Here is a 122,026-nt window from a genome sequence, read left to right as displayed (position 1 = left end):
CTTGCTGTAACCTGTCAGTTATAGCTTAATTTCTCCTTACTTGTGGTTTATTACGCCCAGACGTCAATAGCTCCTTGTTACTTGAAAACGAGTCAATAATCTATACACACAACAGCACTGACCACTCCAACAGTGGATTACAATACTGTTAAAACGACCATACAATAACACAGCGGACGGAATGTCGAGGCCAATCCTTGACCCATTCTAGTAGTGTTTATGTAAGTTGGCGCATAGTGCTGAAGCACAACAATGTTTGACACTGTGGTAGAACTCTTCACCAATACTAGCGGTCTAGTATGGACACTTCTAGTTCTTATTGTGGTATATTATCTGTGGGACAGGCATCAGAAACTAAAATCGCTACCCCCGGGTCCGACACCACTCCCACTACTAGGAAACATACTGGATCTAGCATCGGGTGATCAGCTAGGAACGTTTCGTAAACTACGGGAAAAGTATGGAGACTTGGTTTCTATTCACGTGGGGTCATTCACGATTGTGGTGGTCAGTGGTTATGACACACTCCGGGAATTATTCGTCAAACGCGGTGACGTCACATCTGATCGACCTGACCTATTTGCATTCAGGGAAATAACACAAGGCAAAGGTAAACTTACATTTTTTTTTCTTATATAACAGGTATCCCAGTGTACCTTCTGAAAGATGCATACACCCCTGTTAAGCCTATGGACTTATCCATTCACCCCTGTTATGTCAATGGACTTATCGATTGACCTTGACTTTGTAATGAGAGTATTTATTCATAAGGATTTTGTTACATAAGCTGATATTGACTTAATGTAGAACGAGGTCCGAAATAGGCCAATCCGCATCGGAATATGTCAAAGGTCATATGAATGAATTATAGGGAAGTTCATATCATGGATGTTATTGGGTCATCTTTATTTCACCATACAATGGAAGTTTAACGTATATTATCAAGAGACGTATTTTTGTACTCTCTAGTTAATCTAAAATAGATCATAATTAAAACAATTAACTGCATAGATAGATATCGGTATAACATGAAACTAGACCTAGGTTACGAATTTAAATTAAAATCTCATTATATGTGTACCCGTTGTTATGGTGTACGATTCTGTAAACACGTACAGAACATGTACAGGAGGGATATAAATGTAGAAATGTATACTTGACTGACGTGTCACATAGCCATAAATTGAGTAAATATCATCATACGGTATGAAAAAGAGATGTCAAAGATGAAAGAAATAAATGAAGAAAATGGATGTTTATCACATATTAGTCCAATCAAGGACGTTTCTATAGAACAAAAGATCGACTAGTAGAAGATCCCAGTGTGACGTTTTGATGAAAACACGGTCACCTTAAATACGTATGTCTGTGCTAGTGCGCTTCACACTGGTCATTTGGTGACAGTGTAGTCATCGAAATGTCACACTCGTCTACAAGTTGTGTTATAAACACTTTTATTCTATTGATATTACCAAACTGAAGAAAATGACTCGAAATAAGCATGTTTCTACAAGAATCACTTCTAAACAGTACTTTTATTTGATAACTCGACATTTCGTGTAGTAAATATTTGGTTTTAGCTTTAAACATTATGATGCATCATCTACAGTAAATGGTGAAAAATATTATCTCCCCTACAGTTGGCAGAAGAAGATAACACTACAGTAAACGTTTTATGGATCACATCGTATTCTCATATATCTATATCATTACAGTCCATTTTTCACAATAATTAAATGAAAGTTTATAATTCCATTGAACACAAGTAGAAAAAGTCTGATCTATCATTAATTTGAATAGAAATCTGATCAACACTGACAGCACATTTGTATTTTTGGAATCTTAAATATGTGAAAAAAATTCTACATTTTCAAAACCAATAGGAATTGTCAGCAGATCGGGCCCAGAATGGAAAACACACAGAACGTTCGCCATGAGTGGACTAAGGGATTTTGGTTTCGGCAAGAAAAGTTTAGAAGGAAAGATAATTGAAGAAGTAGAAGTATTTCTCAAGCTTCTTGAAGAGAGGCAAGGACAAGCAATATTACCCGAGTCTTGTATCCAGACCAGTGTTGCAAATATTATATGTGCCATTGTATTTGGTAAGAGATTTGAACATGGCGACCCTGTATTTATAGAACTAGTAGACTTAATAAGCGAGAACGTGTCTCTTGTGGGACCCGCTGGCCTTCTCAACCTGCTGCCAATTCTTCGATTTGTGCCAGGGGACCCAGCTGGTTGTAGAAAGGTCCTTAACAATGCAGATAAGGTCGTGAAATATATTTGCAAACTTATTGACACTCATCAAGAGGACTACGACGAGGAAAACATTAAAGATTTTATCGACGTTTACTTAAAGGAAATCAAGAATAACAGAAAAGAAGACTCTTCATTCACAGGTATGTCAAATAAGCCTCAACTGATACTGAAGTAGATAATATTGTGGACACAGCTTTACATTATGAAGTGCAGATGGTGAGCACCAATAACAACGCTCTGATATTGTTTATATCTCAGTAACAGAGATTGATTCTATGATAACGATTGGAAAGGAAAGGCATGTTCGGAAATGATTTAAAGATGAATTGAATACAACAGGGGTGTAAAAAACACAGTTTGAAATGTGGTAAAGACACATACTTTCGTATCTTCTCCAAAAATTCACTCTGTAAATGTTTACATATTGAAATACGAGTTGCATTAAGAAACAACCATTTGTAATATTGTAAAACCTCTTATTACAGTCTCACAGCTAGTGTTTACGATAGGCGACATGTTCGTTGCTGGAATGGAGACGACGACCACAACTCTTCTCTGGACTATCTTGTTCTTCCTCCACCACCCGGATGTACAGAAGCGATGTCATGAGGAGGTAACGAGGGTGGTAGGGGAGGGTCGATTTCCCTCCCTGTCAGACCGCCCTGACATGCCGTACATTGAAGCCACCATCACAGAGATCCTCAGATGTGGAGACCTTTCTCCACTTGGGGTAGCTCACGCTACCACCGTTGACTTAAACTTTAATGGACATACTATTCCTAAAGGAGCAATGTTGATTACAAACATTAACTCTGTGCACACTGATCCTGTGCTGTTCCCCGAGCCGGGTAAATTTAATCCATCAAGGTTCATTAATGATGAGGGAAAAGTTCACGGCACTGAGCATGTTATACCTTTCTTTTTTGGTAAGCTGTCCTTGATTCTTTATAAAATTTATTTCTAAATTTTCAGATAAATATTTTCTCTCAGTGAGGTGAAGTAGTGATACTCACAATACTTTAATTTCTACCTTACACATTAACAAACAATTATAACAATATGGTGTAAGTGGTTCTCCAACTTTATATCGTCAGATGCATGTTATATAATGAAATGTACCACTACTTGAGATAAATGTGACATGTAGCAGTTAACACAGGCGACATTTTCAATAAATTTCTTTATTACTATCTGACAAGATACGAAAATGTAACGAGAAGTTATACATTTTCTTCAAGCCTGTTATATAGTGTAGTATTGTATTGTTTATTCACTTTAACCCTTACAACATATTAGTATAAAGTTTAATACATAAGAATACAATGTACATTTAAAATATAATGTCATTTTATATAATGTATATATATATATATATATATATATATATATATCATAGTACGTAAAACATAGTGGAAATAGTAGTACATTGTGTAATTATAAACTAACCTATCAAGACTAAATAAGTTAGAATGAAGTCATGACATTATAACAAAATATATTACATTTATACAATTAAGCTAATATTTGTTAACAATTTATTTATTATTGATTAAGATATATGTTTATATGAAATATGATTATTACAAATTAATAAGATAAAAATAGAATTTATCTCTAATATCCGTGACGGGTGGTTGGGGAGGTGGGAAGGTTGATGTAGATTACGCTGTGTCAAAGTTTAACATGATATTGATATAGAAAGGTCAATCTCTGTTGTGACCACATAGGCGAGTTACTTACAATAATAACATATATTCATGTCCCTTTTTGGAAGGTGTTTAGACACGGATGTGACAAATGCTACAACAAATTTGATAGATACCATAGGATAACGTTAACCATAGTATTGACACAAGGCAATGTCAAAATATAGATATGTTAGATACCCCTGGTAAGAATGAAAATTAGGTATTTATCTCGAGAGATAAACGAACTCGAATAAAATGTCCGATTTTATCTTTACCACAGGTCGCCGTGTGTGTATGGGAGAGGCCCTCGCGAGGTCAGAGCTCTTCCTTTTCATCACCTCTATGGTTCAACGATTCCAGTTTAAACCTGTGGACCCAGATAATATTCCACCAATTAAAGGAGTTTTGGGGGCGGCACATAAACCATATGCTTATGAATGCATAGCGGAGAGGAGAGTGTAGAATACCGATAGATTTCACTCATAATCATTTTCAACTATGAAATTTGCATCTGATGAATATCGGAAACATTCACCAGTGAGAATCCCCTTCAGAATCAAAGTTAATTAACTTTATAGGTTATGTTAATTGTTATATACCTCCATATAGCAATACTCGTACACAACACTCTAACAATTATGTGTTGTTGCATTACTTTGCATATTCTATAAGAAAACTTAAGAACATACCATCATCATCATCATCATAAATTGAATACTCTGCTATGCATAAATAGTCGGTCACCGAAAATCAAAAAATACATTTTTGGATAGGCTAAAGAAAGACACGAGTCATTCTGTTCCTACTTTGAGAGCTGAACTGAGCCTCATTACGTTTGCACTAATCATTGGTCACACAGTCACTAACGTCTATTCATATAATAGTATTTTTGTGTGTTTTTTTTTTAAACTCAAAATAAACACTTTCAACAAAGTCACTTTTTGTCAGTTGTCTTTAAAACATTTAAATAATTAACAAAATAATTCCGACGATAGTATGCATGTATGCAGCTGTTTTCCGTCAATGCTGAATACTTGGTTTACATTTTGATGTGCTCCCACGATTTTTGTGAAGCGAATATATGTGTGGCGCGCGCAGTTTTTGGGGGTTACGATATGTACGGGTAAGCCTCCTTGTGATAATGCAGAGCTGAAGCCGGCTTTATAGTGCTATCACACTGGATCATACTGCCGAAGTCATCCAGTAGGACACGCACTCGGTTACAGTATACTGACAAAGGACAAACCATTCGCTACCTCATCATAATGCTGAACGTTAAAAGTAGCATGCGCAATTTTAAAAGATTTTGTCGTGCCTTGACCAAGGATTACGATCATGCATTGGGGGCAGCAGGTGGAATGCTTGCGCCCTAATTGCAATAAATACAACATATATATGTATGTGAGAGGTTTACAGACAGTGACAGCACCAGATGCAGGACAACTATTTTCTGTCTATCACCAACATCACCATTGATAAGTGAAAGCAGACAACACAAATGGCTGTCAGCTACACCAGAATGTCGTTTCATTATCCAGCAAAACATGTTGATGAAACGAAGACACTGGAAAATAATGAAAGGTATGGTATATGAGGGAAGACAGTTCTTAAACTTGTTCAAACAACATTACATGATGGATCAGTGGAAATTTTAATTGCTTTAAAAACGAAAAGAGTACTACATCAGAGAATGTTAGATAAAAAAATGTTACATCAAACAGTGCTCGGACCCACTTTCTAATTTTCCAAAAAGTGTGTCGTTCAAATGTGGTGACTCAGAGATGAATAAGAATGGTACTTCCGTAACAGAACACTGTTCAATTCACTTAAAATCCTTTTTATAAGAACGCTAACAATATTTTTACAATTTATAGTTTTTCACTTTGAACTCAATTTTCTATAAATCCACACAATATTTTATGTTGCTGCCAAAAACTAAGCGTATCATGAGTAGTCACTGACTCACACTGGCACCCTTCGTTTATACGTTTTAATTGATATACACAGCGATTTATTCGTGGCAGATTAAACAACATTACTTAATCTTTATCTCTATATTTCTATTACAAAGATTGGTCACTTGTGGATCTTCCTCACATACCTTCGACATTAAACCCGGCCTTAAAGTTGATGCAGATATTTGCATTGGCCAAATGTTAATCAAGCCTGCCTTTGAGTGATAATAGGGACGGCACAATTATCACCTGATGTGGAAGAGTATTCCAGAAATTAACAAGGTTAATTCATAGGTCCTTGATAATGCTAAAACCATGACCGATAGTTGTACGATCTGTTTAAGACGGCATTCTGGACAAGTTATATTTTTGGGTATGTTCTATACCTTTTAAAAATCCATCTTCGTGATTTTTTTAATTTATTGCCAGCATCAAAATAACTGTCTTGCGGTCATTTCGGAAAAAAATATTGAAGGAAATATTCAATAGCCAATTCAAACTTAGAACGGAATATAGTCTACCTGATATGTATGCGTGTGACCTCATAATAATGTATGATAGAGCCTCAGATTCTGCCATCTCTGTTTTTTTTATCCTTGGCAATTCTGTAGTCTTTCTATGTCATTGATTAAGCGAGGATTTCATACGCTTGCTTCATATTAAATAAAAAAGACAAAAAGTTGTATTATCTAGAAATAAGTATGATATTCTTATTGGTCTCATTTGTTTGTTATGATTGCATTGCCTAAAATGGTTTTCCTGTTTAAGTTGGCGTGAATATGATTGTCATGTTTAAGTTGACGGAAATGTAATTGCCATGTTTAAGTTGGCCCGAATGTGATTGTCTTGTTTAAGATGGCGGGAATATGATTGTCATTTTTAAGTTGACGGAAATGTAATTGCCATGTTTAAGTTGGCCTGAATGTGATTGTCCTGTTTAAGATGACGTGAATATGACTGCCATGTATTGGTCAAGTGTTAGCTATTGTCTCGTGTGCGATGATAATTATCACTTGTAAACCAATAAATAGAGTAGGGATTCAAAATAAGAAATGTTCTCATAACTTTATTTAAAGATTTAGTGCACAGCATAATAATCCTGTTATGCCCAAAACTAAAACACGAACATATCTTATCCATGTCACATTAAGTTGTGTCTTGCGTTAAAAACAGGCGAAATCTTTGAGCTCTGAAAGAATACTTTCTCTCCTACAAATTTTATAGAATTGTACCTGAGCATTTGAAAAACAAAGAAATATTAATTAAATACAATTTTGCGAAAATCATTATGTTGGAGCCTCCTCATGGCGCTTGAACAAATGCTTCCTTGGACCGTGTTTACAAAGGTTTCCTTTACATTGCCGGTAGGGGAGTTCTAAATTCATTCACAACTGAAGCCGTGGTTATTAAATCTTTATTTTCTGTTGTATAAAGCAAGCTTTTGACAATGGAATTTCTTTACTTGAAAACTTTATAAAAACTATGGTAATATTTATGCTTATTAAAAGCGAACTGTGCAGTGTTTCGGAAGCTACAATAAGGTTTTGTTTGGTCGAAGCCGAGATATGAACGACTTTGAAGTAATAAGCACTAGTATTTTAAGAAATGCTGTTGTAACAATATTTCATTATTGTTATATTTCCCAGGGTGCAAGGTACACGTACCAAGTGAATGAAATCCATCGAAAAATCAGACACACGCACGCACGCACCCTCACGCACGCACAGAGAAAGCAGATTTATGTATGTGTTTATCTATGTTTTAAAGGCTGATTTAGCAATTTAGGCGTTTACACATAGTTCTATCTAATGTTGTGGTTTCTCTCCGTCGCATCTGATATGTTAAATGGTGATTCAAATTTAATACACCCAAGTATTTAAGTGAAGTTACAACTTAAATACTCAATAATATTGGAAAAAAATGGTGTTTAATGATATTACTGTTCAGTTTTTTATTGTTTTTAAACTGAACTCTACTTTTTTTTCAAATCGTTACTGGACGTTCGTTGAGTAAAGGAACAAACATTCCTGGAGTCAACTTAATGCGTCTATTTTTATTGAGGTTAAACCATCTTTTATGAAAACAACTTGTAGTGGCCCTTCTTTCGGTATCATATGTACCAGACATTTACTCCATACGCCTGACATGTACTTGTGTACACACTAAGCCCTCCATCAGGACGGGTTCCAGCTGACCTAGTTATTGACCCGTATCTCGTTTTGTGTATATGTTATACTGCAAGAATGAGTGGAGCGTTGGATTCATGAGAATTCACGTCTAACACAACAATGTTTAGTGCTTTATTTCAACTCTTTACTGTTAGTAGCGGTCTAATATGGACACTTCTTGTTCTGGTTGTGGTATACTATCTGTGGGACAGGCACCAGAGGCTGAAATCCCTACCGCCGGGACCTACTCCATTCCCACTGTTGGGTAACATACTCGACCTGGCCACAAAGGATCAGTTGAATTCATTTCGTAAACTACGGGGAACGTATGGCGATCTGGTCACTCTTCACGTTGGGTCGTTCACAATGGTGGTTGTCAGTGGTTATAGCACACTCCGGGAATTGTTTGTCAAGCGAGGTGACGTCACTTCTGACCGACCTGACCTCTTCACTTTCACAGAACTATCAAAAGGCGAAGGTAATATCAGCGAATTACCAACTTGAGGATAATATATTGGAGTTGAATCAACTTGAAGATAATATTTTGGAGTTGAATCAACTTGAAGATAATATTTTGGAGTTGAATCAACTTGAAGATAATATTTTGGAGTTGAATCAACTTGAAGATAATATTTTGGAGTTGAATCAACTTGAAGATAACATTTTGGAGTTGAATCAACTTGAAGATAATATTTTGGTATTGAAAGCTTTATATCACTGGTTGTTTCTTTTAACAATTAATACTTTGATATCTAAGTTTTCACAATATTCACGAAAACAGTAAAAAATATATAGTCATGCCATCTGAATTATGATTAATTGTAGTTTGTAACTACCACGCTATTGATTGGACAGATTATTTCTTATTTCAACATTTTCCCTGTTTTTGCTCACAGGATGCCTAATCAAATAAATAACAGGTAAATGGTTTATCATACTTATAACAGTGTATTTATGTGATAAAATGTATTGCCAGTTAAAACAGAGTATATAAACCATCATATTGTACAAGTTATATTATATAGCAGATAACAAGGTAATTGACTTAGTGCAGGCAAAATATTTCTAAAGGATACAGACATGTGCGGTTGGTCAACAATTATAAAGAAAATACCGACTTGTAAACAAAATCTTAATTCAAACTCATAATGCCTAAAAAAAAACGAGGGCAAATTTTGAAAAAAATGGAGACCATTTAAAACAGAATTAAGCAACATATTCTGTTTTTTCGACGACACCAGTCGATCACCTGATGTTCTCGGGAAATTCATAAAACCGATAATTTTTTTAATACACAGGGATAGCTAGCAGATCTGGTCTGGAATGGAAGACACACAGAACATTCGCTATAGGAGGGCTAAGGGATTTTGGTTTCGGCAAAAAAAGTATAGAAGGAAAGATCATGGACGAGGTTGAAGTATTTCTTCATGTTCTTGACGAAAAACACGGACAACCGATACATCCCGAGCCCTCTATCCAGACCAGTGTTGCAAATATCATATGTTCCATTGTATTCGGTAAGAGGTTTGAACATGGCGACCCTGTATTGATTAAACTGATGGATATAATAAATGAAAGTTTGTCCCTGGGTGGATCCGCTGGTCTTCTAAACCTCATGCCCAGTCTCCGATATGTCCCTGGAGATCCAATAGGTTTGAGAAAGGTCATCAATCATTCAGAGAAAATCTTTGAATTTCTTTACCATGTCATTGATGCTCACCAGGAAGACTTCAACGAGGACAACATTAAAGACTTCATTGACGTATATTTAAAGGAGATACAGAACAAAAAAGGGGAGGAGACTACTTTTACAGGTACGTTTACATGGCGGTCTGGCCGATTTTGATGGTGTTACTGTAGTAGTATATATACTTATCAAAGACTTTTTAAACTTCAATCAATATATGGCAGTTGTAGTGTAATGATCACATCATGGTCTATTATAGCCAGTGCCTGTTCCCAATCCATTTGTTAACGCTAACAATAAAATAATTTTGAAAATGAAATGATCACATCACGACAAAAAACCCATATATATACGTAATTTGTCAGAATATAAAGTGGCTAATACAGAACCGAATGCATATATAGAAAACAGTAAAATTATAGCATTTAAAGAAACACTGCAAAGTAAAAGAACTCCCCAAATACTGACCCACCTTTGCCACAATACAGCTGTTTGTGACTTCCATTGGTAGACTAATGCTATATTCTCTCATTACAGTCTCACAGCTAATGTTTACAATAGCCGACATGTTTATCGCTGGAATGGAGACGACAACCACAACTCTTCTCTGGGCTATCTTGTTCTTCCTCCACTACCCGGATGTACAGAAACGTTGTCATGACGAAGTAACGAGGGTGGTAGGGGAAGGTCGATTCCCGTCCCTGTCAGACCGCCCGGACATGCCGTACATTGAGGCCACCATCACAGAGATCCTCAGGTGTGGGGACATTGCTCCTCTTGGGCTTCCACATGCCACAAGTGAAGACGTGAAATTCAATGGACATATCATTCCTAAAGGAACTATATTGATATCAAACATCAACTCTGTCCATACCGACCCTGTACTGTTCCCAGAACCAGATAAATTTAATCCGTCGAGATTCATTGATAACGATGGAAAAGTGTACGGAACAGAGCATGTTATAGCATTCTTTTTCGGTAAGTGGAAACATTCGATTTTATAACTTTTTCTGTTCTCGGTTCATGGTTTATTCTTTAATGTGATATTTTCCAGTGAGTTACCGTTACCAACAATAAAACCGAGGGATTGTAGCAAGGTGCACGTGTTAATGGCAACCTCAAAACAATGAAAAGATATATTATTAGCCTAAGTTATAATTAATATGCACCGGAAAGCCGCCTTGTCCTTCCAGAATTCTCCCGTGATGCTTGGAGTCTGGATGCAAAGATGCGCTTACGTTGTTATGTGTTTCATTCCGTATACTTTCAATATTTGAAAATAAGCTATGGTAGTAAACACATTTATCTCGATGTTGAATTATGATATGTAAAATGCCTTATAATTATAATTTCAACACACCAAACCCGCTCGGTATCTAGTGAACATATTTATCTTTACAACAGGTCGCCGTGTGTGTATGGGGGAGACTCTCGCCAGGTCAGAGCTGTTTCTTTTCCTCACCTCCATGGTACAGCGAATCCAGTTCAAACCTGTGAATCCAGACAATATCCCTCCTATCAAAGGACATTTGGGAGTGACACATAAACCATACGCCTATGAATGTATAGCCGAAAAACGAGTATAGAATCGTGTCCCATTGGAGACTCACAGCTATCATATTTCTTTACAACTTCTAAATTTTGCTGTATTGATAAAACTTCAGTATCAGTATTACTTACCGTCTTTTGTAAATAAAATTATGAGTTCTTTAAACTCGGCGAAGATATCAAGCAAATTATTCAGTGTTTCCCCTTATTTTGTTAATTTTGAAAATTTCATTACTTAACAGACATAGCAACACGTAAACACACATTCTCATCAGTTCAGATATTTATTTGTAATTCATTCACATAGATATAAATTATTATTCAGCTTACTTGCAGAATACTCCTAACATATGATTATGATGATCATCATCCCTTACTATGTGCAAAAATTTATACAATTAAGTATACAAAGTATATGGTTTAAGTCCAGCTCCATCAGATGTTCAAATCGCCATTCGTTTGTCTGACGTACGTCGAGCGTCACTGACCTATGACCTTAAACATTTTTGTTTACGCTGTTTATCAATAAATATAGGATGGATTATATGTAAATTTTTATTGGTCCATAGCTTTGCAGTGTCCAAATTTAGACTGATCGAGGAAGGAGAAGAAGAAGAAAAGGGCCTACAGCCGTTAAATTATCGTTAATGATAACTCACAGTGTATTCAAACCATGGTAAATTCCTCCCCAAACCATCACGAATCCACACCCAAATTTGTCGCGCTGCAAAACAGAAGGGGGTACACGCGTTGACAGTCATTTGATCGAAAAAAACATGAATCGAAATTCATCTGCAAGAGCATGGACCGCCGACGTCTCATAGGGTAACGTCTGGGCACATGTGACGTCAACCTTCGCATACGACGTGTTCGACGTTGGGTGTCAGTGACCAACCAACTTACTGGCGACGTGATCGTAAATTTACCTTTCACAGTCAATTTCTCACAGTTTTTGGATGGATTTGACAGTTTCCATTACCAATGGTATTTCGTGCCCTCAACCTCTTTTCACGCAAGTGGGCAAGCCTAATGAACCGATCCTGACGTTGTGACGTTACACGTGGATGTCTTGATCTCGGTCTGTCATAAACACTCCCTGTGGCGTTGATACGTAAACAACCTTATAGTTGATTTGTGAAATCTGAAGGGATTAGAGACCTGCTGTGCTACCTCCAGTGAGCATTGCAAGCGTCCGTACTTTATCAAGTTTGGACAGCCGTGGCTTATTTGTAAGAACAATTATTGATTGAAGTTGTATTGGCGAGCACGCATCTTGGCGAGAGTAAGAAATTGTTTGAATGAAAAAGAACGCACGAATTTGTACAATCACAGTATATTGGTAATGGATGTTTTTTTGCCAGAGATAATTGATTCTTAACATTTATTTGGGGATTTGGTACTTTGATATCCCGCTGACTTTTTTATACCGCTATGAAAATTCAATACAAAACATTTTGCAGGTAAATAAGTTTCGTTTATTTGGCATTTCAGTATAATTGAGAAGAATGTTGAAAGTTTGACGTCTGAAACTCGTGGACTTACGTTCTGGTTACATGTACTTTCGATGGTCTGGCGACCACCATGTTTGACATTAATCTGTTAAAATGACTTTGCCCCGTGATACTGGATATCACTAGCGAACAAACAACGAGCAAAATCAACTCGGAGAGTTTATGGTCGGTAAACCGGAAATAGATCTTCATTCAAATCCGTGATTAACACTTCTCGGCCTCCGTACCAATTTGATTAAAGCGACACGGGTATTCTTCGATGAGAACATCTGTTAACTAGCACGACCAGGTTTGAATATACTTAATATATTGCTCTGCACATCTCTGGTATTTTCTAAATCACATTAAGTAATCATATTGTAGAGAACTTGCTATATTTCAAGGTGACTATGGAAAGTCATACACATATACACTCTACATATTTGTTGGAGGGAACCAAGTGGGTAATGTTAATCTCTATCAACACGACAAAGTTTGACATCATCAACAACATTTTTGTTTTGTTTCTCAACTCTGTATATTGGTTACAACATATTTGAACAAGCATGTTGAAATATTTCATTGTATCATCCTGATCCTAGTATCCTGTTAGAGATATCGTATGCAACAACAGAACGATATGTCAAAGGTACATTATTAACTGCATATCATCACACTGTAGCAGGGTGTAGTGTGTAAACTGAGCAATTGTGCGGCGCAGTATATGTGTAACTGCAGTAGGCCTATTTCCAGTACCCTGTCAGACACAACAATGTTTAGTGATCTATCGGAACTCTTCACTAGTTCCAGCGGTCTAGTCTGGACACTTCTGGTTCTGGTTGTGGTATATTATCTGTGGGACAGACACCAGAGACTGAAATCCCTACCCCCGGGACCTACACCACTCCCATTACTAGGTAACCTACTTGACCTGGCATCGACCGACCAGCGGATAACATTTCGTAAACTTCAGGAAAAGTATGGAGACTTGGTCACTTTGCACGTGGGGTCGTTCACGATGGTAGTGGTCAGTGGTTATGACACACTCAGGGAACTTTTCGTCAAACGTGGTGACGTCACATCCGACCGGCCTGACCTATTTGCATTCAGGGAAGTAATGAAATGGCAAGGTAGATATAAAAAATAAGTTTTTTTTTTTTTTTTTTAAATATTATAAAGAGTAAAAGGGCTGCACTGTATTACAGAAGTGATGAAAAAACGTGATTTATACTTTACATATAAAATATAACTGAAGAAGGTGACCCTAGGATTGAAGAATAAAACTTAAATCATTTATATGAGAAGTGTTTCGATGCTTTTAGATAGTGATATAAGTAAAATATCTAATTGATAAATCTGTGAGTATAATATACAAATGTGTTAACAATACTCAAAGTTACTCTTCTAAACACAGCACCATCAAGATTCTATCAAGTGTTATCTATTGTGAAAATGACGTCGTTCCGAAATATATGTAATGTAGAGACGTCTATCGTAAGCATGAAAAATATCGTCATTTTCACATCTTTCACGGACGGTACCTCCCTCTTTTCTTCTTCTTTTTCTGTCTGAAAAATATGTAATAAGTACAGACCATGAATCAATTAAATGACTTTAAATCCAGACAAGATTGTAATGGTCTTTAAATCAAATACTGAAGAAATCGACGTTGTGTTGGCAGGAAAATTTCTCGCAGTAATTATTGGTTCAGCTAAAAGCAATTGTAGAATCCCACACTACAGACTTTCCCTTACAAACTCTTTCTTTGATACCTTAGAGTCTACAAATGTGGAATGACCTTGTTGAACTGTCTCAGTCTCCACCTAGTCTCTGAAATGTTCATTTAATGTCAATATTCACATTAATTATGCTGTTATTAACTAAACTGATTTTTAAGAGATAGAATGAAGGTGAATTAAACAACTATTCCTACAACAAGCCAAGAAATCTTAGGTTCATTTTAAGCAAAGTTCTATACCGTCTGAAAAGGTTAGTGAGATAAATAAACTTGTTTAAAATGATAGTTATGATATCGATGAGAACGATTATAGATAAATAGATATATTGCAAAATTTATACGTCATTTGTATAATTTTAGGCGATAAGAATAAATCATGTGCAACGCATATCATGTGTTTCTTGGAGTAGAAACATTGCATTTTATCGCTTTTCGCAGCACGTCGTCACTTCTTATCATTCCAGATATAGCTCCTTGATATCGATCAGTTGATGTCGATCAGTTGATATCGATCAGTTGATGTCGATCAGTTGCTATCGATCAGTTGATGTCGATCAGTTGATGTCGATCAGTTGATATCGATCAGTTGATGTCGATTAGTTGATATCGATCAGTTGATATCGATCAGTTGATGTCGATCAGTTGATGTCGATCAGTTGATATCGATCAGTTGATGTCGATATTGATTTTTTATTTGTTTCTGTTGAACGCGTGTGTCAAGATACAAGGTCGTATGCTAATGTTCTTTTGAATTGTTTTGTTTTAAAACATATAGGAATTGTGAGCAGATCAGGGCCTGAATGGAAGACACACAGAACATTCGCTATCGGAGGACTTAGAGATTTCGGCTTCGGCAAGAAAAGTTTAGAAGGAAAAATAATGGAAGAGGTGGAAGCATTTCTCAATGTTCTTGAGGAGAAGCAAGGACAACCACTACATCCCGAGTCCTGTATCCAGACCAGTGTTGCAAACATTATTTGTTCCATTATATTCGGAAAGAGATTTGAACATGGTGACCCCGTATTTATAGAACTAGTGGACACGGTTAACGAAAACATGTCTCTCGTGGGACCAGCTGGCCTTCTTAACCTCATGCCGAGTCTCCGGTATATCCCAGGGGATCCCGTAAGTTGTTGGAAAGTCGTCAACAATAGCGACAAGATCATCAAGTTCCTATACAGTATTATTGACGTTCATCAGCAGGACTACGAAGAGGAAAATATAAAAGATTTCATCGACGTTTACTTAAAGGAAATCAAAAATAAGGAAGGGCAGGGTTCATCCTTCACAGGTCAGTTATTGTCAATATAGGTCAGTTGTAAATATAGGTCAGTTATTCTCGACGACTATGGTAATACATATTTATAGATATTTGGAGATTTCAATTTGACGGGAACTTTAAAAACTTTATTCATATGTAGTCGAACTTCGTTATCTCGAAGTCTCGGGTTCGTAGGAAAACTTATCGGTATTTTCCATTTATGTTAAGTTCGAATGCTTAGTGTGACGTTGGCCGTGACCGGCAAAATACTTCGAGTTAGACCGGGTCTTCGAGTTATAAGAGCTCGAGATAATGTGGTTAAACTGTATATATGAATTTTAACAAATGTTTGTTAGTATGTCATTTGGGCAATGATGTTACTTCATTACTCTCCGTATGTCGACAGAATCACAACTCTGATGTTCGTCAGTAAGACAATACTTAATGATAGGAAAGAGTCGTGGAGACGGAAGTCCTATAATCAACCAAACAAGCACCCTAAAATGACAAAATGTCGATATTTTAATTGATCACGTTAAAATATATATCAATGGCAATGAACTGGAAAATATTTAGATCCTAGATGTTCTCTCAATATATGATCTTAAATAAATAATTTTTCATTTCATATGAGATTTTATCATGCGACTCTTTTGCACAAAGCTCAGAAAGGTCATATTTTGAAAGAGCTTAAAGTCCAAAACTAAGTCAAACGGTGGCTTGCCACCTAACATCATTGTTCATGGTATGATATCACTGATTTCTGCACAGGTCGATTATGTGATAAATTATCATATGGAATTGTAATAGAAAGAAGTGACACAAGAAATTTATTTATTTATTTGAAACCTTTAACTTATTTTTCTTTTGACTTGCGTATGTTTTTGTTTTTGGTAGTTTCATAGATGCGATGAAATGTATCTTTTATCGTTTTGCTCATGTTAAGTTATTGTCTACTTACAGTATCACAGCTAGTGTATACGATAGCCGACATGTTCGTTGCTGGAATGGAGACGACCACTACAACTCTTCTCTGGGCTATCTTGTTCTTCCTCCACTACCCGGATGTACAGAAGCGTTGTCATGAGGAGGTAACGAGGGTGGTAGGAGAGGGTCGATTCCCGTCCCTATCAGACCGCCCGGACATGCCGTACATTGAGGCCACCATCACAGAGATCCTCAGGTGTGGGGACATTGTTCCGCTTGGTTTGCCTCACTCCACAAGTGCGGATGTTAGTTTCCATGGTCACGTTATTCCTAAAGGAGCAATGTTGATTACAAATGTCCATTCTGTCCACACGGATCCGGTACTCTTCCCGGAGCCGGAGAGATTTAATCCATCGAGATTTATCGACAAAGATGACAATGTTTGTGGAACGGAGCATGTTGTACCGTTCTTTTTCGGTAAGTAGTCTGTTGTGATTATAGTTATGTAAAACTGTGCATGTCGTTTTCGTGTTGTCTGCCTGTTTGTTTGTCTATTGTCAATTTTAACCTTGCCATATCTATTGCATCGTAAGAGGTAAGGTTTCCATATTGGGTATGTGTGTTCTTGGTGCCAAGACCTTTCCGGTGGTACCAAAATTTTTGACCATGTGACCTTGACCGTGACCTTTGACATGCATTTGGAAAATTTTAACATAGACCATAAGTATCAAACTGAGGTTGTCAAATAATTACCACAATGACGACATAAGTATTTCACAAAGTGTGCACGAAATTAACACATGTCTTACACAGTACAGTTTTAATGTCCCGCTTTTGTTGCAACCGGGGAGATCAGGTGCGCGACACTCTAATATGATGAAGAATAAGTTGCCATACAGCTGAGATATAGATAGAAGAGATAATATCTAATACATCTTAATTCATATTGAAATCAGATGTTGTTAATGTTGACTCATAAATTGTTAACCTGCACAATATTTGTATCAGTGAAATTGAAGCATAGTTACCGTTTGTCGACATTTTTATAGAAATATGCCCGAACTGTTACAGAATGCAGAGTGACCTGTAAATTGCTCTTGTGTTACAGGTCGCCGTGTGTGTATGGGGGAGGCCCTCGCGAGGTCAGAGCTCTTCCTTTTCGTCACTTCCATGGTTCAACGATTCCAGTTCAAACCTGTGGATCCAGACAATATTCCTCCAATAAAAGGGCATTTGGGAGTGACATATAAAGCATGTCCTTATGAATGCATAGCCGAGAAAAGGGTATAGAACAAATGTTTTATTGTAAACAGGTTGTAATTAGTTAGATATAGATCCGTTGACACGAAGGAGAAAACCTCTATGGTTATCATAGTGACCATACAGATATACCATAGTGACCATACAGATATACCATAGCAACCATACAGATATAACATAGTGACCATAGTTATATATCATAGTGACCATAGTGACCATACAGATATACCGTAGTGACCACACATATACACCATGGTGACCACACATATATACCATGGTGACCATACAGATATACCATGGTGACCATACAGATATACCATAGTGACCATACAGATACACCATATTGACCACACAAATATACCATATCGACCATACAGATACCATAGTTACCATACATATATACCATAGTGACCATACAGATACACCATAGTAACCATACAAATAATCCATAACGACCATACAGATATCCGTACAAGTCTACAAAGAGCATTTAGAGAACTGCAAATGCAGCAAAATACACATAGGGTTTGTTGTTATAAAGTATTTATAATGTAATAAGTTTCTATTATGATATAATATAACTTTACTGCTACAAATGTATATTTACTGAATAGTAATATCAGTATCTGTGTTGATGAATTAGCCAAGTCACTATAGGCATTTCAACACATAACAGTACCGTCTGTGTTTCTTATTTTTGAGAGAAGGTAAAACACCCTTTTTCATGCTGATATGGATTATGTATAATGTAATAATGTTTCTGATCTGATATATTGCTGCTTCCAATGTATGAAATGTTCTAATATTAGGCCACCCTGTATTGTACGTGACCTCTTGTAGCACATAAAGGTGCCTAAGTGAATAAATGAACTTTGAACTTTGCAAACCTTTTGGTAGGGTTCAGTAAGAAGGACGAATTCCGGCAATGATATGTCAGTCTTATCAGTGACAACGCATGTGTGCGTGAGAGAGAGGTTCGTATTACGTGCGAAAGCCATGACACCCTACACAGTTTTTACCAAAGCATTCTTGGTGACAAAGTAAGCCTTATCCTAGGTAGATCAATAGAAGGAATCACGTGTGTTCAAGAGGTTATCAATATGACTATGCAGGGTATATGTGGGTTCTTATCAAGTTGGTTTTGGTGATACATCTACTATTACTAAACCTATTGCAGTATTGGCATGGCGACATTCATAACAGTTTTGCCGATCGTGGCGTTAAGGTGATCTTGATATTCTCGCCGAGTTGTCTTAATATTCATCATAGGTAGACAAATCACAGGTGAATGGAGATGTCCCACACTCGGTCAGTTATGGAGCGATTCCTCAGAGAAAACCTTACTTCACGTGTTCCGCTTTCGATTATTGGCATACTTGTTTAGTATCTAGGACTTTGGACCATATAAATGTATCTCCACGTCTAACCCCTATCTGTGAGCACCGTGGCACGCAGACTGCACAGCACATGTTAACTGTACGTACATGTCAGTGCATGAAGTAGGCATTAAGTGTATGCTCCTGATACAACGTGCAGGGCAAAGGGTGAATAGCGGAAGTTTGAAGTCTCGCTGATGCCAATCCGAGGTTAGATTTCGTTATGTCTTTTAGTATCCCATCTGCAGCTGGTACCTGCCCACGTTACTGATCACTAGAAGTGGTAGTAGTGATTACGAGATTTTAGTGTCAATATGACAATGACACCATCTGTAGCTAAATATACGCTCTCGATAAAGTTAGCATAATCTTGTGTTGACTTTCAGGAAATTTGTAGGCGGAGCTGAGTTTATAAAATTATCACAAACTGAATACTTCAGTGAAAATTGTAATTTCATCGTTAATGTCTACATGTAAATATTGGGATTTAAAAGGTGGTCAATTCGGATAGGTAATCGTCTCATAGTTTGTAAGCGTTTTGTGGTAAAAGATATCTTGGGTAATACTTCGTGGCGGTGGAGAGTGACTGGTCATAGTGTTTGGCGGTAAAGGATTTCTGGGTAATACTTTGTGTCCATGAAGAGGGACTGGTCATAGTGTTTGGTGGTAAAGGATTTCTGGGTAATACTCTGTGGCGGTGAAGAGTGACTGGTCATAGTGTTTGGTGGTAAAGGATTTCTGGGTAATACTTTGTGGCGGTGAAGAGTGACTGGTCATAGTGTTTGGTGGTAAAAGATTACTTGGTAATACTTTGTGGCCATGAAGAGTGACTGGTCATAATGTTTGGTGGTAAAGGATTTCTGGGTAATACTTTGTGTCCATGAAGAGTGACTGGTCATAGTGTTTGGTGGTATAGGATTTCTGGGTAATACTTTGTGTCCATGAAGAGGGACTGGTCATAGTGTTTGGCGGTAAAGGATTTCTGGGTAATACTTTGTGGCGGTGAAGAGTGAACTTGGTAATAATTTGATGTTGAAAGCTACGTTGTGATTTGTTTTCATTTATTGAATTTTACTTATCAAGTATCACTAATGATATTTATTATTAATACTATCACTGGGGAGTGTGGATAAAAATCAAATTAGTTATTAAATAGAATATTTAATTCAGTATGGAAACAACACCTGTATAGTGTAAAATATAAACAAGTATATACATAAACTTAGGTCCATATTTTTACACAATTTAAATAATTTGCTGACAGTGACCTAGCAATAATGTATGCAAGTATGCTTAAGCATACACTCCAATTTCTTTTGAGCTAAGTTCTTAATTTGATGTTAACTTCGCTCCTGGACCCTCTCTTGAAAGCATACACTCATAAAACAACATTTACTACAACTGGCTGAATTTGCATTTCTGTAGGTTCATCAGTTAAATTGCCTTACTGGTAATGAAACATACTTTTGGTCCGACCTTTTGGGGTGAAGATATTTCATCTTAAATATTTACAAATAAATAGCCTAGTGATAAATGATGCTCATAGGTAATTTTCCATGTATTTGTAAGTAAAAAAAAAGTTTTAAAAAAAATTAACCGAATAAGTTCCTGATTCCAAATATAATTAAACAAATTCAGGTAGATAGGAGTAATACTTGATTCTTTTAAACGTTGGTAATTATTCCAATCTAGGTCCTGGCCGTTATTTATGTCCATACTTAATTACATTAGGTTCAACAAGTCAGACAGTACAACTTTCATTGTAGCAGTTAAAGGTGGAATTTACAGGGAAAAAAACAGAAATGTTGTTAAGTCATCATAAAACTTGAAATCTTTATTGCAAACAAAACTGCATGCTTTTAAAATATGTAAAATCAACATTATACAATATACAATATCATAACAGTTACAATACTTCTGATTAACAGGTGTCGTTTTCAATGCTTTTTTTTTTAAAATTTGTCTGTCATACCCAGACTTTGAGCACAAAAATGTCGAGGACTAAATTAGGGCTAGCCTGATGTCCTGTTCATTTAACATATGGAAAGTTAGTATAATAAACTTAGCAGTGGCTCACATGGATACATGACTCACATTGTCTTTTATTTCCAAAATAGGTTAAGTGTGACCTTTGATAATTTAACCATCACCAATATTGATGAAAAATCTGATTTAGTGTAAATCTTGATGTTTAGAAACTATGGTCTTAAATCAACAGTTGACAGGCATGACCTCTCTGTTGCATACTGAGTTTTTTGTAAGTACACCAGTGTGTATACTCTTTGCTAGACTGGTCAATACTGAAGTAAATGAGCAGATGAGGATTTTGACCTTAACCTATTACTGTCATTTTCCATAGTCCTGTCTGTTTAACAAAATCTAATATCACAATTTGCTTAAGTACTCTATAGTTGGGAAATATTCACAGGGATTGAATTTAACTTTATATTCAAGGTCACAAAAATTTTGTTGAATTCATACCCAACGAATGAAATTCTCAGAAAATATCTGTTATTCCTGTATGCATGAACTTCAGTTCATTAACTTGCTTGAAATTAAAAACTTGTGAACTAGCCAAAAGCAAAACAACCACTAATTGTTAGCTTTGTAACATAAAACAGCTGTTATCGTTCATCATGTCTGCCATATCAATCTAACCCTCACAACCTTTCAGATTTTAAAATGAAATGAAATATCCTAAATATAGCATTGTAAAATATGCATCATGCTTTTCCTAACTGTAATATTAACTGCAAATAATCAGTCGTTCAATAAAGCACCAAACCAAAGTACAGGTTTAAATAGGATTATTATATCATACCTTGTTTCATATCCTTGTCATCAAATTAAACGTTGCTTGACACAGGTGATCACACTATTGTCAAATCACAGATAAATAACATCACACACTGGCCTCTGTAGTTAAAACAAACCATTCAGTGAAGATTTGTTTAAAAGTCAAACAGAAAATTTCTCTTTTCTTGAGTTGTAAAATCTTACACTCTTGTCCATGTGATGTGCAACTAACTAAACTTGCCCAGTAATTTGCTCTGTCACTGACACTTGGACTTGTGTTAATACTGAGCTTCTTTAATTGATTTAATGTGCCTAAGACACTAATACAAGATCCTTTAATCTGAAAAGCTTAAGATTTCAATTACTTATTTCTGAGTTATAACCTTTTCTTCAACATTTAACATCATAGTGGATATTCAAATCAGGTGTACAGAAAATCTTGGTGACAGTTATTTTAAAGAAAAACAACATCTTCGAGATATCCCCAGCTTCAATCTATATTAGTTTTTTTACTTCATTGGTTATGATATTACTAGGAAACAGCCCTCACACATCCACGAGATCCTCCACAGACTTTACCAGTTTGACCTTTTTAAACAGATTCTCTATAACTTTCTTCACAATTTCTTTCACTGAAATGAGAGATAAAATACAATCGTCACCAGAGAAATTAACATTTAACATCACTAACACTTCCCTGCAATAACAAAGAGTTACCTATCTTGTGTGTTTCCCCTTTAAATCACACTTCAGTTCCACAAATATTTTTAACTTTATTGCTGAACTTAGGTTCCAAAATATTTAATTGATTATAAGAATACACACAAAAAAAATGTAAAAAAAACCCACTTTAGGTATAACAGAGATGGAAATTCATTTACATCACATGTAAGGAAAAAGATATAGACAACAGAAGAAACAGTTGTAAGTTACACAATGAAATACTGATATCGTAACTTTCTATAGATACCTTCTGCCGGCTTTCCTGTTCCACCAGGTTTATCCATTACTTTGTATGACAAAGCTCTTGCAACAACTTTGAATGCATCCTATGATTAAAAATAAAAAGTATATATTAAGTAAACATTTTCATTCTGTAACAGTTCGATTCAAATACTGACCAGGTGCCTAATATGTTGTTGGAGAACAGGATACAAAAATGGAGACATGTGGATGTAATACCTGTAACCCACCAACCAACCAAATATCAGGATATGTTGTAGATAAATATCTGTAGGAATACGATACTATGTAGTCCAAATTATTCTGATGTTCTGTCAACTTCCAGTGACTCCTGACCACCATACAAAAGTCATCAGAATAATTTAGACTAGATACTTTGTTCCCAACATGAATCTGATCCACAGAAGGGGCTCATTAGAAGTTCACAGAAAAGCTTGATGTCATTAGACCATTCTGTTAAACATGAACTAATCTGTTCAGGTGTTCTTACAGTATCTTGCACACAAGCTTGTTGTTTACAGAACATCATTTTGACCATTTTTAATTTCATGTAATGGTAATCAAAATGATATAATGTGTAGAAATGTATGTCATTAAAGGACTTTTTTTAAATATAGACATGTATTTATCAGATTTTTTTTATTTGTTATTTTGTTTTTGTTTACATGATGGAGTGTACATTCTTCATTAGGAATTGATGTGAGTTATTGAACAAGAACTCAGGTACATTGACTTTTGTGTCAAATAAAGTTCATACCAGTTGGTGCAAAAATTGACAACCTCAAGGAATATATATCACATTTCGCTACTGAGAAGAAGTGGTTTCTATAAAACACGACACTACCACTTTGATTATATCTATCACTACTCTGAGCAAACTCTACAACTTCAATCAATTCACCATATCAACATATGTTATTGAATATGCCATGTAATATTCTGTCAAACATTGAATTATGATACACAAAATACAGCATACTACCTTGGTCGGTATCCGGCCAGCCTTATAGTGAGGAGTCAAATATTTCACTACTAGATCTGCTGCAACCTTCCGACTTTCAGCGCCTCCTGCCCTGGACACCGAAGGACCTTCAGACAAGTCAGAAACCTTATTTTCAGAATTCCTTTCCCTAGACTGTGACAGCCTGGAATTTTCAGAACTTGAATCATCACACAACTCAGGTTCCAGCCTACTTTTTTTGGGCCTTGCGTCACTAACCTAGTACATCAAAATAATGCATTCAGTATACCAATTTATCACAAAGATATAACCCTATCATAATATACATCTACTTTTATATATGAAATAAATGGTAACAATGCTTGCTAATTATACATCAAATTAGCATTAAGTTATTGTAGTTCATAATCTAAATTTTAAAATTGTATTGGGAAAATGTGAAATCTTTATATATCATAATGATGTTGAATTTTCCTAAGTTTGAAATTGAAATTGCCAATATATATACTGGTGTATCTCTAATTTCAGGTTCAAAATCAGACCCTTTCTCAGCATTGTGATAAAATACATAATTATGTGTATGTAAGTTATTCATGTAAAAATCTATTCACAGAACAAGAGTAACCTTGTCATCCATTTTTCTCTTCTGGGAACTTTTGATTTTGACATCTGGAAGAATTGGTTTGCTATCCATGGACTTCGTACCACACTCTTGTTCACAAAGTTCCAAAGCAGTGTCAGTCTTGGTGATTGGTTCCACTTTTACCTCAGTGTCCATTGCCACTATGCCAGAACCAACATTTTGTTCTGTGATCTCTACTTTGACATCAGTCATGTCACTCTCAATTTTCCCTACACTATCCTCTTCATCTGAAGATCTCTTTGCAAAAAAGTTTGTGATTTGGGGCACATTTTTACTAGATTTTTCTTTTGCCTTTGATTTCCTCGACTTAGATTTGGATTTCCCAGAATTGGAAGAGTCACCGATATCAAAATCAAAAGTTACTTTTTTTGAAAGTACTTTGCTCGCTTTTTGAAACCCAGAATGCTTTTGATCTTTAGGAATATGAGAAACACATGGTTTCACACTATTTCCAATAGTGCTGAAAAGTCCTGGGGAAGAAGAAGGACTTGGCCGACTCGCCTCCTTGACAGTCTCCACACAAACTGGTGATTTTGAGTTCTCCTCACTATCACAACCATTTAAATCAAACATCTGTAGACTTGGCAATGGGGGATCAGTCCTCTTAATTTGATTTTCTTTCTTTAACATATCAGCTGCTGAAAGGAACACAGCCGGTTTAGATAGACAGGTACTGTTTTTTTCTTTTTCAACTAGTGTATTGGCAAGCATGTCAGAAGCAGTGCTAAAACCAGGAATAGGAGAGGATGATAAAGTTGAAGTTGTTTGTAACTCTTTCATGTCTCCTGATGCAGACATTGAACAATTTGCCACCAGAGAGGAATGTAAGTCTTTAGAAGTGGTACATTTCTTGATCTCATTTGTTGTTTTCATCACTGCAGCCTTGTAGATATTGGCCATCTTGTTGACCTTGAACAGATCATATTCAAGGTCAATGGCAGTACATCTTGGTTCATATTCTTCTCCTACAAGCTTATGGGGAACATCTTGGTAATATTGACGAAAATTGTCCCTCAGTGCCTTCTCAAGCATACCCATACAGTACTCGCGGCCCTGCAACACACATAAATTTATCACTGTTATGTATACATATCTTATATATTCACATAAAAATATTTGTCTATATTCCTGTTCAAAATTTGAAATCTACCTTGAACAGTGAAACATCCCTTTATGCAACACAAAGATTAAGTAACATCAGTTTAAATGTAAAGTTACATTCCATATCCATGTAGAACCGAGTTTACATAGCAACGAAATATCTACACCAGCCTAGTTCAAAATCATACAAGGTTATCGATTCTTGTGCAGAAAACCTCCTTTTTAGCCATAACAAGAAAATCTTGTTTGAGTTTCCACTTTGTATGATAAAACAAGTCTTAATAAATTTCCATTGTAGCTAGCCTATCTATAGTATACTAATACCACAAACATGAAGTGGAATTCAGCTTTTGTAACATGATATGCAATGGATGTGAATATAAGGTAATTCATTTGACACTAAATAACCATAATTTGTTGAAAAATGACAACATAGCTGTATTTATCATTACCGGTAAATAAAATTCCGAACAAACAATATCCTTGCAGCTTCTCATCGAGGTCTTTGACATGAATTTATGACATCACAATTTAAACAAGTATACCAAGCATTGCTGAAGGAATACATGTATTTATTACACTGTAACAATTTATAAATGACCTTGACCTTCCCCCCCCTCTCTCTCTCCCCCACCCTTTCACTTATGGGAGATTAATAATGAGAACATCCAGCCAATAAGAGTTACACTACAGTATACAAGTTAGATTTAAGTCACAATCATAACTCAGTTTAAAGGGCTAATATAAACTCATTACTAGAATAATGAAAAATGTCTTTCATACCATTCAGGGTAACAGATTCATTTGAACTATTGAAAAAAATTCAGTTTGCTATGTATAGAACTGTCAAATATGGCTGTGATATTATGATTTTATGACCTCGATGGTGAGTTTGGGTATTTTATGACTGAAAGTGTCTCAAACAGGGCAATCTGGATCTGGTCTTTCTTAATCATGGGGATAGTTTCATTTGAATCATTTAAAAAATGAAAACCAGTTTGCTGTGTATAGAAGTGTGATCTAAGCCTGAGATATTGTAATTTATAACCTTGATGGTGAGTTTGGGTATTTTGTGATTGGCAGCGTCTCTGAGAGGGCAATCTGGATCCGGTTCCTCAAGAGGCTCTTCTGTGGTAGAGGTGGAGGAGTCATCAACACCCTTTAAGTGAAAGAGAGATTGCCATACTTGATTCTTATCAATTACCTTTTCTTAGATACTTAGACACAGTTAGTACATCTGTATTTCTATCAATTTCTCAGGGTAACATTCAACATAAATTTGCTCCAATTTTCATCAGACTTGGCATATTTCATATGTCTTCTGTACTATGATTATGTAAAATGGCTCTCTCTTGAAAATACAACGATACTGTCTAACAGTTAAATATAAATGTGACTAATCATGGATGCTGCATTCAAAATGTTGTTCAATGGTGAACAGAGCAAATTATGGTAAACAAATATTCTGTATTGTAATATAAAAACTTTGAAGTAAAAGGATTTACTTTTCTTTAAATTTTTGAAAGATGAAAAACTTCATATTTCAAATGAAAATTAAATTTAAAATTGTTTAAATATCTTGACACAAACACTTTAGATTGGTGAACATACAGTATATAGTCTTAAAATGTAAACGACGTTAGAGTAAATAAATTTTCTTATCAGGATAATTTTGAGCAACAAGTTTCACCTTGGTGGTGATGAAATGTTTTACCGTCTTATCAATGCTTTAACTACAAGGGTTACAAAACCTTTCTCAAACACTTTGGACTGGTTATGGGGAAATGCATAGAATTCATATGAATAATTTAAAAATAAATCTGACTTAATTTTCTTATAAATGATCGGTTATTACCTTTTAAAAACATTAATACCAGGTATTAAAAATATCAGGCAACAAATGTCAAATTTACCCCTTTCCTCTTTTTGAATTCTCTCATAATGAAATTATGTCTTTGTTTCTTCTCTATTTGTTCCTTTTTTTCTCTTCTGTAAGCTGCATCATCATCATCGTCAGCACCATTTTCAAATGATCTACTGTAGGCATCATACTCACTGTAAAAAACATGTAGTCAGTAACTGCAGAACACAAACTCTGATAAGATCATGAAAAATCTTGTACACAAGCTTTGATTGACCTTTAACCCTGATCTTAAGATAATTTATAATCATTTAACATAGTTTTTTGCTATACATCAGAGTTAATTTTGAAAGTTCTCTTGACTTCTACATTGAAGAAGTGTCATAAAAATGTGGCAAGAAGCAAAGAATGAATAGTAGTTTTCCATTATATAATGTTTGATGTTCATACCTCTTTGCTCCTCTTCTTCCTCCACCATACATGCCAGGATCATCCTCATCATCCTCTTCATAAAAATAGATTCCTCCACTTCCCTTCTTGTTGTTGAAGTTGGCGTAGGAACCTGTCTGGAGATCATGGACAGCCTTGGCCACCTTCTTTGGCTCCTTACAAACATCACATGCCCCCTCACAGTCTGGCTTTACATCTCCAAAGTAACGAGCTATAACCCAATGTCTGCAACTATACAACATAATCAGTAATCATGAGATGGAAATGGTCGAAAAGCCTTTTCAGTATAAACAACAACTGTCACAAGGGTACCACTGGACAGAACAAATCTAAGTCCATCTCCAAGGAGAAGTAAGTATTATACTGAATAAATTAAATAAAGCTTATGCAATGCAATACCATAATACATCACAACAAAATTTTGATGGCTGTATAAAAAGTGATTGTTTCAAATCAAGATGAGGATAGGTTTTCAATATATAGTTTATCCATATTATTCAGAATGCACACTAATATTATTACAAACAATACAGCTGTATAAATCACAAATTTTAATTTCCGAATTTCAAAAGAGACATAGTTGAATAATATTTTAGGTTATTTTAGTGACAGTTAAATGATCTTCCTAAACATGCTTGCTTTAAAATAAAATTTGTTAAATCTCCAAAGTTTACAAGGACTAGATTAATGGCGTATGTGAGGTCTGACAACAGACAGCAAGTCCACTGCCTTGTCAGACACTCATTCTCCTTTCCAATAGGTCTGCCACAATTTTAAGTATCTATGTGAAGTAGTATCTTACTCTTGCTCTTCACAGTACTTGACCAATGCTTCAAAACTCTTCTGGGCTGCTTTCTGCTTTTCAGCAGTAACTCCTTTATCTTCCCTCTGAACAAGAGAAAAACTTATTAAAAATACTGGGGCCAGAATGAATACCATTGATTTGTGTTACCTGCCAATAGCAGAAAAAATGCACCAAGTAAGTGATAAGAAAAAAATAAGGAGTACACGCTGCCATTGTTTCAAATGTTAGTCACCTTTTGAATCGATTCCATTTCCCTAAAACCATGTTCATAGTAAAATTCTGATGTAGCTACATATATCATGATAGTAAATTGCAGTTTTACAAGGCACAAGATTTTTATTGGTCTGGTCATGGGCCCACATGTTGCGTAATGTTAGTCTATGTACAATTATTTATCATTTCAAGACCTCATGGAGTTATCCCCCTTTAACCAGCAACAAAAGCATGTTCTGGGAGAAATCTACATGTACAAAACAACTAATTCTATTCCGTTCATGGACCAACACAGAGCAAACATTACATACAATTAGTATCATTAGATAAATGACATATACACAAATTTAGATAGAACATATCACTTTAGACATCATGGAGTTGGCACGAATTCCCGACCCACCCGACCTTATATGGAATATTGTCGAGAATTTGTGTCAAATCCCTATGCTTTAGATATATTGGGCATTCGAAAATATGCACTTACTGTAAACCTAGAAGTCTCTTTCTGTATAAGGAAAGCCACTGTGTCCCTCTCATGCCTAGCATAATACAGTCGACAATAAGACTTCTTTCCATCTCGCCCAGCTCGCCCGGACTCCTGGTAGTATCCAGCCATGGATTTTGGCAGGGTCCAGTGAGCAACAAACCTGTACCAGTTGATAATAATAATAATAATAATAATATAATAATAATATGATTCAGTGACATTACATAAAGTCTATTCAGTATTCAGATAAGTTCTTATGATATAATCTGAACAGAAATCATGAAAAAGTATCTTCTTCTGTGGTGTCGGACACAATGATTTATCAAATGTTCTGCATATAATCAAGTTTACATTGTATGTTAGTCATTCTATCTCATTTCATACTTTATGTCATTGATAATACAGACAATACATTGTGCCTTTACAGCAATTGTGATTATTTTGTCAATTCTTAAATCTAATGGAAATTTAAACCTTGAAATATTTCTTGGCTTTTCATGTGTATAAATTCATACATTCTTTGCGTTTAATGAAATCTTCTGAAGTTTGGTGTAACAAGAAAAAAATATTTGTACATACATACCTAACATTTGCCTTGTCCACACCCATGCCAAAACTAATAGTGGCTGCGATTATAGGGAATTTTCCTTCCATCCAAGAGTTCTGAATCTCTTCTCTCACATCATTTTTCAAACCAGCATGGTAAGGTTTGGATGGCAATCCGAGTCTACTGAGATGGGATGCAACCTCATCACAGCCATTCCTTGTTCTACAGTACACAATGCCACACCCAAACTCTCTCTGACAAAGAGAATTTCGATAAAAATTTACATTGAAAATCTTAATGACTTATTTCAAGTACTTCTGTGGATGAAACCTTATCTAAAATTGAAATATTCATATTTGTCTAAATAAATGGAATGTCTTTAAAATTTCAATTTCAACATATTTGTACAACAAAATACACAAACAAAGCAGTTATTGACAGACAGGATATTCCGCTATAATAGACAATTACTAGTTTACATGTACCGTTATCTTACCCAATTTTCTATCTCATCTTCTGCATTTAAACAGTTCAATGCAGTCCTTGCAAATTTATTTAAGTCTTCATATGGATTTCCAATCACTTCTTTCATTGCAACATCATAAAATAAATTTGGACGGAAGCAACTCGACTTGAATTTTTTTACAGGGGCTTTCAACTGGAGTTGTTTCTCAATGTCTGTGACCACTTCGCTAGTGGCTGTAGCTGTAAGAGCTATACATGGGATACCGGGCATTTTTCTCCGTAGCTGACCCAATTTAAGGTAATCTGGCCGAAAATCATGCCCCCATTGTGATACACAATGGGCTTCATCTACTACCAGGTATCTGAGGAGTTTTTTCTTGATGAGGCTCTGGACTATTGTCCTGAAGCCATCAGTAGCAGCCTGTTCTGGGGTGATATACAGAAGTCTGGTACGGGGCTTTGAACTATTAAGGTCTCCAAGAACACGTTTCTTTTCCTTTGCAGATTGTTTGGAGTTCAGTGTTTCTGATGGAATTTTCAGGTGATCTAGATGATCCAACTGATCCTGCATCAGAGCTATCAAGGGGGAGACAACCAATGTAACACCAACTTTTCCAAATCTTGCTGGCAACTGATAACATAAGGATTTTCCTGCTCCAGTAGGCATGGAAATAAACACATCATGATTTCCTGAAATGAAGGAAAATGTTTTTAAAAATCTTTATAACTGGATAACAATTTTGTCTACATTGACTTTGATAAAAACATAAGACACTGTTAAAGTGAATCTCACTACAAAATTATCCCTATCAACAAAATATACACTTCGAACAGTATTTAACATTAAGTGACACATAGAAATGATTGAAGTTCAAAGACTGCAGCCAAATAAAACCAGTTTGAACTACATTTTCAATTTTAAGAATATGTATACCTCATTGCCTGCAAATAAATTTTAATGCCACTTGCTTCAGTAATGTTTAATTGAAATATCCATAAATTCAAAAAGCATTATGTAAAGTTTATGAACAATTAATGTCTAAAGATGACATATTCATTTGCAATTCATCTGTATTTTTAATGAAATGTTTCAGGGATGAATTGTGACAGAACTGCACATGTAACTGTTACAAAAGCTTTCTTGAACCTCATATGTAAACTATTGTTGTCAAGATAAATTACAGATATCAAAATCTTATAAGGAGGTTTGTCCTTCCTCATCCTTCATACAAAAACTAGCAACTACCAACAGCAGTCATTTCAATATAACTTCATGTGAAGATCTGACGTGCATGGTTCAACACTTGTAACCTACCCGTGGTAATTTGTGTTTCTCAAGGAGCTGAGAAATGGACTTGTCTGTGCTGACTTGGTTGTGTCCTTGGGCAAGACACTTTTACCTAATTGCTCTACATGGCCTATGATGGGCCTGGTGTATGATGAAAACCTCCAAACAAACACTCCCATAATCATATAAGTAAAGATGAAGTCTATCAAAAACAGATAGAAACTGATGCATGAAAATGTCTTAGAGTAATGAAGATAAACATGTTTTGTATTGAACTCCTAATTTTTTTTTTATATCAGACTGCATTATCAAACACATATGACATATAGGAGAAAATTAGAAAAGTATTTAAAAGAATGCAGCTCTTGGGTACCACAGGTGAGAAATGGCATGTTAAATTAAACAGAGTTGCCTTCCTTCACATATGTGCTTACTCAATGATAATCTTATGGTCCTTAAACCAGAAACAGAACTCCAGTGGAGAAGTAATCTTGCTCAATAATTTCTTGAAATTTTGTAAAGAGATCAAGCAGTTGGGTGACCAACATTAGGGTAAACTCCCTAATATAAACGTACCACAAACATATTGCTACATCTCTACTAATATTCTAACTAAAGGCAGTTGACCCTTGAGAGTATGTCTTAATGTATCTGTGGCCTTAGCGACTTTATGATATCTAATATGTCAGCTTCTTATACATGTATCATCTGTATGCATAATTTTTACTTATATTCTAATATAATGATACATGGTATATTTCATTAATATCCTAAATAATCTTTAAAGAATTATCTCATATGTACTACATGATATAGTGTTTATGGCAGATAAATGGGCTACCTGTAAAAGTACATGTTTTTTTTTTCTAAAACTCATATTTGTGTATGTTTGTTTGATGGTGTGTGTGTGTTTGTGTGTGTGTGTGTGTGTGTGTGTGTGTGTGTGTGTGTGTGTGTGTGTGTGTGTGTGTGTGTGTGTGTGTGTGTGTGTGTGTGTGTGTGTGTGTGTGTGTGTGATTGTCTAACTAGCCACGGCTAGTGGGAATTTCGCTAGTTCGAACCCCTTCCTATTACAGAATTATTGCTGTTTACCACACAATGGTAAAAGCAATAGGAGATAAATTTAAAGATGCTTCCTTTGAGATACTGAACCAGGGCTGTTGTTGTCTTAAGCTTCTACATTAAAGTTTTGTGAAGGAGGAGGTGGTGTTAAAGTTGAGAATACAGGTCGCCTTACTAGCCACAGCTAGTGAGAATTTCCCTTTAGTCGAGCAGTAGAGTGTCCAGTTAGAGTTGCTAGTTCATGTTACATGGTCATGTACATGAAGTATTTGGATGATAGAAAACTGGATACACAATATGAACAATAAAAAGGTTGGGAACACTCTTGTAATGGGTTTGAAAGCTCCAAGGGTGCCATGAAATTCTGACGCATTTGCTTTTAGGAAAACAACCCATGACACATTAGTAAACAGGTTAGTAATATTTTGGATAGGTATGAAAAATTAAACGCTAACTTCGAAACAGAAGAGCTAGTCGTGGGACCATCTGTTACCGTCCCCATGCCATGTGTGTTAGCCTAACACATGTTACTAGGCTTATTTCTCCGACGGCCTGTGAGTGCGTGTAAGCAGCTAGACTAGGATTATTTACCGTGTAAAACACATCGAGTAGCTTGCTTTTGGAGTTTGGATTTAAATTCTTGGTGCTTGAAAACTGTTGTTAAAACTTGGTACATGGAATCATCCATGTCATCCTCCTTTTTAGACATGTTGCAATCAATCAGCTGACTAGACAGACTTTCCACTTCGACAAAAGAGCAGACGGAAGTTTACAACTTTGTCCAGTACAGCGTCTTGAAGACGCTTTGTTTCAACGGAACCTGTTAACGTTTAGTTGACCAAGATGAACACCTGTGCTTCCTGCCGATTATGTTTCTGATAGTGTCACAGTGCGATCGTTCAGAGTGGATCTATCTGCTGTAAATTAGGACTTACATGGGGGTAAGTTTGAGCAGATGCTTGTTCATGGAATATTTTCGTAGTTTTCATCTCGGATTACGGTAATTCAATAGTTTATATTTCTCATCTGGTTGCACTGAAAGTTGCTGCTGAGGCTGTTATCTACTAAATAGCTGAAGTCTTCGAGACCTATTGTATGAAGAAAGACCTTTTGCATCACTTTCTTGCGAGTAAACGTCATATGCACATTGTTATTGTAGCATATACAGAGAGTGTATTAATTCGACAACATTTGTAATGCCTGCTGATAAACGTGTGATTTATCAAAACTTTTTGGTAAGACTTTCTCTGTTCCTGTCCTTCCCCATGAATGTCAAACGATTACCCTGAACAGAGACGTATATATGTGATATATACGTCTCTGCCCTGAACAATAACCAACAGATACATTACCTTATATACATCAATACATGGTATACAATTTTTATTGTCCAATCAAGGACTCACAAGGAGCATGATTTTTCTATAATATTATGATTCAATTAATAACATAACTTTGATAAATAATTGACTAAACATACATGCAGATATAATGTTGGTAGTATATACATGTATATTCATATATATATATATATATATATATATATATATATATGCCTGTATATACTGTATGCATATTTGGGGTTTTTAGATGCATCTTAAAAAAGAACCCATTTCATACACATGGATAATTCATCTGTTAAAAAAATTAATAGGGTGGGTACAAAAGGAAGTGTTAAATCATGCAAAACATATCTATGTAATCAATTTTATCTCAGTAGGTCTTAGATGTACAGCACATCAGCCCAACATGTGAATGCATAATAAAACACATACATGCATGTGATGCATTATTTGCTATACTTAGCATTAATTACTCAGTCATATTGATCAGTCTATTTTGTAATAGTGTTACATTGATAGTCACAGGAAATGTTTGTAGAAAAGAAAAAAAAAATATTCAGAGTAATTGATTTCTAAAAAGTAACAATGGACAACAGACAGCCCAATTTTAATGCAAATTGCTCACAAGGGTCAATTAGATACTGTAAGTATATATCCTCATTATATTTAATCTAAAGTGCATGGGAAGAGACTCTACACAGTACATGTGAATAATTTAAGGTTTGTCATATTTGTCCAAGTTTAGACACGTGGGTTTCACCTTTTCTACACTTAGTAACTAAATGTGTCACCTAATCTTTTTTTCCTGCAGAAGTATCTCTCAAATAAAGGAGGCCAATTCAATGATATCTTTATTCTGGATTTTAATCTTATTAAAGCAATACAAAAGATATACAATTTTAATCATTTTAAGACATGAAGTCAAGTAAATGCCAAAAAAAACCCAACTCATTTTTCATTAGTCTTTTTCAAATAATTCTTAGTATGCATACATTCGTTTAAACAAATATTGTCACACGATATGTATATAAACAGTATATCTAATTTGGTCGAAGAATATGGAGTGGTATAGGTTTTATAATAATTGAATAATAGATAATAAAATGGTGCATAATTTATACTCCATGCAATTCTTGTATACCTGCTGGTATGACTAATTCAGTGACAGAGTCATCTATATGCATCAAGCGGTAAGAAATAATGGAATATTGACAGTGTGTTCTATAAGTTTTATTAGGAAAACCTAAAGCATTAAACACATAACAGAAATAAGGAACACCTGGTCTTATTATCCTTGTCCTTTTTCTGGAATCTCCGTTAACTCAACCTTTTTTCATATTTTGGCCTAGCTTCAGAGCATTTAAGTTTGGATTATGATTATGTTGACATGTTGATATTTTCTGGTTGTTGTTGTTGTTGTTGTTGTTGTTGTTTGTTTTTGTTTTAGGTTTATTATTAAGATAAACATTTCCAGTTCAATCATTCAGCCATTATGAATGTCAGAAGCCTCTGGTCTGGTTAATTTTAATGTTACTTACAATGACACAAAGTAGAATTCTTTGCCTGAGGAGAGTTGGATTTGACAAATGATGACAAGATAAGCCTATAGCCTCTTGTTCTTTGTTCAAGCTTGAGTAGCGATGATGTCAACAACAGTATGTAAGCATATGTGTGACAGCTCTAGATCTAGTGAAGATATAATATAGAGCTTGATTGTATAATCAGCCCTTAACACTTACTTAAAACCACACAGGATGGGAGATTCTTTCCATCTGTGTTATAGTAGTACTTATGACCTGCATGATAAGCATGGAGTTGACTTATTACTGCACAACAAAATGATAAGTGAATTTCTTACCACGCCTAAACTTGTAGCCAGTTAACATCGGGGACTCTTTGTTCTAAAACATGTTCTCTTTAACCTAGTTATACTTATAATGTCTATAGATATTAAATGTGCCTAACAATGTACATACTAAGAGAAAATGCAAAATCAAAACATTACCAAGCAATGTTTTATACAAAGATCTATTGATATAAGCTAAACTACATGATAAACACGAGCCTGCAATGACATGTGGATTTGTTTTCCACGGATGTGTATTCTATGTAGCAGTCAGACCTAATTTTCTCAAGTATCTAAAGTCAGCTAGCAGATTGTGTCTATTAATTATTTAGGTCATATACTGGTAGCAAGACTTAGTGTGACCTAGTTTCAGAAGCTGTGTTAATTATACATGTATCACAGATCATTAGACCTTAACATTGTGGCACTTTATATCTTGTAAAATGTCTAAAATTAAAAAAAAATCATTTGTCAGAGATTTGGCTGTTATCTTTCAGTGAAGCCAAATTAGCATTATTGAGACAATCGTGAGATAAAAGTTACAGTTTATAATTTCGAAATACAATCTGTTCAGCTAGTCCTTTCTTAAAATCTTCAGCCTTTCTCAGTCAGAGGTCTCCGTTCTATAAACTTGTGTATAATGTGTTTAGCCTAGATAAGGCTGTAGCAGAGTGAAGCTTACCGGTATATATAGCCATATATAGTACTGTTGTGGTGTACATTGAACGTCAGAACAGATGTCTAGATCAGCTGATATTGTCTTTGGGTATGAGTATAAACACAACAGTCCAGATCTATTATGTAAGTTTCCAGGCATTCATAGATTTTATGATAAAGGCTGACTGAATTACGTGTACATATGGTAATGGAATCATATATAGGTAGTGATTAATGTGAAAATGGGGACTGCTCTGCCTGGTGGTGTAATTAAGGATTATATACAGCTAATTATTATTATTACTTATATATGTGATGTACAAGAAGGACCAAAAACCAAAGAAGTACAACTTTGTTCAGAATTCTGTGAATACATGATTATAAAAATCTGATAAAAACTCAATTTGAGTAAATCAGTTTTGTGTGTATGTTTTAGATATTCAACAAACAGAAGAAAATAAATGCATTCACCTGAAGTTATAAAAATTAATGCATGTCTTTGTAATGAAAAATGAGATTTTGCATGTCCTTTTTTGAGACCACTGAGGTGAGATCTAGATGTAAATGTATTTGTGAAAATTGAATATCAGATAATGTAGATCCATTTAGCTTGTCACTGTAGAAATGTTGTATTATGTACATTGTTTGTTGCATATTTAATGAAAACATTTTTGAATTTACTTACAGGGTGTACCAATGGTCAGTACCAATGTATGATGTGAGTGTCTCAAATTCCACTTCCTGCCTCATTCATCTGTCGTTTCATCTCACCGACCGGCCTGATGCGAGCAAAACCAAAAAATGTCCTCATTCTTATCGGAATTGTGTGTACACTCCCTCTGTTCTGGCTTTCACTGTTCACGAAGCAAGGTTAGTTGTATACTAGTACATGTAATTTGTATTCTCCTTTATAAGGGTACCAGTATGAACATGTAAATGGAACACCAATGTGTTAAGTTACAATTAAGTACATACCTATGTATACTTTCAATATTTCAGTTTTTGCTAACAGTGTAGACTTGCTACAAGTTTATACTTAAAGTTCTCTTCTAGTGGTTTGAAACTTAGGATCTGACATAACAGAGAGACCCCAATGAAGCTGACAGTATTTTCAGGTTTTTTTTCCCCTCGGCCGTGGGGTTTGTAGTTTATATACCAATATGGCTTATATGTGGACGAAAAAAAATTGTAAGAATGAAAAAAAGGAAGATTTATCGTTTGGACATAGATTCCACACAATTATGTGTTTCGGAACGGCCATTTTCTTGAGGCATATCACATGCACTATTGACCTGCGTGACTTTGCACCCTGATAATTTTGGTTGATGTAAGATTTCACGCTCCCAGAAAGAATAAAAAATGTTGATTTAAACCAAGGATACCAGTACACCAGTACAAGACATTGGTACCAAGTGTTTTACGAGTACCTGTCCATCACATGTTTTTTAATAAAACAGATCGTCTGGAACTGTCATTTGCAACCGTATAAAGGATAGTTTTAAGATTGAAATAAAAATAACATTCTTGTGGATTTAATTAAGCACACTTTTTAATACAAATCACAATTATGAAAGGGGGGAAAGAACCAACACCAGTCTGGTAGGTAGGTAGGGTTCGTAGGTAATTCAATCGCTGGAGGATGGATACCAACAGGTATGCAGGGAGTCACTCAATAGAATTATTAAGACATTATAGGTAGGAATGATCTCAACATCAACCAGCTTCAACAAATTAAGTATTAAGTTTAATTTATTACTTTGCCGACAGTTTTTGCCCTGACGAACTGTAACTGGGGAAATCGGTCGACAGAATGATTAGTTATACTTACTACTTAATTTATCGAAGCTGGTTGATGTTGAAATCACAACTTTTTTGTGGTTGCTTTGGAAGCCAAAGTAGAAGTTTACAATAGCCTGTTTCATCCTGGGAACAATAGGTCATCGGGTCACATTCTAGAACGACGGTCTTGCTTGTTTACGATGAGAATGGCTTCATGTGAATTAAAAGAAATACTATGGGATTATAAGAATTTTGTCAGCATGCAAGGGCCTTTGCTAATATTTAATAGTACAGACACCGATGGGGATATTGCTAAGTAAACTGTATGTAACATCAGACCCTACATCTGTGTAGGCAATCTTTGAAGGCTCCCAAGCCAAACTAGTGTGATAATTGCTATTTTATGTTTTTCAAACACATCAATACAATAAAAGACTATCTGTGTGTAATTCATTTGCAAGCTTGTATTAAATGTATCTCTAACAATCTTGATAAATTGCCTTCCGTTGTCTGTTTTATCATTTGTCTTATGTTTTGATTTTGGCAAATTGATTTTATTGAAAAAGAATTAAAATATTTCCAAAGCATTGAAATCATATCATCGAAAATTCATTCACAATGGATTAAGCTGACAAAATGTTCTACAACTTACTACATCATTTGATATTGTGACGAAAAGATGTATCGGTCCCTCCATATGGAAATGATCCTGAGGATGTTGGTCAGATTTGTTTGTTACATGATACATGTGTGTGTAAATATATATGGTAATGTAATGTCAAGGAATACAGTTGGAAATATATTGCATCGAAAATATTTATATTCAAAATTTCTTAAAAGATTGTTCAGAGGTTGAAAAGGCAAAAATACAATATGGATGTCGTTTTATGTCAGTGATTATAATTGTATGTACAACATACAACTACGAATACCGTCGCCATTAATCAGTGACAGGAAATTAATTTGATTCCTAACTTCATATTAATGATCGCAAACTCTTTCATGTTGTCAGAATTTGCATGTATTATTCAAATTTAAGTAATTAATGAAAATGTCAGGTGTCATTTGCTCGGAGTTGTTATGTGCCCATTACAATATATATGTCAGTTATTTCATTTTAAACATTCATACATGTATTTACATATGAAAAAAAAGTCTTAGTGTTGTTGTATGAAGAAAGCATAGACAACTACAACTCCTGCTGCAGTCACCTTAATCAGGTTTAATGTACATGTAAGTGATAGTGATATTATCAAGGTCTTAGGAGAGGTTGATAGTAAGACAAATAAAATTTTTGTCTGTATAACTATATTAGTGAAGCTGACTAGTGGGACATTAATATAATTTCCAGTGCAAATAAAAAAAACATGACCTTGTCACTATAGAGAGACAATCAGAATAGTAGTGGTGGATTAGCATGACCTTGTCACTATAGAGAGACAATCAGAATAGTAGTGGTGGATTAGCATGACCTTGTCACTATAGAGAGACAATCAGAATAGTAGTGGTGGATTAACACGACCTTGTCACTATAGAGAGACAATCAGATTAGTGATGGTGGATAAACACGACCTTGTCACTATAGAGAGACAATCAGAATAGTAGTGGTGGATTAGCATGACCTTGTCACTATAGAGAGACAATCAGAATAGTAGTGGTGGATTAACACGACCTTGTCACTATAGAGAGACAATCAGATTAGTGATGGTGGATAAACACGACCTTGTCACTATAGAGAGACAATCAGAATAGTAGTGGTGGATTAACATGACCTTGTCACTATAGAGAGACAATCAGAATAATGATGGTGGACTAGCACGACTTAGACACAATAGAGAAACAATCAAATTAGTGATGGTGGATTAACATGACCTTGTCACTATAGAGAGACAATCAGAATTAGCATGACCTTGTCACTATAGAGAGACAATCAGAATAGTAGTGGTGGATTAACACGACCTTGTCACTATAGAGAGACAATCAAAATTAGCATGACCTTGTCACTATAGAGAGACAATCAAATTAGTGATGGTGGATTAGCATGACCTTGTCACTATAGAGAGACAATCAGAATGGTAGTGATGGATTAACACGACCTTGTCACTATAGAGAGACAATAAGAATAGTAGTGGTGGATTAACACGACCTTGTCACTATAGAGAGACAATCAAAATTAGCATGACCTTGTCACTATAGAGAGACAATCAAATTAGTGATGGTGGATTAGCATGACCTTGTCACTATAGAGAGACAATCAGAATAGTAGTGATGGATTAACACGACCTTGTCACTATAGAGAGACAATCAGAATAGTAGTGGTGGATTAACACGACCTTGTCACTATAGAGAGACAATCATAATTAGCATGACATTGTCACTATAGAGAGACAATCAAAATAGTGATGGTGGATTAACACGACCTTGTCACTATAGAGAGACAATCATAATTAGCATGACATTGTCACTATAGAGAGACAATCAGAATAGTTCTGGTGGATTAAGACAACTTGGTCAGTATAGAGGCAAAATCTGACTATAAAGCAGGAGAAGGTGGATTAACATGACTTAGTCGCGATAGAGGGACAATCAGATTAGTTCTGGTAGATTAATGACACTTTGTCACTATAGAGGGACAATCAGACAGGTAGTAGTGGATTAAGAAGACAACTTGGTCAGTATAGATGGACAATCAGATTGGTGACACAACTTGGTCAGTATGAAACGACTATCAGATAGGTGACACAACTTGGTCAGTATGAAACAACTATCAGATAGGTGACACAACTTGGTCAGTATGAAACAACTATCAGATAAGTGACACAACTTGGTCGGTATAAAACGACTATCAGATAAGTGACACAACTATGTCAGTATAAAATGTCTATCAGATTGGTGATGGTGGATTTTTTTAGACTTGACCTTTACAGAGGGACTATGAGATTAAGGTTATTTGATTGAGAAAATTTGCTGGCTACAATCAGATTAGTGGTAACATTTTAGAATTAACATGACTTGGTCACTTAATGATTGATGTACTCCTCTGAGAGGTGAAAAAACTCTGGTATCATTTAAAAGCAAAAAATCAATGTTTTTCCTTTGTTTCTTTTTTTATCAACACAGGTATCAGAATATGTAGCTGGAAATAATTAATTTTCATGTATAATTCTTCACTTATTTCCTGATCAATTTATGATTTATTTTTTTTTCTTAATAAATTTTCAAATAGATAGTATAGTATAGTATAGATATTATTTTAGTGTGTGAGGATTTCAAAATGTAAGTGAAAAAGATTAGAAATTGTTGTTGAGTGAGATACATAGATGTGATATGAATGTTTAGCCCAATATCACCCTCTCTTTTCTTCTCTTTCTTTTTCTCTGTCTCTCTGTCTCTCTATGTGGAAGGAAAGTGTGTGTGTGTAATAAAGATGACAAAGGCATGTGTTTTGTTGTGTATATAGAAATGGTAATTGGTTTTTGTAAACCATATTTTCTTAATTATATATCTATGGATGAATTTTGCAATTTTTTGATGGTAACTATGATAAGAATGTTGTGTAAACTAGGATATTATCTAAATATACTTAAGTTATTGATTCACAAATAGTTACAATCCTATACGGGTATGCAAGTTTCTGTGTGTGGAGTGTGTGTATGCTTATGTGATGTTAACTATACTTGTAAAAAATGCTTAAAAATAAAAAATTACAAAAAAAAAAATTATTTTAGCAACCGAAAATAAAAAAAAAGATATAGATTCATTTTTTTACCACCATCTAGTATTTCAATTTTTTAGTCTTTATGGTTGGATGGAAAAATGTTTGAAAGTATTTTTCATGGTAAAAAGGAGGGCTCATCACAGTTTGTTTTAATTTTTGCAGTTTTCTCCCTAATCGCCAGATTTTCAAGATCAAGAAATTAAGAGGGCTGAAATATTTGTTTTCCTTCGGGTCCTTAAAATCATGAAAAGTAGTCCTGGAATTCACAAATTTGAGATCTGTGATCAGTGGTTATAATTGATGTACAAGTTAGTTGCAATCTATCCAAGACTTCCATAGTTATACTTGAGATTCGTACCTGACAGCGATGAGAAAACATTGTTGAAACTATTAACCGCATCATGCCATCAAACGTGCAGTCAAAAAATGTAGTCCACGACTGCAAATTCTTCAAAATGTCACAAAAGCTCAAGATCTTATGTTGGAATGAATTATTGATTTGATTTTGAATTATGTCCTACTTGGGGTCAAACATCAAAGGAGTACGTGTACCTCTTTAAAGAGGAACAATCATCTTGTAATCAGTGTTGAAACTGAAAGTACAGGTCACCTTGCTAATAGTCATGAAGAATTGATGATGGCCATGTTGGATTATAAGAAGACTTTCTTTGTTCAGGATTAGTCAGACTTGGTAGTTGTTTGGGAACTACATGTAGAGATGCTTGATAATTGATAATGAGCTACGGCACTTAATGGGGAAAAATTAATTATTGATGGCAAGAATGAGGATGATTAAGGAATGAAGGTCAATGGTATGACCTAGGTTTTCCTTTTTACTAAAAGAAAATCTTACTGAATATTATTAGACAAGCAGTGAAGGCAACATCTTACCGAAGTTTGAAGGAAATAATTGGAATAATTTTGAGTGAACACTTAAGTAATACACACAGTGTATTAAATGTTATTGCAACTTTCCCTATGAAACTAGAAAAGCTCATTAATTGTCAAGTGATTTTGAATGGCTGTCAACTGACACTTCAAGGGTGGGCTGGAGAGCATTATTCTCTTTATAGTAAGTGATGTGTCAGAGACTCAAATAACCTTGATGAGTGAGTACAGAATATATGTCTGGTTTATTCACTGGGACGGGTAAAATAATGGGTATGGCCCTGATCCCAATTGCCATATATAGCATATTGTTTTATAAAGTTTAAGTAAAATTATATTAAGATAATTAAACAAGCAATGAGTGCATTCAATTGATAATTCCATATCAATGTGCATTTATATTCTTCAGGAAAAGCTGGTTATATGCTATTGTTTATAAGATTCTGTTTTTGTATCACATGAGAAGGAGTGGGGAGGGTTGGAAAGGGGAGGTAGGGGGGTGGGGGGTTGGCAGTGGTGGTGTGGTTAAGGTATCTGACTGTCTTTATCACTAGTCCTCCACCTCAGGGTTGTGGGTTCGACACCTACATTAGGCAGCTGCCAGGTACTGGTTGAAGGTTAGTTTTTCTCTGGCTTTCTGCCACCACCTGAACCTGGCACGTCCTTAGATGACGGCAGGTTATTAATATTACGTAAAGGAATAATAACTATCAAATGAAATGACGAAGATTAAAAAACCCGATGGCATCAGTTGTAAATTATATCGTCTGGAAAATGCTGGTATATATCTGTATGTTAACCTGCAGGCTCTCGCAGGCTGGTGGAAGGTTACTATAGGGAAGTCCGTACAAGATATAAATGTCATTGGTTCTATAGTTATATAGCTGATCTGATGAGTTTTCTTTCCACATAAGATTTATGAAATGAGTCTGAAAATCTGTTATTGTACTGAGCCACTGGCAATGTAAAATGAAAAATCTTGTTTCATAAATCTCGTAAGAAATTGAAAAGAATGTAAGATTCTATGTATGACATAACTTAGATACTCTTGCACATTTTTGTGATAGCAGCATTTTATCAAACTGATGCATAATATTGATTAACAGTATCCTCACATTATACCTCTTTATTTGGTGATGTCACATTGTATTAGACGAAATGAATCTGACGATCCAAAGTAAAAAACTGGAACCTCGAGCCTATCACAGCTCCACTAGGTCATATTATGCTGTGTAATACCCCAGTAATTCATATTAGGGTGTACCTGTTACTACACTCGTAATAAGGTATTTTTAATGATAAAGTAAGATATGAGACATTTAGCAATGTTCAAACTCAGGCTTCATTTACATATGAATAAGCTTACTTATAAATTAATGAAAATTTATGCTAATAAGATCTTTTTTTGTCCACATAAAAAGTCAACATGGGTTGTTTTTCTTGAAAAGTGCCTCTGTTTTTTTTTATGAAATGATTGCTCAACATCGAGGTGAAATATCTAGATGACGAATCATGGCTTCCTTTGTTTTTTTTTTTGTGTGGTATGTGAGTGAGAAATATTCTCACTACAATGAATGCTTTATAACTATAACCCATTCTCTTTATGTTTTAAAAATATTGCCATCATTTTTTTTCCCTGAAAAAAGGATAATTTATGTAAACATTTACGGTATGTTTAATTTGTGTTGATTGATATGTTGACTGGATTGAATGAATGTTACGTTACCAAGACTGACACTTTTCTGGTTTTAATTATAAGTTTTAAATTATACGTGCATAAATGAAGGGTACTCTCTGTTTTTTTCCACAGATGGTAATTACGAACAGCTTTTGGAACGAAGATTCTCAGAACTTAGAGAGAAATTACAATCAGCAGAGTTACTGAACAGACAGCGTGAAAATGACTTGCACATGGTCCGAAGTCAATTTACACATCTCCTGCAGACTCTTGCCCACAGCAATGTAACCAACAGGTAATTTTAAACTCTACACTAATGTACTTACTGGTATGAAAAATAATGTGTCCAACAACACTATGAGTGAGATATCAGTTTTATTTCCCTGTAGATAATGTCTGTTCTCAGTGTGTAAGCTGTTCTCTGAATAAGCTGTTTACTTCACATATAATGCCTGTTCTTTACATTTATGTCATAAAGGAAGTTTGTCCTTTCAATTTCCTCAGTTCTGTAAATTTCATTACAGAAAATGTCTGTTCTTAGGATTTCATCACAAATAATGTCTGTTCTATAAATTTTATCACAGCTTATGTCTGTTCTATAAATTTCATCACAGAAAATGTATGTTCTATAAATTTCATCACAGATAATGTCTGTTCTATAGATTTCATCATGAATAATGTCTGTTCTTAGGATTTCATCACAAATAATGTCTGTTCAATTAATTTCATCACAAAAAATGTATGTTCTATAAATTTCATCACAGATAATGTCTGTTCTATAGATTTCATCATGAATAATGTCTGTTCTTAGGATTTCATCACAAATAATGTCTGTTCTATTAATTTCATCACAAAAAATGTCTGTTCTATAAATCTCATCACAGATAATGTCTGTTCTATAAATTTCATTACAGATAATGTCAGTTCTATAGATTTCATCATGAATAATGTCAGTTCTATAGATTTCATCATGAATAATGTCTGTTCTTAGGATTTCATCACAAATAATGTCTGTTCAATTAATTTCATCACAAAAAATGACTTCTATAAATTTTATCACAGCATGTGTCTGTTCAATAACTGTCATCACAGCTTATGTCTGTTCTATAAATTTCATCATGAATAATGTTTGTTCTATAAATTTAATCCCAGGTAATGTCAGTTCTATATTATAGATGAGTCTTCTATTCTCACAGATACACGTCTAATGAAGTGTTCAGGTATAGCTCTTCAGTATTTCAGCTTTGCCTTTGTTTTCTTCACATGCCTGGTTGTGTATTGTCCTTATTGTTTTTATATTGTCGTGATTTGTAAGAAATTATATTTATTTCAAAAGTAAGGGTCCTATGTGTAGAGAGGGTTACAGAGTTCCATGTTACTGCTATTTATGTTTAAAAAATTTTGTACCTTGGAGCTTTGGTGATTTCTATATAATCAATTTGATGAAAATTCTCAACTTTGATAAGTTTGTTGTAGTAACTGAGATGAATGTGATCACCGATGATGAGTTTGGTGAGCTGTGATGAGTGTGATTAGCTGTGATGAGTTTGATGAGCTGTGATGAGTTTGATGAGCTGTGATGAGTTTCATGAGCTGTGATGAGTTTCATGAGCTGTGATAAGTGTGATTAGCTGTGATGAGTTTGATGAGCTGTGATGAGTTTGATGAGCTGTGATGAGTTTGATGAGCTGTGATGAGTTTGATCAGTTGTGACGAGTTTGATGAGCTGTGATGAGCTGTGATGAGTTTGATGAGCTGTGATGAGCTGTGATGAGTTCGATCTGCTGTGATGAGTTTGATCAGTTGTGATGAGTTTGATGAGCTGTGATGAGTTTGATGAGCTGTGATGAGCTGTGATGAGCTGTGATGAGTTTGATGAGCTGTGATGAGCTGTGATGAGTTTGATGAGCTGTGATGAGTTTGATGAGCTGTGATGAGTTTGATGAGCTGTGATGAGCTTAATGAGCTGTGATGAGTTTGATGAACTGTGATGAGTTTGATGAACTGTGATGAGTTTGATGAGCTGTGATGAGCTGTGATGAGTGTGATCAGATGTGATGAGTTTGATCACCTGTGATGAGTTTGATGAGCTGTGATGAGTTTGATGAGCTGTGATGAGCTTGATGAGCTGTGATGAGTTTGATGAACTGTGATGAGTTTGATGAACTGTGATGAGTTTGATGAGCTGTGATGAGTTTGATGAGCTGTGATGAGCTGTGATGAGTGTGATGAGCTGTGATGAGTGTAATCAGCTGTGATGAGTTTGATGAGCTGTGATCAGCTGTGATGAGTGTGATCAGCTGTGATGAGTGTGATCAGGTGTGATGAGTTTGATCAGGTGTGATGAGTTTGATCAGCTGTGATGAGTGTGATCAGCTGTGATGAGTTTGATGAGCTGTGATGAGCTGTGATGAGTGTGATGAGCTGTGATGAGTGTGATCAGGTGTGATGAGTTTGATGAGCTGTGATGAGCTGTGATGAGTGTGATGAGCTGTGATGAGTGTGATCAGCTGTGATGAGTTTGATGAGCTGTGATGAGCTGTGATGAGTGTGATCAGCTGTGATGAGTGTGATCAGGTGTGATGAGTTTGATCAGGTGTGATGAGTTTGATCAGCTGTGATGAGTGTGATCAGCTGTGAGAGTTTGATGAGCTGTGATGAGCTGTGATGAGTGTGATGAGCTGTGATGAGTGTGATCAGGTGTGATGAGTTTGATGAGCTGTGATGAGCTGTGATGAGTGTGATGAGCTGTGATGAGTGTGATCAGCTGTGATGAGTTTGATGAGCTGTGATGAGCTGTGATGAGTGTGATCAGCTGTGATGAGTGTGATCAGGTGTGATGAGTTTGATCAGGTGTGATGAGTTTGATCAGCTGTGATGAGTGTGATCAGCTGTGATGAGTTTGATGAGCTGTGATGAGCTGTGATGAGTGTGATGAGCTGTGATGAGTGTGATCAGCTGTGATGAGTTTGATGAGCTGTGATGAGCTGTGATGAGTGTGATCAGCTGTGATGAGTGTGATCAGGTGTGATGAGTTTGATGAGCTGTGATGAGCTGTGATGAGTTTGATCAGCTGTGATGAGTTTGATGAGATGTGATGAGTTTGATCAGGTGTGATGAGTTTGATCAGGTGTGATGAGTTTGATGAGTTTGATCAGGTGTGATGAGTTTGATGAGCTGTGATGAGTTTGATGAGCTGTGATGGGTTTGATGAGCTTTGATGGGTATGATGGACTGTAATGAGTATTATGAGCTGTGATGAGTTTGACGAGCTGTGATGAGTTTGATGAGCTGTGATGAGTTTGATGAGCTGTGATGGGTTTGATGAGCTTTGATGGGTATGATGGACTGTAATGAGTATTATGAGCTGTGATGAGTTTGACGAGCTGTGATGAGTTTGATGAGCTGTGATGGGTATGATCGACTGTAATGAGTATTGTGAGCTGTGGTGAGTATGGTTAGTTCTTATGAGTATGATTAGCTGTTATGATGAGAGCTTACCTATCACATTTGGTTTACTCAGTTTTTTGCTGAAGAATTTGTCCAATAATTCAGTTTCTATGAAATCTGATTATTTGTTGATAGATTCAAAATTTGGTTAAGTTGAGACCATAAAGATAATTAGAGCAGGTGGAGATTGGCAGGTTCTTTTAGTTCCCTTGTAGATATCCTATATAGGGCAAATGTATACTTCTGTTTGGACACTTGAATACCATACTTGGTGGCTTTGTTTTGTTGGGCGTTTGTTGACCCTAACCACTTGTCTTTTGAGGAGACTTGAGTAGGTGGTCGGAAATTTCAGAAGATATCGCAACTTCAATATTTTGCTGTTGGATGTTGTTATTGTTGATAAGGTTTTATTCACTTGTTGTCTTGCTGTGTAAACACCAGGGTCATTTAAAACACTGACAATATATTTTTTATCTGGCTATGTTTTATTTTAGTGATGAAGGTGCCCTTTTTGAAGAGCCTTGAATATCTGTAATTTTTATCTGTTAACACAAGTTATGTTTACGTATAGTGATGTCATTGTTCATTTTTATCAGTTTATCTCAAGGAATATTTACAAAATAAGATAACTTTGTAAAAATTCAATCAATAGTACAATGTTAATGATTTATATCTTAATTCTAAAACATCTGAAATTCTATGTATATTGTGTGATAGGTCTGACTCTGAGTCTGGACAATCTATGTATATTCTGTGATAGACCTGACTCTGAGTCTGGACAATCTATGTATATTCTGTGATAGACCTGACTCTGAGTCTGGACAATCTATGTATATTCTGTGATAGACCTGACTCTGAGTCTGGACAATCTATGTATATTCTGTGATACATCTGACTCTGAGTCTGGACAATCTATGTATATTCTGTGATAGACCTGACTCTGAGTCTGGACAATCTATGTATATTCTGTGATAGGTCAGACTCTGAGTCTGGACAATCTATGTATATTCTGTGATAGACCTGACTCTGAGTCTGGACAATCTATGTATATTGTGTGATAGGTCTGACTCTGAGTCTGGACAATCTATGTATATTGTGTGATAGGTCTGACTCTGAGTCTGGACAATCTATGTATATTGTGTGATAGGTCTGACTCTGAGTCTGGACAATCTATGTATATTGTGTGATAGGTCTGACTCTGAGTCTGGACAATCTATGTATATTCTGTGATAGACCTGACTCTGAGTCTGGACAATCTATGTATATTCTGTGATAGGTCTGACTCTGAGTCTGGACAATCTATGTATATTCTGTGATAGGTCTGACTCGGAGTCTGGACAATCTATGTATATTCTGTGATAGGTCTGACTCGGAGTCTGGACAATCTATGTATATTCTGTGATAGGTCTGACTCTGAGTCTGGACAATCTATTTATATTCTGTGATAGGTCTGACTCCAAGTGTGGACAACTGAGTCTGGACAATCTATGTATATTCTGTGATAGACCTGACTCTGAGTCTGGACAATCTATGTATATTCTGTGATAGGTCTGACTCCAAGTGTGGACAACTGAGTCTGGACAATCTATGTATATTCTGTGATAGACCTGACTCTGAGTCTGGACAATCTATGTATATTCTGTGATAGGTCTGACTCTGAGTCTGGACAATCTATGTATATTCTGTGATAGGTCTGACTCGGAGTCTGGACAATCTATGTATATTCTGTGATAGACCTGACTCTGAGTCTGGACAATCTATGTATATTCTGTGATAGGTCTGACTCTGAGTCTGGACAATCTATGTATATTCTGTGATAGACCTGACTCTGAGTCTGGACAATCTATGTATATTCTGTGATAGGTCTGACTCTGAGTCTGGACAATCTATGTATATTCTGTGATAGGTCTGACTCTGAGTCTGGACAATCTATGTATATTCTGTGATAGACCTGACTCAGAGTCTGGACAATCTATGTATATTCTGTGATAGACCTGACTCTGAGTCTGGACAATCTATGTATATTCTGTGATAGGTCTGACTCTGAGTCTGGACAATCTATGTATATTCTGTGATAGGCCTGACTCTAAGTCTATACAATCTGTCATTGGTAGTGTTATATTGATATAGCTACATTTGTATGAGTACAGTCCAGACTCCTCTATCATCACAAATAATTTACCTTAAAAATATGAAATATTCAACAATTGTTCATATTTCTTAATTTAATCATAATCACATGTTGGAAAAGCTTAAATCATACACACATTCTCTACTATACCTTTTAAGTTCAACATTTTATCGGTGGTGTTGATGATGTTCACATACTCATTTTGACAAACCAAACTATGAAACTACATTAAAATAATACACTTGTATCATTATCTTGTCAAATGTGATATTTGGATTGAAGGTATGAACGGCAATGAAATGATGTAATTAATCTAAATGATGTGAAAGCTATGCTAATAGGTTGGGAATAAAACTAGATAAAATATGCGTATATATTTTTTATCACGGTCTGAAATTGAGTAAGGTATACAACTGATTTCAAAATCACTCATTAATTGTGTCACCTTCTTTCACTGGTTTACACTGCAATGTATCAGTTTCCGCACAGAATTTTGTTTTGTATTGACACAACTTTACAGAGTTGTTAAGTTGTTCACTTCTTATGGAAAATAAATGTGAGGATTTCTTATGCAGTTTGATTTCTCCTGTACTTACAGGTGTGGTCATTGTGTTAAAACAGATGTCTGTGGTCATTGTGTTAACATAGATGTCTGTGGTCATTGTGTTAAAACAGATGTCTGTGGTCATTGTGTAAACATAGATGTTTGTGGTCATTGTGTTAACATAGATGTCTGTGGTCATTGTGTTAAAACAGATGTCTGTGGTCATTGTGTAAACAGAGATGTTTGTGGTCATTGTGTTAACATAGATGTCTGTGGTCATTGTGTTAAAACAGATGTCTGTGGTCATTGTGTAAACATAGATGTTTGTGGTCATTGTGTTAACATAGATGTCTGTGGTCATTGTGTTAAAACAGATGTCTGTGGTCATTGTGTAAACATAGATGTCTGTGGTCATTGTGTTAAAACAGATGTCTGTGGTCATTGTGTTGAAATAGATGTCTGTGGTCATTGTGTTAACATAGATGTCTGTTGTCAGTTATATTCTACATTGTGTCTGTGGTCAGTATGTTATACATGGTGTCTGTGGTCAGTATGTTATACATGGTGTCTGTGGTCAGTATGTTATACATGGTGTCTGGTCAGTATGTTATACCTGGTGTCTGGTCAGTATGTTCTACGTGGTGTCTGTGGTCAGTATGTTGTACCTGGTGTCTGTGGTCATTGTGTTCTACGTGGTGTCTGGTCAGTATGTTATACATGGTGTCTGGTCAGTATGTTATACCTGGTGTCTGTGGTCAGAATGTTATACATGGTGTCTGGTCAGTATGGTGTACATGGTTCCTTTGATTAGTGTGTACACCTGGTGTCTAGTCAGTATGTTATACCTGGTGTCTGTGGTCAGAATGTTATACATGGTGTCTGGTCAGTATGGTGTACATGGTTCCTTTGATTAGTGTGTACACCTGGTGTCTGGTCAGTATATGTATATTGATGGTATCTATGGTCACAGTGTTGCTCCAGCAGTATCTTATAAGTATGGGTGACTTTCCATTTCTTTGTTTCAGAACTTCTGCTGACTTTGGCTTGGGCTTGCCAATGTCCAGTCTTCCAAACATCAGTGACCTCTACTCTCAGGGGTCATTGCACCTGCCCAGTCTTTTTACTTACCTTCCCCACCTCATCGGCAAGTCAGAGAGTTTGAAGCCCAAGTATCAGCTAACCAACAGCAGATATGGCAGTAAGCTTTCAGTGTTTATCAAAATAAACTTGTAAATGTTACATCATCATCGACAGGTTTCTGATGTTAAGACATTTTCTTATTTTATTTTAATCGGGGTTCTTACTGTGTACTGTATGCTCTGTGTATCAATTCACCAAGAATAGCAGGGTAAATCTGTGAAAATCTCCAAATCTCAATGTTTGGACGGAGTCTCCAGTATACCGTAAATTTTCACGTATAGTGCGCACTTTTTCAAGCTAAAACTGTCGTGTCAAAAAGGGGGTGCGCATTATACGCAGGAACATGCCATTCTTGGGGTTATCATTCCCGAGTTCTGTGTCCGCCATATTGGATTACCTCCCTTCACATAGTTATATGTAAAAGTCGTCGGTCTTATATGATAGTTTGGAGATAAAAACAACAACAACAAAAAAGTAAAATAAAATAAATTTCGAATGTTTTAATCATCGGCCATTCACGCTAGCATTCCAGTGAATCTAATTTTTTTTATACAGTATGTACCAGAATAATAAGTGTTGTTGTATTATGAATAGGTTATGATACCAAAAGGGATCTTTTATTCTGAAAACAAATGTTACCTTTAGAATGTGATCTTTAACGAAAATACCAGGTTAAATGCTAAGTAAGTCAGTCACTTATCAAGTCAGAGTCAGCTAGTTTCTGTTCACTTCTACTGACATGGGTGTAGTATGTATAAAGCTGTGCCATTACAAGTAAAAGTTTAAAGGGACATAAATCTATGTCTCCCAATATCACAATTTCTATGTTCGAGTTTAGGAGTTGTCGTAAACATAACAGAAATACCATGCACACAGATAAGGCTGTTTTACGATCTGAATTGTATTTTTACAGCTTCTATCGTGTTTGGTATCCCCACCATTAAAAGAGACAATGTTAGTTATCTAACGGCAACAGTGAAATCTCTCATCAGTGGCATGTCTCCTAAGGAGCGTGACGAAAGTTTGATTGTTGTCTTCGTAGCGGAGGTAAGCATCGTGATTCAGGTAAAAACTTTTGCCTGTTTTAATGGAGTTTCAATAGATATATTGTATACTTATCGTAGAGATACAATCAAGTACTACAGAGATTAATTGAAACATGTATATATTTAAATTTTGATCATGACTTTCCCAAGCGGTGGCATTCTGTTGCTGTAAATAATGTCTAGATAGATACCTGTGGTTGGAAAGAAAATGATTTTCTTGAAAGTTAAAGATTAATCTGTTTCCAAATTTTTAAAACAGAAATTAATTGTGTATATGTTTTGGTTTTTGAAGCCCTGGAACATGGAATATGTTGAAGAAGTCGGGAAACTGATACAGAATGAGTAAGTATATTGAGATAAAGTTTTGTAGGCTATGTTAGTGTTTTCAGGCATTTTCATAAAAAGGCTATCCCCAAATCTCCAGCAGTTAGAATCACTTTTATTCCCTGGAACATGTCATGGCAAAATTGAAGGCACAAGCAAGTAATTTGATTAGTTCCAGTATGGAGAATGTAGAAAGGCTGATAGCATATGTAGCGATATTGTATGTGAAGTTGACAACAGGAGCCACGATTTATTTTGTGCAGGTGTGTAGAGCCTAAAATAAAATATTCTGAAAGGGCTGAAATACATCAAAGACTCAAAATTAATTAAAACTTGATCCTTGAATGAAAATTATTAGATGCTAAAATAAAACTACCAACTGAAATTGAAGACATACGTGTTTAAAATGGGCTCTCTCATACGTCCTTATACAGGTGTTATATTAAACAATTAATTACATGATATTTATTTGGTCATCGTAATGCTATCCAATATGTTCTGTGGCAAGTAAAAGTAATGAGTGCAGAGAGGACGATAAAATCCATATGTTGCCCCCAGTGAGAGTTAATTACCACTATCTCTGTACCAGCTAGTTTACATCATACATTAGGCCATTGGTCGATTTGTCTTCACTGTATATTGATTCTCATATTTTCTTACATCACTGGTGTCCTTATCAGAAATATACACAATCTTCTGTCATTAGTGTATATGTTGTCATGGATACGTGATGTCAGCGTGACAACTTGTAACTGATATTTCAATGGATTGTTTATGTAATATACAGCTGTTGTAAACATGTCAATATTTTTTTTAGATTGTTTTAGTGTTTTATGTAAGACTGCACTTCAGTAATGTTATCTAAAAAATAGTTTACTGGTTGGTGAGTCATTTCAGGAAGATCAACACTCGCCCTCACAATTACAAAGATATCATTTAAACAAGGCGTATTGCTTAATTAGCGAGAAGTTATTTTTGTAGGTTGTTTAATTAAATAATATTTTATCACAGGCAATTTATGATGGACTTAATGGCCTGACAGATTTTTATTCATCACAAAGCACATCTCTTCCTTACTACTCCTATTTTTACTATTTATTGGGAATAATCTTTGTAAAAAAAAAACACACATTTACTGCTATGGGAAATAGAAGAAAAATGATTTTAATATTAAAAGTGACATTGGTCAATTTAAAAGCCATAAAGGACACTGAGAAATATTGAAAGGTATGCATTTGGTATGATTTATACATCGAATGTCACAGTAGTTTGATATATGTGGTTTATAACAGTACTGTGTTAATGTAAACCCTCTGGTTATTATCGGGTAATTGTCTTCTTTTAGAAATTTTACATGATGATTAAACAGATAATCTCTATTTTTCCTTCAAGTAATGTATAGTTGATCATTTTTCCAGAATATTTCATTGATTTTAATTTATTTATACTGCGAAATATATCTTGGAACACTCTACCCCACTGGTAGTATATGTATCTCAGTTGTGCGAGGTACGTACTGAATGATGTGTATCTAACTATTTATTGTGTGCAGGTTTGGTCAACACGTAGACAGTGGTTTATTGGAGATCATCTCTCCCTCCCCAGAGTTCTACCCAAACCTGAACAACTTACCACAGACATATGGAGACACCAAAGATAGGGTCAAGTATGTGATCAGAATATAATGAGATATTGAATTTTGATTTCAAAATAATTTTGTGTGAATTTTGAATTATGATATTTCAGCACCTTCATGTGTCCTGTCACAGTTGTGTGCCCGTTTATTTGTATTTTATTTTTTACATTCCATATGTAGATCTGCATCACTGAAAACGATTTGAATAATCTGTAATGTCAGCTGCATGATATAGGGGTCAAAGGTCGCTTATTGTGTTCTTCATTTATTTATGTGAGGAATGACTCCTGATCACTTCTGATACAAATTATATGTGTAATACTGTGAATCTGATTTGTTAACATTATAGAATTAATATTTTAATGGTATTTTTATTTCATTTTCCAGTCTCATAGGTTGATAGTTGTCTGTAAATGAATGTATACTCATAGATGTTGCCAAAAAGATTTATCATAAAATCTTTTCTTTTAATTTTTTTAAATGAGGAAGAGAATTCCCTTCCTTATATTGACAGCGGGAGAAATGAGGGAGAGGTTGCAGCTTGTAACTGCAGAATACCTTCAATGATATCTAAACTGATTTTTTTTTGTAGATGGAGAACCAAACAGAATTTGGATTTCTCTTTCCTCATGTTGTACGCAAGGAGTAGAGGTGTATACTATGTACAGGTAATTATACTTGTTAAGTCTTAGTAATGGTAAAGTCTTAGTAAAGTGAAAGTCAAGTCTTAGAGTAGAATGTAGGTCAAGACATGATGATAGTCAAGTCTTGGTAAAGTGTAAGTCAAGTCTTAGAGTAGAATGTAGGTCAAGACATGATGATAGTCAAGTCTTGGTAAAGTGTAAGTCAAGTCTTAGAGTAGAATGTAGGTCAAGACATGATGATAGTCAAGTCTTGGTAAAGTGTAAGTCAAGTCTTAGAGTAGAATGTAGGTCAAGACATGATGATAGTCAAGTCTTGGTAAAGTGTAAGTCAAGTCTTAGAGTAGAATGTAGGTCAAGACATGATGATAGTCAAGTCTTGGTAAAGTGTAAGTCAAGTCTTAGAGTAGAATGTAGGTCAAGACATGATGATAGTCAAGTCTTGGTAAAGTGTAAGTCAAGTCTTAGAGTAGAATGTAGGTCAAGACATGATGATAGTGAAGTCTTGGTAAAGTGTAAGTCAAGTCTTAGAGTAGAATGTAGGTCAAGACATGATGATAGTCAAGTCTTGGTAAAGTGTAAGTCAAGTCTTAGAGTAGAATGTAGGTCAAGACATGATGATAGTGAAGTCTTGGTAAAGTGTAAGTCAAGTCTTAGAGTAGAATGTAGGTCAAGACATGATGATAGTCAAGTCTTAGTAAAGTGTAAGTCAAGTCTTAGAGTAGAATGTAGGTCAAGACATGATGATAGTCAAGTCTTGGTAAAGTGTAAGTCAAGTCTTAGAGTAGAATGTAGGTCAAGACATGATGATAGTCAAGTCTTAGTAAAGTGAAAGTCAAGTCTTAGAGTAGAATGTAGGTCAAGACATGATGATAGTGAAGTCTTGGTAAAGTGTAAGTCAAGTCTTAGAGTAGAATGTAGGTCAAGACATGATGATAGTCAAGTCTTAGTAAAGTGTAAGTCAAGTCTTAGAGTAGAATGTAGGTCAAGACATGATGATAGTGAAGTCTTGGTAAAGTGTAAGTCAAGTCTTAGAGTAGAATGTAGGTCAAGACATGATGATAGTCAAGTCTTGGTAAAGTGTAAGTCAAGTCTTAGAGTAGAATGTAGGTCAAGACATGATGATAGTCAAGTCTTAGTAAAGTGTAAGTCAAGTCTTAGAGTAGAATGTAGGTCAAGACATGATGATAGTCAAGTCTTGGTAAAGTGTAAGTCAAGTCTTAGAGTAGAATGTAGGTCAAGACATGATGATAGTGAAGTCTTGGTAAAGTGTAAGTCAAGTCTTAGAGTAGAATGTAGGTCAAGACATGATGATAGTCAAGTCTTGGTAAAGTGTAAGTCAAGTCTTAGAGTAGAATGTAGGTCAAGACATGATGATAGTCAAGTCTTGGTAAAGTGTAAGTCAAGTCTTAGAGTAGAATGTAGGTCAAGACATGATGATAGTCAAGTCTTGGTAAAGTGTAAGTCAAGTCTTAGAGTAGAATGTAGGTCAAGACATGATGATAGTCAAGTCTTAGTAAAGTGAAAGTCAAGTCTTAGAGTAGAATGTAGGTCAAGACATGATGATAGTGAAGTCTTGGTAAAGTGTAAGTCAAGTCTTAGAGTAGAATGTAGGTCAAGACATGATGATAGTCAAGTCTTAGTAAAGTGTAAGTCAAGTCTTAGAGTAGAATGTAGGTCAAGACATGATGATAGTCAAGTCTTAGTAAAGTGTAAGTCAAGTCTTAGAGTAGAATGTAGGTCAAGACATGATGATAGTCAAGTCTTGGTAAAGTGTAAGTCAAGTCTTAGAGTAGAATGTAGGTCAAGACATGATGATAGTCAAGTCTTAGTAAAGTGAAAGTCAAGTCTTAGAGTAGAATGTAGGTCAAGACATGATGATAGTGAAGTCTTGGTAAAGTGTAAGTCAAGTCTTAGAGTAGAATGTAGGTCAAGACATGATGATAGTCAAGTCTTAGTAAAGTGTAAGTCAAGTCTTAGAGTAGAATGTAGGTCAAGACATGATGATAGTGAAGTCTTGGTAAAGTGTAAGTCAAGTCTTAGAGTAGAATGTAGGTCAAGACATGATGATAGTCAAGTCTTGGTAAAGTGTAAGTCAAGTCTTAGAGTAGAATGTAGGTCAAGACATGATGATAGTCAAGTCTTAGTAAAGTGTAAGTCAAGTCTTAGAGTAGAATGTAGGTCAAGACATGATGATAGTGAAGTCTTGGTAAAGTGTAAGTCAAGTCTTAGAGTAGAATGTAGGTCAAGACATGATGATAGTCAAGTCTTGGTAAAGTGTAAGTCAAGTCTTAGAGTAGAATGTAGGTCAAGACATGATGATAGTCAAGTCTTGGTAAAGTGTAAGTCAAGTCTTAGAGTAGAATGTAGGTCAAGACATGATGATAGTCAAGTCTTGGTAAAGTGTAAGTCAAGTCTTAGAGTAGAATGTAGGTCAAGACATGATGATAGTCAAGTCTTGGTAAAGTGTAAGTCAAGTCTTAGAGTAGAATGTAGGTCAAGACATGATGATAGTCAAGTCTTAGTAAAGTGAAAGTCAAATCTTAGAGTAGAATGTAGGTCAAGACATGATGATAGTGAAGTCTTGGTAAAGTGTAAGTCAAGTCTTAGAGTAGAATGTAGGTCAAGACATGATGATAGTCAAGTCTTAGTAAAGTGTAAGTCAAGTCTTAGAGTAGAATGTAGGTCAAGACATGATGATAGTGAAGTCTTGGTAAAGTGTAAGTCAAGTCTTAGAGTAGAATGTAGGTCAAGACATGATGATAGTGAAGTCTTGGTAAAGTGTAAGTCAAGTCTTAGAGTAGAATGTAGGTCAAGACATGATGATAGTCAAGTCTTAGTAAAGTGTAAGTCAAGTCTTAGAGTAGAATGTAGGTCAAGACATGATGATAGTCAAGTCTTGGTAAAGTGTAAGTCAAGTCTTAGAGTAGAATGTAGGTCAAGACATGATGATAGTCAAGTCTTGGTAAAGTGTAAGTCAAGTCTTAGAGTAGAATGTAGGTCAAGACATGATGATAGTCAAGTCTTAGTAAAGTGAAAGTCAAGTCTTAGAGTAGAATGTAGGTCAAGACATGATGATGATCAAGTCTTAGTAAAGTGTAAGTCAAGTCTTAGAGTAGAATGTAGGTCAAGACATGATGATAGTCAAGTCTTAGTAAAGTGAAAGTCAAGTCTTAGAGTAGAATGTAGGTCAAGACATGATGATAGTGAAGTCTTGGTAAAGTGTAAGTCAAGTCTTAGAGTAGAATGTAGGTCAAGACATGATGATAGTCAAGTCTTAGTAAAGTGTAAGTCAAGTCTTAGAGTAGAATGTAGGTCAAGACATGATGATAGTGAAGTCTTGGTAAAGTGTAAGTCAAGTCTTAGAGTAGAATGTAGGTCAAGACATGATGATAGTGAAGTCTTGGTAAAGTGTAAGTCAAGTCTTAGAGTAGAATGTAGGTCAAGACATGATGATAGTCAAGTCTTAGTAAAGTGTAAGTCAAGTCTTAGAGTAGAATGTAGGTCAAGACATGATGATAGTCAAGTCTTGGTAAAGTGTAAGTCAAGTCTTAGAGTAGAATGTAGGTCAAGACATGATGATAGTCAAGTCTTGGTAAAGTGAATGTTAAGTCTTGGTAATATGTAGGCAAAGTCTTAACAATGATTAAGTCTTACTAATGTGAGGTCAAGTCTTGGTAATATGTAGGTCAAGTCTTAGTGAAATGTAGGTCAAGTCTCAGTAATGTGTAGATCAAGTCTCAGTAATGTGTAGGTCAAGTCTTGGTAATATGTAGGTCAAGTCTCAGTAATGTGTAGGTCATGTCTTAGTAATGTGTAAAATGGTATTGAACAGTATTTAATGGTCATGCTGTATTTAGCCATCCCACAAATCTACATATAATTACAGATCTTCTGATAATCACATGCAGACTCTAACTACTATTGATGATTGGTTGAATTCATCAGTTTAATTTGAAAACATTTAATTCATCAGGTTCATATTGTGTACGATTCAACAGCATCTTCATACAATATCCCCCGAAAATATTACATGTACTACATTTTAAAAAATCCACCCTTTTGCCTGTAACGATATATTACAGGACATAATATGTTCCTCCCATATCTAACTCTATTGTGATTAACGTCAGGCTCTGATGTATGCTGAATCCTTGAAAATAATTTGTTTATTACTACAAGCAACGATCTTGAATTTTTTAATTGTGATGTAAAATATTATGACATGGAAGGAATATTTGAAGATTTGTTTTGGCACTAGCTTTTTATATTGCATTCACAACACATTATGATATAGTTTTTATCACCAATTTTGTGATTGATACCTAAACCTACCCTTTACCCCATGTAGTGTGCATGTGTTTACCTTATGAATATTCATTAGCGGATATCATGTTTCTTCAGGTATGAATTGTAGAAAACATAGATTTTAGTAGCACTTCATTTGTCCTAGTTATTTATAAGGTCTTAGATGTGTTTCTATTTTATATGTCATTGATGAAAATAATCTTGGAATTTTTCATTCAGCGACCTTCTAACAGCTGAAATGAAAATTCAAAATAATTTTCATCAATCAATATGAAATGTGAACAAATTTAAGATCCTTTTCATCACATGATAAAAATTTTGCAAAACAGAAAAAAAAAAAAATTTCTTGTTTTCATTGTTACATAATAGCATAATATGCAGTAGCAATGTGATATGATTTGATCATCATTTTAAGAGGTCACTAAATGTTACAGTCCGTGATTTTTTTTACAAAAATACAACAGGAGTATATTGATAGAATATTGTGACAGAATCATGTGATGAATGTGTAACACTATATTTTTGCCTGTTTAGTAATGTAAGTTGGTAAATAAATATCTGTTAGGTGCATATCTGTAAGTAAATGCAGAACGCTGTCAACTCTCCAGGTCATATACTGTATTGTATAGCACACAATTTTTTCTTTATATTTCACAGTTCAGTTAAAATAAATCAATAAAAACCATCTTGATTAAAGAGTATCAAACCTGAATGCAGGTGGTTAGGTGACTGCACCAACAATCTATAACATTGTGTGTCTTTTTGCGGTTTTTTTTAGATTTTTTTAAAAATTATTTGCAACACCTGTAATAAATCAGTTTTATGAAATTAGATATCAAGAACATTTTTACAAAATAATTATGATAACATTGATACTTTGTAATGACAGTGTATGACCTTTGACCTGGCAGAGCAATGCTTATGTGATAGACATTGTGTTGATAGAGTATGTTTATGAATCAACTGTTGCTTTCAGCTGTTAAACCCCACCATCGTTTCCTGGTAAATGCAGTGTTGTGGTTCATGCTGTTTTTGCTTTTTACTACTTCTTTTTTCACCAATAATGTTACAGTATTATGCAATACTAGTGAACGATATCCAGTGTTACATCATATGTAGATCTAGAAAAAGCTCACCAGTGGAGCTCACAATAGGTGAATCATATGTGATATTTTAAATGAAGGGAAAACATTGAACAACTGTAAGTATGAATAATCCAAAATATATCACAAGGATAAACAGTAGATGAATCTGTGTATAATTTTATTGAATTTATCACTCATTAAGTAGGCAAATCTCTGTAACACTGTTTTACATGAAAAATTATGGTTTATTGTTGTCGTTTTGTTTGGTTTTAATATACTAATTTAGTTAAGAATATTTTTCCTTTTCTTTTGTTATTTCTAAAATTTGTATTAATCAGTAACACGTTATGGACTAAAGATTTTAATTTTGTTGTGTTTGATCGTCTTATTGCATGCTCGTAGTTTAACTGGTGACAGGAATAGTTCTCTGATTAATCATCAACATAGTGACTGGGATATAGTTTGCGGTTTTCACTCTTACCGTGACTAGTACAACTAATATTGTAAAAGGGTGAGCACTTTCTGAGTTTTATAAACACATAAAAATGGTTATTGAAATGAAACTTTACATACAGAAACTTATTCATGTTTTGTAAATTAACATAAATGAACATAAATTTTATAACAGTTTATGACTTTCAGTCGATTCAGCTACTAGCTACGTTTCCAGTCATATACAGAGTCAGTTTCATGATGAGATTTTACCTTCAAGTATTTAAAAATAAAAGTCGCTCATTTCATGATTATTATTGCGTTATTACATCTAAATCACTTTAAGTCAGTGTATGGTCCATGTTAAAAGCTTGTCACATAATTTTTGACAGGATCTTTACTGAATGGTATTCGGAGGTGATAGACTGTACAGTAATATTGCTGAAAGATTTGACTCAGTTTTTTTTAAGCCTTTTCATTATTTATGGAGTTAGAACTAAAACAAACTTAGATCTACTATGTGATAACGTCTTCTCTCTCTATTTCCATTGTTACAGCATCTTTTCATAGTTAAATAATCCGACACTTAAAATTCCTCACAAGGTGTTGATTCCACAGATAGGAAAATTCCACAGATAGTAAATACCTATGGCTAACAAAACAGAGTTATAATTTGGCTTGTGTGACTTCGATAAGATATAACTTCGGTGTAGGAGCTTAATTAATTGAAAGCTATTTACAAAGAAATCTTCAGCAACTGAAATAGAAGATAAAGGGAGATAACTCTCATACGAAGTCCATCATTCTGTTATCAATTTTTGATGTAAAAATACAAGTAATCATAGCTGAACTATTTTGTGACATCCTCTTGCTTATGATTTACAAAGTAAAACAGGAACAACACAAAGTTTTATTGTAAGGCAAGAGTTTAGGTAAAAACATGAAAGCAGTTCCCTAACCCCAGATCAACTGAATGTCACTTAAATGTACATGGACAATGTCTCGTATATATATATATATTTTTTTTCCTTTTAAGATTGAATTTTAATAGATTTTTTTTAATACAAAATGAAGATTAAAACACTTCAATAATTTCATTTCATAAATTAATATCAAACTAAATTTTTGAAATGCCTGTCACATATTCTTATACTCTGACAGTAAAGTTGGTGTCCTCATTTGTTCATAGTCAATATACCTAGGATGGTGGAAATTTAGTTGATAGACTGTTGACAAAAAATGAATAAACATTTTAATTGTGTTGATGATATAATTACGTTATAGTTTTATGCCTGTCCTTGATTTTGTCATTAAATTTGATAAAGCATAAATATGTTTTTTTCTTTTCAACAATATTTGTTGACCTCAGAAATGTGGCATCCCCTGAGACTGCAGGTTGAAGGGAATTTTAAGGTTAACAAATACTGAAAAGAGTCAGTAATTTTTTGTTATATGACACTGTATTTAAGATGCCCACAATATAACTAGATTATTTTAGTATAGATTAACAATTTGTGATTAGAACCTTACATCATGGAAATTCCTTGTAAATTTTGTTTTCTTTTCTTTATTTTCTTTTTCAAATCAAATCTTTGGGAGACCTCTTAGCCTGTCAAAAAGGGATTCTCTCTCAATAACATTGTCATTGTCTCTTTATGTTCTATGTTATATTGTTTATGGTCTTCATCAGACAGACCTAGTTCTACTGTTTTCCCTGTTTGTTGACAGACCTAGTTCTACTGTTTTCCCTGTTTGTTGACAGACCTAGTTCTACTGTTTTTCCTGTTTGTTGACAGACCTAGCTCTACTGTTTTCCCTGATTGTTTACAGACCTAGTTCTACTGTTTTCCCTGATTGTTGACAGACCTAGTTCTACTGTTTTCCCTGTTTGTTGACAGACCTAGTTCTACTGTTTTCCCTGTTTGTTGACAGACCTAGCTCTACTGTTTTCCCTGATTGTTGACAGACCTAGTTCTACTGTTTTCCCTGATTGTTGACAGACCTAGTTCTACTGTTTTCCCTGATTGTTGACAGACCTAGCTCTAATGTTTTCCCTGATTGTTGACAGACCTAGCTCTACTGTTTTCCCTGTTCACAGACAAACCTAGCTTTACTGTTTTCCCTGTTTGTTGACAGACCTAGCTCTACTGTTTTCCCTGTTTGTTGACAGACCTAGCTCAGCTGTTTTCCCTGTTTGTTGACAGACCTAGTTCTACTGTTTTCCCTGTTTATTGACAGACCTAGCTCTACTGTTTTCCCCGTTTATTGACAGGCCTAGCTTTACTGTTTTCCCTGTTTGTTAACAGACCTAGCTCTACTGTTTTCCCTGATTGTTGACAGACCTAGCTCTAATGTTTTCCCCATTTGTTGACAGACCTAGTTCTACTGTTTTTCCTGTTTGTTGACAGACCTAGCTCTACTGTTTTCCCTGATTGTTGACAGACATAGCTCTACTGTTCTCCCTGTTTGTTGACAGACCTAGCTCTACTGTTTTCCCTGTTTGTTGACAGACCTAGCTCTACTGTTTTCCCTGTTTGTTGACAGACCTAGCTCTACTGTTTTCCCTGTTTGTTGACAGACCTAGCTCTACTGTTTTCCCTGTTTGTTGACAGACCTAGCTCTACTGTTTTCCCTGTTTGTTGACAGACCTAGTTCTACTGTTTTCCCTGTTTATTGACAGACCTAGCTCTACTGTTTTCCCTGTTTGTTGACAGACCTAGCTCTACTGTTTTCCCTGATTGTTTTCCCTGATTGTTGTTTTCCCTGTTTGTTGAGACCTAGCTCTACTGTTTTCCCTGTTTGTTGACAGACCTAGCTCTACTGTTTTCCCTGATTGTTGACAGGCCTAGCTCTACTGTTTTCCCTGTTTGTTGACAGACCTAGCTCTACTGTTTTCCCTGTTTGTTGACAGACCTAGTTCTACTGTTTTCCCTGTTTGTTGACAGAACTAGCTCTACTGTTTTCCCTGATTGTTGACAGACCTAGCTCTACTGTTTTCCCTGATTGTTGACAGACCTAGCTCTACTGTTTTCCCTGTTTGTTGACAGACCTAGTTCTACTGTTTTCCCTGTTTGTTGACAGACCTAGCTCTACTGTTTTCCCTGTTGTTGACAGACAGACTGTTTTCCCTGATTGTTGACAGACCTAGCTCTACTGTTTTCAGACCTAGTTTGTTTTCCCTGATTGTTGACAGACCTAGCTCTACTGTTTTCCCTGATTGTTGACAGACATAGCTCTTCTGTTTTCCCTGATTGTTGACAGACCTAGCTCTACTGTTTTCCCTGTTTGTTGACAGACCTAGCTCTACTGTTTTCCCTGTTTGTTGACAGACCTAGCTCTACTGTTTTCCCTGATTGACCTTGACAGACCTAGCTCTACTGTTTTCCCTGTTTGTTGACAGACCTAGCTCTACTGTTTTCCCTGTTTGTTGACAGACCTAGCTCTACTGTTTTCCCTGTTTGTTGACAGACCTAGCTCTACCCTGTTTTCAGACCTAGCTCTACTGTTTTCCCTGATTGTTGACAGACCTAGCTCTAATGTTTTCCCGGATTGTTTACAGACCTAGATCTACTGTTTTCCCTGTTTATTGACAGACCTAGCTCTACTGTTTTCCCTGTTTGTTGACTGTTTTCCCTGTTGTTTGACAGACCTAGCTCTACTGTTTTCCCTGTTTGTTGACAGACCTAGCTCTACTGTTTTCCCTGTTTAGCTCTACTGTTTTCCCTGTTTGTTGACAGACCTAGCTCTACTGTTTTCCCTGATTGTTGACAGACCTAGCTCTACTGTTTTCCCGTTTTCCCTGTTTGTTGACAGACCTAGCTCTACTGTTTTCCCTGATTGTTTACAGACCTAGTTCTACTGTTTTCCCTGATTGTTGACAGACCTAGCTCTACTGTTTTCCCTGTTTGTTGACAGACCTAGCTCTACTGTTTTCCCTGATTGTTGACAGACCTGTTGACAGACCTAGCTCTACTGTTTTCCCTGTTTGTTGACAGACCTAGCTCTTCTGTTTTCCCTGTTTGTTGACAGACCTAGCTCTACTGTTTTCCCTGATTTGTTGACAGACCTAGCTCTACTGTTTTCCCTGATTGTTGACAGACCTAGTTCTACTGTTTTCCCTGTTTGTTGACAGACCTAGCTCTACTGTTTTCCCTGATTGTTGACAGACCTAGCTCTACTGTTTTCCCTGATTGTTGACAGACCTAGCTCTACTGTTTTCCCGATTGTTGACAGACCTTGTTGACAGACCTAGCTCTACTGTTTTCCCTGTTTGTTGACAGACCTAGCTCTACTGTTTTCCCTGTTTGTTGACAGACCTAGCTCTACTGTTTTCCCTGTTTGTTGACAGACCTAGCTCTACTGTTTTCCCTGATTGTTGACAGACCTAGCTCTACTGTTCTCCCTGTTTATTGACAGACCTAGCTCTACTGTTTTCCCTGTTTGTTGACAGACCTAGCTCTACTGTTTTCCCTGATTGTTGACAGACATAGCTCTACTGTTCTCCCTGTTTATTGACAGACCTAGCTCTACTGTTTTTCCTTATTGTTGACAGACCTAGCTCTACTGTTTTCCCTGATTGTTGACAGACCTAGCTCTACTGTTTTCCCTGATTGTTGACAGACATAGCTCTACTGTTCTCCCTGTTTATTGACAGACCTAGCTCTACTGTTTTCCCTGATTGTTGACAGACCTAGCTCTACTGTTTTCCCTGTTTGTTGACAGACCTAGCTCTACTGTTTTCCCTGTTTGTTGACAGACCTAGCTCTACTGTTTTCCCTGTTTGTTGACAGACCTAGTTCTACTGTTTTCCCTGATTGTTGACAGACCTAGCTCTACTGTTTTCCCTGATTGTTGACAGACCTAGCTCTACTGTTTTCCCTGTTTGTTGACAGACCTAGCTCTACTGTTTTCCCTGTTTGTTGACAGACCTAGCTCTACTGTTTTCCCTGATTGTTGACAGGCCTAGCTCTACTGTTTTCCCTGTTCGTTGACAGACCTAGCTCTACTGTTTTCCCTGATTGTTGACAGACCTAGCTCTACTGTTTTCCCTGATTGTTGACAGACATAGCTCTACTGTTCTCCCTGTTTATTGACAGACCTAGCTCTACTGTTTTCCCTGTTTGTTGACAGACCTAGCTCTACTGTTTTCCCTGATTGTTGACAGACCTAGCTCTACTGTTTTCCCTGATTGTTGACAGACCTAGCTCTACTGTTTTCCCTGATTGTTGACAGACCTAGCTCTACTGTTTTCCCTGATTGTTGACAGACCTAGCTGCACAGACCTAGCTCTACTGTTTTCCCTGTTTGTTGACAGACCTAGCTCTACTGTTTTCCCTGTTTGTTGACAGACCTAGCTCTAATGTTTTCCCTGTTTGTTGACAGACCTAGCTCTACTGTTTTCCCTGTTGTTGACAGACCTAGCTCTACTGTTTTCCCTGTTGTTGACAGACATAGCTCTACTGTTTTCCCTGATTTCTTGACAGACATAGCTCTACTGTTACTGTTCCCCTGTTTATTGACAGACCTAGCTCTACTGTTTTCCCTGTTTGTTGACAGACCTAGCTCTACTGTTTTCCCTGATTGTTGAACAGACCTAACTGTTTTTGTTGACCTTATTTCTCCCTGATTATTAGCTCTACTGAACTGGTTCTCCCTGTTTGTTTTTCTTTAATGTATTTTCTTTAAATATCAGATTTATCTTTATTTTTTCTAAAGATTTGATGAACAATGCTTTATTATTTTCTTTATTTATTCACGTGGACTGCTGTTTGTTTTTTAGCTCTGAGATTTATCTTTATTTTTTCTAAAGATTTGGTGAACAATGCTGTATTATTTTCATTCTTTATTCACGTGGACTGCTGTTCAGACTACAGTACATTTTCCATGCACTTCAGTTTATTGTATTTAATTGTCAGAAAAACCTATTCAAATTCCATGCATATAAATTTTTTTGTACAATCTAAGCGAGATATTATTTTAGCAATACTAAAATTAGCTTAACTTTAACTGTATTTGACACATTCATCTTAATAAGCAAATATTATTTTCTTGAAAAGTCTTACTTAATTACTATAAAAACTTTAAGCATTATACATGCAGTTTCTTTGAAATCTAAGTCACATTATTTGTGTTCTGGTTTTAGCATGTGTGAATGCAATAGTGCCAATATGTCTTTGTTTGCTTTTTATTTCTTCAATGATATTTGCATTGGCTGATTATTGTAAATTTTGCTTATTGAATTATTGTTTTTGCCGATAACTTGCCAAGACCTTGTTTATGGTCAATGCAGAGCTTAGTGAATAACGTAAGAAAATTTAAGTAACAGTATCAAAAGATCAAGATAATAAAACATAATTTAATTCTATAATATTTGTGCTTCTTTTAAATTTTCCAATCATTTTACTATTAAAGCTTGAAGATGATGTCATTGCAAAACCGGGGTATTTCTCCATCATGAAAAAGTTTGCTGAACAACAACATACAGAGGAATGGATGCTGTTGGAGTTCTCTGCTCTTGGATTCATTGGTAATTCATTGGAAAGTTTTAAAGGAGACTCTACCTGTTGAATTGATATGTTGTCTAGGCTGCTTGGGATTAAAAGTGCCAACTCCATTACTACAAAATATATCAATATCTTTTTTGCCATTCTGATGTGTGAAAGGCAATCAATTTCATGTACATTTTGTAAAAAGAGGATCTAATCTTGTCTTACAGAAGGAATGAGGCCCAGTCGGCACAGAAGAACTACTTTTTTTTTCAAATCATTCTATATTTAAAATGTTTTTGGTAAAATTTTAGTCTGGAACATGAACCTAAAAGTTTCTGCTTAAGGCAGATTACAGATTTTTCATCCTGCAAAGTATTATTCCTAAACCCCCCCCCAAAAAAAAAAAAAAAAAACCGATACAAACATTATTTTAGCTATAAATCTTATTAAACCAGATGACTGGCATGGGCCTTATGGGTTCTTTTCAAGAGTTAATAAAAATCATAAGAAAGTGCTTGAAAATTGAAATTACAAGAGAAAACTTTAAAAATATGCCGTTAGCTTTAGCCAACTGTTGAAAATCTTGACAAGTGGATACGTACTGATCTTCATGTTCAGCAAATGTTCATAATGACTGATAGACTATAAGAATATTATAGAATTTCAATTTGACAAGAGAAACTTTTTAGAAAATGGTATACGGTATTGTTTTCTATGGAAGTCAGACCTTTTGTTACATTATCTTAGAAACTGTGGACGGAACGTTCAAGATACAAATGAACCAGTCCTGGTGTCCAGATCTTTTTGTAAACTCATAAAATGGTGATTATTTTTCCAGGTAAAATGTTCAAGTCAGTAGATCTGCCACTGGTAGTTGAGTTTTTCCTCATGTTCCATCGAGACAAGCCCATTGATTGGTTACTGGACTATCTTCTGTCGGTGAAAGTCTGTAACCCAGAAAAGGACTCGGTAGGTTCATCATCTACTCTAAAATTTAATAGTTTTGCCAGAGATGTTTGTAGCTAAACTGGAGACCAATACCAGTAAACAACAAACACATGTGCATGTACATCAAGTAAACATCAACAAGTGCAGCTGATGATATTTGCTTTCTGCATTTCATAGAACTAAATAAATTTATTATAAACATTTCTTATTTAAAAACATTTGTATCTTCAAAAATACTTCCATCTTAAAAAGAAAGAATGTTTTTGAAGTAGGCTATATATTCAATAGGTATAATATAAGTGTATCATGCATTGTTCATATACATGATTAAGTAAATTTACTATTCAAAAGAGGTTAAGTATATTAAGAGAGTTTGTGATTTGAATTCTAATTTTTTTTTTCATCAACCATTACAAAATAAATTAGCAGCTTCAGTGTTGTATTTTTGTTTCTATACAGCGTCATTGTACCAGAATGAAGGCGACTGTGAGGAGGCGGTACAAGCCATCACTGTTCCAACATGTGGGGATGAAGTCGTCTCTCAAGGGCAAAGTACAGAAGCTGAAGGTCAGTGTAACGGAATAAACATAGGGAAATACTCATTGCCTGAATAGACTGATATAATTCAGTACCATCTCACCTTATAATTAGATAATTGACACATAAGGATCCCATTTAATAAGACTTTGTGTTTCAACTTTTACTTATGTAATACTGCGTGTTTCAGGACAAAGATTTTGGTAAACAAATGCTTCATCGAGCACATGCTAACCCCAGCGCAGACCTAACTTCTAGTCTGAAGATGTACCAGAAGTATTCATTCCAGAAAGCTTATATTGGCCAAGATATTTTCTGGGCCACAGAACCAAAGAACGGAGACTTGATCAACATTAAATTCAAAACTCCAATGGAGCTTGATGGGTAAGCTGTCAATTCTATCTTCAGTTTTCTGTGATTCAACCATTGTCATAGTTTATTGTGATTCCAACACTGTCATAGTTTATTGTGATTCCAACCAAGGATTCTCATCATGGTAGGATTCTTATCATAGGATTCTCATCATGGTAGGATTTTCATCATCATAGGATTCTCATTGTGGAAAGATTCTCATCATGATAGGATTCTTATCATGGAAGGATTCTCATCATAGGATTCTCATCATGGTAGGATTCTCATCATAGGATTCTCATCATGGTAGGATTCTCATCATGGTAGGATTCTCATCATAGGATTCTCATCGTGGTAGGATTCTCATCATGGTAGGATTCTCATCATAGGATTCTCATCGTGGTAGAATTCTCATCATGGTAGGATTCTCATCATGGTAGGATTCTCATCATGGTAGGATTCTTATCATAGGATTCTCATCATGGTAGGATTTTCATCATCATAGGATTCTCATTGGATTTTCAACATGGTAGGATTCTCATCATGGTAGGATTCTCATTGTGGAAAGATTCTCATCATAGTAGGATTCTTATCATAGGATTCTCATCATGGTAGAATTCTCATCCTGATAGGATTTTCAACATGGTAGGATTCTCATCATGGTAGGATTCTCATCATGGTAGGATTCTCATCATGGTAGGATTCTCATCATGGTAGGATTCTCATCATGGTAGGATTATCATCGTGTTAAGATTCTCATCATGGTAGGATTCACATCATGGTAGGATTCTCATGATGGTAGGATTCTCATCATGGTAGGATTATCATCGTGTTAAGATTATCATCATGGTAGGATTTTCATCATCATAGGATTCTCATTGTGGAAATCGTGGTAGGATTCTCATCGTGGTAGGATTCTCATCATGGTAGGATTCTCATCGTGGTAGGATTCTCATCGTGGTAGGATTTTCATTGTGGTAGGATTTTCATTGTGGTAGGATTTTCATTGTGATTCTCATCGTGGTAGGATCCTCATCGTGGTAGGATTTTCATCGTGGTAGGATTCTCATCATGGTAGGATTCTCATCATGGTAGGATTCTCATCATAGGATTCTCATCGTGGTAGAATTCTCATCATGGTAGGATTCTCATCATGATAGGATTATCATCGTGTTAAGATTCTCATCATGGTAGGATTCACATCGTGGTAGGATTCTCATCATGGTAGGATTCACATCGTGGTAGGATTCACATCGTGTTAAGATTCTCATCATGGTAGGATTCTCATCGTGTTAAGATTCTCATCATGGTAGGATTCTCATCATGATAGGATTATCATCGTGTTAAGATTCTCATCATGGTAGGATTCACATCGTGGTAAGATTCTCATTGTGGTAGGATTCTCATCGTGGTAGGATTCTCATGGTGGTAGGATTCTCATGGTGGTGGGATTCTCATCGTGGTAGGATTATCATCTTGGTAGGATCCCCATCATGGTAGGATTCACATCGTGGTAGGATTCTCATCGTGGTAGGATTCTCATCGTGGTAGGATTCTCATCGTGGTAGGATTCTCATCGTGGTAGGATTCTCATCGTGGTAGGATTTTCATCGTGGTAGGATTTTCATCGTGGTAGGGTTCTCATCATGGTAGGATTCTCATCGTGGTAGGATCCTCATCGTGGTAGGATTTTCATCGTGGTAGGATTCTCATCATGGTAGGATTCTCATCATGGTAGGATTCACATCGTGGTAGGATTCTCATCGTGGTAGGATTCTCATCATGGTAGGATTCTCATCATGGTAGGATTCACATCGTGGTAGGATTCTCATCATGGTAGGATTCTCATCATGGTAGGATTCTCATCGTGGTAGGATTCTCATCATGGTAGGATTCTCATCGTGGTAGGATTCTCATCGTGGTAGGATTCTCATCATGGTAGGATTCTCATCGTGGTAGGATCCTCATCGTGGTAGGATTCTCATGGTGGTAGGATTCTCATGGTGGTGGGATTCTCATCGTGGTAGGATTCTCATCATGGTAGGATTCTCATCGTGGTAGGATTCTCATCGTGTTAAGATTCTCATCATGGTAGGATTCTCATCATGGTAGGATTCTCATCATGGTAGGATTCACATCATGGTAGGATTCACATCATGGTAGGATTATCATCGTGTTAAGATTCTCATCATGGTAGGATTCTCATCATGGTAGGATTCACATCATGGTAGGATTCTCATCATGGTAGGATTCTCATCGTGGTAGGATTCTCATCGTGGTAGGATTCTCATCGTGGTAGGATTCTCATCATGGTAGGATTCTCATCATGGTAGGATTCTCATGGTGGTAGGATTCACATCGTGGTAGGATTCTCATCGTGGTAGGATTCACATCGTGGTAGGGTTCTCATCCTGGTAGGATTCTCATGGCGGTAGGATTCTCATCATGGTAGGATTCTCATCATGGTAGGGTTCTCATCCTGGTAGGATTCTCATGGCGGTAGGATTCTCATCATGGTAGGATTCTCATCATGATAGGATTCTCATCGTGGTAGGATTCTCATCGTGGTAGGATTCTCATTGTGGAAAGATTCTCATCATGGTAGGGTTCTCATCGTGGTTGGATTCTCAGGGTGGTAGGATTCTCATCGTGGTAGGATTCTCATCATGGTAGGATTCTCATCATGGTAGGATTCTCATCATTGTAGGATTCTCATCATGGTAGGATACTCATCATGGTAGGATTCTCATCGTGGTAGGATTCTCATCGTGGTAGGATTCTCATCGTGGTAGGATTCTCATCGTGGTAGGATTCTCATCATGGTAGGATTCTCATCGTGGTAGGATCCTCATCGTGGTAGGATTTTCATCGTGGTAGGATTTTCATCGTGGTAGGGTTCTCATCATGGTAGGATTCTCATCGTGGTAGGATTCTCATTGTGGAAAGATTCTCATCATGGTAGGGTTCTCATCGTGGTAGGATTCTCATGGTGGTAGAATTCTCATCATGATAGGATTCTCATCGTGGTAGGATTCTCATCATGGTAGGATTCTCATCATGGTAGGATTCTCATCGTGGTAGGATTCTCATCGTGGTAGGATTCTCATCATGGTAGGATTCTCATCGTGGTAGGATTCTCATCATGGTAGGATTCTCATTGTGGTAGGATTCTCATCGTGGTAGGATTCTCATCGTGGTAGTATTCTCATCGTGGTAGGATTCTCATCATGGTAGGATTCTCATGGTGTGAAAGATCATGGTACAATTCTATTGCGTTTATATTTGACTTTTATGAAATATCACATTTATCATGATTACTTACTAAGTGAAATTGTGTTTCAGTGTTTTGTTTAGAAGTGGAAATCCTGCCCATATAGCAGATATATTCTATAACACAAGTGTTGAGATCATGCCAGACAACCCAGATGATGAGAATGAATTGATTCAACATGGAATCCGAAAGACACTAGACGGGTTCTTCATCATGGGTTGGTTTGATGAGGACGGTCTCGCTGATTGTACTTTTCCCTCAGACATTGGGAAGATATCAAAAATTAGACTTCATGTTCATGCTAACAGTAAAAACTGGATCATTCTGAGCGAGGTAGGTAACACTCTGACGTTTACAGTAAGATCTATATATGTCACTGCCACTTTATGATGGGTGCCATGTAATCTTACCTTTGGCCGTCACTCTGTTGTAATTTCGTTTCTACTCAGATACTCTTTAACAGATACAGATGTAGAACTGTAATTTTGTATCTTGTTGTATAATGATACACAGGTTTAATTCTGATTTGGGTATGGGCAATTAATTACAAGAATTTTAAGAAAAAGTTTCATTCACAAAAACAATGATATCAAGATTTTAGAGCCTTGCCTGATTCCAGTGGGAAATTAAGAAAAAAACATAAACAAAAAATCTACATGCAGAATTTTAGTTTCATGTAAGATTCTTTGCCATAGAGTCTGCATGTAGGTCTTCATTAGTACACCCCTTAACAAAGCCAATAAATATAAAAAAGTTCCAAACTTCTACTTGGTCGGCGGCTGGGGCATTCATGTTGCTGCAAAACATCTAGTTTTGTTAAGAATGATTAATATGTCATGAATTTGTCTATCAATTAAGTGTACAGAATTCTGTCAGTCACTAATTTATTGTTTTACTTTTGTAGGTTCACATAAAAACCAGGGAGTCTGGTAGCTGACAGTCTTTTTGAGATAGGACCTTATACAATGTAGTGCTGTAGCTGTTACAGAGACATGGACTGAGGTCTTGGTAGCTTACAGTGTCCTGTGGTGGAAAACCTAGTCCCATGTGGTTTGTGGGATATGGATCAAGGTCCTTGTAGCTAACAGTGTCTTTTATTGGTAACTTATCCCATGTAGTTGGGGGACGTGAACCGAGGTCTCTATAGCTGGCAGTGTCCATTATTGGTAACCTCGATCAGACACTGGATAACTCAACCATATATGTGGAGCTACTAATCTGACATTTAGTCTTAATTCACCATAGATAAATGATATAATAAGATATGCAGATGTAATACAATTGCTATAAATATTCTAAACTCTTGATTTAAAGATGATTTTTATAAATTATTACCATTGAATCGTGACAGAGTATTAAGTACTTGAATTTAATGTATTGATGTATTACAACGATAAGGTGACTTTGTGATGTATCTGTTATTTTCACAGCCTTGATGAAGCATGTTGTACTGTCACATAGTCTGAATGCACATGCAATCATTTCTGTATGTCTGAATTTCAACCTTCATCTACAGGGAATTCTTGCTCAACAACGAACAGGGAAATAGGTAAAGACTCACCACGATCAGCATTCATATCACAGAGTGATCAACACTTTAACAAAGGCTACAGCTTTTCTTTTGTAATCCAAACCAAATTCTCAACCAATGGTGTATCTCTGGAAGGCAACACTTATCCTCACATTCTGTTTTGGTCAGTTTTGAAAAAAAAAAATGTAATGATGAAACTAAATGTTGTGGTCAGTTCTTTTTTCCATGCGATATTTTTATTTTGAATGAGTGGATTGGCTGAGGTGTGATAGGGGACATATGTTTACCATAACAAAATTACTCAGATATAGCTATCTTACAATTTTATTATCTAAATTGTATTCAAATATATAAATTATCACATTAGTTATATTTTAAGGTATACTGGTTCAGTTGAGTAATGACTATCCTATATAATACAGATTAAAATTTCTAAGACAAAACACTGTCGCAAACATGAAATCTTAATAGCCGCAGTCCCAGTCCCAGGAGGGAAGGTTGTGGGCGGGGCATGTTAGTGGTGTTACTGCCCTGTTCCATTCCATTTCATTCAAAATTAATGTCATACCTGGACGTCTCTCAACGGATACTGTTTATATTTACACTTTAGTATCATAAGGTCATATTCTAAACCTAATTATATTAAGGGATGGTCATTGGTCAAAGTTTAAGGGTCAAAGGTGACATTTGACTACTTCTGCAAATATATCAAAAAATGATTCTTCAATGGGAGGGTATTCATGTGTCACTGACATTTTTCTTTGGTTATTTAAGTGTGCCTTCCATTGATACTGGTAGGAGAATCCTATATTATATCACTTATTGTAATACGTGAATGCTGAGATATCTCTTGCACCTGTAATAATTTACCACATCTTTGTCAGTGGCTATTTTTGTCACAGGGAAACAATTTGTGCTCATGACATAGAACCTTTCTTAAAATACAGCTGTATTCCAGTGTTTTTATTGTTCTTATGTCAATCATACTTCCACAGAAACAACGAAGGTGTGTAATGTATGTGGGTTGTTTTTTGACTCTGAACCTGTATTATTCGTAAATATTTGACAATCTGGGATGGGATTTTACTCTGTATGTGGAGAAATGTTATGCCATTAAGTCAATTAATTGTCATCTGATTGTTCTGTAACATTTGCATTTCTGTGAATGTGACACAAGTGGGTGTGTCATTTGTGTGAGAAATGATGGTGTGACTTTCAAGTGAATGTGACACATAATATGATATGTGTGTGACTGTGACTAACATGTGACTGAGGTTTGTTTGTTATAGACGATTCAAATGACTATGGTGCGAGTGTGTGTGCGTGTTTGTGTTTGTGTGTGTGTGTGTGTGACAACGAACTGACACATTCATATCTGTCAGAAAATTTACAATTTTTATCATTTGCCATGAATTAATACAACTTTGCCATATTTTTACATTTATTTTGAATTTATGTTATTCTGTTAAGTTATCTAATCTGATATCAAGTATTTTGTCATCATTATGACTTACCAATTATAATGTAACAGTGGAAAACAATACATATAGACCAAAGACAACTTCAAAAGGGATTTTATTAAAAAATTTGTTCTCTGTGCAAAACAATTATGATATGACAAAAGGATATTAACCTGGGCATCATGTGACAAAAGGATATTACCCTGGGCATCATGTGACAAAAGGATATTAACCTGGGCATCATGTGACAAAAGGATATTACCCTGGGCATCATGTGACAAAAGGATATTAACCTGGGCATCATGTGACAAAAGGATATTAACCTGGGCATCATGTGACAAAAGGATATTAACCTGGGCATCATAAGACAAAAGGATATTAACCTGGGCATCATAAGACAAAAGGATATTAACCTGGGCATCATGTGACAAAAGGATATTAACCTGGGCATCATGTGACAAAAGGATATTACCCTGGGCATCATAAGACAAAAGGATATTAACCTGGGCATCATAAGACAAAAGGATATTAACCTGGGCATCATGTGACAAAAGGATATTAACCTGGGCATCATGTGACAAAAGGATATTACCCTGGGCATCATGTGACAAAAGGATATTACCCTGGGCATCATAAGACAAAAGGATATTAACCTGGGCATCATGTGACAAAAGGATATTAACCTGGGCATCATGTGACAAAAGGATATTAACCTGGGCATCATGTGACAAAAGGATATTAACCTGGGCATCATAAGACAAAAGGATATCACCTTAGGTATTTGAATTTTACTTTTTAAAGAGATTAGTTAAACTTCTCACATTTTTTTTTTTTTTTTAACTTCAGTCAATCAGTAGCTTGTTTCATAAGTTTGAACTTTCCTATGAAAAGCAAGCTCAAATTAGATCATCTACTTACCTGAAGGGTTTATCCTGCATCCTATTTTATAATTTTCTTTTTCTTTTATAATTTCATTGTATTAGTTCGAATAAAATAATAAAAAATGCAATATGACACATGATTAAGACATACAACAAATTCTGCTCTTCTCTTTGCTGAGTTGTGTCAGGCTTGTTAAAACAAAGTATTAAGGATGCTATGATATTTGAAAGCTTTCATATGCTTGACACAAGGTGAATCTTGCTGTAATAAGTATTTGAATCTTGCTTTTACAGATACTTGTAGCTTGCAGTAGCATGTATTTGAAGCTTTCTGTAATAGATGTATTATAAATACCTACATGTGTATATATACATATGAAGCTTGCTGTAACACATATTTTTAGTTTGCTGTAACAGGTATTTTGTAGCTTGCTGTAACTGGTATTTGAATCTTGTTGTAACAAGTCTTTCGTGGCTTGCTGTAACAGGTATTTGAATCATGCAGTAACAGGTATTTTGTGGCTTGCTGTAACAAGTATATGTAGCTTGCTGTAACAGTATTTGAATCATGCTGTAACAGGTATTTGAATCTTGTTGTAACAAGTCTTTTGTGGCTTGCTGTAACAGGTATTTGGATCACGCTGTAACAGGTATTTGTATCTTGCTGTAACAGGTATTTGAATCTTGCTGTAATAGGTATTTTGAGACTTGCTATAACAGGTATTTGAATCTTGCTATTACAGGTATTTGAATCTTGCTGTAACAGGTATTTGAATCTTGTTGTAACAAGTCTTTTGTGGCTTGCTGTAACAGGTATTTGGATCACGCTGTAACAGGTATTTGTATCTTGCTGTAACAGGTATTTGAATCTTGCTGTAATAGGTATTTTGAGACTTGCTATAACAGGTATTTGAATCTTGCTATTACAGGTATTTGAATCTTGCTGTAACAGGTATTTGAATCTTGCTGTAACAGGTATTTGTATCTTGCTGTAACAGGTATTTGTATCTTGCTGTAAGAGGTATTTGTATCTTGCTGTAACAGGTATTTGAATCTTGCTGCTTTAGAAATGTCAGATTATTTACCTTCAGTATTTTTGTGAAGTTCTGTGATGCAGTACACAGCGTAAACAGCATTTACTTCGTTAAAAAAATAAAAAAAAAAAAACGAAAACAGTTTGGTCCCATAACTGACAGAAAATTGATAACATTGTAACTCTGGTAAATGCTAGACCCAATATAGCGCTCGGCTAGACAGAACTTATCTTTAGCTGGGTCGATTGAGACTCTGACCAGCCAGCCAGAGATCCCAGGTTCAAATCTTACTGGAAGCATTGAAACAAATATGCATTGACTCAGGAATAATGGTTAGCGTTACTTTCACAATTATCGTTGTAATCCCTGGAAACTCAAGGATGGATTAAAATATTAGCCACAGTATACTGCTCGGCCAGTAAACTAGTAAACCAGAGGTTACAGGCTTGAATCCTAACATTGAAATAATTAATGACCTCTGTTACAATATAGTTACAAATTATCTCACATGATTTCGTGTTTCTGTGTTCGATGATATCGACATCATAAAGAAATAAAAATTCGTGATTGATTATGAATGAGTATAATTTGAATGTTTCCAGATTATAGAATTGATTGTACATATAAAAAGGGTTTTAGATATAGAAACATTGATATCAGTGATTAAACTATTTTTATTAATGATTTATATACAAGAGTTTACAAAGAAAACAATTTGAAAAAAAAAAAAAAAATTATTATCAAAAGCAATATTTGTTTTAAATCAAAAGATACATGTATTTATATAGTTTTCTTTTAATAATTTATATGAAAAAACAACACTGGAAACAATTCTTCATCTGAGGTAACTGGCCTCTAAATTAAATTCAGTTATTCAGATAGTTTTTTTTATATCAATTTTATTATTTAGTAAAACAATAAAAACACTATCAAAATTATGAATTAACACTCGTGTGAATCGCCTAGACTGATGGGATTTTGTGTCGATCAGATCACATAGTTTTCGTGGTAGTATGTGTTTTAGGCAGATGATATGGAGTACCATCAGGAATTCATGCATTATATTGTTTTACTCTAGTGTTAAACTGATTAAGTCACTTGTCACATTATTTAACATGATTTTATTACAGATATATATAAATTTTGAAATTTTCTGTAAGTGATATTTTGTTGCACATCAATAATGTCCACTGTCCTGTACATATGCTGTAATAAATACGTGGTTGTTTGTATCATGCTTTAGTGAGTATTTAATATAATTCTTAATAAACTAGAAAAAATAAATCAAACATAGTTTTAATTGAAGTGATATTGAAGAAATGTTTAATTAAATATTTTTAATATGTGGGAGAGGGCTTTGATTAAATTAAAACTTGTGCCCAATGTGTTACAATAAAGTCGCATACTTTATGAATAGATAAACCCCACATTTAGCAAAATTGTATCCATGACGTAATAGCTAATTATTTAGAATTTATTCATGTATGTAAAAGTATTATTGACAATTTAACTTTATGTATGATAAAAGTTTATATAATTGTATTATTTTTATAATCACTCATCTAGAATGGTAATATCATGTTTTGTTAGATGTATACACAATATATTGGCTGACCAAAATTTAAAATCTCAGAGGATTTCAAACTGAACAAGAGAAACAAGGGTAAAGAATGATAAATGGATAACACACTATCAACATTTTCTGATATGTGTGGAAATTGTTTTGTTCCTGTGTTAAACCTGACTGGTTCAGAAATACTTTGAAAGATTTTGCAAGTATTCTGAATCCACAAAGTCATATGTCTATGAAAAATGATACACATGAAAATTCATATAGTTTTAAGCGTTCCCTGGAAGTTTTTTTTTTTTTTTTTTTTTTTTTTTAACTTTTAATTTGAGTACCACAAATATATGACTTTACATATAATAAAGTTCCCTTAGGCTGGTAACTTGTACACTACATAACCTGTAAATGAAAACATATTTTCACAGATGGCCAGCAAAAACGTTGTTAAAAAGCATAATGTTACCGGTGAAATATCGATTTTGTAGAGCAGTTGGTCACCAATATCTGGTTGAAGTGTTTATGTCATTCAGCTTCTTACAATTTGTATTTGTCTTTAAAATATCACAATGAATCAAAACCTGTACTAAAAATAGTTTTGTTTCTAATTTACTTAACCTCATCCATCAGATTATCTAGTGTTTTTAAATATAATTACTTAGTACAATGAGTATTATCTTTAAAAGAATTAATTAAAGCACCAAGCACATAAAAAATGTAGTTTTTGATGGTGTGCTTTAAATAGGTATGTCTGATGGATACAAAGCAATAGATTATGACCACAAAATCAAATTCTGTGACATTAATACAAAATAAAGTAAACATTGTACAATATTTAGTTTTAATGTCACTAACTTCTAGTCATATATCAAATCTGTTCAGATTTAATAAAACATATGTTTTTGGACTTATTTGTTTGTACAAGTTACATGTGTTAGAGTAGGACACACAAGGGCTGTAGACATATGATCCTTCAAGGATAGTCCTGTACTTTAAACTTAAAATTTATTGGTGATCGTGATATTACACTGTAGTAACATTATTTCTTTCCTTTTAAAAATATTAAAAATTTCCTTTTTTTGCAGAGCATTTTTAAGAAAATCATGACGACCAGCATTGAACTTGTTTATTGTGTCGGTGACCTTTTGCTGGTCTCTTTTGTAACTTAATTTGAAAAAGATATATGCATGAAATTATTTCAGGAAGTTTTGTACTGAAATTGTGTAAAATTTTGCTGCAAATAACTTTAATATTAAGTCAAGAAAATGACATCACAGTGCACTTTTGATTGAAAGTGCAGCTTTAATAAACAATTTTAATCCAATTGCATTGATACATCTGATGTGTAATAATTCTGATTAGAACACATGTATTTCCTGTCATAATGTGTTTGTGTATCTCGGCACAGATACCATACATTTTTAATAATATCTTGTTAAGTATGTGCCTTGGTTTAATTCTCTGTGCCATTACTGTTGACCTGAAAATCACTACTGTTTGTTTCTGCACTTTTTTTTTTGTTGAGTGATGGAACTCTATCCACATATTAAAGTTTAAAAATTATTTTTTTGCTGTGTTTATCAAACTCCCTACAGAGTATTGAACCCTTCCTGCTATCTGTTAGATTTAAAGTGTAAAAAAGCTAACAATTTGCAGTAGTGTAAATTGTCAACTTAACTCTTTTTAACCGAAAGACTCATCACAAGAAAAAAAAAGATGATTTTGTAAATTTTGTAAAGTTCATCACAGAGACACAACTTTAGTGATTTACAGATTACCCCCTCCCCCCATTTTTTTCCATAATTTTTACAATGATTACTTTCTAAATGTTTAAGCAATATTTTTATGTTAAGCATTTCCACCTTTTAACATATTCACTAAATACTGATAATGAAATATTGTTGTTATTGTTCCAATCATCTATTTTAAATGAAAGTGCAATGAATATAGCATCACGATATGATTTCACATAAGTTGACACAGGTATTTTTTTTATATACTGTCGATAAATAGTCAAAGTAAATTTGGATTATTCAGGTTTACTTTTCTTCGAAAGTGTTCATTAATCATGTATGTGATATTTCCAAAGCTTATGAATATTCATTATGGAAGAACTCTTGCTTAAGTTGCCAGTGGTTACGGACAATCTGTCTTGATGCTGTTGTAAGTCAATTTTGAAAAATTATACACTTGAGATCATATTGATTGTTATCAGTATCCAGAATGAGAATAAAATATGAAATGAATCAAAATATTTGATTATTGTTATCTTATTATCCTGTTAAACACTGTGAAGTGTATTTAAGGCACATTGACAACCATCAGTTTCTGAAAGATATTTTTATCTCCAATGTGCATGCTGAGAAGTGATCTTGTGAGAGAAACTGTTGGTCAAGATTATCACCATATCGTCTGACAGAGTGACACAAAGAACAGTAGCTCTAAGAGTCAGAATGGTGAGAGACTGCCATCCTCCTAATATTTCCAATAGTTACTCAAAAGGGAGACAATTCATCACACTGTGATGTTACATTGATGGTGTAATTCAGCTTTCTTACCGTTGGTATTGGTATGATTCACTCAAAATTCATTTGAAATTATTTAATGGGTGACATAAATATTATAAAGTTATAGATACAATATATATAACAAAATGTTGCCTTATAAATTGTTTATACATGTAGGCCCCTGACACTTTGTAAGGTTTACCACTTTAAAGCATCTTACTTCGTATATGGAGACGTGGCCACAGCCATCCCCCTACAGGTGCCAAGAATTAAGAATTTATATCTCGATTATTTCATTTCAGTCTCAGTGACCTAACATTCCATCTATGACCTTGAATCTCCCTAGATATTTACCAATCCCCTATGGTGTCCCATTTCCAAACATACATTATTGAAGCTGAGTGCCATTACACAAAGGCATATGTATAGCGACTTGGTCTCCAAGGAAACCGTAATTTCTCCTTCTCAAAAAAAAAAAAAAAAAAAAGAAATAAGAAACTTATATATAGGGCTCATAATATTTTTGTGAAGTTTTCATTGAAATTTGTTTACAAGTTTAGGAGAAATCTGGACAACCTTATGACATCAGCTGTTTTGGAAAATAGTACCATAATGATTGTAATTATCATTCTTCAAAACCCTTACAAGTACAGCAATTCTCATTGGACAATAATTAAATTTGACCCATCGGAAACCTCCATTTAAACTGATCCAAGGACTGTTGAGATATGGGCCATTACACAAATACTTTTGTAAAGTGATCTAGTAAGTACAGACATCATCACTTAGTTCAAAATTTGTCTATGAATGGATTGACTGACAGACAGGCTGATTTCCAGTGTGCTCCCCACCCAACCCCTCCACTAAGTTTGTTGGAGGGGGTATATTACTTCCTGTGTACATGGTAGGTCATCTACTAAGTTTCATTCCTGACTACACGTCAGCTGTTCCCTACCATGTGGGCAACCAGCTCATTGTCAGATACAGAAAACACTGCTTCAAAGTCTGGCTTCAGGAGTTTCTCTCCCTCTTTGTATCATAAATGATATATAGATGGACATAAACATGTCAAAATTTGTTTTATTTAAAATAAACAGAATGTGTTACAAAATCAGTTACATGTTCCACCTGGAACTTCATAATCTTACACACTACCATAACCCAACAATATGTGAGATTCTTAAACTATGACATTCTATAGTCACAACTTGACATCATCTGACAGTCTTAAACCATGACATTCTATAGTCACAACTTGACATCATCTGACAGTCTTAAACCATGACATTCTATAGTCACAACTTGACATCATCTGACAGTCTTAAACTATGACATTCTATAGTCATAACTTGACATCATCTGACAGTCTTAAACCATGACATTATATAGTCACAACTTGACATCATCTGACAGTCTTAAACTATGACATTATATAGTTATAACTTGACTTCATCTGACAGTCTTAAACCATGACATTATATAGTCATAAGTTGACATCATCTGACAGTCTTAAGCTATGACATTATATAGTCATAATCTGACTTCACAGTTATAAGAATGACACCATGAATATGATTTTTAGGAGAATCCACCTTCACACAGGCAACCACAGAGTATACAATAACATGGAGATTATTTTATGAAATTATCATTTGGAAACAATGATATGAAAATACATCAACACAACCATGTAACAATAAGGATGGAGAGTCTTTAAGATTCAACATGACAGTTTGATTCAGTGGGTCATGACAAAGATTCTGAATATTTGGCAGTATTTCTTTCACAACAGAAGAACACATTGAAAAAGAAAAGATCTGTGGTAAACAAATGTTTGGCACAGTCCAAGGGGTCAGGTCTTCAAACATATCTGATTTTCAATTGTAAATAGATGCAAACTTGCGTCCCTTTATTTTGCACGTTTTGCAAGTATAAAATGTGAAATAATTATACATCTTGCAAATTTTCAAACCTTTTAACAGACTACAAATTGAACAAAATATATACTTCAACACACTTAAAATGTTCTACGAAATGAGAAAAAAAATGAAAACATTTCAAAATAAAAAATACTGGTTGGAATGCTTTACAGGATGAATAATTTTTTTCCCTTTTTTTTCTATTTGGTGTATTGGATTTAACTGACTCCTATACTCAGTACCCTGTATTCCAATGCTTTGCCGCATGTGTTGGAATTGGTGGGTATCTGCGGGGAATCGCCAACAATCATATCATATATAATGCAATGCTTGGCAAATAGGCCTACCAATATGTATTACAGTTTCAGTAGAAATGCCAAGTAATGCAGTATCATATTGCACAGTAACAATCCTAGCCTCTTACTGTTAATCCAAGGAAATGTACTGGTAACTGGGCTAACTGCAGTATGTCTGACAAGGAGACAGCAGTTGGTATACAAAACGGTAGACATACTAAGAAAATACCGCTATTTGAATGCTGCATTATGGCACCATATGAATATTAATACTTAAATTGAAACACAAACAGTCTGGTCTTCCTATATATACTTGATGAACAAGTTATGGAAAATAAAGTACAAGAACACGTTACTTTACTGCTAATATTGAACAAATTACTTAAATTATAGCAGATTTAACACTATTGGTACAGTCACATACATTTGACAGAACTTTGGTCTATCTTCATTAAGTCCAAGATTGTCCAAATTTCTGTAAGATTTCAACCATATCTTCATCTTCTGATGATTTAGCTTCATCTAAGATCGTGTGTCCATCTGCGTTGGTGAGATTCTTATCTGCCCCTGATTTCAGCAGAAGCCTCATGATGTCAGCACTACTGTTGCTATATGCATGCCATAGTGCTGTCCATCCATCGCTGTCCTGCACATTTACATCACAGTTAAACTGGAAAAACAAATAAAAATATATATTATCTGGATGTTGTTGCCGCCTGAGCTTACCTAGTTAAAATTCTAATAGAATATAAAAACAGAGGAAAAGAAAGAAGCTGTACATGTATCAGAGAATGCCAAGTCATTGATACTATGTTGTATGTAAATAACAGATACAAATAAAGAGGTTTTTACCATAAAATGCTATTTAGAAAGAGAAGACAATATCCAGGCCATCATAACATCAGAAAGTGACAACCATAATAACAGAAATTGATACAGTTATGTAAACAAACCTAGCTGTAGAGAGTCTATAGACGGTTTGATGTATAAAAGATTGATGTGAAATATATATTTTTATTGTGGTAGTCTTGATGGTGGTTGTGGTGAATGATGATGATGATGCTGATGATGATGATGATGATGAAATCGATGATGATGATGATGATGATGATGATGATGATGATGATGATGATGATGATGATGATGATAATGATGAAATTGACGATGATGACGATGATGATGATGACGATGATGATGATGATGACGATGATGATGATGATGATGATGATGATGATGATCCTGGGTATGACAGTAACCCGTAGGATTTATTTGACTTACCTTCAGCAGGACTCTGATGACATCAGTATTATCATGTGCAGCAGCTACAATAAGTGGTGTCTGTAGACCTGCCTCCTTACATACTATATTACAATCAGCCCCTGCCTCCAGTAGAATTTGAGCTACACGTGCATGTCCCTCTCTGGCTGCTATGAACAAGGGCACCTCTCCGTTATCACATCGAGAGTTCACAGAAGCCTTACCTAGGACAGTAGATAATATCATTAACCACACTGCCTTCCTGTTTTGAACGACTTATATGAATGGACTGTACAAATGAACAATAGTAACTTGATCAACTGTATATACATTCTGCACATGAATTTTTAAAAAAGGGTTCAATACAGTTCCACACAAAAGACTTCAAATAAAACGTCATCATATGGAATCAATGAGAATCTTGTCAAATGGACAACCAGGGATTTTTTTTAACAGGAAACAAAGAGTCAGATTAAAGGATAAACATTCTGATTGGAGTGATGTATTACCGGAAGTTCCCATGGGATTGTTATTAGGACCAACATTGTTCGTCATATACATGAATTACCTACCCGGTACTATACAGTCTAAAAATGACCTTTTTGTGGATGACAACAAAGTATTCAAATGTAAACAAGGAAGTAAGATTACAAGAAAACTTCAACATGACTTGGATCATCTGTCAGATTGGAGTGACAAATGGTTACTGAAATTTCATCACTCTGTGTCTGTCTAACTGTATATTACAAGCCACTCTATCTACCTGTAACTAGTAAGTGACTTCCTACATTAACTAGTAAGTGATTCTACCTACCTTTGATTCATAAGCCACTCTGCCTACCTATACAAAATGTTTAGCCACCCTGCCAAGCTGTAATTTGTAAGTGATATTGTCTGCCGTATGTGTTCCACTCTACATACCTGAAATCAACGCTTTTGTCAGCTGCTGATTATCCCATACAGCTGCCCGGCACAAAGCAGTTTGAGCATTGGTCAAAAGTTGGTCAGGGTCTGCACCTTTCTCTAGTAACGCTGTCACAACCTGTCAACAAAAGAAATTACATTCAGTTTTGAGCAGTATAAGACATTGTTAATGTAACATCCCTAAACAGCCTAACTTTATGTACTTATTGAAGTTTTGCCAGGTCCTGAATTCAGAGTTACCAGACTAAAGCACTGGAAAAGTTTGGTGCAAAAAAAAATTGTAACATTTGTTAGAAGTTGAAAAATTTGTGGTTATTAACTTATTATTATCAAGTAGATTAAGACAACAGACAATACAAAGACATTTTCTTTACAGCGTCCTCAAACAGTGGAACATTGTTGTCTTACCTTACTTAAATGTTTGTTTAGAGCGTCCTCTAACAGTGATACATGGTTGTCTTACCTTACATAAATGTTTGTTTACAGCGTCCTCAAACAATGACATATTGTTGTCTTACCTTACATATATGTTTGTTTACAGCGTCCTCTAACAGTGAAACATTGTTGTCTTACCTTACATAACTGTTTGTTTACAGCGTCCTCTAACAGTGATACATTGTTGTCTTACCTTACATAACTGTTTGTTTACAGCGTCCTCTAACAGTGACATATTGTTGTCTTACCTTACATATATGTTTGTTTACAGCGTCCTCTAACAGTGAAACATTGTTGTCTTACCTTACATAATTGTTTGTTTACAGCGTCCTCTAACAGTGAAACATTGTTGTCTTACCTTACATAATTGTTTGTTTACAGCGTCCTCTAACAGTGAAACATTATTCCTGTCACGAACTTTGATATCACATCCTCTGTTAACAAGCAGAACAGCAATATCTTCCTGGCCTTTAGGTGACACAAATCATACAAAAATTTACAAATATTGGTTAGTAAAATATATCAAACAAATATGAATGGTAAATTAAGCAGTGAACATTAATATATATACCTACAGATAATGAACTACCTTGAGTATAGTAGAAGAAATATCACAATTATGATGTGTTTGGTCTTCCTCAATGCTAATTTAACCATGTGCTAGATGTAGGCGGCACAAATTCTTTTACTATGAAATGTTAACAGTAAATTCTCCCCCAAAAATTATTAAGTAACTTATATCAAATGAATGTACATGAAACTGCAACTATAGAAGTAGCCAGGATACCAAAAAACAAGTTAATCACTTTGGAATGAGCTTTATTGAATCAGCTTAACAACTTTAATTGTATAAGTGTAAACAGATTAGCAAAGCCTATAGAAATCTTCCACAGATCCAGTTATAAATATACCATATATTGAATTTATGTTTAAATAAAAAATACATTTAAGTAATTTATGCATGCTGTATTTCTACCAAAAAATATCCCATTTTGATCAACTGCTTCTGTTCATGGATATATGAACAATAGGAATCATTAGTTTAAAAGCTGTCAGGCATTGTTGTATGAATTGAATCATGGAGACATAACTCACACAAGTTGATGGCCAGCTGTACAGGAGTCCATCCATAGAACATATGATTTATATCAGCTCCTGCCCCCACTAGTCTGTCCACACTTACAGAGTCTCCCTCCCTCACAGACAAGTGGAGTTGCTGATTCCAAACTGACATAATCTCTCTCCTGTAGATACAGAAATACGATTATATGAATGAAAAATGTTCTACACAAAATTAGTCTACACATCCAGATCAAAACATATTACTTTTTTCACCTTATTTCATTAATCAGGGACATTTACTGTAAATGGATAAGGTTTTGTGTTTGTTCTCTTAGCCATGAAGTCATCAATGTCCCAACTTCTCGCTGTTGCTGTCTAATCTTATCCGTCCATGCTCCATTCACTTATTGTGGACTTGCAACCGACTGGCCTGACCAGAGCCATTTTGTTAGCAAGTTAGAAATAGTTAAATATTTATAACAAAAATAAAACTATTAAACAGCATTGATGTATCACAAAAATTACGCGAGTCAAATGGAAAATTTCTCTGCTTTTTAATGCTATTTTTTGAAAGATGATTTCTCTATTTTTCATTTAGGAAGTGGTACACAATATAGGGTAGTATTTCAGCTGTAAATGGCTTAAACATGCGTTTTATATTATAAATATCAAAAGTTAACAGAAATTATTTGTCACAAAAGTTGGCATAATCAATTTGAAAATAATTTAATTCTATATACTATTATTTGATTTGAAATGATTAGTTTGATGTACTTTTGGAGAAAAAAAACTGCTTACAGGCCCAAACACATCAAGACTAATTAATCCGAATTTCTTCGCTGTACTTATGTACAAAAAATGTAGCACAACAAAGAGACATACTGCAGGCAGTTTCTTTCCCCTCTGTGTTATACTGTATAGTACCTCCCGACATTTACAGATGTCGTTTAAAAACTGGTTCGGGGATTTTTTTATTATTATTATTTTTTTTTGTAACTTAAAACAGTTTAACGTTATTATAATCTAGTATTGCTGCTAACCTGATCAAAAGTATACTGAGAGTCCACAGTAATAGTTTTACTTTGAATGAACATTCTCTGGTGATTTGTATTCTTGGCTTGAGCGTCCAATCTAGCTAAAATGTTTTGACTTTTTTGATATATTTCATAAGTGTCACTGTGATATTTGTGCCATTTGGTTTCTAATTTTTAGTGAGGTAATCATTGGTGAGTAAGTGTTCTGATTATTTAAAACGTCAACGGATAAAAAACAGTACCTTGGGTTTATTATGATAGAAACCCGAGCCTCATGCAGGTAATCACACACCGGAAGTATAAAGTACGCGTCCCTCTGTAACTATAACCTATGTAATTCATACCCTAGTTTTATAGTTCCATCCGGTATAGAACTGACATTTGTCACAGAGTCTATTTTCTTTATGTCACTTCGAATTGTCCTCGTTTATAAAAAAAAAAAAAAAAATAAGGCCCATTTTGTCACTGACACTATTTCATTGGATATTACACGACTAAGTTTACGTTTTCGAAAGCACGTTCTCAAAGTGCACCAAATTGCAAGACACCCGACTGCTGTAATAGCAAGGTACCCGGCTGTTGTAATATAACTGCACATTGATATGATTTTGAAGTACTCATAAGTGTAGAATATCTAAAATTTACTTACTTCATCAAATCTTAACTTGGTTCCTGTCGGACTCAATAATTCTACAGTATAGAGTTGTACACTAAAATAGTTTTATGGGAATATACCTGATTATCAATTCAAGGCTTTTGACGTGTAAATAAACAAATATTGATAAAATATTACTCAACATGTCATATTACAACGTTTTATTGTGTCACATGTTTTGCAACACGACTTTCAGGAAAGTGAAAGTACTAGATCTGCGGGCCCCGAAGATTTCATGAAAGTGAAAGAGAAAGTAAAATTATCATTTCCATGTAGTATTTATTCCAAGAAAGTTCTTCACGGTTTTGTGGAAGAGCCTAGTTATGGGCAATATGGCTGGAAAGAATGAAACGGATGTGACTCAAGACAATGGTACAACATGTAGTGATCTTGATTCAAATACAATGGATACAACAGAAGAACAGGTGAGTTTCATTAATGGCTGTACTACCAAAAGAAAGGGTGCTACTAATTGCTACTTAGTATAGAAAGACGTACACGTGTCATATCATTTATTCACGGTATATGACATTGTAATAATTATTAACAGAAATAAACTCGTTTGTGTTACACTGTTTGCTGCGTACATCAACATACCAGTGGCCAGTATCATTCTCCTTAATGTAACCGCTGATGGTTAGGACTGTGACCTTTATAGGGCATGCCCGTCACATGCCACACCAGAAATAAAATTCTCTTACCATGGGCGTGCAGTTCGCTTTACCAAGGACAGAAAAATCCAGGCTTTATACCGATGTGAGATTTCCTTGATCTTGGCCATAGGCATATATCACTACAGCATAAGACGGTCCGTTTCATAAACTGACTCCACAAGAGGTTGTAAAGTTCGATTCTCTATATGGACTGATATTATAGCTACAATATCTGTTCGGAAGGAATGTAACCCTGTTTCACTTGGCGAAATCAGATCCTAATCTTCGGTCAACATATTTTCGTTATACAAGTATTTGTTACAATGCTAAACACATGTTTAACATGCCGTTCGGCTAGAGAGACCTTTTCTCTAGAAAGCCTGGATTCGAATCATTGCAGAGGCATTGAAATAAACAATGACCTATATAACATATGTGATTGATTGATTGAAAATTGTGAAAATAAGGAGATTAAGGTCAGTTGTTGCAGAAGATACAGTCTTGTGCGCTGTTTTCTTATTTTTGAATTTTGGATTTTGTTTCTACTGGAGCTTAAGGTGAATCTTCTCATCAATTGGATATGTTTTAATCGCCAGTTTGTTGTGAACAGGTTAGAATTAAAAATATTATTATTTTTTCATTACTTTTTTATTTTTTATTCCCAACAAAGTGTTAAGTATCATTTTTTTGTACGACCCATCATTTTTTAGTACAATGTGTATTCATGCATGCTTTCATTTGATAGCTAGAGGAGGACAACGCTGATGAGAAAAAAGTTGGACCCGGGAGTTTGAAGAAAAAGAAAGGCGGAAAAAGAAAACAACGGAATTTAGAAGATCTAAAGGTGATAAAGAAACGTAAAATGAATTGATATATTGAAAAACCAATCTGTTAGGGTTGATGCATAATCTAGTGTTTTTTAACTTGGGAAGGTTAAACTGTGAAAAAAAACCCAGATTGAGTCAACGTGTGAAGTTCTACTTAATATGTAGTGGTACAGTGTCATATATAAGCTGCTAAATATTTTTCATGTGTTTATCTGTTTTTAATTGTTCATTTGGATGATATTTGTAAAAAAATCAACGTAACATTGCCTTAGAAAAAAATGGCTTCTATAAATTAATCATAGGATATAAACAACATTTGGGTAGAACATCGCAGCTTTTTCGACATCACAATGTAACAATTTAGATTAACCAAAATTAATAGTGTCTGTATCTTCGAAGTTGCAGAAGACGCCCACCCTTCTGAAACATCTGGTCTTATTTTCTTTGTATTTTTTTGCTTCTTGTAACTTTTTATTGTTCTTAAGTTGAAATGCTTCTCCACACTTCATAATAGTCTTGGATTTCTCATCTACCCAATGAATTTTAATTCATTAAGTACATTTAATTACGGGCAAGTGCACAGACCAAATCATGTAAATAGGGGTAAATGCATACTCTAAATTACGTTTGGGAAAATCTTATCCATTTTATTTTTTGAATATCAGACTCATAGAGATTGTTTGTCCATTCTTCAAATCAATTCCAATACACAGTACCTATCGGTTGTGTCCACCATGGTGCTTGTGGAAGCCTGCAGTAGAAAATAATTGAAATGATAAAGAACTCCTTTTTTAACTCAAAAACAGAATGTGGACATTTAAAATTTTTCAAACGTATAAGATCTGTTTGCTTGGTCATGGCGGCGACAGGGATCAAATTACTAGAGGGATCTGTCACTTCTATCATCAGTTTGCTTTGCTGGTGTGACTATCGACTAAAATATTCGTCATTATTGCCCATGCGGATGTAATTGTGTTCTATTTCAGGCAGACAAAGAGAATCTCGAGGATGAAAATAAGAGTCTCAAGGATGAAATCAGGAGTCTCAGAAAAGAAAAAAAGGATCTTAAGGATAGCTACGAGAGTCTTCTTAATGAAAACAAGAAACTCGAAAATGAAAAGGAATTACTGAGTCAGGAGCTTACCAATGTAAAAGAAAAATTGGTAGACTGTGGCAATCAGTGTGAGAACTGGAAGATTAAGAACGAACAAATGTTCCATCGGTAAGTTTCATTTAATGGCGATTTTGTTTAATTTCATTCTCTGAGTAATTGGAATTTCCTTTTTCAAATTTGACAAACAAAAACAAATTGTCAAGGTCAAGGTTTTCCATAAACAGTTAGTTGTAATATCGTGAAAACTGGTATTATACGTTTTTCTCTATTTGTAAGCATACACCGCGTATGTTGTATGGAAATGTTCTGTTGTTATATATTTCCCACAGGCATAACCAGACTTAATATGGTGCTATCAGATTTTAGTGTACAATTTCATTTTTTTTAATAAATTAGAGTAATACTTAACAGGCGTATTCAAAATATCTGTTTATTTTCGACATACATTACTGCAGTTAGCGCAATCTAATTATGGCGCAATACTTTATGTATAAATCTAAACTTTATTTTACAATAATTTCGAAACAAAGTATCTAATCACTTTTGTTGGCTCGGATGTAAGCCCTTGAGGGGTCTTATTGTTGGAAGAATCTGGAATACACGGGCAGGTTACCCATTACCTTTTCACGTACTTTCCGGGAGTGTTGAAATGTGATTATGTATACATTTATAGTACGTTCAGCATAACCCATACTTCGCAGGAAGTCAACATGAAGTCTGAATTTGAAGAAAATTGGAAATTCAGGCTATCCTTAAATGATTCAGGAAATAATTATCCTTACCTGCAACTGATGATTTATGTTGTTTCCTGTAGTGTAAACCAGGTTTTTTCCGTAACAGTTGTGTTTTACTTTAACATCTATCGTCATTTAAGGGTGATGATCTGAAGTATTGAATTAAACCATCTCATCCATCCTCCTTAAATGCCGATATCTATTTATAAGAAGTTAAGTAATATTAAACAAACCCAAACCCAAACTTACCTTCCTGATAAACCTTTCCTTTCCGTATGCTAACTGCACAATGAAGAGAACTAAAAATCTTAGCCCTATAGGAGAATGTTCTGTACCCGATAACAAAATGTTCCTGTTGTAACTATGGTATGCACAACGTTAATTGAAACATCAATGCATATACTTGACAGATTAAGTGAAGTTGTATCACATCAAATAACGAACACCAATCCTTTGATCCAAGATATCAACTACCGCGACCAATCACGTCAAATAGCTGAGGTTTTCCGCGCAGAGTTGTATAACAAACAGTGGGGCGATGCCTTTGATGTCCTGAACACGGTAAACCTACCCGAGAGGGATATATTGGAGATCCTGAGGGACATTTGTAGGGTATGTGTGCACTTGACACTTTCATATTTGTTTTTAAAGTACACAATTTGAAATTGATGTTGGGTTATCTATTTACTCAAAGTTCCCTACTCAGAATCAGCCATTTTAAATCGATATATACGGCAGTAATTTCTGGTCTTGTTTCAGGATTCTTATCTGATCTGTTCTTTCGTTTTAACGGGTCAGGCTGACACCCTGAGGAAAGCATTGTATCCATTTGACACGAAGCACCACAGCCTCAACAACTCAGCATGGGTTTCTACCGATGCTCTCAAAGACCTACCGGAGGTGGTCAGGGATGAATTTATACACAGCCGCCGTCAGTTCAAGGATTTTGAGAAGATATTGCAGGTTATTTTCAGATTTAAGTTTAAAGAAAACAATAGTATATAAGTAGTTTCGATCACATTGTTTTGCTGCGGACGAATGAACATTAACCTAGACAGAATATTTTCAGTTGTCTGTCTTTCTGTCACCTCGTAAGGATGTCAGACTGTACGTCTTTTGGTTTCGGCAAAATAATTCAAGTTCGTTTTGGCCAATTGCACTCAAACTTTACGCAATGTATTTTCAAACGAAATTCATGTGTAGGAGTGATTTCAGGGTTCTGTAGTCAAATTCAAGGCCATTGTTTATTGAATCCAATATTCTAGAACTGGAGTGTGCATTTCAGGATCAGTATTTCCGTATAGATCACACATTTATACAGTAGGATAACAAATAAGACAAGAAAGACCAAAAACCAATATCACTGTAACACTAGTAAGTCTGACACTCCTTCCTAACGTATCCTTTTCTTTGATATTGTTTGTTTTTTGTTTTTGTTTTGTTTTTTTTTTATTTCAATGGTGAAACTGTACTATCTTACGTAAGAATTTGTATGAACGTTTGAAAAGCAGGCAAAATCAGGTTAAAATTATTACACTGTTCAAGATGCAGTTTGGTTTGACACTGCTAACGGCATTGTTAGTGAGCATAAAATACATATCTGATACAAACGTCCGTTTTCAAGCAAGCGCCGTATCTAATTATTGGCAAACATGGTATACTCAACTTGTCAAAAACGATTATAAAACTTACAACACAAATCTCTTACTTCCATGAAAACTCTTTGATGTATCAGCGTTTAAGACGCTAGTTTTATTTTCATCATATCACAGCAATAATTGTTTGAAAACAACAGCACCAAGTAAAGTTTAGTCAATCCAAGTAAATCAAGTCATTCTAAAAAGAGAACTGGGCGCATAACAACTGAATAGTTAAGGAGCATCAAACGCGTTCAGCATTTCATCACACAAAGAAAGACTAAGAAGATCACTCTGACGACCGTAAAACTTCCCCCTCATTTTAATCAACCTGCATTTTTTGTGCATGTGTTTGTCAGTTTATGTTGGGATTGTGATATTGGGAACAGTCTCTTGAATATCGAATCAACTGCAGTTTGGGATGTAGAAATATTGTTACGAAGAAATGGAAAATTCACAATAAAGACATTAAAATAGGTATACTTATCAGCTTAGTGGAAAGTCGTCCATATTGGTTTCGTTGTAGGAAAAGACCGATACCAGAAGCTGGTGTCTATTAATTGTGATTATATCAGAAATGTTATAGAATATATAAAATAGAATAATTTCATTTCATGGACTCAATTACTGTTTTGTAGGAACAGTGCTGCAATTCTCTGGCGACCAAAAGACTTGTCGGGACGTATGGCGAAGATATCATTCCACGCATGAAATCTTATATCTATTCCTGCATACAGATAAGCTGGGACATGTTACTACAAAAACCTCCGATATATCTAGACTTTGATATGGTAACAGGTTGTCAAATAGATCCGGAAGTATGCGGTGTTTATTCCTATCGGGGTTCTACTGTAGAATACATGGTTTGGCCAGTAGTATATCATCATCACGGTGGACCGGTTTTGATGAAAGGCATAGTTCAAGCTTTTCAACAATTATAGCAAAGACAGAGTACAATGTCGGGACATAGATGTAAAAGTGCAATCGTCAAAATAACATAGTGAAAGGATAGTGTAAATGAAAAAAAAAAAAAAAAAAAAACATTTTGCCACAAATATCAACATTTCATTCAATTTCATGAAACACTGGCATGTGAGATCTCTTGTATGCATGTTGTCTTGTTTCAATTTTCGTAGTTGTGTATGACGAAACAGCAATAGAAGTACTTTGTAAAACGCAATAAACGAATAAATGGACTGTTGACATGGCAACATTTTGAACAACACGCTTCATTAATTATCGAATATTTTTTCATTAGAACTATATATGTAAGTAAATAACAAACTTGCAAGCTGTTGCAAAAGCACCATTTTATTGATTGATTTAGAATAACACGAGGTGACGAAATTTCACTCCATTTATTTTCAAAAATGTATGCTGATATTAAGATGAAAAGGATGCCACAAAGCTGGCCCAATTAAAATAAAAGAAACAGCAAGTCATCACAGAGCTAGTTGTCATTACACGTGTTGACATAAAAATATGTAATGGGTGAAATAAGGAAAGTTATACATTAGTTTCTTTTCAAACGAGATTCATGGAAATATTCTTATTAACAAGTTAACGTATCTCCCATAATATGGACACGAATGTAAGATTATGTTCATCAAAAAATATTTCCACTCACAAGTGCCTTTAAAAAGGTAATAAGTGTTATTACACTCATATCGGTACTGATGATAGTAATATTGTGTAGTCCTGTATGTGATAATAAGTTTTCAATCTTCTTAATTCTTCTTATATGTGTACTTCGATCAAACAATCCACTGTTTTGTTTTGCTTTATAGTTTAAGAAACGAACATCAACCCTGCTATTTCCAATAAATATCACTTGCATTACAATTTTAATACTTGGAAACATGGATGAAATGAACACTTATCAAAAATTTAGTATATCATTCTTCAATAAAATATCAGAAAATATCTTAAGTATGATGATAAAATGGTAATTGTAATTGTCTTTGTTCCAGTATTTGTTCTATGAATAAGGCATGTGGACAGCGCTGCCAATCAAAATCAAGAATACACAGTAATAGTGTGATACTCAAATAATTCCCAAAAAATCTAGAGACCAAGTGAAACAGCATGAAATTTGAAAATGATCCATCTAGTATTTGGCAAGCTATAGCGATAAGAAACTCTATATATTGCTGTCAAAATCCAGGATGCTTGCCTGTCGGCCATATTGTTTTCGGGTCAGTCCCGAAATGGAACAATTCACGCCAAGGGATCCAGAGAATGATTTGTATGAAATTTCACTCTGACTTTGACTACGAACGACACCGTGATAGACCTTTCACTCTCGTGTTATATTCAGACTTGTAACAGGTCTTTCAGTTTAGCAAACCTCTTTTAAACATAATTTCAATTAACTCATAGCTTCATATCTTGTAACATATAGGCTATTAACTAAAACCAGACGAATTAACAGCTTGATTCATTCATTAAGTGTTTAATCAAGCAATTAGTTATTACCACTTTTTGATTCTGAATGATTAAGTTACCAGTCACCAAGTATGGGTCTAATTCCAAAGGCCGGGTATACATATCTTTGGTAGAAATTGTGTACTTCTGATCTTGATGGCCATACCAATAGACGAACTTTTTTTGCCCAAAAACCAAGATTGATCATCCTATGTATTCTTCCTTTCGCCACCTACAATTATATTTATTGCCGATCGGTAATCAAAGTACATATTATCTAGACAAATAGACTGAAAATTTCTGTCTCTAAAATGATCATTTAATGTCATTAATCCCATTTGTTATGTTATTGATATTTTATTCATTTTTATTGACAATAGGAGCATAGTCAATAAAAATATAAATATCAATAGAAACATAATAGATGTGACCAATGACTTTAGATAAATTATCATTTTAAAGACAGAAATTTTTAGTCAGCTAAACAAGCACATGTGGTTTATTATCATAAGCTTTATTACTTATATAATGTATGACAATTAGTTCTTGTTCATGTGTTATTTATTGAACAGGTCATGATTTGGTCTATGGAACTATGCATCTTTGTTTGTAAATTTGCTGGTCATTTGGGAAAAATAATCTGTATCAGGTAACGTTGTCCTTGTAACATCAAGTATGTCATGTTTTAGTGACCACTGTTACCTTCATCACACGTGATGGGCGGAAAGAAGACGGAGTGCCTATATAACCTGAATTGAAATTATCTTGTATGAAAATTCCTCAAGGTATTTCAGGACATCCTAGCAGATGACTTCCTCCTGTTCCTTGATAAAATTTTATACAAGCCGTTTTTGAGGAGATATCAGCTGAGGAAAATCTCGACTTGAGGAAATCTCAAGTTGAGATGTTTTATACAAGTGAGGCCTGGTGTACACAATGAACGAAACCAAACTGGCAATTCTGGCATTACTATATCACTTATATATCGTTATATATTGTTAAAACACATCTCGATAACGAAACGGCCGAAATAACTTATAAAGGGCCTGCAAAGGGGTAGAGGGTGAAACCATTTATAGTAATTAATTTGACCCGTTCAATATTTAAATTATCTACAGCTCTATTGAGTGTGATTTGATCAATATGAAAGTTTGGTTATATGTAATATGTGGTTTTATCCAAGAGTCTCGTGGCCTTTGACCTCTTGTTAATGTATTTTAACGTGATAATATTTCGTGGTACAGTGTCAAAAAGTTCATGATGTAGATTCCTAAGACTCAAGTACATGTAAATTTCACGTAGCTGATATAAGGCTTATCGGGCGATAGTGTTTTGCTCGCCTGTACGGTTTCCGTTAGTGTAGTCTGGAGTGACCTTTGCTACGATTAATATAGTGACATTGCAGAAATATCGCTTTCTGTCATTTAATATCAGTTGAACACACAAAAAGATACAACTATACATTAAGTTTTTTATTTATTTTTTTTTTCATGTTGTTGATACAGTGTAAATATTCATGAACGTTTCAAAATATTCGAACTCAGCAACAACTTCCGATTACAGGAAATTAACGTGAAAATGTGCAGTTGGAATAAAAGAAAATATCAAGTTGTATTCTACTACGCAGCGATAACTTTCCTGCACATGTATTGTCGAGTCTGAACACGATTATACAGTGTCATGTGACACACGTTACGATAACAGCTAAGCAAAGACCTAAACAATAGGTCAAAATATCTAGTTGATGTCTGTTTTGGCCAGGAGATACATGCTTTACAAACATTTCATTAAACATCGTATAAATAATGTATGTTAGATTGCCGAAGTATATATATAACCCATATACACACACTACATGTAACGATACACATATGATCAAATGCAAGAGAGCTACTTACGCATGCGCAAAGATTTGTGTACATACAGTATCGAGACGGAAGGTTATTCAGAAGGTAAAAAATTAATGTCTATTCAAATGTTTTTAAATCTTAGATTTTATTGATTGTCGAAAGCTTTATTTCATTGATTGTCTAAATGTTTGATGACAAGTTTAAACTTTGTTGTTTAAGCTAAAATAGCATTTATATGTATACGTGATTCTCGTAGTACAAGTGGTTTTGTGTGTCATCAGAGACGTATATATCACATGTGTTATATATGTATCTGATGTCAGTTATACGACACGAGGATAATTGTCAATAAACTCCAGAACTGCACCCGGATGATTTACAATCCATTGGAATATTTTTTCAGAATCATTTTTCATAACCTTAAAGAGGTAAATATTGTACCAATTGATACTGTTAATCTACAGAAGGCGACGTGTTGTTATGTACATTTCTGCTAATGTTGACCACACGGAAATCGAAAGTACATTAGTACGTTCAATGTAAGCATAAACCCAGTTCTATAAATAACTAGGTACTATATTGTCATTAAGTAATTTCGAGATGATTTGAACGCTTTGACATTGCTCGTATTACAGCACTATGGCTTCGTCCAGAAAATATCTGTTCGTGGCAGCCATAGACTTCGGGACCACCTACTCCGGTTATGCCTTCTCCAGCAAGGATGAATACGATAACGATCCATTGAAAATAAAAAGCAACATTTGGAACTCCGGAACTTTGATGTCGTACAAGGCTCCAACGGCACTCCTTCTTAAGGCAGACCAGACTTTCTGTTCATTTGGCTACGAGGCTGAAACTATGATGGCGGAAGAAGGCCTTGACCTTAAGGGTTACTACTACTTTCACAGATTTAAAATGACACTCTACAATAATAAGGTAATCATACATAGGCTGCGAAAGATCTGAAATAACGACAATACCAACATTTCAACAGAATCTTAATTCAAATCAGTGAAACTAGGGTAAAATTTGAACAAAAGGAATAGCTATATTTATGAAGAGACAAGTAAAAATGTACAAGGAGAATAAGACCAGGTTTACCGAAAGGGTAAACGTCATCCGCTTCATTGGCGATGGCCACCGTGTAGATATGGGTAACTTCAAGTAAGGTGTGTCACTTACACAAATAGGAAAAACGTAAACAACAAATAGTATCTAACTGATTCTATAGCACAGTGAAAATTCGCTTTCTAAATGAGTCAGTGTTACCAGCACAAGGACCACTAACATATCAATAAATAAATGTTACATATTTATGTTATGTCCCTAAGTAGCTGTTCTACGGAATTTCTAGTTATATTCTGGCTTACCATTACATGGTGCATGCAATCTTAAATACATTCTTTACTTATGTTCTGCACATGAACCACTTAGCAACAACTATATCATTGATGAAGCTAATTGAATGAAATTTCTTTTTTCATTTAGAAACTACAGCGGAGTACTGTAATCAATGATGTGTCCGGGAAATCATTACCCGCTCTTAATGTGTTCGGGCAGTCGATCGGGTTCTTAAAAAATCACTTGATTGATGCCATCAAGAAGCAGTTCAATGATATACTGGATAGCGACATCAAATACGTGCTTACCGTGCCAGCTATCTGGGATGACAATTCCAAACAGTTTATGAGGGAAGCTGCAGCCAAGGTAATATATTATAATTGAAACAAAATGTTCAGGTGCTAAAAATGTATAAAGATCACCAGAGTCCAGGTACATTTAATGTATTAATCCATGAAATATATTTCATATACAGAATCTGGAAAAAATATCCCCTAGTGGTAGTGCCAAAGATTTCAAACTGTCCCCATTTATTAACTTGCATCTATCTGCATACCTTATATATAGACATCCAATATCAATTATATTACTTCCTGTACACAGTGGTTTGACAGAAAAACCAATATGGCAACAAACATTTTTTTCATCATTCAAACACAATTTTTATGCTAAAATAAGGTTACCATGGCATAAATATCGTCAGTGAAATATTCTTTCTGTGAACTTGGAATCGTTGTAACAGATGCCATTATTTTCTATTGCTTCCGTGGCGAATAACATGATGATTACCATGTTTACTTATCTAATGATTTAGAGAATGAACATAGGCGGATGTGAAAGTGCATTTGTATAGTATATATTTTAGTAGAATCCCTTTTATTATACGTCATATGGTGACAATAATGGTTTCAGGACAGTAATTGATATATGATCATTTTTTTGTTTGCATGTTTTCTATCAAGGGTGGTATCAAAAAGGAACATCTCATGATAGCCTTAGAGCCAGAAGCAGCCTCGATCTATTGTCAACACGTACCCGTGGAAAGAGCATCAAATAGCTTTCTGGAGTGTTCCAAATCGAGGCTAGCTTACATGGTCGTAGATCTAGGAGGTATATACAAATAACAAATAAAAATGTTGTATTTTTATATCAGAAAAAAAAAAAAAAAAACGCCTGTTCAATGTTTGTGTGATATATTGAAAAACATGTTTTTCTTAATTCAAATATCATAACATTGCTCTTGTAGTAAAAAAAACCCCTATGAATTTGTGTATTAAACGTCTTTTCTTTCTATTTTTCGAATACTTTCGGATTTTCCCCCAAGGTGGTACCCTAGACATTACCGTCCACCAACGTCAAGAAGACAAGTCGTTAAAAGAACTCCATGCGGCCACAGGGGGAGCTTTTGGAGGAAACTCAGTAGACGACTCTTTCGAAGTGTTCCTACAGGAAATCGTAGGACCAGAAAATATTCAAAAGCTAAAGGAAAATCACATGGAAGATTATGTTCAGCTTTTTCGAGAATTTGAAGTCAAGAAACGAAACATTACTGAAACAAAACCTGAAAAAGTGTCGATGACCGTGCCTTTTACGCTCGTGGAGATCCTCCAGGCAGACAAATCAAGAAAGAGTTTCGATAACGCTGTGAAGAAATCAAGGTTTTCCCCAGCTGTGAGAAGTGCACGACAAAAATTACAAATAGTGAACTCGGAATTTAGAAAATTTTTTCAGCCAACAATAGACGGTATTATTAAACACATGGAGGATATACTTTGCGACCGAAAGTTCATGGACATTAAATTCATTTTAATGGTTGGTGGATTTTCAGATTGTGTACTTGTACAGAACGCCGTCCGTCATAGATTCAAAGAGAAAGTGATCATCGTTCCACCCGATGCTGTATTAGCAGTCCTGAAAGGTGCCGTCCTTTATGGACACGAACCTCGTTCTATCAGCAGTAGAGTGGCAAGATTTACCTACGGCATTCAGAGCTGGCCAGAGTTTGATCCACGTAAACATCCAGAGGACAAAAAGATCTTAGTCAATGGTGTTGCACGTTGTAAAGATGGTTTCTTTAAGTATATAGAGATAGGACAGCAAGTCACTCCAGGGCATACGGAATCCCAGGTGTTCCAGGCTCTGAAACCAGACGAAGAGTGCTTAGAATGCTCCGTGTATGTGTCTTCGAATCGAAATCCAAAGTTTGTGGATGAAAAGGGATGTCGAGAGCTAGGTGTGCTCAAAGTTCCCCTGAGTTCAAGCAGGCGAGGACCAATTGAAATTGAGGAGACGCTCGTATTTGGAGAGACGGAGCTGCATGTACGTGCAAGAGATATATATACAGGAAAAATGTTTGAGGCCAGCTTCGACTTTTTGTAAGTGAACTTTAAACTGGTATTGCTATATTGACAATTTGAAATTGTATACTGGATCTTGATAAATTTGGAAAATATCTATATCTTGTTCTGTCGCCAAATCAAGATAGCCATTGAATTGATACTCAATTGCTTTTTGTTTTGACAATACACATAAATAATTGTATGACAGATATTTACAAGAATTGAAAAAAATGAAAGCGATGATGCATCAGTCTGAATAACGACGTGATGGGACTACTAGAATCGTAAACTTGTCTACACATGCCTTTTTTACCCTTATTTATTTTCAGACCTGATCCCTTGTGTTCACTTCAGACACTGTAATTTATTCAGTTGTGAATATGTTTCATTTTTTAAAACGATGTAAAATATAATCATTTCTTTTCTTCTTGTAGGGGCGATAGTATCTAGGAAAGGTCAGGGAAACGGTGATCGACCGATTTATCCCTCTTTGGTACAACTACATGTCATGTCATTAACAATGAAATCATGCTAAACTGTGCACGTCAGCAACAACCTAAAGAATGTTTGGGATTGGTTCGACGCCTTTGTACTTTGACTCCCGTACAAACAGGTGTACAACGCCAGAAAACTTGTTGTTGACGGCAGTCATCATGCATATAGAATCCTACATGAGTTCCATTTGATTTAAGAATCCGAGTATTTTTCTTTTCAGATCTATTAGCGATCTGAAATGAAACGATTTATAAAATGTAAACTAATTTAAGATCCTTTATATCACATGAATTTTAGCTCACCTGGTCCGAGCGAACGGTGAGTTTATGACATACCGAGGCGTCCGTCGTCCGCCAACTTTCCCATCAAATCACCACTTGTCATAAACGACTTGGTGGAGTTTTACCAAATTTGGTCAGAAGCATTCTTGGTGTCCTTGGGGCCTGAGTGGCTGAGTTCTTTAAAATCCTACACCCTTTGTAGATATATTGCACTATATTTGTCTGAAGCTTTTTTCCAGTGAAGGGGAATAAATCTTAAATAAACGTTGGGTCTCGGCCCCCACGGTCGGGATTGGCGGGGTCCAATAGGTGAAATAGGTCACATTCCTTAAAATCCTACTCCTCCTATAGGAATGACTGGATTTTGTCCAAATTTCATCTCAAGAACTCTAAGGCGAGGGGAATCAAAAGTTAACACATGTATATCATTATAGAAACTTTTTATGTATATGTCATGTTGTAGTATTTTATTGTTATTTTATATTTACAAATCAATTCAGAAAGAAATAAAAGAAAAGAAATACAACTTTTTTGCTGACTTTCACCGTCTGGCTTGTCTGAGAGGAATGGATTTAGAAGGTAGCTTACAGAAATAGGGAGTCAGTAGGCATCAACATTATCATCGTTAGCTCATCTCTCAACATTTCAAATATACCATTTTACGCCTTTTATAAGTATAGAGACGTCTCTTGAATTGCAATATTTGAATGTGATGATGTGGAACATTTCGTTATTTCTCGCATTGATGATTCAACTGGGACTTTCACATATTTTAGTTGTGACTTACTCTATGTATATTACAGCACATGACTGATATGGACCGAATCAACTAAGAAACGGCTTCATCTTTCTGGTTTCATAAAACTCAACTCATAGACATTGCATACACAGACCAAGGAGGACACGACGAGATCACAATGTGACTTTGCATTTTCTCTTAATTCGATGATAGAATTACAATATAGGTGCTAGATAAAGATAACAACAGTTATCAAGCTTTGCCTTCGACGTTTATAGAACTGTTATTAAGTGTCGCAAGACACAAATTAACATGTATAATTATGGTACATATCTTCTATAGTAATCACCTTGTCCGTCTGTCCGTCTGTCGGTCCGTCTGTCTGTCCGTTTCGCTTTCCGCACGATATCTTGAGAAGGAATGATGAGATTTCGATGAAACTTGCTTATGATACTTGGTACATAAGTCCCTCGCTCAAGTTCGATGTTCGCCAAATTCCGCGCATATTTAATGAGGCTGCTGCAATCTGATTGGCTGAATGTTTTACATGTCTGTCGGTTTCGCTTTCCGCGCGATATCTTGAGAAGGAATGATGGGATTTCGATGAAACATGCTTATGATACTTGGTACATAAGTCCCTTGCTCAAGTTCGATGTTCGCCAAATTCCGCGCATATTTAATGAGGCTGCTGCAATCTGATTGGCTGAATGTTTTACATGTCTGTCGGTTTCGCTTTCCACGCGATATCTTGAGAAGGAATGATGGGATTTCGATGAAACTTGCTTATGATACTTGGTACATAAGTCCCTTGCTCAAGTTCGATGTTCGCCAAATTCCGCGCATATTTAATGAGGCTGCTGCAATCTGATTGGCTGAATGTTTTACAGAGAATATCTTCTGAAGGAATGATTTGGGATTTCTTTAAAACTTGCTTTGTGATACTTGGTACATAAGCCCCTCATTCGAGTTCAATGTTCACCCTGTCCGTCTGTCTGTCCGTCCGTTTCCCTGTCCGTCGATCCATATATCTGTCCATCTGTCCATTTTCATTGGATTTTGATGAAAGTTGCTTTCAATACTTGACACCTGTCCATATATTTCTTAATATTAAGAAACTCAGTCATAAGGGGTAGGTATTATGCGGGGCCCTTCCTCGACATTGGTCTAGTTTTCAAATACCATGTGTGTGTATAATGTTCTTTATGTTACATATCAAATGTATGTTTCTTGTATGGATTTTGTCGAACATCTTTTTTTAACGCGACATATCATCATAATTTCACCAAACATAAATAACTGGCATATCATGCTTCGGTATAACAATCATCTGGATTACTGGATACTGATAAAGAATACAGACCGCCCTCATTTATGTCTGATTCTCAACGTGTTATTGCTGAATCGAACAGTCGTTCAGCTGAATCTTGATACTGAACGTGGAACATGATGCGGATCGTGATGAATCCTGAGGTATTCTGACAATTTTTAGGAATCTAGGGAAACCAAATGGACACTAAGTCGTTCACTAGCTCGTGTTAAACTGCTCAAAGTGGGCATATCAGAACGTGGTAAAATCCTAGAACATCTCTATTCTTGGTGTATCATATTACTTCATAGTGATTGGTATTTGAGTACAGTCATGGTAAGGTTGGTAATCTTAGTAGACAGCTAAATCACATGACAATTAAGTAATGCCACGTTCCCAAATATGAACAATGTAAACCTTCAGGCGCGCTAAAGAACATCAAACACTTCATAACGCATATATATATATATATATAAATGAGATTATTATGAAGACCGTAAAATTCAATCTGCAACTCTTGACTCTTGAAACCCTGGGTTGTGAATCTGTTGTCCCTACCTTGCACGAAAATCATGGTATCAGGAACAAGCCGTTGAATATCGACTCAACAGCGACTGGTAAACGCCACAGATTCAGGAGAAATGGAACCTTGACGACTTCGGATTGAAATCATCATACAGCTATGCGGAAAGCTGTCCATGTTGGTTTTGTTGTAGGGAAAGGTTGACGTATGCGGCTGGTATCAGAGGTGTCTGTCATGCCCTTGATTGTCCCGTAACGTTCATCTAATACAAACGATTTAATTGCTGACTGAATGACTGAATTAATGATTTTTTTTCCCTTGTCATTTATTTCTCAGCAGTACTAGTTTACCACGGCTTCTAATCTATCAGAGAAAACGTCTTGCTACTGTGATGATCATGTCAAAAGGAATATTGTGTCAAAAAGAAATGGTTTGAGAATTGGCCTACTAACCACCAAAGATTAGACAAGTCGGCTCCTTCTGCAATGACCTCACCACTTTCATCTAACGTGTATACATCAGCCCCAACAACTATGAACACCACTGCTGCCTTTCAATCCACATGACGCATGTACTCCATTCAATACCAGTGATTCTGTTCACATCGCCCGAGACAAAAATGGTTGCGGATTCTGGTATTGAGAAACGATGTCGCGATGATCCATTGATACAGGGTCGTACTATTAATGTGTTGTCGTTGTTTATGAAGGTAACTTGCATATTGGTGAAATCCAGGCCATTGGTGAACAGGACGTGTCGTGGAAATCCAACTGAGACAAGAAACATATATGTCTGTTTCAATGGACTCTAACTTGTGATGTTATTTGTGTGAACTACAAGAATTTCGCGATTTTCACTCATCATTAAGTTTATGAAAAAAACCCACAACTTTTCATACTCTTAAATGTATAATTTTAATAATAAAAAGAAGTGGAACAGAAACATGGACTTATGACTAAAGCTAAAGGAAAAGTGAGATTAGAAAACACCACATTTGAGAAGGACATAGAAGATCTAGCATAAAGTGCCCGCACTTGGAATATGCCGCTAATGGGTGGCGCCCACACCAAGTAAATGACAACGTATCGATCGAGAGAGTGGAAAGAAGGACGAAAAAGCTAATTCCTGTTCTCAAAGATCCACCATATACTTTTGAAGAAGCTGGTGATCCCGACACTTATATATAGGCGACTGATCGTAGATCTCATAAACGTTGACAAAATTATGAACAATTTTCATAAAAAATAAAGTTACCACTACCCGGGTAATTTGGCCATCATAGAGGAGCGAGAACGAGAGGCAACTCACAAAAACTACAGGCTGGATATAACTATATTCAGTTGTAACTGTTTGGAATATTGAATATGGACAATTCATTTACATGTGTTTTTTTAATTTCACATGGTATCTACAAGTGCTCCACAAAAACCATTCACATAAGAAAATCAAATTAGTGATCACATTGTGTTTTGAAATAAACTTTTCCTAAATCAAACAAATAAGGTATAAAAAAAACCATACAAACAGTAAACAAGGCAAAACAAAGTAAGAAGTTAAAGAAATGATATGTCCCCGATTGCAACCTAAATTCTGAAATGGGACATTAAAGCTGTACTGTGTGTCAGACATATGTGAAAAGCGTCCACACTTTGCCTTCATCAACATTGTAGTAAAAAATGCTTTGGCGGTTTCAGTTCAATAGTTATGGTCAATATTTTTTTAAATGTAGGTCAAAGGTCACGGTCGATATCAAATGGTCAAAAGTAGCAAACATGCCAAACATGAAAGACTTACCTCTTGGGGTGCAATGGTTTTGGGTAAGGGGTAATGTTTATGTTGACAGCAGACATACAAACAGGCAGATAACTGACACAAAAAAGATGCCTCAGTCCTTTGATCCAGGGCATAAAATACAAAAACACTGAAATAATAACAATAATAAATAAGAAAAAAATATTCCACCTAAATCTGACAAAATATCATGTTATTTCTTTAATATGATGAGCACTTGCGATAGAACGTTGACGCACGCGCAAAATTTACATACAAGGGAGCATATCCGGTGCTATTTCGCCACTGTACGTCGGATTCGATTCCACATAAATGGTTGGTGACATTTTGTCATAACGCGTGTCGACCTTAAAATTTCCGGTATGTATCAAAATTTTGTCACTGATCAGAGATATTAATCGTTCATTATACCATCCAACAAAAACACCTTAAATTCGTAAATCTAGCTATAGGAAACCTACAAACAGGAAGTTGAAACCAACTATATAATAGTCGACATAGCGATATCGAAAGTAACTTTACAAAGTTTTTATAGACGTTAAAACGACATTGTTTTGTTTGTTCGTTTTTGTTCAATCAATATTTAAAAACATTGTAAGTGTAAGAATATTGGCAACAACTTGCACACTCTTTCGGTCATGTGTGATAGGGTGACTTGATTTAAGATCCAGGAAATGAATTGTTTATCAAGAAAATGTGTTGCATGAAGATGTCACTGTACATTGGATATAAGATTCGGAATCATGTATGTGTACACGTTGTATCATTATGCTATCATGAAGTCACGGAGACCTATTCACAACAGTTAGCTCAAAGTGATCAGTGGACAGGTTTAATTCCCCGAGTTCTGGATCGTGAAATATGTATACTACTTTAAAGTCAAAAAGCGTAGCCAAATTGACTACAGTACATTGTTACCATCTGTGCCCGTATTCATGAAACCATTTTCATGCTCAAGCATATATTTTGTGCTCAAATAATTTTTTTTATTATAATTCACCTAAATCATATAAAATAATAAAAATGTCAAATTTAAACCTTGAATATAGCTTTGACTTGAAGTCCTTTCAAAATTGTTTTTAAATCTTTGGCAAAATCAGTCTTATTTATTAATCTTTAACTTAAACAAGACATAAGGCTTGAACACAAAATTCATGCTTGAGCATGAGAACGGTTTCATGAATACAGGACCTAATTTTTTTCCGTCGATATAATCTGTTTACCATCTTGTCACACTATTTTCGACCTTAGTGTACATAGGATCATAGTGCAGCCTAAAAAATTGGTTGACTCTGTACCATCTTATACACAACATACGTCAGTGCCCATTCATTGTATTTATGAAGTATCCTAAACTGTCTGAAAATATATATGTATAAATACACTGTTTTGCTCTAAATACCTGGCTACATGGTAGCTATTGATTTAAGTCTCTTTGTTCTAGGGTCTTGATCTTAGATTTTCTTTGTTATTCTATCAAGACTTTTGTTCTGTATTTCCAACAGGGGGAGTACAAGATGTTAGCTTTATTTTTTGAAAGTCTGTACAGATGTACATTTAAAAAAAAAAATTGCTGTTTAGAGGTAATTTACGAGCAAACATATATATATATATATAACAAGTTAGAAACAAAACACAAATGAAATATCTAAGCATGGAAAATTCACGGATGTAACTAAAAAACAGATATACACTATGTATATACTGACGAGCGTAAAAATAGTGAAGTAAATATTGCGGAATGCATGATGAAAGCAAATCGTAAGCTGAAATGGCAATACATTTATGTAACAAAGTATTTAGCTAGAAAATCATAAGAAAATTTCTCCAATGATGAGTCTGTCAATGTGAAACAAAGACTATTTTAGAAATGGCCTTGAGAGTATGTTTTTGACTTCCAAAAGTGAGTTCAACTATTGAGTTTAAAGGGACATGCCTATATGTGACATTTGTTTTGACCTTTTAGATTTATGATTTGACCCCTGAAATTTTCAAATGTCAATTATTTTAAAACATGATTAGATGTAATATACAATGTACAATTCAATAAACATCTAAGGTTTATACAGTCCACCAGCGTGTCAGTCTGTGTTAGTTTGTCAGACAATATCATCTCAATGTTTGTAAAACCTTAACAAATAAATGATACAACGGATGACATTTTTTTACACTGTTATGTTTTTTTTTCTACAGATGAAGAAATTATATTCCAACCATGGCACAGGCAATGAAGAAAAGTGCGTGTCCTAACCTTTTTGTTGCTGCTATTGACTTTGGTACAACATATTCCGGCTACGCTTTCTCGGCCAAAGACGACTTTGAAAAGGATCCTCTGAAAATCAGTGCTAATCACTGGAATGCTGGGGCCAAGTCTCTTATATCTCATAAAGCACCAACATGTCTATTGCTGAACCCGGACAAATCATTCAAGTCATTTGGATATGAAGCAGAAAATGATTTCATACATCTTGCAGGTGAAAGCGATGACGATGACAGTGATGAAGAGAATGAAGAAGAAGGTTACAGGAAATATTACTACTTCCATCGCTTTAAGATGGTACTACACAACAACAAGGTTTGTTTGAAAAAATATGTAAAATCATTTATTATTTACAGTCTTAAAATACCAGCAACATGGATTCACAAGGAATATTTTTTTAATACATTGTACCTGTAATTAAATGATTTAGTAGACAGTTAGTGCTGAAAGCCAGATGTTTTTAAAGAGTTTGTTAAAATCAATTCCAAGAAACCAGGTTTATCAATTAAAAATTATAAAAAAGATATTCCATTCATATTCAAAGTCATATATTATGAGAAGTTTTAAAATTTCTCAAACAACTTCTTCTCAATAACAGAGATATTGGGTTAGTAGGATTATTGGATGAGGACTACTTATATTGTTCAAGTGAATGACCTTGACCCATTTCTTAAGTAAGAGGTGCCAGATTAAATGTTCTAAAATCTTCTCCATTTCAAAAAATTCAAATTTTTTTTTATTTCACCAGCAACATACTGTAAAGAGGGAGTGTGATATTTAGGATTATCTTGAAAGTAATCACAATAAACTTTTTCAGTTAAGTCTTCTCTGTATGAGCAGCAAAGTAAGAGATCAATACTGACCAATTGTGCTTCTTTTTCACGTATACAGTTAAAAATTTACAATTTTAAAAGTTTCTTACATGCTGTATTTGATTATCATAAAAAATGAGAAAACTTTGAAGCATTGGGCTGTTTTTTGTATCTAATTTTAGTTTGATCATATTCTTAGCTTACCAGGTCCCAAGGACTGATAAGTGTTATGCCTTACAGCTGCGTTAGTTGTCTAGTATACAAGTGAATTTTATTCAAATTTGGTCTAACGCATTCTAAGTTGAACAAAAAACAATTTTGCATAAATGTTTTTTTTTGTTTCCAGGGATGTGAGGGATGGGGATCAAATTGCAAAATTTCAGGAAGATCCTTAAATCTGTCTTAGCTGTAGGAATGATTGAATTTTGTGTGGAATTTCAAGAGTATTCTTGGGTGAAAGGGACCCACATTTATATGAATGGTGGTTCTGGTTCCTCTGGGGCATTAATGTTGGGGCCAAACAGAAGAAATGGAGTAATTTATGATAGTTTTAAAATTCTTATGATTCTGTTGTGTTTGGAGGTATTTTGTCCAAGTTTAGCCTGAAGCATCTTGCATTTTGCATAAATGGTGGGCCTGAGAGGCATAAACCGTATAAACAGTGGGTCTCGACCCCCTAGGTTCGGGTCCAATTAGGGAAATAGTGTGAATTTTTTTAAAATCCTACTCCTGTAGGAATTACTGGATTTTGCCAAATTTTGATCTGAAGATTTCTTGGGTTAAAGGAAATGAGTTTTGTATTGGTAGTATAAACAATGGATCTTGGCCTCTTGGGGCAAAGAGGCTGGGCCCAATAGGAGAAATATAGAAAATTCTTCTAAAAAAATCTTACTCCTCCTGTAGGAATGGTTTGATTTTGCCTTTATTTAGTCTGAAGCACTCATGGTGGAAGGGAAATCAGTTTTGTATTGAATTAAATTGTGGGTCTTGGAGGCCTGAGGTGGGAGGGGCAGGAGAAATAGAACAGATTCTTTTAAATCCTTCTTCTTTGTAGGAATGGCAGGATTTTTATGTGAAGTGTGAATTGTATGCCTGTCTCCCTAGAGACAGAAAGTTGGGCCCAATACAGATATAGAAACGTTGTTAAGTTTGGATATTTAGAATTCCTTTTCCTTTAGTTTTGATGAAGCAATTTCAGCCAAGCAAAGTCAGATGAGCAATAAAGGCCCTGTGAGCTGCTTGTTATTTATAGAATCAATTTCAAATTAGAAAATTAAAAAGAAAAAAAATACAAGCAATGATGACTTTGTGAATGACCCTATGAGCTGCTTGTTACTTATAAAATCAATTTCAAATTAGCAATTTGAAATGGAAAAAATCCAAGCAATGATGACTTTGTAAATATCAAATTTGTCTACAGGACCTTAGTATGACCACAAATGTCCAGGATGAGATGGGCAAGACGTTACCTGCCATAGATGTGTTCACCCATGCTATACGATACCTGAAGGACCACTTGTTTAAAACATTGTCTGATTCCTTTGACGGGATTACACTAGGAGACATCAGATTTGTGTTAACAGTCCCGGCTATTTGGAATGACAACGCAAAGCAGTTCATGCGTTTAGCAGCTATAACGGTAAGAAGAACAATACACAGCAAAATTTTACATTGAACAGGTACATGATTATTTGAAACATATTTTTGTACATAATGGAAAGAACTGATTGTTGCTACTTATTGTAGCCCATTTCTTCAAATTGCCTTACATCAGTGGTCGTAGGTCCAACCATACTTCCATGAAAAGTTCTTGTAAATCACTGATTCATGAGAAATCTTAACGGGATTTTTTTTCCAAATTACATGTGTAGGTAGCCCTTGGTCCCTAGTTGTGCTGCTTTGATTTTGGGACTGATCGAAAAACAAAATTGCTGACAGGTTGCCATCTGGGATTTTTACTATGAAAATTGGTTATTATTGCTATTTTGTGAAGTATATGTTGAATCTTACTTAAAGTTATGTAGATCTGCCCCCCCACTCCCCTTCCCCACTCATTATGCTAAGAGCATTTTCAATGCTCTTCAGCATGTTGCTATCGCCCCTGAGGCTGAGTATCAGTACTTCATTTTCATTGGTTCATAAATCGAAAGTTTACTCCTACTCCATCTGCCGGACATTACCGTAATCATTGGATTATCGCCCCTACAAGTTGCTGATGCTAGTCATTAAATGAAACAACCTTATCGACATTTTCTTCATTACCTGTACATCAAGAAAATGTTTTGTGTTGTGTATTAATGATAATCAGACATCGAAATTTGTAAATACAATGACAAAGACTCACGTTTATGGTGGTAAATTTTGCGAGGCGATGCCAATATGGCGGCTTAACTTTCTTTTCCGCGCGATGCATTGTGGGAGTCATATACATTTGTATATCTTTCTATTTTTCTTTTTTCGAAAATTTACTTCCCGTTTAATACTGTTGATAACTATTAAAAATACTGATATATGTAGTTGAAAATAAAAATGAAACTAAAATAAGAATGATTTAGAGTAGCATAAAATTTTGACGGAAACAGCCGGGGTGCTCTGTGCTGCTGGACCCTGAAAGAAGACGGCGGCTGAAAGAAGATGGCGGGTAATTCATGTAGGTAAGTATCACTATATATATATATGTTAGCTGAATTTGAAGTCAATACTTATACTGAACTATCAATTGCATTTTTTGCAACAATTCATTGGGAAGGAGCCTTCGCGTCTATTGAATTTAGGCTTGACGGCGACGCGCAAGCTGGGCACTGCCGCCATAGCACTTTTTTTTCAAAATATTTTCAAGACTTTTCCCTTGAAGCAGTATGCATTTGAAAAATGTTATGTAAGCATCTAGCACATTTTTGTTGCTTCCGTAAAGTATTTCAGTATTTTGAAATGGATTTATTTTGGAATGATCGTTTCATAATGGTCTCATCGCAGTCACTTCTGTCAGTGGCCCAACAGATCGGAAATTAACCAGAAAAAAAACTTATCCGTAATATTGTACTGTACTACTTACGCTACCGTGAATAGATCTAGGAATCTGTCTGGGTAATATATCGATTTTACTTTAAAATATCGGTCACTGTCCGCGCTATTGTAGGTCTAGCTCTTTCAAATTTCTGATCGGGGATAATTTATAAGTACCCCAACGGCCAAAGGCCAGAGTATGAAATCATACGGGAACTCTACAGCTATGCTAATTTTAAGGTTTACATGTGAAGTTAATATATATAGTTTTAGCTTAATTTTAGTTTTTGTCTTTCTGACATGATGTCTCGTTGATTCTGTTGAAGAGTGATGCATGTGAACGATTACAATATGAAGATTAGGAATAATGAAGATGTCAATTAACATCTGATTCCCGGAAAGTATTTTAATAAAGATTAGGATAAACCTAGCAAAGTGTTAGGTCCCAGTGTGAATGTGTAAAGTTCCAGTGTGAATGTGTAAAGTCCCAGTGTGAATGTGTAAAGTATTATTGGTACAATTGAACTTTTTGATATATGTACTGTATTTGTTCATCTCAGAAATTTCAGTATTATGTCAACTGCGTCCACTTTCAGTTCAACACTTTTGATTCATCAATTTCACCCAGCCCTAGGCTCAATATTTGTCATTAATTGTCGACTGTTTTTTAGAGTTTTGTTTTCATGGTGAATGGAATGAAATGAGATAAATAGTCTAACCAATACCCCTCGAGAGCTAATTAAGACATTGCAGTATTATCATTTTGGGCCTTATTAAAAGTCAAATTGCAACTTTTAAGAAACTCAAGTGACTGTAAGTACAACAATAAGATGTCAATAATCAATGAAATTGATTAATTGAGAGGACATTTTCTTAGTACAGTTAACCAGGCTTTGTAGTGGTTTGTTCAGAACTGTAGTTCTGGTTAAGTAACCATTAATTGTGTCCTTTCAGTTACAATGACATACATTTTTGAAATACCTCTACTGTAGCTAAATATGGCATTTGTAATAGACAGCCAACATTGATTTTGTGATAGACATAGCCAAATTTAATTTTAGGATCAGTTAGGACAGCTACTGTTTGTAACAGGCATGGGTTCAATTACATGATGATGTAATTAATGAAATTACAATTACATTATGAAAATGGCATTGCCATTGCATGACAGTCCAATGTAATTAATTAAATTACACATTACCTTTCAAGTCATAATGATTTTTGAAATACAAACGTCAAAATAAATTATCATACTGCACAGATTTATCTCATGAATTTAACTTTTTGATTCAATCACTGTATGACCATGGTCAAGATATTCTTATTTTCTAGCTGTCCATCACTTCATAATTTGACAGTCCTGAATGTCAAAACAATTAATTATATTTAATATAGACTCCTATTGGGAAGTTCAAGACTATAAGCTTATACAGAAGTGTATATTTCTTGCACATAATCATAGCAATAAAGAAATATAGTTATTTATTTGCTTTACTCTCTTTCAGCAGGTGGATGTCCCTGAAGAAATGAAATCTGGAATGGTAGAAGGTATCTCTTGATTATTCTAACTTGGAATTGGCCATTGTGACCAACAATGGATTTGAGGACCTTATGGTGGAGAAAAACGTCCTTCTTTCCGACCTCCAATTAGATGTTGAAGATGGTTAATCACTTGAGGATATGCTAACAACCATGTTGCCTTTTAAGGTCACAGTACTCTCTAAAGGCGGCAATATAATTATCATCACAAAAGAAGAATCAACAAATGGCAGAAACTAAAAAAATGTGGAAAAGATCATTGTATGCTGCATTTGTAGTAAATTTCTTTACAATCTTCAATTTACTTAAGTAGAAAGATTCACTAGTTATACCAAGTTTATGTAGAAAGGCTCACTGTATACTGAGTTTGTAGTGTACATAGAAAGGTTTACTTATTTTTTTTTTCTGAGTTATGTATATACAATATATAAAAAAACTTTTTGTAGAAAAGATCACCGCATACTGAGTTTGTTGTTTACAAATGTGTAGAAAAGATCGCTGTATACCGAGTTTATAGTTTACAATTGTCTAGAAAAATCACTGTATACTGAACATAATACAACTTCTGTTTAAAACCTTCATTTAAACTTAGACATGTATTTTTTTTTATTTATCTTAAAAGTCTACCTACAACAATTTTGTGTATGCAATCTTGTACTAGGATATTGACATGACACGATTACATTGCTGATCAAAGCATGGAAAGTATACTGAATAAAGAAAACAAGATATAAGCATCTTTATCATGTTTTTATTTTTATTATTATCATTATTATTTTTCCATGATGTCTGTCCACATGGAATTTGTAAGCACTCTTGTGCATTCTTATACCACCAAAAGGGTGGGTAAATCGAATCAAGTTGTCTATCTGTCCATCCATCTGTTTGTCTGTCTGTAGACACATCTTGTCTAGACAACTCCAATGAAACTACAGTAATATTCGGGACAATGTGTAGATGTGCATGCACCATTTTCCCCTGGAAATATTGATTGCCATGGCATCTGGTCAATATAGACAGGTTTTGCATGTCGGTCAACTTCTAAACTTGTGGACCAATTTCAACAAAACTTCGCAGGAATATTAGGGAACATGTGCACATGCCGCTGTGTTTCAGAGGATGTTTTTTTGCAAAAGGTCACCATGGGGAGATAACTAAGGCTGTGGGTGATGGGGGTATTAGTTATCATTTGGATTACAGTTTCAGTTATCCCTGGGCAATGTGGAGAGGATATAGTAATGATTTTGAGTATTGAATGTAGAGGTCACAGTACTTGCATAAGTACTATATGATTACCTTGTAAACGCATTGAGACCAAGACGGTTAGTATACCTTAATCAAATTTGGAACATGTATCCCTTGTGAGGAGAAGTCGGTTTCTTTAGAAATTCAGGGTCAGATATCAAAGATCAAGGTCACAGTCAAAAAACGGATAGTTGCGTGGGGGTGTTTTTCCATTGTATTACCCTCGTTTTTCTATCAAATTTCACAACCTAAAAGATATTCACATCTTGTAAATTTCAAGATTCAAGGTCACTGTAAGGATGTTAAAAAAATGATAATACAAGAGGAATAAAATATCTTGTGACAAGTTTTAGAGAACAAAGAATATATAAACATGAAAAATTGGAACAAAGTCAATATCTACTTGAAGATTCCCAGAAAAAGTACAAGGAGAATAAGACAAGGTTTTCTGGAAGAATAGGCATCTTCTATTTTAAGTTATGGTGACAAGTCATGTTTGTTTTAGAAAATTGGCACTCTTATGCAGTCATTTACAAACAATCTGGAAAATGAAGCTGTCCAATATTTGTATGTAGCATGTTATTTGCATGATGGTCTAACTAATGGTCTTAAACCAATAGGATACACAGTCTTTAAAGTGATAATATGGTGTCCATGATCAACATTCCCTACAATGTATCCAAAGAAATGGACAACTTCCCTGTCATTGCATCATGGAGCCTACTTGGGACATGTATTACATAAGTAATACTACTATGCTTGTTATTTCTGATATCTGCTGGTCATTTTTTATGGGCTGCAATGATTTACCGATTGCATATAGTTGGTTTCAGTATATAGCAAGCTAATAACAAAGAATTTATTTTTTAATGGTCTTAGCATACCAGCACTTTCAGTACTTTGATTTTTTATGTCATTGATGTAAAAGAATGACTGACAGGTGGCCATTTTTGAATTTCAAAAGGAAAGTTTGCTATTTTTTGAGAAGTACTGGATGGATCTTTCTCAAATCTCAAACATTTAAATGACTGGTGCTCATCTTGGATTTTGCTTATGAAAATTTGTTATCACTTTTGTTTTAGAAGTACGAGTCGACCTTTCTGAGATTTCCTATGTATGTTCCCCTTAGTCATTAGTTAAGCCCTTTTGATTTCAGGCTGGAATTTCAAAAGACAACTTGACTATAGCCCTGGAGCCTGAGGCTGCCTCTCTCTACTGTCAATATCACTCATTGAAGGATGAAAATGATGAGAAGGAACAGTTCAGGAAAAGTACTGGATCCAGCAACTGCTACATGGTGGTAGACATTGGAGGTGAGAAAGAATATGAAGGATTAAGTTTGAATAACAATAATAACAGATTATACATGTACATGTATATATAATATTGCACCTCATTTTCTACTGAAAATGTCAGTCTCTTTTCACAGATGCGTCCTTAGTGTTGCTCAACATACACTTGAAATACAAGAAATCAGTTATGATACCTCCTAAATGTAGTTGGTTTGATATCATGTACTCTAATTAGGTGGTAAGGCATCAGAATTTTCATTGATGTTTAGAATTGACAGAACCCTGTCCAGAGTTTTCAATATTATTTGGAAAGTTGTATACCTCTTGAAAAAACAACATTTACTTTGACATTATAAAGCAAAACATTTTTTTCATTCAATAACATGTGTTTTGTCATTTTCTCCTTGTTTCCCAATTTGAAAATATCTTATGCACCTGGGAGCATAACTGGATACAATGTTATGTACTAATGTATCAAAATTTTGTATAAAGATGGGTCTTGGCTCCCTTTACGAGGGAAGTGTGGGGCCCAATATTCTTTAAAATCCTACTTCTTCTGTTGCAAAGATTTGGTCTGAACTTTGAATGGTTTTGCTGACCCCTTTAGGACACAGGGTTTGGTTCCAATAAGAAGATCTATGTTTTTTGTAGTTTGGTATTTAAAATTCCATTTACTTTAGTTTTGAAGAAAAAAATTCAGTCAAGCAAAGCCAGGCGAGTGATACAGACCCTATGGGCCTCTTGTTTTTATTTTCTGGTATGTTTTGCAGGAGGGACTGCTGACATCACAGTTCATGAGAAACAGCCCGACGATTCACTGAAAGAGTTACTTGCTGCTACTGGTGGTGCATTTGGGGGTAAAAATGTGGACGATGCATTCAAGTCATTTCTTGAAGATGTTGTTGGAAAAGACACAATTGAAAAGTTCAAAAATGAATGCATGGAAGACTTCATAGACATTTTTAGGGAATTTGAAACAAAGAAAAGGTCTGTTACCAGTGACGAGGGAAAATCTAACAAAGTAACTATGACTATGCCAGTTAGTTTAAATGATGTAGTGAAAAAGAATTCACCCAGGGGACAAAAACTAACTTTAAATGATGTGGTACCAAATTCAATATATGGAAACGAGGTTAATTTTGCAAAAAAAAATCAAAAACTGCATATTTCACACAAAGAATTTGTGAAACTTTTTAAACCAGCTGTTGATGGTATAATCAAACACATGGAAGGTATTTTGAACCAAAGTGACTTTTCCCATGTGAAAAATATATTGATGGTCGGTGGATTCTCAGAATGTGAAATTCTGCAGGCTTCAATAAGAAATAAACTTAAACAGAATAGGATCATTATTCCAGAAGATGCTGGTCTGGCAGTGCTGAAAGGTGCAGTACTATTTGGTCACATTCCTCGGGCAATATCTGGTCGCGTGGCCAGATACACATACGGGATACAGAGCTGGCCGATGTTTAATGACCGGTACCATCCTCAAGCGAAGAGAGTTACTGTAGGTACGTCAGTTCGGTGCAGAGATGTATTTTTCAAATTCATTGAAATTGGACAACAGGTGACTCCAGGTCATAGAGAAGCCCAGGTATTTCAGGTGCTGAATCCTTCAGAGAATTCACTGGAATGTACAGTGTATGCATCCACTGAACGGAACCCTACCTTTGTGGATGACCCCAGCTGCCATCAACTTGGGATACTGAGAGTGCCATTTGCCCGACCAGCCAACAGTACTCAAGCTGTAGAGATTGAGGAGACACTGATATTTGGAGAGACAGAGCTAAGGGTCAAGGCCAAGGATTTGGCCACAAGTCAAGAGTATGAAGCAACACTCAACCTTCTGTAAATATCAGCAACCTACACGATGTAAGACATGTTGATTTTAACCCAGCATCTCGGATAATCCTGAAGTGGCCCTAGACCCTTCAAAACTGAAAATGAATCCTCCAGTTTTCAACATATATATATTATTTCAATTTGATATAGGTTGGCCCACCTTATTTTGACTTTTGACTAAAAATTGCTCATCACTATCAGGTCCCAGAAGATTTGGATTTTTAGGTGTAGTGACATTTTAAACTAGGGCTGCAACATTGGAATAAAATTTGATTTGATTTAAACCGAACAGATACAATGCTAGTCAATAGAGAGGTTTGATCTTGTAAAGCAGGAAATGTAGATTTTGGAAGTTTAAAGTTACTTTGCTGTTTGCTGTTAATGACTGTTTGTTTACTGGGTATAATACCACCTCTTGAACAGCCAGGATTGTTTTGATGTGGGATCTCTTTGTAGTAACTGGTGGCTACATTTACTTCCATGAACAACACACACACGAGGCCTGTCACATTCCATCTACAGCAATTATTGTAAAGTGTTTTTCCCAAGTACACAACCACATTTACGCAAATCTTTCAGTTTGTTGGGTTCCTGAGAAAGATAAACCCCTCTGTGGTAGGGAGCATCATACCACACATTTTATATCTTTATTTGAGGTTGTGTAGGCCAATGCGATGACCGACTGAATTGTCACATTTCCTGCTATTAATATCAAATAAAGGTAATCCAAGATGCAGATGCACATACAATTTCAAATGTTGTCTTTCTGAATTACAACAACACACTGCATGCTTGGAATTCCCTGATAAAATTCACATTTGGAACTATTATACAATTGGTTTGCATTTACCTTTGTCTGACATCCTGCAGAAGAATTAGAAATATTTTTGAAATTTTCATGTAATTTTTAAGTAAACTAATTTAGTATCGCCTTTACACTGCATACTCTTTAAATATAATTTTTTCAGTGGGAACCAAATCTGAGACAGAATGGAGCCTTCGGAAGAAGTAAAGGGATTCTCATAATCCTTAGAAATACTCCTGCAGGATTTTGATATCTTCTAAGCTGTGTTGGAACTTTTCTTGGACTTGAGTTGATTGTAACTTTTCCGAAGCTTGTTTTTAGCTCTCCCGAGACATGGAACTGGACATATGTTCCTTGTGTCCTTCAACTTAAATTTTCTATTGGCCACAACAATTATTATCATTTTATAATATTGAATCAAATTTTGGTAGAGACCTGTGTTGTCATCATCACTTCATATGTAAGGAAATCAACAGCCAATCAAAATCATTCTTGTAAACAGCTGATTAAGACTGGTTATTTTGACATAGTTGGCAATGGAAATTTCACGTTGCACTTTCAAAAAGGAACAAAAGTGCATATTGACCAAGGAACCTGGATAATTTTGTGAACTAATGAATATCGTAATTGGTCAGATCCAAAAGTGTAGTACATGTACAAAACTCTATCACTTCCATATATACATGTAGTTTCAACGATAGCTCTTGTCCAATTTCCACTCTGATGGGTTTGTTCATGATGAGGAAAGCTGGTAATTACAACAAGCTGGCCGGATTGCTTGGCCACCTTCATGGGTCTGGTCAGGTCGTCATAATGTAATTAACGATAATGACATTCATCAGTTATGAATTATTATTCAGAATAATTATCCAGGGGAAATTCTGTGATTTAAATATCAATGAATAAGTGACACAATTATGTAGATTATTGTGAGACAAATTATGACACTAGTTGTGATGAGTGGATTGATAATTAAGGATGTGTGATTTGTATAATATACACATGAATACTATTATACATCTGTAATGTATTCATGAGAGTATTCATGAGATATTCTTTTAACTTAATGAAAAATTAATAAAAATCGTCTTTTTTTTTTTTTTTTTGAATATTGACATTTCATTTTTATTACGTATTGTACATAGCTATTAATTATTTTGAGATCATGTTTTTACTTTAAATTTTGAGATTTGTTACCTATACATTTTAGATGTTATCAATGAAATTGATATCAGTTGAACTGAATTATGTTGTAGACTTAGATACACTGTGACAGAGTGTATGTCTTATTTCTGCTATGATGTATATTCTTGTCTCCAGTGACAAATAATATTGACAATGATTATTCTGGTACTTGTGTACAATTCCT

General features: G+C 35.2%; 9 protein-coding genes across 11 annotated transcripts; 7 read left to right on the top strand and 2 right to left on the bottom strand.

The window, feature by feature from the left end:
- Positions 1-252: 252 nt before the first annotated feature.
- Positions 253-4,409, top strand: LOC132557175 (cytochrome P450 2B4-like). Its single transcript, XM_060221670.1, has 4 exons — positions 253-610; positions 1,884-2,399; positions 2,745-3,185; positions 4,228-4,409. The coding sequence occupies exons 1-4, from the start codon at positions 253-255 to the stop codon at positions 4,407-4,409; spliced, it is 1,497 nt and encodes a 498-aa protein (XP_060077653.1).
- A 3,781-nt stretch (positions 4,410-8,190) lies between these two features.
- LOC132557166 (cytochrome P450 2B19-like) lies at positions 8,191-11,475 on the top strand. Its single transcript, XM_060221662.1, has 4 exons — positions 8,191-8,548; positions 9,369-9,884; positions 10,295-10,735; positions 11,162-11,475. Exons 1-4 carry the CDS (start codon positions 8,191-8,193, stop codon positions 11,341-11,343), a joined length of 1,497 nt encoding a protein of 498 aa, XP_060077645.1. The 3' UTR covers positions 11,344-11,475.
- Positions 11,476-13,445: 1,970 nt separating this feature from the next.
- LOC132557162 (cytochrome P450 2C3-like) lies at positions 13,446-23,747 on the top strand. The gene is made up of 4 exons (XM_060221658.1): positions 13,446-13,925; positions 15,309-15,824; positions 16,758-17,198; positions 17,830-23,747. The coding sequence occupies exons 1-4, from the start codon at positions 13,520-13,522 to the stop codon at positions 18,009-18,011; spliced, it is 1,545 nt and encodes a 514-aa protein (XP_060077641.1). The 5' UTR covers positions 13,446-13,519; the 3' UTR covers positions 18,012-23,747.
- Positions 21,171-37,593, bottom strand: LOC132557161 (ATP-dependent DNA helicase Q5-like). 3 transcript variants are annotated; one of them, XM_060221657.1, is made up of 12 exons: positions 37,534-37,593; positions 30,684-31,342; positions 30,224-30,441; positions 29,638-29,800; positions 28,935-29,020; positions 28,133-28,363; positions 27,735-27,876; positions 26,870-26,980; positions 24,703-25,773; positions 24,099-24,335; positions 23,124-23,202; positions 21,171-22,785 (listed from the first exon to the last, which is right to left on the bottom strand). In XM_060221657.1, the coding sequence occupies exons 2-12, from the start codon at positions 31,317-31,319 to the stop codon at positions 22,700-22,702; spliced, it is 3,060 nt and encodes a 1,019-aa protein (XP_060077640.1). In that variant the 5' UTR covers positions 31,320-31,342; positions 37,534-37,593; the 3' UTR covers positions 21,171-22,699. The 3 variants fall into 3 exon arrangements, with proteins under 3 accessions (XP_060077640.1, XP_060077638.1, XP_060077639.1); XM_060221655.1 differs by lacking the exon at positions 37,534-37,593 and adding an exon at positions 33,594-33,706; XM_060221656.1 differs by lacking the exon at positions 37,534-37,593 and adding an exon at positions 31,968-32,000.
- A 37-nt stretch (positions 37,594-37,630) lies between these two features.
- Positions 37,631-74,200, top strand: LOC132557172 (alpha-1,3-mannosyl-glycoprotein 4-beta-N-acetylglucosaminyltransferase B-like). The gene is made up of 13 exons (XM_060221667.1): positions 37,631-37,718; positions 45,044-45,206; positions 52,062-52,234; positions 53,090-53,223; positions 53,515-53,564; positions 55,099-55,212; positions 55,775-55,850; positions 68,060-68,174; positions 68,975-69,105; positions 69,544-69,651; positions 69,812-70,005; positions 73,315-73,576; positions 74,148-74,200. Exons 1-13 carry the CDS (start codon positions 37,631-37,633, stop codon positions 74,178-74,180), a joined length of 1,641 nt encoding a protein of 546 aa, XP_060077650.1. The 3' UTR covers positions 74,181-74,200.
- A 10,686-nt stretch (positions 74,201-84,886) lies between these two features.
- On the bottom strand, positions 84,887-88,285 carry LOC132557163 (ankyrin repeat domain-containing protein 6-like). Its single transcript, XM_060221659.1, has 5 exons — positions 88,147-88,285; positions 87,410-87,519; positions 86,614-86,734; positions 85,714-85,916; positions 84,887-85,105 (listed from the first exon to the last, which is right to left on the bottom strand). Exons 1-5 carry the CDS (start codon positions 88,283-88,285, stop codon positions 84,887-84,889), a joined length of 792 nt encoding a protein of 263 aa, XP_060077642.1.
- A 1,892-nt stretch (positions 88,286-90,177) lies between these two features.
- Positions 90,178-95,984, top strand: LOC132557173 (uncharacterized). Its single transcript, XM_060221668.1, has 6 exons — positions 90,178-90,227; positions 91,201-91,299; positions 92,269-92,504; positions 93,541-93,742; positions 93,890-94,093; positions 95,406-95,984. Exons 1-6 carry the CDS (start codon positions 90,207-90,209, stop codon positions 95,706-95,708), a joined length of 1,065 nt encoding a protein of 354 aa, XP_060077651.1. The 5' UTR covers positions 90,178-90,206; the 3' UTR covers positions 95,709-95,984.
- A 3,696-nt stretch (positions 95,985-99,680) lies between these two features.
- Positions 99,681-103,412, top strand: LOC132557170 (heat shock 70 kDa protein 12A-like). Its single transcript, XM_060221665.1, has 5 exons — positions 99,681-99,977; positions 100,530-100,748; positions 101,345-101,492; positions 101,707-102,757; positions 103,156-103,412. Exons 1-5 carry the CDS (start codon positions 99,681-99,683, stop codon positions 103,169-103,171), a joined length of 1,731 nt encoding a protein of 576 aa, XP_060077648.1. The 3' UTR covers positions 103,172-103,412.
- A 4,724-nt stretch (positions 103,413-108,136) lies between these two features.
- On the top strand, positions 108,137-121,712 carry LOC132557169 (heat shock 70 kDa protein 12A-like). Its single transcript, XM_060221664.1, has 6 exons — positions 108,137-108,216; positions 110,050-110,431; positions 112,349-112,567; positions 117,875-118,031; positions 118,781-119,858; positions 120,821-121,712. Exons 2-6 carry the CDS (start codon positions 110,072-110,074, stop codon positions 120,834-120,836), a joined length of 1,830 nt encoding a protein of 609 aa, XP_060077647.1. The 5' UTR covers positions 108,137-108,216; positions 110,050-110,071; the 3' UTR covers positions 120,837-121,712.
- The last annotated feature ends 314 nt before the right edge of the window (positions 121,713-122,026 follow it).

This window comes from Ylistrum balloti, unplaced genomic scaffold, assembly GCF_031769215.1.
Source record: "Ylistrum balloti isolate Yb309-2 unplaced genomic scaffold, AGI_CSIRO_Ybal_v1 Utg370636, whole genome shotgun sequence".
Classification (NCBI taxonomy): Eukaryota; Metazoa; Mollusca; class Bivalvia; order Pectinida; family Pectinidae; genus Ylistrum; species Ylistrum balloti.
Note: the sequence above shows the minus strand (reverse complement) of the source record. Positions and strands in the feature narration are given on the sequence as shown.

Excerpts from the sequence above, each read along its gene's own strand:
- LOC132557175 (XM_060221670.1), top strand. The coding sequence starts at position 253 with ATGTTTGACACTGTGGTAGAACTCTTCACCAATACTAGCGGTCTAGTA. Across the intron at positions 611-1,883 it reads GGAAATAACACAAGGCAAAG|GAATTGTCAGCAGATCGGGC; the intron begins GTAAACTTACAT and ends CAAAACCAATAG. Across the intron at positions 2,400-2,744 it reads AGAAGACTCTTCATTCACAG|TCTCACAGCTAGTGTTTACG; the intron begins GTATGTCAAATA and ends CTCTTATTACAG.
- LOC132557166 (XM_060221662.1), top strand. The coding sequence starts at position 8,191 with ATGTTTAGTGCTTTATTTCAACTCTTTACTGTTAGTAGCGGTCTAATA. Across the intron at positions 8,549-9,368 it reads AGAACTATCAAAAGGCGAAG|GGATAGCTAGCAGATCTGGT; the intron begins GTAATATCAGCG and ends TTTAATACACAG. Across the intron at positions 10,736-11,161 it reads TGTTATAGCATTCTTTTTCG|GTCGCCGTGTGTGTATGGGG; the intron begins GTAAGTGGAAAC and ends TCTTTACAACAG.
- LOC132557162 (XM_060221658.1), top strand. The coding sequence starts at position 13,520 with ATGTGTAACTGCAGTAGGCCTATTTCCAGTACCCTGTCAGACACAACA. Across the intron at positions 13,926-15,308 it reads GGAAGTAATGAAATGGCAAG|GAATTGTGAGCAGATCAGGG; the intron begins GTAGATATAAAA and ends TAAAACATATAG. Across the intron at positions 15,825-16,757 it reads GCAGGGTTCATCCTTCACAG|TATCACAGCTAGTGTATACG; the intron begins GTCAGTTATTGT and ends GTCTACTTACAG.
- LOC132557161 (XM_060221655.1), bottom strand. The coding sequence starts at position 33,690 with ATGGATGATTCCATGTACCAAGTTTTAACAACAGTTTTCAAGCACCAA. Across the intron at positions 29,021-29,637 it reads AAGAGACTTCTAGGTTTACA|AGGGAAGATAAAGGAGTTAC; the intron begins GTAAGTGCATAT and ends TCTCTTGTTCAG. Across the intron at positions 28,364-28,934 it reads AAGTACTGTGAAGAGCAAGA|TTGCAGACATTGGGTTATAG; the intron begins GTAAGATACTAC and ends TATGTTGTATAG.
- LOC132557172 (XM_060221667.1), top strand. The coding sequence starts at position 37,631 with ATGCGAGCAAAACCAAAAAATGTCCTCATTCTTATCGGAATTGTGTGT. Across the intron at positions 45,207-52,061 it reads CACAGCAATGTAACCAACAG|AACTTCTGCTGACTTTGGCT; the intron begins GTAATTTTAAAC and ends TCTTTGTTTCAG. Across the intron at positions 69,106-69,543 it reads GTAACCCAGAAAAGGACTCG|CGTCATTGTACCAGAATGAA; the intron begins GTAGGTTCATCA and ends GTTTCTATACAG.
- LOC132557163 (XM_060221659.1), bottom strand. The coding sequence starts at position 88,285 with ATGTCAGTTTGGAATCAGCAACTCCACTTGTCTGTGAGGGAGGGAGAC. Across the intron at positions 85,917-86,613 it reads GACAAAAGCGTTGATTTCAG|GTAAGGCTTCTGTGAACTCT; the intron begins GTATGTAGAGTG and ends CTACTGTCCTAG. Across the intron at positions 85,106-85,713 it reads TCATCAGAGTCCTGCTGAAG|TTTAACTGTGATGTAAATGT; the intron begins GTAAGTCAAATA and ends TTGTTTTTCCAG.
- LOC132557173 (XM_060221668.1), top strand. The coding sequence starts at position 90,207 with ATGGATACAACAGAAGAACAG. Across the intron at positions 90,228-91,200 it reads TGGATACAACAGAAGAACAG|CTAGAGGAGGACAACGCTGA; the intron begins GTGAGTTTCATT and ends TTCATTTGATAG. Across the intron at positions 93,743-93,889 it reads TCCTGAGGGACATTTGTAGG|GATTCTTATCTGATCTGTTC; the intron begins GTATGTGTGCAC and ends GTCTTGTTTCAG.
- LOC132557170 (XM_060221665.1), top strand. The coding sequence starts at position 99,681 with ATGGCTTCGTCCAGAAAATATCTGTTCGTGGCAGCCATAGACTTCGGG. Across the intron at positions 100,749-101,344 it reads TGAGGGAAGCTGCAGCCAAG|GGTGGTATCAAAAAGGAACA; the intron begins GTAATATATTAT and ends TTTTCTATCAAG. Across the intron at positions 101,493-101,706 it reads CATGGTCGTAGATCTAGGAG|GTGGTACCCTAGACATTACC; the intron begins GTATATACAAAT and ends TTTTCCCCCAAG.
- LOC132557169 (XM_060221664.1), top strand. The coding sequence starts at position 110,072 with ATGGCACAGGCAATGAAGAAAAGTGCGTGTCCTAACCTTTTTGTTGCT. Across the intron at positions 110,432-112,348 it reads TGGTACTACACAACAACAAG|GACCTTAGTATGACCACAAA; the intron begins GTTTGTTTGAAA and ends ATTTGTCTACAG. Across the intron at positions 112,568-117,874 it reads TGCGTTTAGCAGCTATAACG|GCTGGAATTTCAAAAGACAA; the intron begins GTAAGAAGAACA and ends TTTTGATTTCAG.